Below are 139005 nucleotides of genomic sequence, written 5' to 3'. Positions count from 1 at the left end.
ACCCACTAAGAGGAGCCAAGTCAGGCTGACATGGGAGCGGAAAGAGCTTTGTCAACTGCCAAGAGCTCATCAGCCATGAGCGCAGTAGGGCTGGTGAAGAGGTGCGACCATAACTGCATCCATTTACCGCCTCCCTGCCCTGTGTGGGGCTCTACCCCCCCCAACAGTTTCGTCTTCACCTTGACATGGAGGATGGACCTACGTTGCTGTTTTGTGACCGAGGAAGGTGAGGCTAACTGCCTCCCCTAAGGCCCCAGGGGTAGGAAGTAACCGATGTCAAGCTGTGCCCACACCACAGCCCTCTCCTTCCTTGCAGTGGTGTGGGCGATGCCAACCCAGAACTGGGGAATCCAGCTTCCCTCTGGCTGGTGGACTGCAGCGCCCTGACCAAGGGGGCTGAGGAATTCCTGGGTGGGGGAGATAAGATGCTTCACTAGCCAGGGCCCGCGGACACCAGACACCAGGGGTTTATGTAAAGAGCCTGCCCCCAGCCCCTTGGCACCACCATGCATTTAACACTGTTCACTGAGTGCTGGCTCTATGCCGGTGCATGTCCTTCTCAGGGAGCCCTTGTGGGACTTCTGCACCCTCCCCCATCCAGGGGGGGCAGCCAGCTCTCCCATCTCCGTGGTGGGCTTCTGGGGAGTTTCATAACCTGTCTTTGCCTCAGTCCCCTTCCCTGGAAAACGGGACGACCGGGGTACTGACTTCACAGGGCTATCGTTCCCACTGAGGCACTCATGCATTAATTCATGGCAAATGTCATCATCAGCACCCTTTCACACTTCAATCTTTTCAACCCCTCTTGCCTCCCGGGCCTCACTTCTTTCTTCCACTTGCCCTGCCCCCTGCCCTCTTCACTTCACCCTTCCTTCATCCTTTCTAGGCCCTTTCCGGACATTCGGAGAAGGATCCGGGAAAAGGAGACACAGGCCAGGAGTACACAAGGCCACGGCCAAGGTAGGATCAAGGTGGAGAATGCAACCACATGAGAGAGTGGGGTTCCAAGCTGCCAAGGGCTTCCTCTCCCACCAAGGCTTCTTGGGTCCAGGAGGAAGAGTCATTCATGGGGTCACTCAAGGGGGGTCATTCATGATGCTCATTCTCCACCAGCAGCTGAAGGTCCAAAATGGAGGACAAGAGGTAGTAGCTGGGCCACAACGGAAGCTGGTTTTCCATTTGGGTGACTTTGAGCATGAACAAGAAATGGCAAGGGACAGGGACTCCCATTTAGGCAAAAGCAAGCCCAAGGCCACCTGCCCATTAGCTCAAATACTTGTGGGATGCAGAAGAATAAAACAAGAGTTTAGTGCCTGATGCATGGGTAGCAACTGAAGAAATATTTGTCGAATGGATAAATGACTTCACGTGGGAGTGGGGATAGGGCATGTTGGGGATAGGAGCGGAAGGGAGATGAGGCCGGGAAAGGGCACCAACAGCCACATCTACCATGCTGAACACAGACCAAGATGGCAGCTCACAGGGTAATACTGAGGAGCGCAGAAGAGCACTTCGCATGTGCCCCAAGAGTTCTGTTATCATTACCACCATTCTACAGACAAGGAAACTGAAGCACAGAGAAGTCAAGACGCTGGCCTGAGGTTATGTCAACCCAGGCACTCTGGCCTCAGGGGCCATGACCTAACCACTGTCTCTCCTGCCTTTCAGTTTATTCTGAAGAGGGAATATCCTCAACGTTCAGGTCATATGCTGATTCTTCAGATCAAATGTCATGTTTTGGGCTTCTCTCAGGCATTTTGAGTTCATGCGCTCTGCTGGAGGCTCCCTCAGTGGTCTTCTGATTCTTTTTTCTTCGCATTATCACCCATTCCTCCTGCAGCTCCATGCTGTAGGCCATCTTGGTTCAAAATCAAAACAACGGCAACAGTTAGGAGAGAGGAGACGGTGGTTTGCCCTAGGGTAGAGGTGGTGAAGGTGGAGAAAGTGAACAGTTTGGGGCTCTGTTTCGGAGGTAATGGTGAAAGAACTTCCTGATAGTTTGGATGTGGGGGTGAGAAAAATAATTACACTCACCTCACCACAAATTAAATGATGCGATGCTCCCGAAGTGGGTGCGGAATGCATGTGAAATGAGAGAACGCACGCAAAAGCCACCCACTGTCCTCTAAAGCAGAGGAAACAGGCAAGGGAAGGGAAGAGAGCTGGCGATGAAGAGGTTGCAGGCTGCACAAGCCCTGAGCTTCATGCCACCCTGCATTGATACAGGGTTCCAGCTGAAACCCCCAGCAGGTGTTCCCACCATAGACACCCGACACAGCCTATTGCCTGGGCCTGGTTGTCATCTGTGCGCCTGTGGCAGGTCAGTGAGGCACCATCCAAATCCCGAGTTGTTGGGAAAGCGGCCAGGAGACGCCTTCAGCTGTCGGCCCTCTTTGGGGATGGCCTCACCCAAGGTCACACCTCCTTCCAGAGGCAGCCAGTATCCAATGACGGATCAACATGATGGTATAAAAGCCAAGCCACACCCCCACACTGGAGCTGATGCTGAAGGGCCATCTGAGTCTGAACTCCCTATGGGGTTGGCTGAAGCCTTCACTGAGATCGTGGCACATCTCAACTTCTCCCTCTGCCCGGTCTGGCTTCGGTCCCTTCCTTTCTACAGGTGTTGACCCCAAAGCATCTCTAATAAACTTTCTGCACTCGAATCCCCATCTCAGAATCTGCCTCCCAAAGGACGCAACCTGCAACAATCATCTTTACTGTCAAGAGTGCTCCAGTTGGGACATTAAATTATATAGTCACTCTAGCTCTGTGCGACCTACTAGGTCCCAGCACTTGTCACAGCTCATCGTGATTACTTATTTCGTGACACTGGGCAGGCTTCCTGAGGCAGGCCATGTGCGGGTCTCCTTCATTCCCAGTCATGCAGCCCAGGGCTTGTCATGGCAGGTGTTCAGTAAATATTTGTTGAATGGATGAATGAACCACATTATCTGAGCATTTAGAGAGCAAAGCAGCAAAGCAGCGGGGGGTGGGGGGGTTGTGGAGAGAAGTTTCTCTGAATCTCTGAAGGAAAAGTAACAGCAGGACATGGGTACCCCCCCCCCAAACCCATCCCAATCAACTGCTTTTGCATTTAGCTCCTCCCAATGACATTTTACCCTGACTACGGGTTTTTGTGTTTGTGGTTTCATTCACTCATTCATTCACTCCCTCCTTCATTCATTCATGTAATACCTAAATACCTACTGAGCCGTCCCTGTGTGTCAGGCCCTGTGTGTCAGGCCCAGGGCCTGCATCTGGGATACAGAGGTGAGTACAACCCCGCCCTCTGTCCTCTGGAAGCTCACAAGTTAGAGCAAGGAACAGACGGGTGAATGACTGTGATGCAGTATGAGGATGCAATGGTACACCAAAGCTCCCTTGGTTTTTATTTTAGCAAGACTTCACTCGCTCTAATGTTGGGTGGAGGGAGGAAATGGATCCTTAGGTTTGTCCGCACCCTCAGGGGTGGCTCTGATCCCAATTGTACCTTTTCCTAAGAACTCACACCCACACCCCAACCTCACTGCTCCTCCCACTCCCTCCTCCTCCCTGTCCAATGGAAATCCATCAGTCCTGTGGCCCCAGCCGGGCTCACAGTGTCTTTCAGGATGACAACTACTGAATCATAAGAGTGTAGGTGGAGTCAGCTGTTCCTTCCTGGATAAGGGTCGGGTTTTAGTTATTTACTTATTTATTTTTAAGATTTTATTCATTTGACAGAGAGAGACACAGCGAGAGAGGGAACACAAGCAGGGGGAGTGGGAGAGGGAGAAGCAGGCTTCCTGCAGAGCAGGGAGCCCGATGCGGGGCTCTACCCCAGGACCCCGGGATCATGACCTGAGCTGAAGGCAGGCGCTTAACGACTGAGCCACCCAGGTGCCCCAAGGGTCAGGTTTTAAAGCCAGCCTTCTAGAGATAACAGCCTGTTTGGTTGCCTGCTCCAGAGCAGGTGGGCAGAGAGCTTGTCCAGGGTGGAAAGAGAACCCAACCCGTAGACTTGACCTGCACAGCTCTCGGGCAGCCACCACCTTCACGGGTGAGGTTCTCTGGAGACCCAGGTTGGCCCCTGGAGGAGACCTGGAGCCCATCCCCTGAGCTGGCAGTGCCCAGGCGAGCTGCCAGGCCAAGCCACCTCCCCGCCCACCCTCTTTCCTCCCATCCCCATCTCCTGTTAGTCAGAGGGGCCTTGGCTGCCGCGGGAAGCTCACACACAAAGCAGAATTCCAGGAACTCCAGGCTAGGCGAACTCCTGGCTGTTTTCTCAGTTCCTTTTTGCTTCTTAAAGGTCTCCGGTGCCAGGGCTCAGTCCCATGACCTTCCAGGCAGAATCTGGGTTGATTGTCTCTGCACTGCCTGCTCCCTTCCCCCACAATTACACTTCTCAGCGGTTTCTGAGAATCCTAGAAGGTCACTGCTGGAAAGGACCGTTATAGATAGTGAAAGAGGAAGCTGACCGGCTCCAAGCCCAGGGAGATGGCCTCCATCTAACTGGCCCCACCTGCCGGGCTGCATCTCCTCAGGGTCCCCAGCCTCCGGAAGTGCAGCCATTAATCAGGTGCCAGTGGCAGGAACCCAGGCTATGAAGGGAAAAAAGCAAAGAGTTCCCCTCTCCCACCCCCAGCAGCATAGGGCAGAGATGCTGAATTTTCTAGAAGGATGAAGACCATCTGGAGGGACTGCTCAGCTGAGTGTCTGAGTGCTGAGTGATGGGAAGATTGAGTAAGAAGTGAGTCCAGGCAGAAAGTGGGTGATCTGAACTGCTTTGGAGAATTCAGGAGGTGGCTTCTCTTAGCCTGTGGTCTGACCTGTGATTATGATGATGCACGACAGCCCCCTCCCCACTCCTCCTTCCCTGTCTCCCTGGAGCCACAGGGCAGAACTCTGGGTAGGACCGACTGTAGCCTGCCTTCATGCGAAGTCTCAATGCATATTTATTTACTCATTTCTTCCTTCAGCAGATTTTCAAGCACCTGTTCCAGATCCTGATGAGACAAGGTAGACCTGGTGTCTGCCCTCATGGAGAGTGCAATCCAATGGGGACAACTAAACAATGCCACAATCGTGTGGGATAAAGCATCATGTGGACAGAAAAAGAGAATTCTAAGTAAGCACAGATGAGGGACCCGTGAGTAAGACCTGAGAGTGAGGGAAAGTGAAGTCTAACCCAAATTGGGGATGACGATGGGTTATGGATGTTATGGCAACACCTCAGGCTCAGAGAGGCTCATTTTCCCCAAGATCACACACACATCTAGTTAAGTGACAATCACCAACTCAATCCCATCTCTAGAAACTGACTTTGTTTGAATCCTGATTTTGCCACTTTCTCACTAAGTGCCCCCCCCATAAGTTATTTCACTTCTCTGTGCCTCAGTTTCCTGATCTGTAAAGTCAGGATAATAAGAAACCTGCCTCGTTGGGATGTTTGGAAAAATTAAATGCATTAGGACAGCGGTTCTCAAAGTGTGATCCCAGGACCTCTGGAAGGCCCCAAGACCCTTTGTTGGGGGGTGGGGTCCAAAAGACCAAAACAATTTTCATAGCAATAGTGAGACATTATTTGCCTTTATTGCTCTGCAATGTTTTCCAGAGACCATACGATGTCTGACATCACAACAGATTGAATGCAGAAGATGTATGAATCCAGGAGCCTTTGATTAAACTAGACATTAAAGAGAATTGCAAAAATATAAAAAAGCAAGCTCACTTTTCTCAATAAAGATTTTTTTTTATTTGGGAAAATCCAGTTTTTTCACAAAGAATGTTATTTATATTTACATGTAATGGGTTATTCATATTTTTAATGAATTGCGTATTTTTAAATTTCCTCAGTTTTAATTTCCAACACCTTAAGTAGTAGCTAAACGTTCCAGCAGTGTTCTGAATCAGCTCGCCTGACTTGGGAGAGTTATCATGCACACATCATCCCATTTCATGTTCCGTTATGTTTTTTTTGTTTGGTTGGGTTTTTTTTTTAAGATTTTATTTATTATTTGACAGAGAGAATGAGAGAGAGAGAGCACATGAGAGGGGGGAGGGTCAGAGGGAGAAGCAGACTCCCCGCCGAGCAGGGAGCCCGATGCGGGACTCGATCCCGGGACTCCGGGATCATGACCTGAGCCGAAGGCAGTCGCTCAACCGACTGAGCCACCCAGGCGCCCCATGTTCCGTTATGTTAAGCTGGAATCTCGAAATTGGCTACAGTGGAGGACTTTACACCATGGGAATTGGCATATGCTACCAATGAGGATTTTTTTCCCCCCAGAGAACCAGCTGTTCAACATCATACCACCAGATATAATCCACAGAAACAAAAGCTCTTCGGGGGTCCTCAAAAATATTTAAGAGTGAGCCAGAAAGTTTGAGAACCACTGAGTTAGCACTTAGAAAATGTTTCAGTCAGTGCCTCTGCCATGGTAGGTCCTTAGTAATCAATTATTAGCAATCAATCTCCACCAAATTTCAAAGCTCAAGGATTTAACCATTAACAGATGGCCTTACTTTTTGTTGTTTCTCATTTTCCAAGGTCCCAGATGCCCCTTCATTGCCTATAGCTCTGCTTGCCCCCCCCACTCACCCCTCCATTAACCTTGGCCCCTCTTCTCTCCCATCACAGAGGTTCCCTGCCACAGGGCCTTGAGGTACGCCCGCCCTCTGACTGCAGCTGACAACCACTGGTAGAGACTTGCTATCACCTACTTGGCATAAAGGGCACATTTGTGAAATGCGCTTTTGTTTACGTTTGTAACCGCCGAGCTAATTGCGTCTTGAGCTAACAAGCTTGTGGGTGATTGCAGACCCAGTCGTGGTTGGGGAATTGTTCAGAAGGTTCTGGCTTCAAAATCTCCTCAAAGGCCTACTTGGGTTGGGTTATTTCATCGAAGTATATTTTAAGAGATTGACTGAGCAAGTCTCAGCCAGCTTATGAATATCTGACTAAGTGCTGAGCATGAGCACCCCTAGCAGGGACGTCTCCAAATATCTCCAGAACCAGCAATGACAAAGAGGCCCCCAGGCATCTGGGGAATTCAAATGAAAGAGATTTTCTGAGGGAATGCAAATTGCTAGCAGTTTATTAAAACACATGCACACACACAAACATAAGCAAACCTTTGTAACCAGAAACTCCGTGAAATTGAAGCAAATCATAAATGATAAATAAATAAGCTGCCTAGGAAGAAATAGGGAGGCAAGACCATTTCAACACCAAAGATGAGTGAGGATACAAAACTCAACATCAAATACAGCATGAAGAGCCTCATCTTCTCTTCGTGTTCTGTTTACATCAGTGATTTCCTCACATTGGTCATTTGAATATCACCTTCATGGGGTTATCTCTGAATTGCACCTATGTTATTAATATTTACTTAACATTCTTCTCAAAGTTGACTCATCTTTCTTTTTAAACTTAGATTCTCTTGAAAGGAACCGGGATACTTTTTTTTTTTAATATTTTATTTATTTATTTGACAGAGAGAGATACAGCGAGAGAGGGAACACAAGCAGGGGAAGTGGGAGAGGGAGAAGCAGGCCTCCCGCCGAGCGGGGAGCCCGATGTGGGGCTTGATCCCAGGACCCTGGGATCATGACCTGAGCCAAAGGCAGCCGCTTAACTGACTGAGCCACCCAGGCGCCCCAGGAACCTAGATACTTTGAAAGGAACCTTCATCTTTTGACTATAGACGAAAATCAGTATCATTTTCTATGTAAAATAAATCCAATAAAAACCAAACATGGTTATTAAACTCTAGCTAGGCTCTGTGGTCTGCCAAAAACTCTAATCCTTAGACCAATACTCTGTCTCAAAAAGATTAACAAGTGTTAGGAAAAAGGTGTTAAAGACACATTGCCACCAAAGTGAGACCTTCTTCTTGACTTAATTGGAAGGATTGACAGAAAGTGTGACCCACTTCCGGGGATTTAAGCCTATATCTATTCTCTACTATGGAATGGCAGCTCCATGATGCAAGGACAGGGGTCTTTGTGTTCATGGCTCTACCCCCAGTGCCTAAAGCTGGCCTGGTGTAGAATATGTGACCAGTAAATTTTCGCTTAATGCATGGATTAGTTAATATGCAAAATGAAATAGGTACAAGGCAACAATTCTTGTCATAGGAAATGGTTGGAAACAGGTAAGCCCATCAGTAGGGGACCAATTACATACTAAATACATACTAAATTACATACTAGCCACACAATGGTATAGGATGGTATAGGATGCAGTCTTTAAAAAGAACAAGGCAGCTCTATATGTCCTACATGGAACTCATTGATATGTATGGTGAAATAAGCAAGGAACAGAGCAGTCATGTACGGCATGCTTCCATTAATTTTTTTAAAAGAGGTATATGGGGGTGCCTGGGTGGCTCAGTCAGCCAAGCGTCTGGCACTTGATTTCGGCTCAGGTCGTGAGCTTGGGGTCATGGGATTGAGCCCCGACTCAGGCTCTGAGCTCAGTGTGGAGTCTGCTCGTCCCTCTCCCTCTGCTCCTCTCCCTGCTTGCTCTTACGTGCTCTCTCTCTCTCTCTCAAATAAATAAATAAAATCTTTAAAAAAAGAGGCTCTATGAATTTATGTGCTTATAGATGCATAAAACATAAATACACAAGACACTGGTAAGAATGGTCGTTTCAAAAAAGGAGAACCTGCGGCCAGAGATGGGAGAAGCATACTCTTCTGAAATGTGTACAAAGTGCATACATCACACATCAACTATTTAAGGAATAGACAAATCAAAAAAAGAATTAGAGGGATACCTGGGTGGCTCAGCTGGTTAAGGATCTGCCTTCAGCCCAGGCCTCGATCCCAGGGTCCTGGGATCGAGTCCCGCATCGGGCTCCCTGCTCAACGGGGAGACTGCTTCTCCCTCTGCCTGCCGCTCCCCGTGCTTATGCTCTCTCTCTCTCTCTCTCTGACAAATACATAAATAAATAAAATCTAAAAAAAAAAAAAAAAGAATTGGAAAGAGACCAACTTTTTCAGCATGACATCAGTGTTACTTAGGGCTCCGACCCACCACACAGGGTCCCGTGCACCACTGGGGGACGGAGTGCCCTGCTTTGGGAAACTGTGGTTTATAGGAAAGCTCCATCTGGATGGCATAGATCTGTGAAAGCGCTCTCATCTCCACGGGCTGACATCTGCTCTAATCTCTGAATCTTAACGTCTGGGGTTTCCCTCCACCTCATCTGAGCATCTTTGATCTTAACTGAGTAAAACACATCTTGGTCCTGATTGGCCCATTAGCAGCAGAATCGCATAGTCCTTGACTGAAATTTCTGGCATTCGCTCCCTCTTAGCCCATCAAGTTACTTATCTCCTTCCATAGCTTTTGCCAGGAGAGGTTCCCTTTCTCAGAAAATAGGAGTGGCCCTCTCAACTGCCCTGGGTTACAGACCCGTCTTCTGTACTGTGTCCACGTGTTACATAATCCCCCATGAGCACAAGCTTATCGCATAGGAGGGCTTTTGACACTGTGATTTCATTCCTGGGCCATTTTTCACGGTTGGGAATTCTCAAGACGGCTACATTCTACAAATCTCAGCATACAAGTCAGTATTGCATGTAACAGAAGCTCGACTGCAGCGGCTTCCCCCTGTTGCAGGAGCTAGACGACAGCAGTCCCTAGGAGGTGGGCAGTCCCGGGTTGTACCATGGTTCCTCGAGGCCATGAGGGACTCAGTCCATCTCCCTTCCTGCTCTGCCATCCGAGAATGAGGTTTTCATTCTTATGGTCAAGCTCTGGCTGCTCCATCTCCTGGCAGTGGGTCCACATTCCAGACTGAAGAAGGACAATGAATTATGCCAAAAGATAAAAGGGCATGTGCCCGCTGGGTTGGCCCTTTTTAGCAAGTTTTCCCAGAAGCCCCACCCAGAGACTCACAGGTACATCTCGCTGGCCAGAATTGTGTCACATGGCCCCCTAGCCGCAAGGGGACCTTTAAAACTGAGGTCACCACTATGAGCAAAATTAGAATTCCAATCTTTTTTTTTTAAGATTTTATTTATTTATTTATTTAGAGCACACAAGCAGGGGGAGGGGCAGAGGGAGTGGGAGAGAGAGAATCCTCAAGCAGACTCCTGAGCTGAGCAAGGAGTTAGACCTGGGGCTCCATCCCACGACCCCCGGGATCCTGACCTGAGCTCAAAATCAAGAGTTAGAGGTTTAACCGACAGAGACGCCCAGGCACCCCAGAATTCCAATCTTAAAAAAGGAGAGGCAGGGGGCGCCTGGATGGCTCGTTAAGCATCTGCCTTCGGCTCAGGTCATGATCCCAGGGTCCTGGGATCGAGCCCCGCATCGGACTCCCTGCTCGGCGGGAAGCCTGCTTCTCCCTCTCCCACTCCCCCTGCTTGTGTTCTCTCTCTCACTGTCTCTCTCTCTGTCAAATAAATAAATAAAATCTTAAAAAAAAAAAAAAAAAGGAGAGGCAGGATAACCCGCAAGCAAAAGCTATCATTTAAAACTACTATTATATTAACAAAGTATGCAGAGCTTAGCCACCCTGGTAGATAAGGGAAGGCAGACAGGATGTATTTTATTCCCTTTTTTTTTTTTTAATCTTTCACACTTTGAGCATAGAGTTGAGATTGAATGTGGGACATATTTGGGGGAGCAAGGGTAGCGGAGCGAGGTTAGATACCTAAAATGGAAACTGGGAAGCCTCCAGAAACAGGCTTCTGAAGTGGTTGACAATAAGGAGCCACAGCAGGTTCTTGATCTGAGGAATGGTTTTGAGCCAATTCAGCTCAATACACATTTACTGAATACCAACTCACCAGGTGGTGATTATAAGCGGCCTCGAGGCACTCACCGTCTGTTAAGGAGATGAGGCAGGCAATCAACTAGGAAATGTGATACTTCCAGAGGAAGCATTTCATTAGGGCCTTGAGGGATGGGTGTGATTTGACAGGCAGAACCAGAGGGGTACGTTTCGGTCCGTGGGGACAGCCTGTAGTCTGGGTGCACCACCCATGGGGCGGTTTGGGACAACGGTGAGCAGTCTGCAGGGAAGTTGCGAAAAGGAAGAGTCAAAAAAGTAAGGTGGGGCTGGACTGTGGGGACGTCGAGAGCCAGACAGCGAGCTTGTACTTTACCAGTAGGCAGTGGGGAGCCCCTGAGGGTTTTGAGTAAGGGAGTGACAGGACAGAGGAGGAAGGATTGGAATGGCAATAAGAAGCAAGAGGAAGCAGTGAGACATGAGGGCACTGGCAGAAAGGGGAGACAGAGGGAGGCCACACACAAAGGGCATTATGGAGACCAAGTCAACATGGCTTGGGGGGAGCCGCCAAGAGGAGACGACAGAGGCTCCTGGGGCGTGAGGTGATGTCGTTAACAGAGAGAGACGGGCGAGGAGCAGGTTTGGGGCACTGTATAGATGGAGCTGGAGTTTCCAGGTGGCTAGCAGCAGAAATGCTTCACAGGCCCCTGGAAATTCCAGCTGGGAGCTCAAGATCGAGGTCAGAGATGAAGGTGTTAATTTGGAAGTCAACAACCAAAGACAACTGAGAACGCCAGAGGCCCCTCAGATACATTAGGTCCAAAGCTGACACACCTCTTCTTCCCAGAACCTCTCTCCTCCTATGGCTCCTGACCAGCCGGGGCATCCCAGACTTGGCCCTCCCATCCTCCAGCCACGCCCGAGCATCTGATTTATGTTCTCAATTCTGAGTCTTTCTGTATTTTGCTAATCTCTCCTGGCTCCCCATCCCCTTGCACTGCCTTAGTCCAGCCCCCATCATCTCTCACCTGGTCTACTGCAAGGCCCTCCAACTGGCCTCAAATCTGCAGCCTATACCCCACCCCCAACCTTTCACACTGCAGACAGAGAGATGTCTCTACATTTCTGTTCTGGAAACGTTCTTTGTCTCCCCCCTGGCCCAGACTACTAAATCTGGTCTACGAGGCCCTCTGCAATCCAGATCGCAGCCAGCAGGACCAGCCTGAGGATCTCGCTGTCCTTGTCCTTGCATCCCACATGCAACCCCTCAATGTGTCTTGACATGTACCCTGTCTCCATTCCTTATTCCTTCTGCCAGAATGCTCTTCCTACCTCATTCACCTGGCTTACTGCCGGTATACTTGGCAGCAATAGGCTCAAACATCACCTCCTCCAGGAAGCCTTCTTTGATCTCTTCTATGTGTTCTTGTCTTACCCAGGGCTTCCTTCTAACCTCTACATTATATGGCAACCTTATCTCTCCTCTAGTGCAGGCTTCATGACTTATTCAACTCTCTCTGTCACCAGGGCCTAATCAAGGGCCTGGCACATAACAGGTATTCAATTAATGTTTGTTGAATAACTAAATGAAGTCAGGTGTGGAAGAGAACTCCCAGGGAGAAAGTTTGGAGGACTAAAACCTGGGGAGTGCCTCAGTCTTTAAGAATGGGAGAAGGAGGTTGAGTGTCCAACTCTTGATTTTGGCTCAGGTCAAGATCTCAGAGTCATGAGATTGAGCCCCAAATGGAGCCTGCTTGGGATTCTCTCTCTCCTTCTCCCTCGGCCCCTCCCCACCCTCTGTCTCTCCCTCTCTAAAAAAGGGGGGGGGGGTAGGAGAAGGAAAAAGATAAAGTGCAGTATCTCCAAAGCCTCAGGAAGATAATTGGCCAAAAACGCCAGTTACCTCTTTACTGTCTCCATCATTTTGCCTTCTCCAGAACAACATATAGTTAGAATCATATAGTATGTAGCCTTTTCAGATTGGCTTCCCTCACTTAGTAATAAGCATTTAAGTTTCCTGCATGTCTTTTCATGGCTTGGCTCATTTCTTTTTAGTGTTGAATAATATTTCATTGTCTGGATATATCACAATTTATTTATTTATTACTATGGAGACAGTACAAAGATCAGTGGTTGCCAGGGGTTGAGACAGAAGGAAGGAATGAATAGACAGAACGCAGTGGATTTTTAGGGCAGTGAAAATACTCTGTATGAGACCATAGTGATAGATACTTGTCATTACGCATTTTTCAAATCCATAGAATATACAGCCACCAGAGTGAACCCTAATGTAAACTATGGACTTTGGATGATTATGGGTCAATGTAGTTTCCTTGGTTGTTTAAAAAATGTCACTCTGGTGGGGGATGTTGATACTGTGGGAGGCTGTGCCTGAGGAAAATCCCTGCACCTTCTACTTAATCTTGCTGTGAACCTAAAACAGCTCTTAAAAATGTTAAGTCTTGAGGGCGCCTGGGTGGCTCAGTCGGTTAAGTGTCTGCCTTTGGCTCAGGTCATGGTCTCGGGGTCCTGGCCTCGGGAGCCTGCTTCTCCCTCTCCCTCCGCCACTCTCTTGCTCTATGTCAAATAAATAAAATCTTTTTTAAAAAATGTAAAGTTTTTTGGGGGCGCCTGGGTGACTCAGTTGGTTAAGCGTTGGCCTTCAGCTCAGGTCGTGGTCCCGGGGTCCTGGGATGGAGGCCCTCAGCGGGAAGCCTGCTTCTCCCTCTCCTTCTGCCCCACCCCCCACCCCCACCCTCCCACCCCCGCTCATGCGCATGCATCCTCTCTCTCTCTCTCCCTCTCTCTCTCTCTCAAATAAATAAAATCTTTTTTTAAAAAATTCCAGTGATAACTGGGAATATTTTCCCCTCTCCACTTTTCAGGTCCCAGCTTAGTTCCTCAAGGAAGCCTTCTCTGAGTCTCTCTACTCTGTCAGTACCCCCCACCCCTTTATCTTCTCCCATCCCTTACCTGTTCTGGTCCTGGGCCGTGTGCCCCCCATCTGGTCCTCACCTTCTCTTCTCTGCACTGATGACTGATCTCTGCAGCCTCCCAGGTTAAAGAAAGGAGACTCTTCGTCCCTCTTGGTCTTGAGTAATGTCTACGGAAGTTGTGTCTCCTCTCTGGCTCCAAGTTCTTCCAAGAGACCCTGGCCCCCAGCCACTGATTACGCTGCTTCCCTCTCAAGAACCTCCAGCCCAGGAGTAGCAGTGGATTCCTGATTACCTTGCCATCTCCTCCTGGGCTTCTCAGCAATTCCATCCTTTTTGTAACCAACACCTTGCATTAATTCCTTGCATGTTTACAAACTCAGAGTGAGTTCTCCCTCCCTAGTAGGACCCTGCTGGATACACTACATTCTGTCCTCCCTCTCGTTGCCTTCATCACCTGGAATGACTCAAGTCCTTATCTGGAGTCACTTGGTCAAGGTCTGTCCACCCACTAGACTGGAAGCTCCCTAAGGGCAGGGACAGGTCAGGAGGTTCTGCACCCTGACACAGTAGGTGCACAGAGCACCACATGTGTGATGTCTGCAGATGGGAGCTGGGACGAGGTCACCTGACCAGGGGGCAATTAGTGGGGGTCCATGGAGAGCAGGGGTGGTGAGCCAGAAACCAGACAGCAAGGGGTACAGGCAAGTTGAAGCAGACACCCAGAGTGCCAAGAAGTTTGGGAGTTGGGAGGGTTCGAAGAAGGTTGGGCCAACAGTGTAGGGGAAAGCCAGGACAGAAGGGTTTTTCAATTATTATTTGTCTGTTTTTTTGGCTGGGGAGACTTGATCACATTTGGAGGTTGAGAAGAAGAAGCTAAAGGGGAGGAGGTCAAGGGCGGGAGAAGCTGGGACACGGTGGGTGGAGCACATGATCACAGTGGTCTCTTAGGAGGATTAAAGCCACCAGAAGGGTTGAAGGTGGTATGGAGAGGAGACTGGAGGCAGGGAGGGGAGTGAGGAGGGATAACCAATTAGGAAGTAAGAAGAATTTGCGTCTAGCCTTAACCCAGGGCTCCCTAAGAGGGCTCCCAAGTTGGGAGGGGTATCAGAAAGGATGCCCAGGACCTGCTCTTGGTAAGGTCATTTTTGCCCAGTGCCCCACAGAGACCCCCAACCTTCCCTCCATCCTTTGTGGAGATGGGCACCTCTTCTTACCCACGTCACCATGGCTCCTCCTCTTCTCCAATAACTCTATGGTTCACCATGTCCCCTTCCATCTCCCATGTGGGGCAGAATTGGTGGGAGGCAGCCAAAGTAAAACCGCCTCTCCCCCAGGAACATCCACCCCCAGCCCCCAGTCATCTCTGATCTCAGCCTCACATCTGAGTTCTTCTCAAGTATAGCTTCGGGACCTCACAGGAGTTTGGGGCCCAAGATCTACAGACACTCATATGATTCACTAGCCACTTCTCACTAGACATGGCTGGACACTGTGAACCGTGCTGACTAAGGCAATTAAACCCAGAATATAATTTCCGTTTTTCCAAAGCAAACAGAAGAGGAAAAATGATCGAAGGAGTTCCAAGCATTGTCTCATTGAGGCACGAAAGGCACTCACTCCTTCTACAGAATTGATGGCCAAATGGCTCCTTGAAGCCCAAAGGCCCCTTGCAGAGTCCCGCACGCAGCGGGGGCCAGGGGCCCTGCGGCCACACCTGGTTTGAATCCCAGCTCTCTCTTTTTTTAAAGATTTATTTATTTATTTTAGGGAGAGAGAGAGAGAGAGCATGCACACGAGCGGGGGGGTGGGGAGGAGCAGAGGGAAAGAATCTCAAGCAGACTCCCCACTGAGCACGGAGCCCCAAAATGGGGTTTGATCTCATAACCCCTAGATCACAACCTGAGACGAAATCAAGAGTCAGATGCTGGGCGCCTGGGTGGCTCAGTTGGTTAAGCGACTGCCTTCGGCTCAGGTCATGATCCTGGAGTCCCGGGATCGAGTCCCGCATCGGGCTCCCTGCTCGGCAGGGAGCCTGCTTCTGCCTCTCACCCTCCCCCATCTCATGTGCTCTCTCTCATTCTCTCTCTCTCAAATAAATAAACAAAATCTTTAAAAAAAAAAAAAAGAGTCAGATGCTTAACCAACTGAGCCACCCAGGCGCCCCCAGCTCGTCTGTTACAGCAAAGTGACCTGACGTGTCACATCTCTCTGAGCCTCAGTTTGCTCATCTGTGAAATGGGGGCGATAATAATAGTACCTACTCTATGGGGTTAGACTATAAGTGTTCTCAATGGGGGGGGGCAATTTTGCTTCCTTGGCAACATTTGGCAATGTCTGGAGACATTTTTTGTTGTCACAGCTGGGTGTAGGGGGTAGTGTAACTGGCAGCTAGTGAGCAGAGGTGCTCTTTAACACCCTACAATGCATATGACAGCCCTCCACAACAATTATCCAACCCCAAACCTCCACAGTGCCAGGCTGAGAAGCCCATACTAGAGTGAATATTCAGGAAGGTCACACACACACGAAACACTTAGAAGTGTCCAGTTACACTTTTGCAAGTTCTCAAAAAACAGAAGCTGCTGTTCTTTTTAGGAAGAGCACAGTTTACCCCTTTTCCAGACCTGAACCATTGGGGCAGGATGTGGAAATCCTTGAGTGCTGAGAACCTGGCTCACTGCTCCAGGTGTGAGTCACTCTGTAAATGTCAATTTCTTTTATTTAAAGCAGAGTCGGGGCTGCACAAGTGACTCAAGGCTAGAAGGCTTTCCAGGTTACCGTGACTTAACTGGCTGGACTGGGAGGAAGAGATTTTGCCCTGAAGCTCTCCTTCCAGGAGGTGCAAGCATCTCAAGTTTCAGAGATTCCAAGGTGCTCACCGGGAGTGGGAATTGTGTTGTGTTTCACCTCATCCCACACACAGTAGGGCTTAAAGGCCAGAGAAAGGTAGCTGAAACCACGAAGTCCCGCTTGTCCCCAATGTCTTCCTCACTGGTCTGTAGGAGTTTGTCCCTCTGCTGCAACCTGATGCGAAATTCCTTCTTGGGAGCTGCAGCTCTGGGTCAACACGTCACTCTCTCCCACTAATACACATTAGTGTTAGTGGATAGATTTAAAGTCAGATCATCTGGATGGGGTGGTGGATGCATGCAGGGGACCCAAACCCAAAGAAGTGTCAAGGGAAGCTGGGTAAAGTACGTGGGCATTGGGTGTCTTAAAGGAATGATGGCAAGCCAGGGAGCGTCTGCAAACTCTGGGCGCATGCCCACGTCTTTCCTGAGAAGTGGTGTGCCCAGAGGCAGAACAGGTGGTGGGAGAGGCAAGCCGAGGATCCAGGCTTACTGATACCAACCTGAAAACCACCATCTGGCCAAGCTCCACCTCTCGCAGAGTGACGGACATGAAAAACCCTGGGGTGGGCAGGAGTTTTAGGGGACCCCAGCTTCCTTCTTGCCCACCATCTCCGGGTCAGTGGCAGAGCAGGTTATGCACCAGAGACTATCCAGTTCCAAAGCACAGGCATTATGAGGACCACAACTTCAAATGCTTCGGGGGCCAGACAGATGACATAGCTAAGGGGTTGGGTGTAAGATAACACAGGCAGAGACTGGGAGGAACTGCACGCTCTGCTCTAAGGCACTCAAACACACACACACACACACACACACACACACACACACACACCCCATTCGGCCAGCCAAACAAAACGTATCTGTGGCCTGAGTGTGTGGGTGAGGCCCTTAGGTTGTGAGTTTTCGGCCCCTGACTAAATAAATGGTCTTCCCTAACCCCCCAACATCAGAGATCTCCAAAAATAGGCTTTGAGCTACCACCGACTGTGTGAAAATGAGAGCTCCTGAGCAGGTCTTTGCTCTAACACCTCCAGAGATGAGATGATCCTTACTTCCCAAGACAACCTGGGACGGGGCCTGCCTGCCCCCACCCCTAGAGCCGGTTACCAGACCTGCCTGCCATGGACCGCTGAAGGGGATGGGGAGCCCAGGTGGGGGGGAGGGTACCTTTTACTCTGCAAACTGTTTTTAAAAGTTTGTAATTTTTTATTACAAATAAAAGACAAGCTCACTGTGGACATACTGGAAAATACAGATACGCAAAAGTTAGAAAAGAAAAAGTACCCCGACCTCCCTAACCACTCCCCCTTTCCCCCAGTCAGAAAGAAGCACAGGTGACACCTTGCAGCATATTCAGATTCCAGGTCCCTTTTCTCGCATAGGTAAAGTTCCAGTCTTCTCTCTGGCCCTGTGACCGGTAAACCCGGCTGGGAGATGCTTCGTGCAGCGCTCCCACCACGTTGCTTCTCTGGCTGTACAAAGGTGTTGTACCAAACCATCCGCAAGCTCGCTCATCAGACCTGGGTTTCAACATACAGGTCTGACCCATTAGGCCCTAGGCTCCCCAAGTTTCTCAAGGGAAGGCACCAGAACCTGTCTTACCCGTCCTCGGGAACTCTACAGCGCCGGGGATACAGTAAGTGCTCAATAAAAGTTCTTCTACCCCCCCCCCCGCCAGCCCCCCCCCCCCCCCGCCTCCCCGCACCACACCTTCCTCAGCCGCCAGGACTAAGTGCAAAGAGGAAGCAGAACCAGACCCAGGAGGGAGAACGCCTCGCCGTCTCCAAGGTAACCTGAGTACAAGGCTGGGGGTGCCCACACATGCGCACACTCGACCTTCCTTCCCGTAACCTCCAGAAGCACGCAACCCGTAAAAAAAAAAAAAAAAGACTGCCAGAAGCTCAATGCGCATGTGTGGTTACACCAACACCCTGGCCGCCTCCGCCTTCTGTCAATCTGTCCGCCTAGCAATCTCTGCTCTATAAACACTGTCCGGAAATAGTGCCCATTTCTGGAAACGTGGCCCTCCTAGCCAATCTCTGCTAGGGGCTGTACGACGGGACCAGCGGGGACGCGCCGGCTCATTGGTTAGACTGGAGGCGTGGGCGGGGCCAAGGGTCGAGGTGCGGCCAGAGCAAGGAGGCGCGAAGCGGAGCAAATCTGCAGCCGCCGGGGGAGGCGTGGCCCCGGGGGCGGCCGGGAAGGCGGTGAGGGGGCGGGGCTCGAGGCCGGGGCGGGGCGACCGTAGTCCCGGAGCCCAGCGGTCGGCGGCCGGCGGCGGGAGAGTGCGGGCGAGGGGAGCGCGACACTCGCTGGTTGGGGAGATCGGCGCTCAGCCGGTAGGTGACTGGGCGGGACCGCGGAGACCGGAGCGGGGCGCCGAGGGAGCGGCGGGGATGAGTCGCCCCTCAGTCCGGGGCCGGGCCGCGGCCTGGCCCGCCGCCCGGAATGGTGGGGGTCGGCGGCGCGGCCGGTCAGATCCACTCGCGCGGGGGCCCTCGGCGGCGGGCCGCGAACGCTCGCTTCACACCACGCTGCCAGGGCCAAGGTCGCACGCCGTGCTCGCCTCGCACCCCCGCAGGCCGCACACGCGCCCAGAGCGCGTGAAGGGGCGCCCTGCTTCCCCTTCCCCAGCACCCCCTTTCCCCCGCGCTCAGCTGCCCCGCCGCCAAGCCCGCCCATCCTGCTCCTCTCCCTGGGTGCCCCCAGGGTGGGAACTCGCCTCGGCTCGGGACGGAAGGGACGGAAGGTGGCCGATGCACAAGCGCTCCGGGTCTGTGCGCCCTCCCACCTGCCCTGGCAGTGAAACCCTTGGCCTTCCCTTGGGAAGTTCTCTGGTCACACCCCGAGGCGGGGAGAAGGAGCAGAGCCTGCCCTTGGCACCCAGCGGGGCAGTGCTGGCCACTCTCAGCATCCTCTTTCTTACCCTGACCCTTCTGTAACCCTTCTGTCCGCTCCACTCAGGACTTGATCTGTGGGCTCCGGTATAATATTCCCATCTGGGAAGCCCACGGGGCACCAGGCAGAAAGAGGCCACTTGTACAGTGCGGACCCCCACCTGCGCAGAAGCCTCCTTGGTGATGGGTAACTTCAGAAAAAGCGTTTCCTTCCAAATTGGAGTTTTAAATGTTGCCTTCCGTCTTAAAAGGTGAACAGGGGAAGTAGTGTGGGGAGAAGAGGATGAATGGAGAAAATGTACAGAAATCAGTGGTGTAAGTGGCAGAATTATTTTTGTTCACTGGAGATAATGAACACCAGTGACTTGATTAAGGAATCTAAAAGCAAGTGAAATTGAATGATAAGTGGGGCCCAGTACAAAATAGCAGTCTGAAGTTCATTCCAGGAAAAATGTTGAAAACCCCTTGACTAGAAACATGGTCTGTCTGAAAGATTAGAGGGAGATAGTATCTTAACATTAGTGATGTGTTTTTTTTACTCTGTATCTTCATACCTGTAACCTCCTTTTTCCTTCAGACAGCTGCGGGGAGACATAAGACATTGTTGTCCTCTTTTAAAGGTGAGGTGCCTGAGGCAGGTGGGGGGGTTAGTATTCATCATAGCTAGAACTCAGGGTGAGGAGCCTGGGCCACTGGTGTCTTACCCAGGTTCCTTTCCCTGGACCAGGACCACATGATGGGACTTAGTTGCAAGAAGAAGGGAGAAGTTTGGTGTGGTATTTTTGCTCTCACCATGAGAGGACAGGTGCTTGTGCTTACAATGTATTTGGATTTACTCTTGGGTGTTTTTTTGTTTGTTTGTTTGTTTGTTTGAAGATTTTATTTATTTATTTGACCGAGAGAGACAGTGAGAGAGGGAACACAAGCAGGGGGAGTGGGAGAGGGAGAAGCAGGCTCCTGGCTGTGCAGGGAGCCTGATGCGGGGCTCGATCCCAGGACCCTGGGATCATGACCTGAGCCGAAGGCAGACACTTAACGACTGAGCCACCCCAGCACCCCTACTCTTGGGTGTTTTTTAAGTGATGTCAAAGTCAGTTTCTTGGGTGCAGTGATGCCAGACCTCTGACACCTTTAAAACATCCTCCTTTATTTTGAAGGGTGTGGTGAACTTCTCAGAAGGTCTCAAAAATAAAAGAGTCTCTGACTTTAATTTTAGAAATACGTACCCAGGTGTATGTTCCAGCCCTTTTGTAAAATAAGACCGCAATATGCTGCCAGGCTTTAGGTCACCTTCTGCCTGTTTTCAGATTATAAGGAGCAGTTCTAAAGGGGGTTTTTTGCCCCTGGTATTGTCTGTTAGGGTTTGTGGGAGCGGCACCACAGACAGAGACCCTGCCAAATGAGCCTTCATCTATTAAACAAAAATGTCTGGCTGGCCGTTTCGCCTCAACAGATGGAGGTTTGGTTCCTCATTTTGGTTCTCCTGTTGAACACTGACTCCTTTGTGATCTGCTTGGAGTGTTTGTATATCATTTAATGTTGAGAAGAAGCCTTGCCCTGATTGGTTGTCCAACTCCAGGCAACTGTTGTGATTTTTTTGGTTCATGGTAACAGTTCATCCTGGCCAAGGTCTGGTGAGAGAGCTCTGTAGAGATGGGAAAGGCAAAGCCTCATCCAGGCTTGTTTTCTTTGTTGTTGGCACCCTCTTAAGAGCGTTCTATCACTTTGGCCTGAGAAGTCACTTTGAATTTCCTATTTTTTTTCCTGTCTCAGTGGACAGCACATGAGCTTTTCTAACAGGTCTGCCTGCCTTGATGAAGAGCTGACAGATTCATATCGGTTGGCCTGACAGATGCTCTTTCTGGGAGGATAGTTAAGAAAATTGTAGAACCAAACTCAGTCCTAAATGAAAAGTATAAGTCAGCTTGATACTCGTATGGGCAGCATATTTGTACCAATGGCTTCCATCATCTCAAAGCTGTTTTTTTTTTTTCCTGGCAAAAGGTTAAAATGCAACTAAAATTCTGCTTTCGTGATTAATAAGTCACTACCGCAGTTGTGTCTGATGCTTCCTGTTTGCCCCATTTTAGTATTTCAGTTAAACTGGAAACATCTGAGCATTATGGGCACTTTTGATGGCACCGGTGTGAAATTGGGGGGAAGGGAGACAATTCCATGTCAGTGGCTTTGGGGAACTGTAAGGATAAGCCAGGCCGTCTGGCCTCTGCACACGACGGGAGGAAGGGAAAGGAGTGGGGGCTGAGCATCCTCAAGGGGTGGGATGAGCGCTTGAAGTGATGCACGTGTGAAGGCTTTGCATGTACTTGGTGATGCTGACTGAAATGTTGAAAGCAGATTAGAAATAGAAAGCTAAACTTAGGGCAAATTGGGTAGTAGAACATTTCAGTTGAGCTGAGTGAGACATTGAAGTATGTTGGGTATGGAGCCTTTAGTTCTAGGCTTGTCTTACTTACCCAAGTGATACTACAGAGAAAAGTCATTTTTCCTGAGTGGCCTGTGTGCCCTTCTTTGTATGAGTTTAAAACTCCTCTTCCTGACTTGCTGTTTTACGTCCTTTAACCCCTTATCCTCCTGATAGAAATCCCTTAAAATTATATGGCATCAAGCATAATGGTACTTTGTAGCCTTTTTTTTTTTTTGCTATTTTGTTACAACACTAGTGTAAAGAAAGGCAGGGCCAAAGATCAAGAACAGGAAGCCTCGTAAGGAGGAATAAAGTGGATGAGATTACTCAGGACGTCATTGTCATGCCCAGAATCTAAGCCCACATTTCTGGACCTCTAGTTCACTGCTTTGTCTACTAACCTACTCATGAAAGGATAAATTGGGCCCCCCGCCCAAAACATGCCAGTTTTGAATATAACTAAACCAGGCTGGTTGCTTTATTTATCTATTTATGCTCACAAGTATTAATATTAATAAGTATTGCTAACGATTATTAACTGGTGTTGGTTATTCATAATCACTTATTAATAAAAGGCTGAAAGATGAAGAGCACATCCTCCGGACGAGTCTGCTTATCTTCGTGTTACAGATGCAGAAATTAAGGCAGAGCGGTCAAGTGTTTGGACCGGAGCAATAGAGCAAGTCTGCGGTGTCTCCGGTATCAAATGTGGGGGTTTAGGCTGTCAAGTCAGACAGACCTGGGTCAGGTCCAGGTCTGCCACCGTCTGCCTGTGTGACTCAGGCAAATCACTTCACTTCCCTCGGCATCGGGTGCCTCATCTGTAAATGGGATCAGAAATACTTGATGGGGTTGTTTCGAGTAGAAAATGAGAGAATATATGTCAAGTGCTGAGCTCAGTGCCTGGCACATAATAAGCCACAGAACATGACGCCTATAAATGGTGGTGGTGGTGGTCATTCTAGTAATAGCAGTGGTCCTCGTTCCCTTTTTTCTGTAAGACAATGTCAGGAAGGGTCAGACTGCCTGACAGGGCAGAGTCATTTTCTCAGTAGGACCTCCGGGGGGGTGTTTCTTCTGTGTAGGGGTTTCGCTGTCACGTTCTTCCTGTCGTGTACTAAATACTGCCCTCACCACCCTCCGAAGGAGCCAACAGAGGCCCAGGCTGTGCCCGATCAGAGCTGGTGATCCTAAACCCAGGGCATCCTCGGCCCACCCAGGACTCTGAGCCAGAAGCTGGGCTGGGCCTTGCTAGGACTCCCTTCTGTGCCACCGCCCCCCCGCCCCATGTGGTGAAACGGGTCCCAGCTTTAGCTCTGGAGATGAAAAATGGGAAAATACTGTATAGAATATAAGTCAGCAAGGACTTGTTCTTTGTTTGAGGGACTCAGAGGGAGATTTTGGTTCCGTGGGGTAAGGTTCTCACCACTGCATGGCACCCCCAGCTCACCATCCTTTACTGCTTATAAATACATTTTTGTCAGCTTATTGCTACTCCCATATCTGGGGGTCCTGGACCTGTAGTCAGGGGCTTGCAGATCTTCCTTTAATCACCCAAGGAAAAAAAGTTTCATGCTACATTTTAAATTGCTTTTTCCTCTTCTTAATACGAAACAAAAATATAGGCTCCCACCAGGCTGACATTCCCTTTAAATAACATTTTGTTTTCTCTTGGGGAAGCTGTCTTCATGGCCAAAGAGTCATTTCTAAAGTGAACCTAGTTTTTAGAAAAAATAGATCACCGGATGTCAAGCCTCCTGTGGAGCTCAGTTCAGATGAAAATGAAACCAGCAGGCCTGAAGTGGCAGCTCCACACTTGACTTCAGGCTGGAGGTGAGAGGCAGAGTGTCTGGACCCGGCTCACTAACTGGTCAGCCTCACAGAGTGCATTTGATAGGGGCCTTAGTCATTTTCCAGGCAGCTTTACTTAGGTGAGCAGAGCACTTTCTCTAGAAGCTGAGTCACCCATGCAGGGGTGTAGGTGACAGGCAACTTATTCCCTAGCACAATGGCAGAGGAAGTCTTGAGCAGACCTCGTCAAGAAGCCCTCTGCCACGGGGCACCTGGCTGGCTCAGTCAGAAGAGCATGTGATTCTGGATCTGGGCGTCATGAGTTCGAGCCCCATGGTGGGCTTAGAGATTACTAAAAAAATAATAATAAATAAACTTAAAAAAAAAAAAAAAAAGAAGCCCTCTGCCAAGATCACTTTTATTTCAGCTGAAGGGCTTTGGAGGCAGGGATAAGGAAACAAATGGGAGGCTCCCCAGGTTTGCCAACCAACAGAGAGATGGATCCCCTGGCTAGGGGGGGTCATGTGAACAAGGCACAGAGCCCAGATCAGCGGTGTCACTGTGCTCCTGAGTCCAGCCACCTTGAGGGTGGAAAATGGCCAGCTTCCAGTGACAGTCAGCAAAGAAGCAGGAGGGGAGCTTTGGCTCCGGGGAGCTGGGAAACCCCTTGGCAAAGAGCAGAGAGAGCAAACTGTGCTTTGGTGTGAAAGACCTTTTGGGGAACCCTTTCCTACCTGTCTTTCTTTTTGCCACCTGAGTTGGAAGGCTCTGAAGAGTGCCTGTGATTGAAAAGGCTAGATTAAACCCTGGACATCAGGAAACTGTCATTTTACTGTCATTCCAAGCCTGCCACCACTTCAGTTGTCTACACAGCCAGGGCTGGTGTTTGGACTCAGAAAGAAGCAGCAGAGGAAAGTCCTGAGCCATCCCTGCCCCCCAGTTTCTGGTTGCTATGGCTTCTGCTCACCCTCTTCCCACTAAGGCCATGACCAGGCATCCACCAAGACAAAGAGTCTGTTCAAAACTCTCTGTTCTAGACCCGTGGAGTTGGTGTTGAGCTTGACAACTAATGGTCAGGGACATCTGTAGGCAATGTCCAGGGTTACCCACAAAGAGGGCTTGACTTTATTGAAGCCTCAGGAGAAGAACTAACATTGCCTTGCAAGTGGTCACAGGCTCCGCCTCAGCCCCATAGGCACACCCAATCAATCTGAACTAGCCAGCCATCATTTTAGGCAAGCATGGCTAAGTGACCTTTAGGCCTCAACCACTCTGTCAAGAAAGAGCTCTTAGAATTACAGCCTGGAAATGACCATTACCATTCACATTCTCCCCTATTTTACAGAAGAGAAAATGGTGGCCCAAGGAAGCTGAGTGAGTTGCCCAAGGCCACATGGCTAGTTAATGGCGGAATCTGAACTAAAGTCCAGGCTCTTTTCCCTGTGCTGTGCTGCCTCTGAACAAAGGAACTACTCCTGGAGTAGGAATTGGATTTTTTTAACTAGTTCCTCCTTTATTCCCCCACCTTGACCTGTCAGTCTTTCTGCAAGCTCTGCCAGACCTGGGAAGGGTGGGGCCAGAGCAGCTGCTCTGGGCCTAAGAAAAAGTAAACAGAAGGCTATTCACTTGACACTCTCTTATACCAGGAGTTTGTGTAACCAAAAGGAGGTCAAGGTTGATAAGAGAATACAATTCTGGGCAGGGCTACCTGGAAGTCTCAAAGGTTGCCTGCATCTTTAGGGCACCTTCCTACCTCCCCAAGCAGTGTCTTACCCAGAATGGGCATTCAGATGCTATTAATGATCGACCATGAGGGTACAAACCCACTGGGCACGAAGAAACTCTTCTGCATCTTTCCACTGTGAAGAAGGGACATGTTGCCCATGGCACGCAGGTGACCGGAAAAGCCAGAGTAGTCAGGGGTCATTCCAACTGGATTCATCCAGGAATTCTCAGTGAAGAAGCTCTTCCCTGTGGGCAAAGCATGATGTCATATCTGGACGGTGGCCCCTGTAAGTTCAAAGAGCTGTCGTATCTGAAATCACCACCCACCTTCTGCTGTCATTGACATTTCCTTTTACTTGGCCAGAATTATTCAATATTGGTCTACTGGTCAATACTAGGGATGACTCGGAGATTTAGGAGGAAAGGGGGCCTTAGCTAACCTCAAATGAGGATGCTATTACCAATTAAGATGAGAAATGGACTCCTTTGGCACAAGAAGTTAGTTGGATGAACCAGGCTTTTGAGTCTGTGCTCAGTAGTCCCAGCTTACTGTTGGGACTGTACTATTGGCAGATGCTGTACTTTGAGAGGCAGGAATAGCTTTCTAGAGATAAGTGTAAAAGGCGGAGATTTGTGTACCACCTCCCGTCGAGCATATATGTGCACTTTGGAGCCCAGACAGATATTGTCCAGCACAGAAGGGTCTTTTAAAGAATTGGAAATAATTGGGTCTCAAGGTCAGCATTTAAGAAAGGGGACAAGGGTGGCTCGGTAGCCAGTTTGCATGACACCTTCTTGCTAGGGTACAGTCAGAATACAGCCACCCCTGGTCACCAGGCTCTGCCCACTCCTGCTCGCCAGGTGAATGGACAGTCTGGACACTCAGATGCCAGACCAGCCAGGCTCTTAGAGCCAGGACACTAGTATACTCTTCAGGAGTGTACCAGTCATCCTTTCAGTGAGCCTTTGCCAGGAACGTCCTACGGCAGGCTCTGGCAGGTGCGAGAATATGAAAACGAGGATAGTGGGTATACTCCCCTCAAGGAGCTTACATGGCAGGGGGGAAGACAGACACTGCAGGTGTTAAATCGTGGTCCCCGACTGTGGGGGCTAGATAGGAGCCAGCGTGGTCTGCCTTGTCCAGCTTGACCCAGCACTGTCACACACACAGTTCCTCAGAGGGGAGGAGCCCCACCTCCCATTCTGCAGGTACCTGGGTGGGATCTGTCAGCTTGGTGGAAAAGGAGCTTGAGGACAATCTGGAAACTTCGGCAGTGTGGGAGGAAAGGAACGCAGTTGCAGAGGTGAAGGCGCTGTCAGGAGAAGTGTGTGCTCACACATATTTCAGAGCCGAAGCAGACAAGTAGCCAGCTATTAAATGTATGGCTGACTTAGCCTAGCCTTCCAGGCTGGAATAGGGAAGTCGGTGACACAATGACAAATCCCATGTGCTTGGCGCCACTCTGACACAGGTTTGTAGGCAGATGATTCAAAGGCTGGCCCATGACAGTGCTTCTTCGTAATTAAGTCCAGCATTCCAGAAGAGCCTCTCCAGGGTTGCAATGGTGACAGCCTTGTGAGGGCAAGGACCTTGTCTGTCTTGGTCACCATGGCATCTGCTGGGCAGCACAGCACCTGGAGCATGGGAATCCCTGGCTAAGGATTCGTGGTCCAGTGAAAGTACAAGACTGATATCCACATTCCTCCTTCTGGGCCCTGCTGGTCTGAAAGAGGCTGAAAGAGCCACAGGCTATGCATGGTTTCCCCTCCTTGACCAAGGAATATTCTGAGAGCCTCTGAATATTCCGTTATACCACAGGCCCCATGACTTTCTTCCCTTCCCAAAGGAGGACAAGAGTGTGACCCTGTAATATAAAGGGACATGTCAAAGTCACCTTTGCTGCTCAAGTCCTCAAGTTGTCATTCAGGCCAGTCTGTCAAAGGGTGTGTAGGGCAGCATCTGAAATGAGGCCATGGTCAGGGTTCCACCGCCAAAAAGCAGAGCTGGACCATATGCTTCCTTCCATTTACCCCCGTGCATTGGAAGTCTTCTGTGGAAAACCGGGTTGTTTGGGTTTCTTGTTTATTCTGAAGTTCCTCAAACTAGTTCCTCAATTTCAAAACCAGTCACCAGTGAGTACAATGACCTTGAAGCCTCCTCCCTCACAGGGAGGCTGAACCTGTCTTTCTCCATCTGCTCTGCATACAGGTAGACCTTGCTTAAAGCCAGGCCCACTTGGGAAAACAGAGTTACCAACCAAGAGGAGGGCAGGGGTTGTATTTCAGTGGGATTAACCATAGCCCAGGGAACTGCTCCTTGCTCAGAATCCAGTTCAGAAGGGTAAATAAGGAGAGCTGTTTTTCACAACCAAATGTTGCTTGCAATGATGACCTCAAGGCTTGACAAGATCCAGAAGTGCATTTTGACTCATCAAAAGAAAGCTGATTGTGTTCGGCATGATTTTAGTGTCCAGGGCAGTTTATCGCACTGTAATCTTTGGAGATGGATCATTACCAAATGGTATACACTGCAGCCCTGCTTAATCAAGATGTTTAGTGACACAAAATACCCCATGAAACACACTTGAAATTTTTTTCGACAGAACATACATTAAAAATTCCCTGCTGGTTATTGTGTAAAATGAGGCCTGCGTATGGTTGTTCTGGGTTTTTTTTTCCCTCCCTGCTACTCCCCGCCCCCCCATTCTCCTGCATACCAATTCCATAATTGTCTGTGTGGATCAATGATGCCCCAGTGGCATCTTCTGTATGCTATTGGCACTCCTCATGCAAAGGATTCAAAAGTTGAATTGAAAATGCCATTGTAACACTTTTCTTTTAAAGCTTACACAATGCCCTTTATCAGGGGCCTGGAGACAAAGTACTGACTATATTTGTGAGGATACTAGCTGATGCTCAAGGCTTTGCTATTAAACAAACAAAAACAACAAAAACCACAGTAAAATAGCCTGGAGCCAGACCTTCTAAAATGCATGGCACAGGGCGCCTAGGTGGCTCAGTCGTTAGGCATCTGCCTTCGGCTCAGGTCATGATCGAGGCCTGCTTCTCCCTCTCCCACTCCTGCTGCTTGTGTTCCTGCTCTCGCTATCTCTGTCTCTGTCAAATAAATAAATAAAATCTTAAAAAAAAATAAAAATAAAACGCATGGCACATTTGAAGTTTGTCATAGAATTGGTCCTTGCGATGGGCCCAAGTGTGCATGACCTGATACCCACGCTGGGCATGGGTAGACTAAGGAACATGGGCCTGCCACGTGTCCAGCTTAGTGTCTTTGCTTCCCATTGCCATTTTAAAGTTGCTTTTCTCCAGAACATAGGCTGGCTGCGTTTATGCTCCCTAATTGAGATGCCTCCTCCTGGGTCAGTCCCTGGGTTTCTCACTAACAAACCTTTAGCTTGTGGCAGCTTCTGCATTTGGGTCTCAATTCTTAAAGCTTTAGATCACATGAAAATAGAGTGTTATGGTTAAGAATATGTACTTTGACGTAAGAGCCCTGTGCACAAATCCGGCTTCTGCCGCTTCCTTGCAGAGTAGCATCAGACTAATTACTTGAGCTCCTGAGCCTCAGTTTCTTCCTCCATATAAAGGGAACAATATTAGTGCCCTGCTCACAGAGTTCCTGAGAGGGTCCAAGAAATAATGCATGCATTACCTAATATGTAGCAAACAATAATAGCTGCCATTATTTTTATTGTTATTGACACCGGCATGTAATTAACATGTATACATGTAGCAGCAGATTGTTGAAAACACCCAAAGATGTCCACAGGACAGCTAATTTCAACCTGAGCTGTCAAGGAATTCTGGGTCCTGGTTCCTCAGGCACCAGCAGCTCGTTCCTCAGTCCATTCGGAGCTGGGCACTGCCAGCAGAGGGAGAGGCTGGGCAGCACATGCAGAATGCACTTCAAAGGGGGCGCCTGGGTGGCTCAGTTGGTTAAGCGACTGCCTTCGGCTCGGGTCATGATCCTGGAGTCCCGGGATCGAGTCCCGCATCCGGCTCCCTGCTCAGCGGGGAGTCTGCTTCTCCCTCTCCCGCTCCCCCCTCTTGTGCTCTTTCTCTCTCTCACTCTCTCTCTCAAATAAATAAATAAAATCTTTAAAAAAAAAAAAAAGAATGCACTTCAAAGAACATCCCCCTCGTAGGCTGGCCTTGCCTTGCTGACTCCTTCTACCCTTCTGGTCTTGGGATTCTCCCCTCCTCCTTTGACAGCTTCTGTTCCAGACCTTCCTCCTGACACTAGCGCTGCTGGCTAGAGGCTCTGCGAGGTGGATTTCAGCTCTGCAGAGGCAAGGACTTTCAAACAACTGGTACTTCCAGTCCCGGAAAGGACCACTCATCTTGTATCAGCTTCTTTCTCATTGGAGGTTTTGCTAACGTTTACTAGAGCACCCACTGTGTTCCAGCCACAGTATTGCCCCTTTAAAGATTGCTTCTTGCATCTAGTTGTCCTGTAAAATCCTGTTGTTTCAGTTCGAGCATCCCTGTTTTACAGATGAGACATCTGAGTCTCAGAGTAAGTGATCTGCACCTGGTCACCCACCCGAGTGTTAGAGACTACAGTTCGAACTCAGACCTTTGGACTCCAAGGCCATCCTATTATGTAGCTGGGAGGCCATCCTCAGGATTAATAAGTGATATGTTGGAATAAGTGACCCCCAAAGGCCCTTTTGATCCCAAGATCATTTTGTGATTCCTTTATTTATCCAGCCGGCCATTCTCCCCAACTAGATTATAAGCACCTTGAAAACAAGGATAGCATCTTTCTAGCAAATAACTAATATAATGTTTGGGAACCACCTGTCCTGGACTGATCAGTGCTGCCTACTTTCCTGACACATAGAAACGAGAAAAGAGTGACCATGCAGAGAGTCACCCACAAATTCCGGTTCCAGGTATTTAGCTAGAATTTACCTATACAAGTGAATAAAGGGTTTTTTGGGTTTTGTTTTGTTTGTTTTTGCAGTAATACTTAGTGAAAAACTGGGAACAATTTGCAAGAGTACCCATAGAAGAATAGGTGAAGAAATGAGTACATTTATACCATGGAATCTTAAGGAGCCATTTAAAAAAATGCGAGAGAGCTACATACATTGAAGTGGGACAGTGTCCATAATCTACTGTGGGTTTTTTGTTGTTTTCTTAGGTCTTTTTAATTTTGTTTTTAGAGAGGGAGTGGAGGGGCGGGGCAGAGGGAGAGGGGAAGAGAATCTTCAGCAGACTCCACGCCCAGCATGGAGCCCGACTTGGGGCTCAGTCTCACAACCCTGAGATCACCACCTGAACTGAAATCAACAGTTGGACGCTTAACTGACTGAGCCACCCAGGCACCCTCCATAATCTGTCGTTAAGTGAAAGATATAACTGGTAGAATATTAGATATCTATAAGCCCATGTTTCTTTTAAAAATAGTCCCAAACTTTATATATGTATGCTAATGGAACTAGAAGGATTTACACCAAATTTAAGGGTTTCTTACATTGTAGGGAGGAGGGAATGGGGCAAAATTCTTTTTCTTTCTTTCTCTCTTTCTTTCTTTCTTTCTTTCTTTCTTTCTTTTTCTCTAAGCACTTTGTATGGTTGTAATTTTTACAGTGAACAAGTATTACTTTTGTAGTTGAAAACAAAATACAGATTTTTTTTAAAAAGGGTCAGATATTATGTAAAGAAGGTAGGAGAGATTCACTAGAACAGCATGCCTCCTTCAGGTTTCCCAGATTCAGACCAACCCTTACGTCCCACCCGTGACATAAGCAGGGAAGGAGGGGCTGGTGGCTTTGTCTCAGGGCCAGTTGCGCTGTGTGTCCCGCTCTCTATGGGCCACTGGTGCCCACAAGCATTTCTTACATCCCGCACTAGCGCAGGCCTTCACTACTGCTCACACTTGGCCTTGGTGACTATAAATAAAAGCAAGGAAGCCGTGGCCTTCAGAGTTGAGGACGGCTGCCAGGGCCATCTTTGAGCACCTTCCTACTTCTTGTTTCCCACAGCCCCCAGTGGGAAACAAGAAAGAGACAGAAACGAAAACCAAAACCAGGAGGGACGGGCTTGCCCATCTCCAGCCCCCTGTTTCAGTAGCATTCGCTGACCAGCCACAGAGATTCTGATGAGGTTGCCAGTGTGGGTGGTGTGGGTTGGGGTATTTATTATCACGTATTTATTAAGCCCCACTCACAAATGTGAACCAGATGCCTCTTCAGTTCTTATCCCATACCACAAGACCCTTTTCTAGTGATCGCTTGTTTTCGTTATGAAAGTAATACTCCCCAGAGAACATCTCTGGGGGGATATACAAGAAACCGGTAACCGGGATCCCCTCAGAGGGATGGGGCAAGGATGAGAAGGCCTTACACTTCACTGTATATCCTTTCTGTATTTTTTTAAACACTTGGAAACATTATCTGTTAAAAAATGAAAACAGACAAGTAATACAAGCTCTCTGAAAAAAACATGGAAAAATTAGAAAAGTATAAAAAAATATTAAAACACCAAGACTGAGCCATTGCTGCATGTCTGTGCTAGGAGTCTGCATTTTTATTTATTTTTGTTTTTGAAAATATTTTTTTAAAGATTTTATTTATTTGAGGGACGCCTGGGTGGCTCAGTCATTAAGCGTCCACCTTCGGCTCGGGTCATGATCCCAGGGTCCTGAGATCGAGCCCTGCATCGGGCTCCCTGCTCGGCGGGAAGTCTGCTTCTCCCTCTCCCACTCCCCCTGCTTGTGTTCCCTCTCTCGCTGTGTTTCTCTCTGTCAAATAAATAAATAAAAAATCTTAATTAAAAAAAAAGATTTTATTGGGCGCCTGGGTGGCTCAGATGGTTAAGCGTCTGCCTTCGGCTCAGGTCATGATCCCAGGGTTCTGGGATCGAGTCCCACATCGGGCTCCCGGCTCAGCGGGGAGCCTGCTTCTCCCTCTGACCCTCTCCCCTCTCATGCTGTTTCTCTCTCGCTCGCTCTCTAAAAAATAAATTAAAAAAAAAAATCTTTAAAAAAAAAGATTTTATTTATTTGAGAGAGAGGGAGAACGAGCAGGGAGAGGGGGAGGGACAGAGGGAGAGAGAGAGGCAGACTCCCCGCTGAGTGGGGAGCCCAACATGGGGCTCGATCCCCAAACCCTAAGATCATGACCTGACCCGAAGGCAGACGCTTACCCAACTGAGCCACCCTGGTGCCCCTTTTAAAATATTTCATTTATTTAGAGAGCATGCACACAGGGTTGGGGGCGGACAGAGGAGGAGGGAGAGGGACAAGCAGACTTGTGCTGAGCACTGAGCCTGATGTGGGCTCCATCCCACGACCCTGAGATCATGACCCCAGCTAAAACCAAGAGTCAGAAGCTTGGCCGACTGAGCCACCCTGGTGCCCCCTGGGTACATTTTTATAAAGGTTGATGTAGTATACAGACACAGGCTAGGTGGGATCATACTTCAGATAGAAATCTGAATCTTTTCTCTGTTAATATTGTGTCCCATCAGCATTTTTCCATATAGTTAAAAATTATTTTGTAAACATTGTTAATGGATGTACCATGATTTATTTAATAATTATCCTCCCCCTGTAATTAGACATTTTTGTTCCAGCTTTTACTATTGCAAAATATACTAAGCATCTCTGATGATGCATCTTTTTCCATAACTGTTTGCTGCATTACCTAGACACAGTTCTCTGAGTTGTACACACAAGAAATGGCGATCTCCTCTTGGTATAATGCTTTCTTGTTTCCAGAGTTCTTTCATCTGTGTTATTTCATTTGATGAGTAAGGGGAGTGATGGTATGATTAAGGGCCAGGGTGAGGGTGAGGAGAGTGAGGAGAGCCAGTCCCATAGGCAGTCAGAAAAGGAGGCGAGGGGCGCCTGTGTGGCTCAGTCGGTTAGGTGACTGCCTTCGGCTCAGGTCATGATCCTGGAGTCCCGGGATCGAGTCCCGCATCGGGCTCCCTGCTCGGCGGGGAGTCTGCTTCTCCCTCTGACCCTCCCCCCTTTCATGTGCTCTCTCTCTCAGTCTCTCTCTCTCAAATAAATAAATAAATCTTAAAAAAAAAAAAAAAGAAAAGGAGGCGACAGTGCGATGAAGCCATTAGGAGGGACTTCCTGGAGGCCTAAGCCCGAGCTCGGCCGGTGAAAGACAAGCAGGATGTGCAGGGTGCCCCCCACAAGACAAGGCACACACACAAACCTGTAGATTTGAGCAGCGAGTCAGTTGGGCATGGAGAGATCAGACTGACCACAGCCAAACCCTGTGTTTTTAGGGAAATAGTGGTTAGACAGATTATGGACCACAGAGTTGATATTGGGCCCATAAGCAGTGCAGAGCCAGCAGGTGTCTTTGAACTTGAGATTATCTTAAGGACATGGTGTTTTAAGATTAACTTGGGATGGGAGGGGGCCAGGGAGAAGCTGGAAGTGGGTGAGGCCTGTGCTAATAGAATAGACATGAGGTGATTGCCTTGAACATTTGAGGGGGCCCGTAGACAGCAGGGTCTCTGCACGTGTGGGGCTAGCCAACCTTGACGGGCGTGTGGTGGTGGCTGGAGGAGAGTCAGAAATTTTGTTCCGGACGTCTCATTTACCTAGCAGTTTGACCTGTGGAATTGGCGAGACTGAGTTTTTGTGGGCATGACAGGTTTTTATTTTAAAATTGATCTGTAAGATTTTAATGATTGAGGTGCACTTGAATTTCCTATCCTCCTTAATGCTAAATGCTGAGGCAGAAATTGCTCTCCTGGGAAGCAGGCCTCAAGCTGGCGTGCCAGGCAGGTTGAGATTCCTCCAGCCTTCACTCACTCAGAATGCTCCTTCCTCCTTCCTCCTTCCTCAAGTGTGTCTCTAGGTCCCAGTGCCCACTCAGCCTCTCCACCTGGGGGAAAAAATTAAGCAAGGCTCCCAGACGCCTGTAGCTTAGGTTATTGTCAGCCCATGCTGGGGAGGTGGGGTGAGAGTTCTATCCGAAGGGCACAGTTTACGTGTCAGTACCCACATCCACCGTCTGCCCCTACCCTGTTCCCTCTGGAACTCTGCCTCTGAATTCTACCCCTCTTGCTAAGAATTTAACCCCTGCATGACCTAAGCTTTGCCCACGAGCAACTTTGAACTGTTTGGGACTCTTCCTAGACTCACCTCTGTGCCTTAACTTTTGCCATTCCCTCCACCTAGAATACCTTCTCCTTTTTCTTGGGCTGTTTTTGCTCACCCCTTGAGACTTAGCCCAAGAAGCCTTTCCTGATACCCACCAGGCTGAGCTAGGTGTCCCTCCAAGCGTTCCCATTGTGTCTGCTGTGTTTCTGTGTCTGTTGCTGTGTGACCATACTGGATTGTAATTTTCTGACTACTTGTCTCTTTCCCTTAGTAGACTATGAGCTCCTCAAGGGGCTGGGTCTTCTTCCTCAGGGTACACCCAACACTCAGCACAGAGCCCAACTCCCAGCAGACCCAACCCATGTTCAAAGATTTCTGTATTATAAGACCCTGCAGTTCTGTTTGATGAGACACTCCAAAGCAGAGACCTCACTCATCCATAAAGCCCCAGCTTGCCACCAGCCTTTATTTTGAGGTGCTTTATTGCGTGCATATAAGTTATATTCTTTCATCTTAAATGTTTTGTCTGATATGAATATTACACATCTTTGGTTAGTATGGGTCTGGCATATCTCTTTTCATCCTTTATTTTCAGTCTTTCTATATAATTTTATTTTGTCTCTTTTAGTAAGCATCTACCTGGATCTTTTAAAATCCTATCTGTCTATCTTTTAACGGGTGGGCTTAATCTATTTGTGGTTAATGCTGCATTAATACTTCGACTTACTTATGCCACCTTCATTTCTGTTTTCATTTTATACTTAGTGTCCTTTTCCTTTGCTACTTTTTTCCTTGCCTTTTGTTAGAGTGATCAAGTTTTCTGTTTTTCTTTTTTTGCCCTTCTGGTTTTGAAACTCTGAATTGTATTTCTATTCTTTTTTTAAAAACATTTTATTTATTTTATTTGAGAGAGATAGCGTGCGAGTTCATGAGTGAGCAGGGGGAGGGGCAGAGGGAGAGGAAAAGAATCTCAAGCAGAGTCTGCGCCAAGCACAGAGGCCCGGAAGCGGGGCTCGATCCCACAACCCCTGAGATCATGACCTGAGCCAACACCAAGAGTTGGACACTCATCCAGCCAAGCCACCCAGGCACCCCTGCATTTCTATTCTTATGGTTAGTTACTCTTAAATTTTAACATACATACTAAATGATAATTTTTTCTAATGAAGTGTAAACACTTTTATATGTAAATTTCACCAAAAGGCAAGGCTCTTATTACTCTTTACCCATTGAACAACCCCCCCCCCCACCTTTCTTCCTTGCTAATGTTTCTAGAACTTAATGTTTTAGAGTGGCTTAAACTATTTTTTTTTTTTTTTACATCCAATGGTTAATTAAATTGACCCACATATCCTATGGATGCTTGGGCCTTCCATTGCTTCTTGCATCCCGCTTCTTCTCTGGCTTACTTTTCTGCTTGCCAGAGCACATCATCCTTCAGTGACTCTCCCAGCGAAGGTAGTGTCATCTTTCCTGGAATTCGTGTTTCTGTGTGTGCGCCTTATATGTGGGGGGGTTGTTGTTGGTTTAAGAAAATGGAATGACCTGTTGAAACTAATCAAGTTAAACATTCTAACATCCCAGGAACATGTGGTGGTATAACCCACCTAGAAGCCTGACCAGTTTATCACTGATTCGGCTTTTACCGGAGACCCCTCATTTTTGGTTCTTGTGCTTCCTGCCTACACAGACTAAGCAACTAATATGAACAGTGGGCAGATCCCATGGGCTTTTAAAATGGGAGCAGTAATAACCACATGGGTAATAATACTGCTCAGGTCCTTGATGTTCCAGGGGCCTCTGCCAACAAACTTTTATTCTAGAATGGAACTGGGAATCCTTGGGTCCCTGGGGAAAGGGCCAGGAAGCTTTAGCTCTAATCCCATGGTAGATGCTCTAGTTGTGTAAATTGGGCCTCATTTTTTTCTGCAGGCAACTTATCTCCTAGAGCCTTAGTTTTTTCATCTATAAATGGGAATAATACCACCCACCTTGCAAGGTTTCTTTGAGGTTCATCGAGGTGGATAAAGCACCTTGCATATGCCCAATACACAGAAGACGTTGAATGAATGATCCCGGTTAGTACAGGCTCTGGCACTTAGGGGACACTCACTGAACACTTGTGCAATGGATGCAGGAGCTTCGTTGAGGGGATAGGTTATAAAAGATAGATATTAATAAAGAAAGAAGGCATCCTCTACCAGGGCAACAGGGTGAGCAAAGGAAAAGAATCCGAGGCTTACCCGTTGCTGCTGTGCTCAGGCAAGTGAGAGGAGCAGACTGGCCAGAACAGAGGTGGGGGGGGGTGAGTTTAGGGAGAGCAGGCAGGGCAGAAAGGGGAGCCAGGACTGAGCGGGTATGAGGATCTCTGGATCTGCCGGCCCAGATGGCTGTTTTTGCCAGGCCAGCTCACTCTGCCTGGCACTTGACCTTGGTTCCCCTTCCTGCACAGCCCCTCATTCCTGATAGGCAGAAGCCAGCCCAGTGTGGCCTAGTGGCCAGGCAAGCTGAAGGCTTAAAAGAGGAAGCATCAGAATAAGATTGGTTTTCAACTAATATCTTATTAAGGAAGTTGAGTCATTCTACTTCTGCTATTTGTCCCCTCTGGGCATTCAGAGGAGGACAAGTTTTTACTTCCAGATGAAATAGTCATGAGAGGGATTTGCCCTGGTCTGCCCTGGTGCCTCAGTGGACATTTCCAAGATGACCCTGTAAAACAGAGATTTTTATTTGCCTTTTATATACAGAGACCCGAGGCTCAGCGTGTTAAATGCCTTCGCTACAACTGAACACCTTGTCTCTGTCCTGCCAACACCGAGAAGTCCCATTGTCTCAGTGATGGCATTCGTGAGGCAGGTGAAGGGCAAGAGAATGAGCTTTCATTCAGCATCTTCTGCGGACCAGGCAGACCGACTGCCTATTCAGTCCTCAGAACAAGTCGGAAGCAGCTGAGATAAGAATCTCAGTGGCCTGCTCGAGCTTGAGCATGCGGCTTGGAGACAGCCGCGTGTGGGTCCAGCCCCACCTCTGCAACTTGTAACTGTGTTGCTGGTCTGGCAGGCCCAGGCCTTCTCCGAGCCTCAGTCTTCACATCTGAAAATGAGGTCAATAATGGTAGGTGCTTAGTGAATATCGACAGTGATCATTCTGAATTGGTCATCCTGCCCTCAGATGATCCTGACAGATCGGTTACATTTGGGAAACTAGAAGGAACCTCACAAGATTTCCTAGGCCACTGGTTTTCAAGCTCTCTTCCTCAGAAGAGAAGACCTAGGATTCCACAGAAATCCCTGGTGGATGAAGGGAAGCTGAGTGCATGAGGCTCTTGCCCACCTTCTCTAGCAGATCAGCTGTTTCTCATGTGAGTTACATACCATTTGCGTGCTTCTAGCTCTTTTATATACTGGGCGTTGAGCTATGAGTTCATTTGACAAAAATGGTCCCACTGCTTTTTTTTAAAAAAGTTGCCAAGGCTAGAACCCCTCTCGTCTGGTTCCTAGTCTGGTGTTTTTACTGCACTTACTAAAAAAGGGAACTGAAATGTGAAGGTTATCATCACTGAAGATCAAAATAAAACATATTTTTGTACCTTCTAGTTAATCGGCAATTCATTTAGCCTAGATTCCAGTCCTGCCACAGAATCCTAGGAGCAGAAATTTTGCTGTCAGAGAAAACATTGCTATCATAGCTGTAAACAAGAACTGTCTGATTGAACTTCCTGAAGTGATGGAAACATTCTCTATCTGCACTGTCCAATATGGTAACTAGTGTAACTGAGGGACTGATTTTTAAATTTTATTTAATTTTAATTGACTTAAATAGCCACATGTGGCTAGTGGTGCCATATTGGACAGGACAGCCTTATAGTATAGACCAGGGATCAAATGGTAGTCTCTGACCCCTTGGCATCAGAATCACCCAGAGAACTTGTCAAAAATACAGATTCTGGGCCTAATGCCCAGCAAGTGTTTCAGTAGGTCTGGGGCAAGTGCATTTTAGAACTCGTCTGGTTATTCTGACTTGCAGTCAGGTAGGAAACTGCTACGTTATTGAGCTCTTCTTTGTCATGGAAGAGCGGTGCCAGAATCATGGACTTGATCTTCTAAAGAGACTACAGCAACTTTCTGGGGAATGTCAGACCCTTGGAAAATATGATGGAAGCTGTGGACCTCTTCCCTGTAAAAATACAAATTGTATATAATTTCTGTGGCTCACAGACCATCCTGAGGCTGTCCTTGAACCCACATTAAGAACTCCCTAACTTGGGGGCGCCTGGGTGGCTCAGTCGGTTAAGCATCTGACTCTTGATCTTGGCTCAGGTCTTTTTTTTTTTTTTTTTTTAAGATTTATTTATTTATTTATTTGAGACAGAACGAGAGAGAGAGCACATGAGAGGGGGGAGGGTCAGAGGCAGAAGCAGGCTCCCCGCCGAGCAGGGAGCCCGATGCGGGACTCGATCCAGGGACTCCAGGATCATGACCTGAGCCGAAGGCAGTCGCTTAACCAACTGAGTCACCCAGGCGCCCTTGGCTCAGGTCTTGATCTCAGGGTTGTGAATCAAGCCCCACATTGGGCTCCACGCTGGGCATGGAGCCTACTTAAAAAAAAGAAAAAAAAAAATTCCCCAACTTGGACAGAAGAGTTTTACTAGCTGGTAAGGGAGCCAAGTTTGTCTCAGGGCCCAGGAGCCTTGCCCACAGCAGGCATGTCCTACAGATATGCCCAAGGGTCGCTCTGGTACCGTCCCAGTCACTGCGACCACCAGACTTCTCCGGGGGGGGCGGTCATCGAGGCCCCATAGAAGACAGCAAGCAGTGCCCGTGCACCAGGCCCTAAAGGAATACTGAACCAATAGCACACCTTTTCTTTCCCCTTTGGTTTCTGTGGCCTTGTAGGTGAGCTCAGTGGGCTTGGCTATTACCAGTGCCCACATCCTCGGCTGTGACAGAGAGGAGCAGGATGCATTTGAGGCCGGAGTGGAGCTGGGGAGAGCGTCCAGACTGAGTAATGGATCAGGATTTTGACTTGCCTTCAAAGGCAGAGACGCAACTGGCTCAGTCTTCACTCCCCACAAGCTACAGAAGAAAGAAGGGGCAAAGCTGCAGGGCAGTTGTCTGGGGCAACAAGCCAGGGGCAAAGCCCAAGGCTAGGAAGGCCACCTGGCCAGCAGTCCCAGGCTTAATGCAGAACCCTATTTTTTGTAGGCCAGAACCCTTGTGGAAGTGGGGGAGGAGGGAGGGAGCAAACGTGTGTGAATGTGTAGGAGAGCTACTCTCAGGCCAGAGTATCCTGAGAATAGCTTCTTGAACTTAGAGGCTATCAGTGAGGGTCTGAGTCATGGTCATGTGGCACCAGAGAAGCCGTACAGCTCCCAGGCTGTGATTTTGTGCCCCTGGGAGGTGAGGGTCAGCCTGTTTTCCCGTGCCCTTCACAGGTTCAGCTGCCAGCTTCTGGGTTAGCCTCTCAACTGGCTGCTTGTTCCTCTCTCTGCCTGCCAGGCTGTTGGATGAGTCATCAGAGAACTGCAGAGGGGGCCCTTAGCCCTGCTGCCTCAGACTCAGCTTCCCTGGCACTGGGGAGCCCGGCATGCTCGTGGAGGGGGGATCAGGACCCCTGACCAGGGGCCCAGCTCACTGCCAAGGCAACAGGATGGCTCCTGGGGGCGAGGGGCAGCCTCCCAGCCTCTCTGGAGGGCTGTAGCTCAGGATGATCCATATCCGACAGAGACTGGCCCTGTGAACCGAAGCCCAGCTAGATCTCAAACAGCTGGGTGCCCTTGCAACAGCCTTGGCCTCATTTCTCTCACTCCAGATGGGACTTTCTCTTCATCCCTGGTGCTTGGGATCATCCTATCTCTGCAGGTCATCCTCTGACACCCCATTCAGCCAACATCGATCATCTCCTCTGTGCCCCACTGTGCTATACGCTGAGGGCACCACCCCCACCCTCAGGAGCCTTCTGACCAAACAGGGCTATGAGTTTCCCCCTTGTGTTTGCCTGGAGCCCAGGAGACTCCGGGAGGGGGTGGCACAGCCTGGAGCTAGGGGTTCTAGGTCCTGGGCCTGTGGTGCCACATAAGGCTGGGTGACCTTGGGCAAGTCTCTGCCTAATTAGCGTCAGTTTCTTCAAGTGAAAATGAAATTAAAGCACTACTGAGGTCCCTTTCGGCGCATCTTTAATAGTGTTAGGTTCCGAGGGCTTGCAGTTTGTTTTTAAGACCCCTTTTCCTCTAGCAAAGAGGCTGAGACAGGGTGCCCGGGTGGCGCAGTCGGTTACGCGGCCAAGTCTTGATTTCAGCTCAGGTCCTGATCTCAGGGTCCTGGGATCGAGCCCCATGTCTGGTTCCGCGGTCAGCGGGGAGTCTGCTTGAGGATTTTCTCTCTCCCTGTGCCCCTCCACCTCTCTCTCTCTCTTTTTCTCTCTAAAATAAATAAATAAATCTTAAAAAAAAAAAGAGGCTGAGACAGGTGGGCACTTGGAAGTCAGAACACCCCTTAGACTTTGCAAGGTCAACAGGTAACAATGAGGCCATCCGTGCCCCTCCCCAGCCTCCGGCATTCAGGGCCAAGCCCAGGCATCTGAGCTGAAAGCTGGAGCCGCTCTGAATTCAGAGTCAGCAGACCCTTGAAGGCAGAGATGAAAGGATCAAATTAGTAGCAACCAACAAGCCCATCTCACCCTCCCCCCACCCCGCCCTGAGTCGAGCCGGTTCCGTACTTCGTGGCTGTTGCAGTGAGGCAGACTCGGTAGGAAGAGAGCTTCAGCCTAGAGATGCCCAGGCCCCCACCGTCCCAGGTCAGCTTCTAGCCTCACAGGGCAAAGGACCAGTGGTGGAGAGGTTTGCCTTCACAATGCCCGCCTTTCTGCCCCAAGAGCAAATGGAGCTGGGTTCCAGGATGAGTGGACTGCCACCAGGGGAGACTGCATCTGTTAGCGACAGTTTTAGACCAGCCTGCCAGCAGGGAGCACTTATTAAAAACCTGTCTGGGGCGCCTGGGTGACTCAGTTGGTTAAGCGACTGCCTTCGGCTCAGGTCATGATCCTTGAGTCCCGGGATCGAGTCCCGCATTGGGCTCCCTGCTCAGCGGGGAGTCTGCTTCACCCTCTGACCCTTCCCTCTCTCATGCTCTATCTATCTCATTCTCTCAAATAAATAAATAAAATCTTAAAAAAAAAAAACCTGTCTGAATGCAGTGCCTTCTCAGGCTTGGTGGAAAGCAAGTCCCGACTTGGAGGGACCTGCGCTTTGGGAGCTCACAGGCCCAGTCTTTCAAAAGGTTCCCACAGGGTCGCGATCCCAGATCAGCGCAGATCACTTTCATGACAGTTCTAGTCTACGTGCTGTTTGCACAAGATTGTCTCAACACTGGGCTCACTCTCCCTTGGGGCTTCCGGGGAACGCACAGGCCTGCTGGAGATAGAACCCAGTGAGACGTGAAGCCCTGCGCTTTGTCTTCGGAGTCCTAGAGGTATAGATTGGTGTTGGGGGCGCTAATATAAATATTCCACTACTAATGTTGCCTGAAAGAAAACTGATACCTAGGAGAGGTTTTCAGCAATGAGTACGGACATTACAGAAAGAAGCATGTCAGTTCCTTCTGGAAGGCCACAGACAGATGCGTCCCGGGAAAAGAGCCAAGTGCTGGCGCTGCCTTTTGCAAGCTGATTTGTAGACTTTGTAAAATGGTGTGTGTGTGTGTGTGTGTGTGTGCGTAATGTATATATCCACACGTAAATCTGTGCATGCACACATACACGTATCTACCTCCTGCTAGGGAACAAAAACTTTATTTTCCCCATTTGGAGAAAAGCCATTGTGGCCGGTGTAGACATGTCCTCTAAGAAGGCAAGGTTTATGCAGAGTCAGTGAGGTGACTGGCGGTTTTGGAGTACGGAATCTACCACCACGTTCCGGGAGAGCAAAATTCAGCATAAAAAAAAAAAAAACAGAAAGAGATTCGGCCGTTATTTATAAAAGCAAGAAAGGACAAACCCACATGTTTGTGCCGTGGCCATGCTGGAGGAGTGGGCTGGAATCCTCCTCACTGGGCAGAATGGAAGGAGTCTGCTTGTGGGGGTGCGCTAGTAGGAGCCAGGGTGAGGGCTCATGCCACATGGAACAAGAAGGGTTGACTCCTTTGCCATTGGGGTGTTCGGAAGATAAATATATGAGGCAGAAAGAGGTCAAAAGCCTCTCTCCTGCTTTTCTTCTCTAACCCAGCCTGTTCTGCGTCTGGTCCCTCAGGGTGAGCGTGAGCCTGGGAGATGGCAGTGATGGAAATGGCCTGCCCGGGCGCCCCTGGTTCGGCAGCCGGGCAGCAGAAGGAGCTCGCCAAAGCCAAGGAGAAGACACAGGCAATGGGGAAGAAGCAAGGCCCCGTCAACAAGCTCGAGGCTGTGGAGAAGAGCCCCGTGTTCTGCGGGAAGTGGGACATCCTGAACGACGTGATCACCAAAGGCACTGCCAAGGAAGGCTCCGAGGGAGGACTGGCCGCCATCTCCATCATTGCCCAGGCCGAATGTAAGGGCCCGGGCTGGGGCTGGTGACAGAGGGCAGGCGGGCGGGCCTGCAGGTGGGCGCAGTCCTCGTGCCAGGGTGGCAGGGCACAGGGGAGGGAGGTCAGGGTTGACAGCGATCAGAGATTTTCACAAGACACAACTTGGGGGGTAAGCCAAGAATGAGTTGAAGTGGGAGCTGTCACCGTGCCGGGGGCTGGAACACATAAGGGAGGAGTGGTGCATAGAGGTTTTTGTCCATCATGAGCGGAGCAGGGGAGGAGAGCCAGGAGGCTTCACAGGTCCTGGGGCTCTTGGCAGGATCGTCAAGCAGGCCATCAGTCTTGTGCTGTGACCTTGGACAGCCTGAGCATCTCTGGAGAGGCCCCAGACAGGAAAGGCCAGGTCTCTTGGAAAGCCCCTCTGGGGCCTCTAGGCCCTTCCCCACCTTCTACGTTGAGGTGGCTCCACCCCAGAGAATGAGCACCTGCTCTTCGGCCTGCTGGGCCAGGCAAGGGGACATAGGCCAGTGCAGGGTGGGGCCTGTGTGGTCCTCTCTGCTTGCACTCACAATACTTCTAAATGACTCGGCATGGTGGCTGCCACCAGAGCCTGAGAAACTCCTGGGGGCCTGGCTGAGGCCAGAAGTCCTCCTCTCTCCCCCCTACCCTCCAAGGTTTCTTGGGATACAGGCTGGGGAGACAGGTGGCATTTTTCCACATGTCCACATCCTTCCCCTGTCTTCCACTCCCTTCTGGCTGGCTTTTGAGGAGAGATGAGAGAATACAAAGTAAAACAGTGGGTGACATGATGGTCCTAGTAGGCGCGTACAAAGTCATATAGAAGTACCCGACAGCTGGTATTTATTGAGCTGTTACTATGTGCCGGCTGCTTCATTGGGTGTGTTGGACGATGTCACTTAGGCAGCACGGTTAGTGAAGTGAGGTGGGCACCCTTCTGCCCCCGTTGTTGGCATTGCCCTCTGCTCTTGTTGAGCAGGAGGGTGGGGTGAGCGGGGCAGCGGCCCGAGAGGATGTCTCTGTCCTCAGTGCCCAGTCCTGTTCTTCCTCTCCTCCTTTCTGCTCGTCCAACCTCTTTTCCTTTACTCGCAAGGTGAGAACAGCCAAGAGTTCAGCCCCACCTTTTCAGAGCGGATCTTCATTGCTGGGTCCAAACACTACAGGTAAGAAGGCCAGGGACCTGCAACCGCGTCCTCCCTCCCCCGGCTGCTCGCCCCGGCCGCTCCCCAGTGACCCCTGGCTCCCTCCTCCAGCACCTGTGGCTCAGCTCTTGGAACCCGCCCAGGTTTTCCTGGCTGAACTGCTCTGTCAGCCAAAGAAGCTTTTCAAAAGCTTTTCACGGCGTGTGGATGACTGCCTCTGGGTCCCGTCAGCTTGACATTTTATTTTTATTCTCCTCAGAGTCCTTGCTGCTCCCCCTTGTTTCCCGTCAGTGGGGAGGGTGCTGTGAACAGGAGTCACTTTCCCAGTGGTGCGTGACCAGGAACGCAGGCGCCGAGGGGCCGCTGTAACTGTGGGAGAAACCCGCTGGTGTCTTTTCTCCTGCGAGACACGCCCAAGGAGGGATGAGGGTTTGGACACAGGAGGGGACCGACCGACAGATTCGCAGCTGGGTGGCCCCACGGAAAGGAAGCCAGAGTGAGGCTCGGTCTGTTCCCAGGCTCCCCATCCCCAAAGATGATTTTTTGGCCAACTGCAAGTTGAACCTGGAGACAGTTCCCTCCTCTACCAACAGGATGACTTTTTTATCATTGGGATTTGCAAAGTGCTAGTGATAAAAAAGGCTGGGGGAGGGCTGCTGCCCTTGAACCGAGAAATGCTCAGTGTCGAATCACATGCCTTACGCTGCCCCCGATGCCTTTTGGCCCAGGGTAGGGGGTCTCTCAGGGCCCATTTCTTTCAGCTGCCTGAGAGAAGCCCATAGGCCTTTAGCAGCCCCTAGGACTGCTGTGAATCTGCCTCCTTTGTTGGGGAGAAGAAGGTGAGGCCACTGGGGGGCAGCTGAGGCTGTGGTCCGTGGCACAGCTATTTGGCAGTGGCTTTTTCACACTCTTCTGTGGCCAATGCCTTAACACCAAGAGCCAGCTCGGATCCACAGGGTCCTGGGATCGAGTCCCGCATCAGGCTCCCTGCTCCTTGGGAGCCTGCTTCTCCCTCTGCCTCTCTCTCTCTCTCTCTCTGTCTCTCATGAATAAATAAATAAAATCTTTAAAAAAAAAAAAAAAGAAGAAGCATGAGGGGGGCGTGGGGGCGGAGGGAGAAGCAGACTCCCCGCTGAGCAGGGACCCCGGGATCGTGACCTGAGCCGAAGGCAGGTGCTTAACCGACTGAGCCACCCAGGGGCCCCAATGGTGTCTGTGTTTATGCAGCAGCTTACATTCCCGGAAACCAGGGATCTCCAGGAACCGTGGGGGTGGAGGTGCCCAGACTCAACTGTCCCTCATCCAGAGGCAACAGAAACAGACTCTTGTCAGAGCTGAGAGTGCCCGCTGCAGAGTGTGGCCCTCCAAGTCATATGCCGCCCCCGCACCTGGGGACCTCTCCAGGGACAGCCCACCCTGGAGAGTAGTGTGGGAACCTTGCGTCTGCCCATCCCCCCTGAAGAGCAGCGTGTGCCCCATCATGGTAGTAATAACTGCTGTCTGTCGGAAGCTTGCTTTGGGATCAGGCGCTGAGGTAGGCTTTTGAAATGAGCGGTTTCCTTTAAACCCCAGCTTCGTCTGCATGGCAGGAAATCCTACGCCCATTTTAGAAATGAGAAAACAGGTTCCTTGGGGTTGAGGACCCTTCCCACGTTTACACAAGCACTCACCAAGCTAGGATCTGACCTCGGGGGTCTCTACGAATCCAACCGCAGTTCCTGAGCCATCCACCCCCCACCCCCCGCTGCCTCACACTCAACCTGCGGATCTGTCCCTTTCGACAGCCAGTCCGAGAGCCTTGATCAGATCCCCAACAATGTGGCCCACGCAACGGAGGGCAAAATGGCCCGTGTGTGTTGGAAAGGGAAGCGCCGCAGCAAAGCCCAGAAGAAGCGCAAGAAGAAGAGCTCGAAGTCCCTGACGCAGGCCGGAGTGGCCTTGGCCAAACCCCTCCCCAGGACCCCGGAGCAGGAGAGCTGCACAGTCCCCGTGCAGGTAAGAGTCACCGCCACAGCCCAGACCCCAGGCTCCTGGGGCCTTCGGGATGCTGCCGGTGCCTTGGCCCTGGGCCCGGGTCCTAACACCTGCCTTCTTCTGCACAGGAAGATGAATCTCCACTAGGCCCCGCGTATGTTAGAAATGCCCTCCAGTTCACCAAGCCTCCAAAGGAGCCAGGCCTTGGCCGACTGTGTTTTAAGAAACTCGAGGAGGACCTGCGGCCGGCCCTGCCTCGCTCAGAACTCCACAAACTGATCAGCCCTTTGCAATGTCTAAATCATGTGTGGAAACTCCACCACCCGCAGGCCCTCGGCCCCCTACCCCAGCCCGTGCACCCCTTCCCCTACAGCAGGCTGCCCCATCCCTTCCCATTCCATCCTCTCCAGCCCTGGAAACCTCACCCCTTAGAGTCCTTCTTCCTAGACAAACTGACCGGTATAGAGAGCCAGCAGCCCCTGGCTGGCCCTTACCTGGGCAAACTGGTCTGTGGGGACAGTCAGAAGCCGGTGCCTGGCCCCCACCTGGAGCCTGGCTGCCCATCCCGTGGCCTGCGGGAGAAGTTTTCTGTGGAGGAGTACCTGGTGCACGCCCTGCAGGGCAGCGTGAGCTCCGGCCAGGCCCACAGCCTGGCCAGCCTGGCCAAGACCTGGTCGGCAGGGGGTTCGAAGCCCCGAAAGCCCAGCCCCGAGACTGAGGACAGCGAGGGGGTCCTGCTTACGGAGGTAAGCAAGCCCCCACACACCTGCGTGGGTGCCACCCACTCTGGGGCCGAGATTGGCAGCTGGCAGTCAGGTGGGACCTGCTGGGGGGGTTGGGCAGCAGCACTGGAAACCTGCCACACCCACTCTCCATTCCCCCCTTGGGGGCGGTGGTCTTTGCTCTTTATGGAAGTCACTCGTGCACATGAGAACACATCAGATAGTGGGAAAGTGCGTAGCTTTCTGAGAGCAGTACCCCCCACTCCACCTCCAGGTCACTCTTCAGGCTCTTTAGAGATTTCTGTTTTGAGTTCTTCTGGTTGATTAGCTCATTATTGCTATCGCTGCTGTGTATGCGTACACGTGTGCGTGCGTGTGTGTGTGTGTGTGTGTGTGTGTGTGTGTGATGAATGATGCATATTCTGAGAAACAGGAATTGGCACTCTCAACCACAGATGCTCACTCCCCACCCCTGCTATGAAAGACCAGGATTTTGCCCATCTGCACTACCCTCTGCTCTGCCTTCTTCCCCCCACCCCAGTTCTCTACTGGAGAGCTTTGTGACTCTAAGTCATTTTACCAGACTTAAATATCTGGGGTTTATTCCATCCATCGTTGACGCGATCCCTTGCCCCCTACCCCTCTTTGCGGTCCCTTCCCTTTGTTTTACTTTATAGCTCCTGAGCTGTATTTTCTCCTTGTCAAGGTTGTTGACAGTTCCATTTCTGTCCCACAACCACAAAGCCCGGGGAGAAGGATCTTTCATCACAAGGATCAACTAGACTTGGGCCACCCGCGAAGCTCTCCTTGGCCTTCACCTTATTCCTGTAACCCGCGCCGGTCCTGCCCCTCCAGAGCCCTGCCTCAGACCCGCTGGGGTCTTTGGTTATAAGGGCTCCACCCGAGCAGCCGGACAAGGACTGCCGCCCAGAGCGCCTTCCTCCCTCACGGTAACCTTTCGTCCCTCTGCTGCCCTGGCCACTGAAACGGGCCTCTCTTTCCTGCCAACCCCAGAAACTCAAGCCGGTGGATTATGAGTACCGAGAGGAGGTCCACTGGGCCGCGCGCCAGCCCTGCCTGGGCAGAGGCTCCTTTGGGGAGGTGCACAGGATGGAGGACAAGCAGACTGGCTTCCAATGTGCCGTCAAAAAGGTACGCCAAAAAGGAAAAGGGACGGCCAGGCTCTGAGGGCCGCAGAGGGAAGCCAGGCGGGTGGCCCTGGAGTATTCCCTCTGCTTTCTTTCAAGGACAATCCCAGGGCGGCCGTGGGTCTGACTTGTTAACGGAGCCTGGCTGTCGCTGGGCACCCTGGGGTCAGCTGGAACCGGAGGGGAGCAGTGTCAGTCACATGTCCCAGCCTGGGAGCCGCCGCATTTGGCATGCGTGTATGTCGGAGTGCGCAAGTGTGCACGCGTCCTGGGCCACTCCTGATGCCAGGGCCTTAGGGGCAAGTCCAAACCTGGAAGGCAGTTGGCTCATCGTGCTGAGCTGAAACCCCTAAACCCCATACAGTGGGAGTGCTCACACCTGGGCCAGAAGGTAATAACCAGAGCGGTAGCCGTACCTAGCAGGTGCCTCTGGGATGAGGCTGGGCCCTGAGGAGTCAGATCCGAGTTAGGTGCAGGTTCTGCCTCCTACTGGCAGGAGTAAGAGGTCCTGGGAGGTGGACATTATGAGGAAATGCGACTTACAGCAAGAGACCCAGGCTCGTCTGTCTCCAGAGTTCGGCTGTGAACCACTCTTTAGAAAGGGATGGGGGAGGAGGCTCGTGGTCCTAGGATGTGACGTGAGCAGAGGTGTGAATCACCTCTCCGGCTCCATTTCACCAGTGATAGACCTAGAGACCAGAGAGGGTCGTGTGCCTTGCCTAAAGCCACACAGCTAGGCCTGGAACTGAGGCCTCCTTCGGTCAGGTGGCCCTGTCCAGGGCCCAGCCGGCTCGTGCCCCATGCAGAGTTGTGGCTCTCAGCGGTGAGGACACACATCGGACGTGAATCACCTGGCTTCCTTGGCTCGTATGTGGGCTGGGATGCTCAAGTCTGAGAGTTTGGGCCGCCAGGTGACAGGCTGAGAGGGGACTATCCGTAGGTATTACCCCAAACTTCAGACATACTATGTCAAACAAGCAGGCTCCACCCCCGCCGCCTGCCCCCGGCCTGAGCCCGTGCTGGCAATGCTGGGCTCTTGCCCGCGTGGCTCATCCTCCTCCGCTGGAGGCCAGGGCTCCGTGCCTGACCTCCTCAGCCGCAGGTCCCCCCGCAGGCCATCGGAGAAGGCTCAGCTGTCCCTCCTGAGGGGTGGCTGGGAGGAGAGTGAGGGTGTGAAGTGTCTTGGAAACCCATGCCCAGTGCTGGGGAGAGCTTAGTCACTGGGCTGCTCAGCTGTTGCCCTGCTGAGGTTCTCGGAGTCCCAGGCAACAAGGTAAACAACCCTGATATAGTAGAAGAGGACAGATACTCCATTTCTCACCTCCCCCAGGCAGGCGGAAAAGCTCCAACCACAACGAATGGGCTCCCAAGCGCCAGAGCTGCTGCCTAGGCCCGCTGGAGCTGGCCGCTCTCAGAACCTGCGTGCCCCCCCCACCCAAGACTTCAAGTGGGATGGCTCGTTGGTGGCCCATCAGCTGCCAACAAGGCGGTCAGGGGGAGTCGGGCAGGCACAGGTGTCCTTTAGGATTTTCAGCCAGAAGATCTGAAAAAACGGTTCCCAGCTAAGAGGGGAGGGTTGGGGGAGGGAGCAGGGATTGGAGGTCAGGCTGCATGGGGTCGGAGCAAGTCTGAGCACCCTCCTGTGTTCCCTGAGGAGGACCCAGCACGTGGTACAACAGCACTTCCTTGATCCTCCTTCTAGAACATCAGTGGCCTCAGGTCAGATGCCGATTGGCCCTGAGTCCAGGGTTTAACGTAGGGGGTTTTGTTTTTTAAGGTTTTGTTTGATCTTTTAACTACAGGCTCATTAAAGGAATTCAGAGGATACCCCAAAACACAAAAGTCTCCTTGTTCCCCAGTCCATTCTCAGAGTACCTGCCCTTTGACTTTTTAGACTTGTTATATATATATACACACACATATATATATAAACTATATATATGTGCATATATGTATAAATAAACATGTGGTTTATTTTTAAAAGATTTTATTTGAGAGAGAGCACGAGCAGGGGGAGGGGCAGTGAGAGTGAGAGAAGCAGACCCAGGGAGCCCAACATGGGGCTCGATCCCAGGACCCTGAGATCATGACCTGAGCTGAAGGCAGCTGCCTAATTGACTGAGCCACCCAGGTGCCCCATAAACATGTAGTTTCTTTTATTAAAATGAGATTGTACTCTAGAAGCTGTGCCATGTTTTTCATGTAATAGTAGATCATGGACACATTTCCTTATTGGCACATATACATCTCTCTAGTGCTTTTTATCAGCCAATGTAGAAGTTCATATCCTAGTCAGTGGATGAATTTATAGATTGCACGAACTCCTGAAACTTTATTCTGTGTTGTAGTTGTATGTGGTGTGTATGTACACACACATTTTGGTTGGGAAGTCTGTATCATGTGTCAGATTTTCGGAGGGCCCTGTGGCCCAAAGAGGATTAAGAACCATTTATTTAAGAACATCTGGCCCGAGCATGGAGTTCTGGGAGCCTCCCTTTGACTCTGCCACTGATCTGGGTTGGTGTGGCCTTGGCCAAATCCAGCCAGCTGTTAACCAAGCACACTGTGCCAGGGGCTGGAGATAGTTGCAGAATCCACACACCAGCCCCAAAGGAGCTCGGGTTGTAAGGGGAGGTGGACATTTACGTAGAAGCAGCCATTAGCAAGGTACATGAGTGAGGGCAGCCTGGACACGTGTTGAGGAAGCAGAACTAGGACTGAGGGGAGAATATCTCCATGGTAAAGAGGAAATAAGGGGGGAGCCCTCTGTTCATTGGACTACCATGTGCCCAGTACTGTGTTAGTTACTTTCACATATTTTATGTTCCTGAGATCTTTAAAAGAATATACAGAATTGTGACTATCCCTTTTTTGACGGATGAAATAAAATGGATACAAATACTAAAGAGGGGAGAGTCTCAAGAAGGAAAAATCAAGGGCGCCTGGGTGGCTCAGTTGGTTAAGCGACTGCCTTCGGCTCAGGTCATGATCCCGGAGTCCCGGGATCGAGTCCCACATCGGGCTCCCTGCTCAGCGGGGAGTCTGCTTCTCCCTCTAACCCTACTCCCTCTTGCGCTCTCTCTCTCACTCTCTCTCTCTCAAATAAATAAATAAAATCTTTAAAAAAAAAAAAAAAAAGAAGGAAAAAATCAGCATGCAGGCAGTTAAGCCGAGGGAGGTGGCTTGTGGATTTGGCAGTTAGGGGATGGCTGATCACACTTCCCCGCCTCCGGGGTATGCTCGCTCCTGAATGGATGTGGGGCGGTGGGGGAGGGAAACCGTCCGGATATAAAAACTCAGACTCCTGGAAAGGCCTTCAGTGAGGCAGGGTAGCTGGTAGTTCTCCAGTCAGGCTTCCCCAACCAAAATCCCAGCTCTGATACTGCCAGTGACCTTGGGTAAGTTACTTGCCCAGACTTCAACTTCCTTGGCCTACAGGATGAGGACAATGCGAATGCGGCCCCACAGGCCGCTGTAAGATGCAAATACCGATGCTTACAAAGCGCTTAGAACCGTTCCGGCGTGTGTTAAGCCAGCAGTAAATACTAGTTTTGGGGTTTTTTTTAATTTATTTTAGAGAGTGTGCGCATGCACGCATGCACGTGTGGGGGGTGGGCAGGAGGAGAGGGCGAGAGAATGCCGAGCAGACTTCCCACTGAGCATGGAGCTCGGGGGCTCGATCCCACGACCCTGATGAGGACGCTGAAGTCCAGGGAGGAGCGGTGGGCCAGCTGCTGCCCTGGGCAGGAAGGCCATGTGCGTTCTCCTCACCCAGCTCCTTCGGGACTGCTCTTTCTGCTTGCTCTCCCGGGGGCTGGCACAGACTTCTAATGCACCTTGTGTTTTGAAGCGTCCCCTCTGACCCCCGTGTGTCTGGGTGAGAATTTTTTTTTAATTATTTTTTAAGATTTCCATTTTTAAGTAATCTCTATACCCAATGTAGGGCTCGAATTTACAACCCTGAGATTAAGAGTCACACGCTCTACCCACTGGGCCAGCCTGGCGCCCCTGGGTGAGAATGTTTTTAACATTGTTTTAGGGATTTCTTCATAGTTAAAGCAGAGGTTCTCATATGTTCTTCGCAGCCCTCAGTGTCTGTCAGTAATTTTTCATGGCACCCGAGGCCCAAAACAAGTACCTAAAAGTTCCGTTTACTGAGTAATTAGGTCACACAATAGTGTTTAGCCTAACAACGTAGTGATCATTTGAATAACAATGCGCATAAGTGGAAAGAAAATTTGTCTTCTGTTCTTAACCATAATCACTAATGGGATGTATGCCTTGTTGGGCACTGCACAATTCTCCAATTTTGAAATCCGACTGGACACCTTCACCTTCCTTTCCTGCTCCACATTATCCCCCCTAAAATAGTTATATCACAGCCGCCTCCAGAAACCCAGCTCCGTAAGGATCTGTGGAAAGACTGGAGCACGAGCTAATGCTGAAACCGAACTCTCTGGAGCTGGTACCTTGCATGATGTCCCACAGATAGCCATCACCACTGCTTCCCTCCAGCGCCCACACCTGCAGCGCCCAGCTGAGTCCTCTGGGGCACCCCAGAGTGCTTCGGCTGCAGCTCAGCTCAGGAGCCAGAGAGTTAAAGACATTGGCTAATCCAAGTCCTGTCGGCGAATTCCTTCCAGCTCAGGTTCAGAGCTGGAAACACTGACAAAGAGTCAAAGTTTATGCGAGTTGATTAACCAAACCAAATAGTCTGTAACCAGAAGACATTTTCCACTGATAGGCAAAAGTCCAAAAGCCCAAAAGCCCCACATCGGCAGAGCTCCTGCCAAGTCAGCGTGTCTCCGAGCAAAGCTCTGCCAGGTCCTGACTGATTTCTTCCAGGCTGGTTGGGTTGCCACTGGCGCCCCCTGGTGGTACCTCTCAAGGCTAACACGAGAACCAGCTGCAGCCAGAAAGGAGAACACGTCTCTGTTAGGAATTCTAAGTGTTTAATAAGCTGCTCTTATTTGAGCTGGAGGAAGTGGGCACCTAACATTTCCCAAGCACCCACAAGTTGCCAGGCCTGGTGCTGATTATCATCCCTCCAAGTCCTGTCACCACCATTTGCATATGGAAACAGAGCTTAGGGGAAGTGATCTACCTTTGGAAATGGCCAAGCCAGAGTCTTGGTCTAGGATGTTTGCATCCCAGGCCTATTTCTTCCCGCCATGCTATGCTGGTCCCTACACAAAGGAGTGTGTGGTCCCTTCGGGAGGGGCCTTGGCCAAGCCACTCCCCCTGAGAAGCCTCTCTTAGGCCCAGATCCTGGGGAAACAGCTGCAAACAGAATAAACAAGCATTGCTCCGTCTACATGGACATTTTCGTCCTCAGGGAAAAAGACAAATAATTCCGAGTTGAGAAAAGTGCTGAGAAGGGTGCTGACAGAGCCAGGATCTTAGCTGCATCGGCTCTGGCTGCAGATAAGATGGAAACCCAGCCTCTGGGGAATAGATGTGGATGTTGATAAACAAAAGGTCCCACGTCCTAGAAATGGCCCAGCCATTTTGGCCGGGGGGAGAAAAAGTGTGTTTGGCAGATTTGAGGGTGGGCAGCATGCCAGGGGCCTGGATAAGGGTAATAGTTTCTGTGTGATTCTAAGTGTTTCCACACACATCGGCAGTACAGAACTTTAACCATGTACTAGAAGTTGAACATGACCTCCCCCCCCAGGGTACACAGTTTAGTCTCTGAGGGTCCAGTAGGCCCATCACGGCCCTGCCTGGCCTCAGAATGGACATGGGGAGCATCAGCAGTCTCCGTGCAGGGAGCATCGAGGGTCCTGCCAGGATGCCAGGGAAGCAGCCTGGGCCCTCACCCTGACTCACGTGGGCCCTGCCAGGTGCGCATCGAAGTGTTTCGGGCAGAAGAGTTGATGGCATGTGCGGGATTGACCTCACCCAGGATCGTCCCTTTGTATGGAGCTGTGAAGGAGGGTCCTTGGGTCAACATCTTCATGGAACTGCTGGAAGGTAAGGAGTCAGGCGCCACTCTTTCCCCCTCACGGATCAGAGCCAAGACCTGGGGTTTTCCCCGAGTCTTGCCCAGGTTGACCTTGGTCCCCAGTTACTCCATTTTAACCTCTCGACCCTGTGACGCTGGCAGGAAAGGCCTACTTTCCAGCCACCTACCCTTTGAAGGCCTTTGGCCTTGGCCTGCCTGCAGGCCTGGAAATGCCCCATGTAAAGACTGGCCATTGGTCTCCTAGGTGGCTCACTGGGCCAGCTCATAAAGCAGAAGGGCTGTCTGCCGGAGGACCGGGCCCTTTACTACCTAGGCCAGGCTCTGGAAGGACTGGAATACCTCCACACCCGAAGGATTCTGCACGGAGATATCAAAGGTGAGGCTCACACCCCAACCGCCCTGGTCCCCAGTGGGCTCCTTCCTTACCTCATCCTGCCTGATGTCCTCCCAGATCTTTCTGGGCCTGCCTGGCCATCCCCCGTGGCAGGGCCTGAGTCAGGCTGACCAGGCTGTGCCGGTGGGAAGGGGGGGGGTGTTTCCCAAGCCCTCAGCCTGACACCATAGTTGCCAGTGGGCAGTGCTGCCCACACAGCGTCTACACACCGGCAACCACTGGGGGAGGGTGGGAGCGGCAGAGCTGAGTGGCAACGTCCCAGGAGGAAACTCTGTCCCTGTACCTCCGAGATTGGCCTGCTGCCTGCCTCTAGCCTGAACCGATGAGGCTCTCGTCTTCCTCATGACTAATGAAACCCACGGAGGGTCAGCCAGAAACTGCCTCACTGGAGGCCCAGACTGGGCTGGGGCCTGAAGTGACTCACCTGTTCCTCTTCTTCTCTGGGGTGGCCCGGCAGCTGACAATGTGCTCCTGTCCAGCGATGGGAGCCGTGCGGCCCTCTGTGACTTCGGCCATGCTGTGTGCCTTCAACCCGATGGCCTGGGCAAGTCACTGGTCACGGGTAAGCCCCGCCCCGCACTGCCCTCCCCAGGATGATCATCCCCAGCCTTGACTCAGCATTAGCCCCGTGTCTTCTCCCGGGCTTTCCGTAACAGCAGTCCAAGACGTGAGCACTTTTTGTCCACCATTATATTTCAGCCCTTCAACAACTCTAGAAAGCTTCTCTTACGCTTAAACACAGGAACAAGGATCAGATGCTCACGTTTCTGAGATTCCTGCTACACAGAAGAGGGAACAGAAAGGCTGACTGCCTTGTCCCGGGTCTTCTGCCGCGGAGCTCCCACGGCTCCAACCCTCTTGTGCAGCCTTGTCCGGGTAGCTGTGCTCCCAGCCTGTGGCCTCAGCCCTCCCAGGCCTCTGAGCACAGTTTCTGGAAGCACAACAGGAGGGCTGACCGAGGGGCCTAGGCTCTGTAGCTGGAGAAATGTTTGTTTTTAACTTAACAGTTTTCTGATTATTAAAATAGTCTACATCCATTATAAAATATTTGCCAACTACAGAGTTACGTGGTATAGAAGAAGAGGGGAAAAGGACCCTCCCCGCTTCTCTTGCCCAGAGAGACAATCATTAACGTTTTAAGTAATTCCTGCCACGTCGTCTTTTCTTTGTTTTTTTGTTTAACCCTGTACGTAGTTAAGGCGGATATAACCCAATTTTGTGCCCTGCTTTTTTCATTTATAGCATTAAGCATAAAATTATTTCTTCTTGACCAAAAGAAAAACAGTCTTTTAGAAGTGATTCTGTTACTAAAGACTGTGTTGGTAATTCTGAAGATGTAAACTGAAGACGGACACCTGCCCGTCCCTTTAAAATAACTACTGGGTTTTTTTCTTATTACAAGAATAATTTCTAAAATCTTTTGCAGAAAGTAGAACTGAGCAAAAATAAAAAATACAAATCACCAGGGTGGAGGGGGTGTGACTCTTCACATCTGGTATCGATCCTTCTAGTCTTCTATGCATTGAAGTTTGTTTTTTTTCTTCACTCACTAAAATTTCAGAAACATCAAACCATTAATTAGTCTCCTACAACCTACTTTTCAATGTTCAGGCCCCTCCCCATTTTTAAAAAGTATTCTAAGGATTGGGTCCAAAGGGCCGAGCCCCTATTTTGGGTGATACATTCTTTATACCAGTTCCCAGCAGAGCCCCTGATTTAGCTCGCCCCAGCAAGTTTGATCTGGAAGCTTCCTCTCTATTTGAGGTACTTTAACAGAGACAAATTCCAGGTATTTCAGGAACTGACTGGGGGCTGGGGGTGGGGGTTATTGCCAAGGCTCTTGCCCGTCAGAGTTCACAGTTGGCTTTCCGGTCTCACGCCCCCTTCTCAGGGGACTACATCCCCGGCACAGAGACCCACATGGCCCCAGAGGTGGTGATGGGCAAGCCCTGTGATGCCAAGGTGGACGTCTGGAGCAGCTGTTGCATGATGCTCCACATGCTCAATGGCTGCCACCCTTGGACCCAGTACTTCAGGGGGCCGCTCTGCCTCAAGGTCAGTGACAGCACCTGGGATGGCTAGGAGGGGGAGCCAGCAGGGCCTCGGGGCCCAGGCTGCAGGCTTGAAGTGACCCCCCATTTTGGCTGCTTTTCGGTGGCAGATGGGAACAGGAAGAGGCCTCATCATAACTGTGGGACCGTGACTAAAATACTTGCCACCCAAATCTACAGGCCCCAGGGGAGATCCTAAGGGAGGGATCTCCTTGAGCTCACGGCAGGTCAGGGCTCTCTTCCACTCATACCCTGTGCCACCTCCGCCTGCCTCCTGACAGGTTGAGCCTGGAGGTCCTGGGCACACCTTGCCACCTTGGCCGGTGTCTACCTGGCCCCTTTCTTCCCTTTCCTTGGAAAAGTCCCATCCCTCTCCAGTGTTTGTGGCCGACCGCAGCACGGCAGGGCAGGGGAAAGTGGGGAAGAGAAGAACAGAAAGCTGGGTGCTGGGGAATGAGGGGGGACAGGCCACACGTGTCACCTTCTGACCCACAGATCGCCAGCGAGCCTCCACCTGTGAGAGAGATCCCACCCTCCTGTGCCCCGCTCACTGCCCAGGCCATCCAGGAGGGGCTGAGGAAAGAGCCTGGCCGCCGTGCATCTGCGGTGGAACTGGGGGGAAAGGTCAGCCTGGCGCTGCAGCATGGTAAGAGCCCCCCACGGGCCGCAGGGGTGGGAGAGGCGACAGCATGGTGCAGTGGTCAAGGGCAAGGTACTCGACCTCTCAGAGCCTTGGTGTCCCCATCTAGAGCATAGCGATGAAACCCACCGTGGGCTTTGTACTGTGTCTCGAAGCTCAGTCGATGGGGGACAGGGACTACAACATTAAAGGGGGGCTCAAGGGGCGCCTGGGTGGCTCCGTCCTTAAGCGTCTGCCTTCGGCTCAGGTCATGATCCTGGGATCGAGCCCCGCATCGGGCTCCCTGCTCGGCGGGAAGCCGGCTTCTCCCTCTCCCACTACCCCTGCTTGTGTTCCCTCTCTGTCAAATAAATAAAATCGAAAATAAATAAATAAATAAAGGGGGGCTCAAGCTCATTAGTAATCAGCGAATGTGACATAAAGCCAGATAGCACTTATCAGCCACTAAGTGAGAAAAGGCAGAAAGTTAGTAACACTAAGTGGCAGGAGGATGTGGGGCAGCGGCCCTTAGCTCTGCTGGAGGGCAGCTCCCAGCGCCCACAGACACCTGCACACCTGTGGGAGGGGCGTAGGGTGCAGTGGCGCGTCTCTTCCCGGGACAGCGGACGGGCCAAAGACGGGTGGTGCTGGCTGTGTCCCATGGAGCACCAGACAGCGGGGCAGGCAAGTCAGTGTTCGCAAGGCAGCCCGGCCGGCTTTTCAAACCATAGTGCCGGGTAGATGGACAGAGCGAGGCCTAGAACACGATGCCTTTTTTGTAAATTAAATATTGATAAATAAAAACAGCACACACAGGCGCCTGGGTGGCTCAGTTGGTTAAGCGATTGCCTTCGGCTCAGGTCATGATCCTGGAGTCCCGGGATCGAGTCCCGCATCGGGCTCCCTGCTCGGCAGGGAGTCTGCTTCTCCCTCTGACCCTCCTCCCTCTCATGTTCTCTGTCTCTCATTCTCTCTCTCGCAAATAAATAAAATCTTTAAAAAATTAAAAAAAAAAAAACACACACTTTGCAAAAATATGATCGAACCCCAAGTGCCATGTCAAACACTAGAACGTCACCAAGAGGTGAGCAGGGGAAAGGCAGTGGTTATGGGAGTCAGAGGGGAATAAATAAAACAGGAGAGAGACCTTGCATGCCCCCCCAAACACAGATGAACTGACCCCACACTCCAGAGCATTGGCACCCTCGGGAAGCACTGACTGGGGGTGGGGGGGCTGGTAAGAGAGATGGCGGCGGGAGGTCAAGGAGGCCAGTTTACATGGGAACTCGAAGTTGCTATGACCTCAGGGCTGTTTTTAAATCTTCTCTTTACTAGCGACAGAATCTTTCCCTGGAGCCATTTCTGTCATTTTTAAATTTGCGATTGTTACCTAGAAGGAAGATGGAATAAACAGATACACCTTCGTGTTCCCATTGTAGAGGGCCATCTTCTGGAAGAGGCCTCCTCCAAGACCGCCCGGCGCCCTCCTAAATTGTGTCCCTTAGTGGGACAAGAGTCCTCCCTCACTGCTTGCTCCCAGCCCTCTGCTCAGCAAGGACCACGTGGCCTGGCCCAGAGGCTGGGGCCTGGTCCCCCTCACCGAGCGTGCTCTGTTTTGTAGTGGGCGGTCTGCGGAGCCCCTGGAGGGGAGAGTACAAAGAGCCAAGACAGCCGCCACCACACCCGGCCCAGGCACCGGCCAGCCAGGGCCACTCTCACCAGACCCTGCCTGTCCAGCCGAGGGAGCTCTCTCCTGGGGCCCCAGGGCCCCAGCCAGCTGCGGACACAACAGGCGGGGTCCCTCAGCTCCAACCTCCACTACCCCCAGAGCCCCCAGAGCGAAACAAGTCTCCAAGCCTGAACTGGGGCAAAGAGGAGTGTGGGCCGTGGGAGCCATTGCCTCTGTCCTCCCTGGACGCGGCCCCTGCCAAGAACCCTGGCTCGGCCGAGCGGAAGGCAACCGTCCCCGAGCAGGAGCTGCAGCAGCTGGAAATAGGTACGGGCAGCCCCGGCCGGGGCTCCTGGGGCCCTGGGCACCTGCACACAGCCCGGCCGCTCCCGCTCTTTCACGGCCATCCTCTGCCTCTCTCTGCAGAACTGTTTCTGAACAGCCTGTCCCAGCCCTTCTCGCTGGAGGAGCAGGAACAGATTCTCTCCTGCCTCAGCATCGACAGCCTCTCTCTGTCGGACGACAGTGAGAAGGTAAGCTGGTGAGCGGGCTGTGTGCACGTGGTGGTAAAGGCGGGCTGATGGGAGTCACCCCTTCCTTTCGGAAGGGCTCCCCACCAGGGCGGGGGCTGGTAGCCTCTCAGGAGGAGGCAATCCGTCTTCAGCACACCTGGAAATTGGGGAAGGGTTTGGCTACTAGGGATAGTGGGAAGAAGATGTGGGCTTGGGGCCCCCTAGAAATATTCCTCACCTCAGCCCCCTGCTTAGCCCCCAAAGTGCCCAGGAGGGCCACACTCCAGCCCAGGACGGGAGCAGTTCCTCACCCCAGGGGAGGGCCCCGTGCCCCAAATCCAGCCAAGGCCAGAGATGGCCCCCTGAGCCCAGGGGCCTGAGTCGCACCCACTCTCATTTCAGAACCCGTCAAAGGCGTCTCAGAGCTCGCGGGACACCCTGAGTTCCGGCGTGCATTCGTGGGGCAGCCAGGCAGAGGCTCACAGCTCCAGCTGGGACGTGGTGCTGGCCCGGGGCCGGCCCGCCGACACGCCGAGCTATTTCCACGGTACGGCCCAGCACTCGCCTGCTCAGCGGCCCCCACGGAACCTGATCCACCTGGAACTGGGGAGCCTGAGGCAGTCTAGGTCCCCCTTCCCCTGGTGGGGGGCCGGGGTGGCGGGGGAGGCACCTGGTGCCCAGACTGGAGCTCCCTGGCCCTTAAGTCGGTTCAGAGCGAAGGCCCTGATTGCCCAAGAGCCCTCCCTGGTGGGGCAGTAAAGGACCATTGCCCCTTGTGGGCTGCTGATGGAGTTCCAGAAGGCCCCTCGCTTGGGGCACAGAGCAATCTCTCCTGGCCTGGAGTCAAGAAATAATGTCTTCAGAAGGGAAAAGGAGGAACAAGATAAGAACTCAGCAACAAGTTTGCTGGGATCCTCCTCTGGGATTTCAGCTCCTAAGATGAGATGTTTTCCAACATGGCTGCATAGGTTGCATTGTGATTTTGATAGAACGAGGGTTTCATCGGCTCACTGTTCCCTGGCTCTTCCCAGCGCCAGTGTGACACATGGCCTCAAGCACCCATGGCCTGGCCGGCGGCCACTCCAACTCAAACAACATGACAGCCTGAGTTGTCCACAAGCTAATTTAAGAGTCTCAGTTTCCACTTCCGTTCTGCTTTGTGTGCAAGTTGGAATACTAGTTCCCCAAAAGAGCCGACCTTAGCTTTTTGCGTCGTGTAAGCTGAATTCTAGGGGTTGACAGAAAATGACCGGGAAGAGCCAGCAGGTGTTTGCCATTAGGGCCACTCCAGCCTAAGCATCATGTCAGCATCCTCACAGCTGTCCTGCGTCCCTCTGCATGGGGCTCCTTAGGGAGCCAGCGGCCACACCACTGACAGTCACCTCGCCTGCCTTCTAGGTGTGAAAATCCAGATACAGTCTCTCAATGGCGAACACCTGCACATCCGGGAGTTTCACCGGGTCAAGGTGGGGGACATCGCAACTGGCATCAGCAGCCAGGTAAGGGGGCAGGTATGCACTTACTTAGAGGCAGAGTCCCAGAAGCCAGTGTACCTGGCCCAGCCCTTCAGGAGGAAGGCTTCTCCTTCCTCAGGACCGACCCTTGGGCCAGGTGAGACTCTCCGAGTCCTCCAGGACTCAAGGCAAGGGTAGGCCTTCAGGACTGCCTGCTAGGCTGGAGGGAGACCTCAGCTTGGCACTTCTAGGCGGCCTCTGAGCCCCGTGCCGCAGTCTCAGGCCCGCTGGTTTGCTCTGCCCCCAGATCCCGGCCGCGGCCTTCAGCTTGGTGACCAAGGATGGGCAGCCCGTGCGCTATGACATGGAGGTGCCGGACTCGGGCATCGACCTGCAGTGCACCCTGGCCCCTGACGGCAGCTTTGCCTGGAGCTGGAGGGTCAAGCATGGCCAGCTGGAGAACAGGCCCTGAGCCAGCCTTCCACCACTGACTCCACTCTGCCAGAGGCGGCCTGCCTTCTCGGGGCTCGGTGCCACCCCTGGCACCCAGGCTCAGCCTGCTCCCAGGGGTCTGCCACCCCCTGGCTCAGCGGTGCGACTAGGGGCAGGCAGAATGCCTCCCAGGACGTCCCGTGTCCCGCCTGACCCCGCCGGGAGAGCACCCTGTGCCCACATGAGGAGGAGGAGGCAGGCAGGAGGCCTCTTCCCGTCCACGGGGAACGAACGGAAAGGGTCTTCTCTGCCCTGGTCCCCGCGAGCTGGCCTGACCTGTTTGGATCAGTAGCCCCTTGCTGGCCGGCAGGAGCGTAGCTTCCGGCCTGGGTCAGGGAGGGTGGGCGAGTCCCTCGGCCTCTGAGCAGGTGGACGGGTGTCGAGTGTCTGAGGACCCACGCCCAGGTCCGGTACAGGAGCGGGGCAGCAGCTATACCCACCCTTGGGTGAACGGGGAGCCCTCTGACCCCCTTGCGTGGCCATCGAAGCCCCTTTTTGATCTAGGAACTTTCCTGACAGAGTCAGGGAGGGAGCCACGCGTGACGCTGGGAAGTCTCCCTGGGAGTCCAGGGCACACCGTCAGGGCGTAGCAACACGGGTCTGGAGCTGGACTCAGCTTCCGCCAAGGACCACAGGTGTCTAAGGGAAATGGTTCTCAGTCCCCAAGCACGTGTCCCTTTGCTGCTGGCCACCAATCTTCCCCAGAGCAGCAGGCCCCGAGCCGCGGCTGCAGACCCAGAATGGCCCATGACTGCCTGGCCGTCAGCCCCCCCCCCGCCGTCTGTGGAAGGGAAGGGTGGCGGGAGCTGGCCCGACCGGAGCAGTCTGTGGCTGGGCTGTGATCCGGGTGCAAGAAAGCAGCGGGTGCAGGCGCTCCTGTCTCCCCCGGCCGCAACTTTAGGCATCGGGCACACCAGCTTCCTGAGACACAGCCCAGGCCTCACACTCTCACTGGCCCTGCCCTGCCCCTCGCCTCAGGGGGCACTGCCAACCGCACTTTGCACTCTGATGACCTCAAAGCACTTTCATGGCTGCCCTCCGGGAGGGCAGGTCAGTGGTCCTGCATGCGCATAAGCAGGCCAGGAGATGGGGTGTGAAGGCATTCAAGTCTTGACCTGTCTCCACGCGCATGACCCCTCAAACCTCCGCATTTCTTTAAGATGAGCCCCCTCCCACCATACCCCATTGCCCCTTCTTCTTCGATGGGGGGGCTGATCAGGGCCCATGTAGCATTAATCAACTGTGAATCCTTGTGTGGGGGCCTGCTAGCCTCCTCTCGGAGATGAGGGGTGTCCCCCTGAGAGTCCTCCTCGGGAGGAGCTAATCCCGGTGTCTTGCCAAGGTGGCCTCTGTCCAGCTATCCACATCGAGCCATTCTGCTCCCCAGGGAGAGACACACACACACACACACCCCAACCCCCAGCACGTGAAGAGGTTCAGCCTTGTACTGCAGAGTTCGGGTGGTACTCTTTGTAAGCAATAAAGTGTGGGGTGATGACAAATGTGTTAGGCCATGGCTGTCCCCACTCTCGCCTGCCTGCTTACAGAACCTCAGATCCTAACAGCTGCCTCCCTTTGCCTTCTTGGTGGGGTTTTCTCACAGCTGCCATTGATTTTGGGCAAGGACTGTTTCCACCCCTTGAGTGAGGTCACTTTTCCCACCAGCCCTCCCAGTGGGCGCTTCTAGTCCTACTTTTGGCCTATCCGTTCAGACCAGTTAAGCAAGATGCCCCACCCGGTGGCCATAGGGAAGTCCCTGGCCAAACACTGCAGGCTGAGGAGGAGAAGTCAATATGCCCCAGGCAGTGGCCTGACGTGGAGAGGTGGGGGCGCACCAGGAGCCCCGAACAAAGACTGCCCCACCCTCTCCTGTCCCTGAGGCCTGGCTTCCAGGGAACAGAACTGGGAGCAGGACTGAGTGAGCAGAGATGACTTTGCAGGAGTGGGTTCCTGGGCCTTTCCAGGACAGGGACCCACCTGAGAATGGATGCCACAGACACACAAGGGGCGGGGGCCTTGTCCCATCTGGCTCCACACCCCCTGAAGCCTTGCTCAAGTAGCTATGTGTGTGTGCACGGGCACACATGCAGACTTTGGGGTACAGGCCGCAGGTTCAGCAGCTTCCTGGAGGGGTCCTGCACCCCAGAAAGGGGCAGGTGCAAAGGCCATCTAAGCTTACCGGAGGTGGCTCCCTCTGGGCCTGCGGGGAAGAGTGCTCAGGGTGGCGCAGTCTCCGGAGGACACCCCCCAGCAGCCGCCCCGCCCACGCGCCGTGAATCCTGAGCGTTTTTCCGCCTCCATCCGTGGGGTCCGGGCAGGGACGTCACAGACGCGGCGACATCACAGGCGCAGTCGCCCCCAGCGTCTCCAGCGCCCCCCACAGCCCCCAGCCAAAGAGCGCACTGGAGGCGGAGGGGCAGCAGCGACCAGCCCGCTCCCCGCCTCCCCGACAGAGCCTCGGTCAGCATGGGGGTGACAGGTGGGAGCGGGCTGGCGCGCGGCGGGGCGGGGCGCCAAGGGATGGGCGGGGCCGGGCGGGGCGGGGAAATCAGCCCGGGGCCCCTCCCCCTGCTCCCGAAGCCCGGGGCGCCTGGAAGGAAGGTCGACCCCAGCCGACCGTCGCCTCGCCCCGAGACTACCGCGCCCAGCCTGGGCCCTGCGCGGTGCACAAGCTTGTGCGCACAGGCCCGAATGCACACCTTGGAGTAAAGGCTGCAGATTCAGCCAACTCTTGGAGGGGTTCTGGGCACACGGAAGGAACAGCAGCCTTGTGCTCAGGAAACGACTCATGAATTGTCCCAAACTGCTAATAACCCCAAAATCCAGTTCAGTTATTCCTGGTTGATGCCTGGAGCCCTTGCAGAGAGAAGCTGTCGGCTTCCACAACTACTTCCTGAGCGCCTCCTTTGTCCTTTGCACTCTGCTCTGTAGCGATGGCGAAAGCTGTTTGCCCCTTAGGTTTCCACTGAAATAGGGGCTTTCTTCTCGGGATCTTCTCTCCCAGGAGGACGTGGGCCAGCATTAAAAATATGCCAAGAACCAACAACCAGAGAACAGCTTTTCCCTTCCCCAAACTGACGCAGATACCTTAAATCACTCCTGTGACCTTTGTTGTACCCCCTTCAACTCTTACTCTTGTGCTAGGCCCTGAGTCTGATGAGTTAACAAAAAATTAAAATGTGGATAGGACAGCTAAGTGTGTCACAGAGAAGATGATACTGGAGAGGTGGGTTAGCCTGTCAGGGATGAGTAGGATTTTGCCAGAAGAAAGACTTCCTGGGTATCTGAAATAGCAGGTGCAAAGGGACTGAGGCACAAAAGGGCCTGCTATGCTCTGGGGGAGCTTGGGCTTGGAGCAAGGAGGGAGCTAGATACCAGGAGATGCAACAAGAGGGCAGAAGCCACTCTACAGTCTGGATGTGACCAGAGGCAGGTGTGATGCAGCAGGCTCACTCTGGAGTCATTATGTAGCCCAAGTTGGAGGCAATTTGGTTGTAGTGGTCCAGCTAGATGCCTAAAGAGATTTCAAACAACACAGTGGTTAGCATCTTGGGGTTCGGAGCCAGTCAGTCCTGGGTTCCAGTCATGGCACTTCTCTTAATGGATGTGTGACCTGTGCAGTTTCCTCATCTGTGAGAGCAGAGTCGTGACCACTTGGGCATAGGGTGGTGAAGAGGATGTAATGGGAAGCACTCAGCGTGGAGTGCCGGCAGGTGATCAGTCCTAGGTTTGTACTGATTTTGGTGTTGGGAGATGAAAAGTAGTGGGGGTGGAGAAAGGGACCTGCACGAGGTCAACATCAGAGGTAGGGAGGTCAGAAGCTGGGGAACTGAGAAGGGTCACAAGTAACCCAGGTTTCTAATTTGGGTGATAGAATGAAGGTTTATCAGGGAGGGGGAAATTACCAGGGCAGAGGGGGTGATCAAGACATGAGTGATTTGGAAGGAAGATGGATCAGACATGCAAACTCTGTTGGCTACACTAGAGTCTAGACATGGAGGGTGTGAACTTGAGGTGAAAAATGGAGGACAAGCCGCGTGGTTTGGCAGGGTGTTCATTTCTTTGCACAGACTTTTGCTGAGCATCCACCTTGTAGACTCTGTGTGCAGGGGATCAGAGATTCAAAGTGGGAAGCCCACACAGTCTGCCCACCTCGAATTAAGGGTTAGCAAGAGTCCTGTGCTCAGAGGTCTGCAGGGATTGGGCTGGGGCAACTGGAGGAGATGCCACAGGGTAGAATCCTGAAGGTCTCCAGGAAGAAGTAAGCACTGAGCATCATCACAATAGAAAACAAGGACATTTCAGAGATAGGAGACATCTAAGGCTCTGACAAGGGAGAGATCCCCTTAGGGATAAATGTGCAATCAGTGACTGGAGTTTGAGTCTAGAGCTCAGGAGAAGTGGGAATAGGAAATAGAGATTGGAGGATCTTCTATGGTCCCAGCCACAGGCTTGGAAACCCCAAGAGGGCAGAAACTGTGTGTTCATCACTGTGTCCCCTAGAACAATGCCTGGCCCTTAGCCAGGGGTTCAACATTGAATTTTATCAAAGAAATATATGCATATGATTAAATAGCTCTGAAGAGCTTCTTCAGTGATGAAAAGCATCTCCTATAGCACACCCCCAGTCTCACTCCTCAGAGCAGCCACACTGTTCCATTAGAACTATTTTTCTGCCTAATTACCTTCTTATCTTTCTACAAGCCCACGGACTCTTTCTTGGTTTATCAGTTTTAGACATTATCACCTTCCTGCTCTAATGGATCCACCCTCCCCCATCCTCCCAACATCATTTTTAGATCTGCTGATGCCTTTGTAAGTTTAATATACTTATGTCTTTATTTTTCATCACTTTAGATAATATCTTTTGATACCACACATAGTAAGATGAAGTTTTTAGTGCCCCTACTCTTCCCTTCAGCTTTCTTCCCTCCCTCCCACCTCCCAACAATGCTAACTTGTATTTTTATTTTTTAAATATCAAGGTTGGTAACATTTACATTGTCCTATAGCCACAAATATATTTTCCAATTTTTATTTATATGTTGATTCTGAAAGTTGAAAACTGGACTGACATTATTGTGACTCATAACTACTGTTCACTGCAGAACCAAGAAATGTACCACAGTTACCTTTTCTTTCTCATACAGCTTTTTGTTTTTCCTGGAGTTTCTAGTTGCCTTTTCCTTATATTCTTTGGTTTTATCATAGTCTTAGTTTTCATCAACCTCTACATCTAATCAACTATTCTATCAGATTTTCTTTATTTCAGAAATCTACTGCCCAGAACCCTTCATCTTCTTGCCTCTATACAGTTAAAATCCTGGGACTTAGCTGCTTTCCTGAGGTGGACTGCTATTTCCTTCCTGACTCTCTTGTTTTACACCTTTATTTTGTTTTAGCACATCCTCAAATAACTTCCTTTAAAAAAGAGGAAGTAAATTTCCTGAGTCCTTCCATGTCTGAAATGATAGTTTGGCTGGATATAAACCTACAGGTTAAAAAACATTTTCCTCAGAATTTTAAAGGCAGCCATTGTTGCTAACACTGCTGCCAGTATAATCGATTCCCCTCCCCTTGTAGGTGACTGGTTTTTCCACTTTAGAAGCATTTAAGAATTCTTTGTTCCTGGTGCAATGAACTTTTACAGCAAGGTTATTTTGACATCTGTAGTGTGGGGCTTTCGGTGAACACTTTTAAGCCAATAACATCATCATTCAGCTCATGAAAATTTTTCTCGTTCCTTTTCCATGTTCTAGATCCCCTTTCTATAGGCCAGAACTGGACTGCCTCTTGATCATTTTCTCTCACATTGTCTTGATATTTTGGTTCTGCTTTCTGGGAGGATTTTCGTTTTATTTTCCAAGCCTTTTTGCCAAAAGTTCTTTCTTTTCTTAATTTTTTAAAGAGCATCCTGTTCTTGCTTTTTGGATGCAATATATAGTTGAATATCTACATCTCGGAATCTCAAGATTTTAGAGTATTTTTAAAGCTCCTTTCTGTTTCCCAAATAACCTCTGGTATTCTAGAGTCATCTTTTCTCTTGGTCTGTAAACTGCAGGTGGGTAGTTTCCTCAAATGTCTAGTCATGCTAGGCTATTCATGTTTAAGAGTGAAATCATAAAAAGCTGACTGGGAATCTGTGACTGCAGGACTGATTCCCTGGCAGATGTCACTTTAGGATGATCAGGCAGGAAACATATCTCTGTCTGGTTCAAGAAGATCAACAAAATTGACAAATCTCTAGCCAAACTGAACAGGACAAAAAGAAAAAAGACAAAAATTACCAATATGAGAAATGGAAGAGGTGGCATCACTACAGAATCTACAGATATGAAAAGGATAATAAAGAATATTATGAACACCTTATGCCAATAAATTTGCTAACTTAGATAAAATGGACAAGGAAACTCCAGGCCCAGGTTCACATGCTTCACCTGGGAATTCTGCCAAACATAAGGAAGAAATTATACCAATTTTATGCAAACTCAGAAAACTGAAGAGAGAATACTTCCCAACTCATTCTATGAGGCCAACATTATTCTAATATCAAAACCTGACAAAGACAATGTAAGAAAATTATACACCAATACACTTTATGAACCTCATGTAAGATTTCTTTCAAAGAGTTAGCAAATCAAATTCAACAATGTGTAAAATGATAATACATTATGACCAGATGAGATTTATCTCAGGGAAGTAAGATTGATTTTAACATTCAAAAATTAATTTATTTCACCATAAACAGAATATAAGAGAATTGTTAACAGAATAATATATAACATTGTTCATGTTATACATAACATATATTAACAGAATATTAAAAAAAAAAAAACAGGGGCACCTGGCTGGCTCAGTCAGAAGAGCATACGACTCTTGATCTCAGGGTCATGAGTTCTAGCCCCACGTTGGGTGTAGAGATTCCTAAAAAATAAAAGAATATAAAAGAAAAGCAATATAATCATCTCAACTAATGCAGAAAAAGCATCAGACAAAATCTAACATCTCTTCCTAACTAAAAACTAAGCGAACTAAGGGGCACCTGGGTGGCTCAGTTGGTTAAGTGTCCGACTCAATTTCAGCTCAGGTTATGATCTCAGGGTTGTAGGATCGAGCACCATGTTGGGCTCCACACTGAGCGTAGAGTCTGCTTAGGATTCTCTCCCTCCTTCTGTCCCTCCCCCGCCTTGTGCACATACATGTGCTCTCTCTGTAAAAAAATAATCTGTAAAAACTGAGTGAACTAGGAAAGTAACTTTCCTCAACGTGATAAAGGTCATCTATGAGGAAAAACTACAGCTAACATCATACTTAATGGCGAAATACTGAATGCTTCCTCCCTAAGGTCAGGAACAAAGCAAGGATGTCTACTCTCAGTTCTATTCAGCATTGTATTGGACATTGTTCTCAGTAAAGCAGAAAAAGGAAATAAGAGACATCCAGTTTGGAAAGGAAGAAGTAAAACTGTCTTGAGTCACACACATACTTTTTTAAAATAGTTTAAGTAATCTCTACACCCAACATGGGGCTTGAACCCCACGACCCCAAGATCAAGAGTCACGTGCTCTACCGACTGAGTCATCCAGGCGCCCCTAGTCACACCATCATTGTTTATGTAGAGAACCTTATGGAATCTACAAACAAAACAAAAAACTAGAATTGATAGGATTTTAGGATGGTTACAGGATATACATTTCTATACACTAGCAACCAGCAGTTGGAAATTGAAATTATTTCACATATTATAGAATGTCACCTGAAAAAAAAAAAAAAGAATGTCACCTGAATCCCTAATAGAACATTCCCAAGTTGGGCACAGAGGTCCCAAGTTGAGTCAAACTCAGACTTTTGCTTCCAACCCCCAGTGCCACTATGAGGTTCACACCATAACACTTTCTCTTCCTATCCACACCCTGTTGCTGTTCATGGAAGGGTCTAGGCTATGGGTGTTGATTAGATTGTCTAGGGAGATTTTGCAAAGCAAGCAAAGGAAGGCTCTGAGGCAAGAGGCCTGGATAAAAGCAGCACTGGGGGTAACTGGAGTTGGAAATGAAGAGAGACATGAAGGAAGCCAACGGAACATGGCAGTCAAGTTGGTGGAAGATTCCAGAGACCACCAAGCTAGCTCTTGGGAGCCTGTCCATGGTGGTGCCCTCCCAGCCCGGCCATGTGGCTGATCCAAGATGCCCAGGCCCAAGAGGAACATGGATGTGCCCAAATCCCAGATGCAGAAACAGCCTCTACATCTCTAGAAAGAGGCCATGGCACACTCTGATCCTTTGGATATAATCCTGGGAGCAATTCTTAGCCAGAGCCAAGGCCATCATTTCCTGCCACACTCTAGGTTCAGGGGGATCTGGCTTTCCCACTGCCATGATGGCTCCACCATCAATCCCCATCTACGACCCTGGGGAACAGAGAATGGGACAGCCTGGTGCCCCTACCGCCCAGAGGATGAAAAAGAAGCTTCTTCAGTAAAAGATACAAGCTTCCAGGGAGGTGACTGGGGCGGGAAAACCTTCCCCAAGGCGTTGCTCAGTCCCTTCTGCAGAAGGTGATGGGAACTCTGCTGTCAGCATCCCCGCAGATCAAATGCCTGGGTGGGTGACCCAGGACGTGAGGGAGTGAGAAGCCTGGAGGAGAGGAGGTGCTTCAGGGCAGGAGGGGCCAGGATTAGGGTGAGTGCCAGATCTGAAGCCTGGCCAGAGAAGAGTGGAGAAAGGGGGCAGAGGAGCAGGAATGGAAGGTTCTCTAGGGGTCCCAACACAGTTACAGACCCCTGGGTAGGATAGCATGCAGGACCGGGGAGTTAAGGGTTTTTCTTTAGTCAAACCTGCATTCAGTTCCTGATGTCGGCAACCATCAGCTGAGGGACCTTGGGCAAATGAAGCTTTTCTCATTTTTTGTGTTGAATCAATGAGATAAAGCACAGAAAGCACCCAACATGATGCCTGGCTTAGTAGCACTCAGTAAATTGCAGTGAAGCCTGTTAGCATCCATCCCCGTGGAGGATGGTGATGGATTGGGGAGAGCCAAAGGAAAGGCAAATTCGAGCATGGAGGGGAGCAGATATGGAGCGCAGAGCTGGTGACACTGGAGAGAGGAGGGAGCCGAGGGGCAGGACGGGAGAGGGGAGGGTGAATGAGCTGAGATGCAGGACAGGGAGGGAGGGAGGGGGTAGCTGGAGCAGCACCACCTGCCGGGGCTCCAGAACCCTCCACGGAGGTCCCCATCTGCAGCTCCCCTGCCCTCACCTCCTTCTCCCTGCCAGGTGCCAATGGATTTCCCTGCTGTGGCAAGGAGTCAGTGGACATTGTGGAGACACAGTGAGAGCCAGTTCCCCATCCTCCAGGACCACCAACCCTTACCCCCTGCCACCACTGCCAAGTTCTCATACACCCCCCAACCTGGGATCTCCCTCCATTTTGCTTCTTTCCAAAATCTCCCCAAGGGCAGTGTTGTGGGCGGGGTGGGGGGAAGGATTCCTACCACCCGCCTTCTACTTCTACCTCCAGCCCCTGACATTAGTGAAGGACTGAGGGGTGGCGGGGTGCACTCAGAGACATGAATGGGAACTGAGCCCTTCTAGCTGCCTTGCTCGGGCACAGAGCGACCGAGGTGGAGGCGGGGGGCAGATGCCTGAGGAAGGACAGGGAGTCGCAGTGGCTGAGCACTGAGGGTAAGGGCCCAGATGGCAGCAAAGTGCCAACAAGAACTGACAGGACCCTCCACACACACCCCTGCCTTTCAGATCTGCCAAGCTGGGGTTGGGCAGGTCAGGAGGAGGGATTTTGCCCTGGGCTTCTCCCTCTGTGCAGAGCCAACTTCTGGGCACTCGTTCTCCAAGTGAGCTGCATTGGCTCATTGATTAGAATGAAGAATCCTGGGCCTTACCTCCAACTAACGGATCCCTCTTTGGGGTAGGGGGCAACTTGGCAAGCTCTCCAGGCACCTCCTAAACTCACTAAAGATTGGAAATGCTGCTCCAGAATTCTTGGTGGATGCAGGGACAGCGAGGGGAGTGGATTGGCCGGGGGCGTCTTGCCGGCCCCTGTCCAAGGGAGGGAATCTTGAGGCCCCAGAGACCTCCATTCCCCCTGAAAGCCACCCCACCCACTCCCTGGAGGCCTTTCATCCATTCTGTCCCCTTTTGTCATAGGAGTGGCCTAAGCCAACACCAGCTGGTACCAGAGGAAGATGAGATCGAGGTAACAGTGGGCAGGGGCACCTCTTCGGGGGAGGTGGTAGGTAGGGGGCAGGATTCCTTAAGGCCTGTCTTCCTTAAATCCTTGACAATCCTGGGAGCCTGCACCCGGCCAGTGCTGGGGTGCTCATGGACACCCATGCTCACCCCCGCCTCACACTGCCTCCCTGCCCCCAGCAGGTCTCTGCCAAGAGGCAAGAGGAGGGGACAAAGGCAGGAGAGTGGGATGGAGAATTGGCCCCAGAAGGACCTCAGGGGCCAGGGGCCTCCTCAGCGTCAGTTGAAACTTTCCAGCTGAAGAAAGAATTGCTAGAACTGGAGCCCCCACACAAAGTGGACCTGGTCCTGGAGCCAGAACTGGAGCTGGAGGTGGAGTCTGAGCCCAAGGACCCTGAGCAACCGGAGTCTAGGACAGAGTCCCTCCAGCCCCCCACGCAGCAGGACGTCAGCCAGTGGAGCGTGAGGTCAAATTCTAGCTACCTGAGTTTGGTAGAGGAGGACCAGGCGTCCACCAACCGTCGCTCTATCTGCGTGCAGACCTCTAAGCACCTCTTCTGGGCGGACAAACACATCCAGGCCTCAGAGCACAGCCTGGAGCGGGGGATCAACATGCAGAGTGGCAAGAACACAGGTAAGACCACTAGCTGTCAGGACCAGCAGTCTGACCCCAAGGACACCATGCGCTCCAAGAAGCAGCTCCAGAACCCCAGTGCCCAGCCAGCTCCGCCCACCACCGACTCCCAGCAGCCCCCAAGCCCCCACCCGTCCTCCTCCAGTCTCTCACCAGGCATCGGCCTGGCAGATCTGGTCAACTTTGCCTCTTCCTTGGCCGTGGCCTCCTCCAGCAAGATGGACTTGCCCAACTTGGAGCATATGATCAAAGCTCCACCTCAGAAGGTCGAGGCACCTTCTACAGATCCCGATATCCAGCTGGCCATGGACCAGCCAGAGAAGGAAAAGCTCATTAAGGACTTGCTAGAGAAACCACTTAAAGCCGAGGAGTCACAGAAAGCTTGGAAGCAGGAAGACAAGAACTTCTTCCACCCTTACCTCGGCTTCAGCAAGCCAGGGATCAAGAGGGCCAGCTTTGAAGGAGAAGTGAAGCTTCTCCAGCAACAGGCCAGGTCCCCTTCACCTAAAGGAGTCGTGAAAGGGTAAGTGAGGCTGGCCCACAGCTTCCCGAAGAGGGGGTGTGCTTAGGATGTGTGGGTGGGCCCACTCCTCACACAGCTGGGTAGGGATGGGGAAATGGAATGAGGGCCTGGGTAGGGGATGGGGTGGGCCGTGATGTCTCAACCTCAGTGACCTCATAAAGACTGCTGGAAACAAGGTTCCTGTGGACTGAGGCACAGTGCCAAGGCCAGGGCTGGAGGAGGCCTGGGGACCATGGAAGGTGAGCACTTCTGGGCCCCAGCAAGGACCTGGGTTCGACATGGGCAGGGCCATTCTAGCATTAGGACGCTCGGTCACCCAGAGGGCAGATGGCCTCACCCTCATGGGAAAAGCTCAGCCTCGCATCTGCCCCGCTGAGAATTTGATGGCCCTGGGCCCAGGACGCTTCCATGGAGCCGAATGTGAGGGAACAGGGTTCTCCAGCACCCCTTGCTTCCTGATGATGAATGGACACAACAGAAGGCCAGCTGCCCATCAGCATGCAGCAGGAAGAGGCCCTCTTCCCCCCCCGGGGCCCTCCCCGCAGAGGCCTCTGGGCTCACCCCTCTCCCCGACCCTGCCACGGGGGCCCAAGTGACACTCTCTCTTTTGCGTTGCAGCTCGGTGCCGAGAACCGGGAAAGGGAGTCCATTATTGCTGAAAATCCATTTTAAGGTGTCGTCCCCCACTTCCCCAGAGAAATGACTAGACAAAACCAGTAAAGCCTCCAGTGCTGGCCCCCGGCTCAGACTTTTTGTGCAAACGCTCCCGGACTAGCGAGCTCACCTGGCTGTGGAGTCCCGGTCTTGATTTTTTAGGGACGCCAGCCCCATGGTTTTTTTCTTTCAAGACTTTATGTAAATTCTAGTTAGTTAACACATCGTGTAGTACTCGTTTCCACACACCCCCATTTTTGAGCTGCCCCCGCCTGTCCCAGAGGGCTCTGCCAGCCCTATTTGGCCCCTCCTCACTCCCCAGGGGTCCTTCCACTTTGCTCCCACCTTCCAGCCCTCTCAGCCAGCGGCGGAGACTCATGAGCCGTCTTGGGGAGGCCTTGGTGCCCTCTCTGAGGCTTACGGGTGTCTTAGGTCATGAAGTGGGGCTTCCTCTTGGCCTGAAGCCAGGGACATGTTGGGATCTTCTTAGGAGAGGACCTCCTGGGGTGGGCTGGCCAGGTGAGGAGGCAAGGCTGAAAGGAATTCTTCCTGCTTCTGTCCACAGCGAGGGCCTGGCATGGGGAAGGGACGGTGTCCGGGGGCTCAAGGGAGGGGAAGAAAGATGCCAAAGGACTGCCCCTCCAGGGGCCACAGCCTTGAGCTGGAAGTATCTCAGAATGTAGCACGAGTATGTAATGCTGTACTTTGCTGAGCAACCCAGACTCACGCGCGCGCACACACACCATCCGCTGACTCGTACATCACACAGGCACGCACAGACATCCACCCACAGACCGTGCCACACGGGCCGTGTGCACAAGCACACATCAACACACAGGCCTGCGAGCCAGACACGTGCACTAAACACGCGCACGAATGCACAAGCCTCCCCACGACGTTGGGCAATGAGGGAAAGCTCTGGAAGAGGAGAGCTCACTGCAAAGGAGGGAAGGGAGTTCAGAATGTGGGTAAGAACACGGGCGGGAAAAGGGAAGTCGGGGAGAAAGGGAAGCGAGAGGCAGAGCCATGGCTTGGGCCCTGGTCAGCCTCCAGCCCCACCAGCACCAAGGCTCCCCAGCAGGTGAAAGCCCAGCCTTGCAGATCCTCAGGAGCCTGCCCTGCCTTGAGAGGGGGCCGAGGAGGGAAGTGCCCAGGGCCTAGGAGGGTGGGATTAGGAAGGGGTGAACACTTGGGAATGGGCCAGGGCCAGAGTGGGGGGGCAGAGGGAAATGGAGGACAGGAGACTGGAAAGAGGAAGGAGAAGGAGATGCAGAGGTGAGTATCTGGGAAGAGGCTGGGGTGTCGGGGTGCTTCTTCCTGGAGTATTTTGTGAACTGTGGTTTGCAAGTTTGCATGGTTTGGAAGAGGAGGTCCTTCCCTCCCAGGGGACCTGGGGGAAGGTGGGGGTGGGCCACAGCCCCACCTTGGGCTGGACCCCTCCTTCCCATGCCCTGACTTCGGGACTCTAAGGCCTGCTTCTCCCTGGGCCTCTGCCAGCCTGTGTGAGCTTCTGGAGTGGAGTCACAAATTCGGATACCTTAAGGGGAGCAGAAACTCAAAAGAGTAAAGCCGCAGGTCCCCCCCCCCGCCCCCCGCAAACAGAAGCAGGCCTGTGGCAAGGGACAGAGTGCCCTCCTGCCAAAAGCCGCTGAAGTCCACCCCAAAGCCAGCCTCAGAGCCTGTGACTCTGCCTTTCAGGCAGCCGAAGACAGAAGACCAAGAGATCCCCGTCGTCGGCACAGGGAACGTTCAGGTAACCAGGGCTAGTGAAGGGTCTGCTGCTACTGCCCGAAGAATCCCCTGGATGGGGACCATAGGTGCAGGCTGGTGTGGGGGTCCTGGGAGAAGGTAGAGCTGAGCCTGCTCCCCCACAGGGCCTGGTCTCAGCCCCCCTCCCCCGCCTCACCCCGGAGAGTCTGAGCACTCGGGTGGACAGGGCCCCCAGCCCTGTCTTCTCCCTGCTTCCAAGGCCTCCACGGCAGCCTGGAAGACTGCCCGCACGGGACCCAGGAGAGCAGCGGCGCTGCGATGTGCAGAAGGGGAGTCCTCGGCAGCCCACTGCCCCGCTGCCCCAGAGGGAGCCAGCACCCGTCAAGGCCATAGGGGCTGAGCAGGGCTCCCGAAGGCCCAGGGAGTTCAAGTGCCTTGCAGCTGCCAGCTCAGTGCAGTCAGGCTCCAGGTCTCAGAGGTAAGGGCAGGGACCGGAGACCAGGCCAGAGGCGCGGGGTTAGGGGTAAGGCCTGCCTGGCCCTGGCATCTCTGTGCAGCAGGTGCAAAGTCCTTTCCACCCTCTTCCTCCTGAAGCAGCTCTGCGGACGAGAATCTGCTGCCCCTGACAGCCCGGCTGCTGGCGGGTGAGGGCCCCGGGCTGGGAGCGGGGGAGGAGGAGAGGAACAGCACAGGGCCACCTCCCCAGAGACTGGGGTCATTGTGAGAAGTTGGTGATCGTATTGTAACTGTCCCCAGTGGCAGTCTAACTGGCTAATCTTTCCAGTTCCAGGGCTCACTGATATGTGTGTGTGTGTGTGTGTGTGTGTGTGTGTGTGTGTGTGTGAGAGAGAGAGAGAGAGAGAGAGATGGATGGATGGATGGATGGATGGATGGATGGATGGACAGAACACATGAAAGATGAAAGAGGAAGGGAGGAAGGAAATTGGGAGAGAGGATGGGGAAAAATAATCTGAGTTCCCCGCCCCTCCCGGAATCTGGGGCTGTTGGGTCTACATTTGAGGGCCCCAAAGCCACGGTACCCCTGGCGGGGGCCCCTCAAAGCAGCCATTTCACTCACCACCAGTAATCTTCAGGGCCTGCTCCCCGCCAGGTGCCAGCAGGGCTCCAGGAGCCTCAGAGCACTGCAGCTCCAGAGCCCGAGTCCAGAGCCCAACACTGCCCAGTCTACTGGTGGTGGGACCTTGGACATTAAGTGTTGAATGTCTTTTCATACAAACATGTCCAAACATGAGACTTGAATGGGGACTTGACAAGTGCCAACACACAGTAGCCAGTGGTGTTCTTTCAATGTCATAATGCCCCAGCAGTGGGAGTGACCCAAGTCTTCAGGACCGTTCTGAGCTAGAGTGGGCAGATCTCCGGGCCCTTGTGTGTGGTTCACCTTGCTGCCTGCCTCCCTCCCTGCCCGCAGCCTTCCAGGAGATCTTCAAACTCTTCAGCTCCAGCCCGACAGGCACTGTGGACATGCGCAGCATGAAAGCCGCCCTGCGCAATGTGGGCATCCAGCTGAGCCCACAGGAGATGTGTGAGGCTCTGCAGCAGGCAGACTTGGATGGTGGGTGCTCCCATCCCTGGCCTCTTGTCCTCCCTCACTTCTAGCCCTGGACAGTGTCTCCTTTGCCCACAGAATCCCCGGCCTGGTCCTATCTTAAAGTTCCCTCTTCCAGGAATCCTGCTCTGATCAACACACCTATCCCGTAGCCCCTAAAAATTTTTGCTGTGTTAATCATCCTGATTTGGGGATCCCCAAGGGCAAGGGCTATTTCTCCCCCATTCCACTGGGGTTGACATTTGGCTGGAGGGGAGACTGGATTCTCTAATGTCTGGAAGGAGATGCAAAGACACCCCTAAAGCATATGCAGGGTGGGCCTTCTGCAGGGGAGGCCCCCACAGCACCCCCTCCTCTCTCTCTTCCCAGGTGACGGAACTGTAAGCTTCAAAGACTTCCTGGGTGTCCTTACTGACAGCCACCGCCTGGCTCAGTGCCTGGGTGAGGGGCAAGGCTGGTGGGGTGGGAACGGCCAGGACTGGGGGAGGCTCCTCCTCACACTCCCCCATGATCTCTGCCCCCAGGCCAGGTGAGGAACAGCCGGTTCTGTGACCCCCAGGGCCTGCAAACCCTGTTCTTAGAGATGCTGTTCAAGTTGATGAGCCAAGGCTTCTTGCCCCGCAAGGTGGTGCAGGAAGTGATGAGGTAGGCCCATGTCCCCAGCTTCAGGACCCAGGATGGGGGAGCAGATGCTGCCCCGTGCAGGGATCCCCTGAGGGAGACGGGAGCCCTGAAGTCTGGGGCAGTTTCCTGTGGCTTCCTGTCCTGTGAGATGGAGAGGACTGGGGGAGGCGGTGTCTGACGAGGCTGCCCCCCACCTGTCCCCTCAAGCTACTACACCAAGAAGCAGCGGGCTCTGCGGCTGAACCCGGGCTGGAGGGGCCGCTCCCGCGGCCACACTGTCACCGTGCGCACTCACGCCGGCCTCACCTTCTTCTGCCAGGCCGCGCGCCTCAGCGGCCTCTCCGGCGCCGAGCTGGAGCGCTCGCTGCACAGACTGCACAAAGCGGGTGCGCCCCGGGCCAGGCGGGGACCCGCCGAGGGGGGACCCTCCCTCGGGACCTGCTGTCAGGACTAGCCTCTCCTTTTCCTCCTCCCCCCCCGCCCCGCCGCTTTCCCCGGGCCAGGTGCGCGCAGCCCCTACTCTCAGATACCTAACTTGGCGGGGCGGACACCCCCAGAAGACTGGATGCGGCCCCGAGCCCCGCGCCCCGACGTCCGACTTCCCAAGTCCTGCCACTCCAGCCGCCACAAGCTCGCGCCCACCCGGAGGTCTCTCAGCCCGGGTGAGAGCAGAGGGAGGGGGCGGGGCGGGGGCGGGGCGGGGGCGGGGCTGGGGCGGGGCCGGCGAAGAGTGGGAGCCGGACTCCGGGAAACCCGGAGGAGGCCGGCGAAGTAATCTGGGATCACGCAGGGCTTGACCAAGGCTAGGACGGAGCCTAAGAAAAAGGGGCAGGTACCCAGATAGGAGGCGGAAATGGGGCGGGGCGGGTAGAAAGGAGGACTGAGGTGGGGCTAATCCAGAGTCTCTAAACGGGAGCTGCCGGCTTGATCCTCCGCACGCCCCCTCTGCCCTCCCACAGAGTTCGTGGGCCAGCCACTAGACTATCTGCGCCCCGCGAAGATGACTCCCTCCCCCCCAACTCTAGTGCAGAAGCAGCCCTTCTCCCCTTCGCCAGCCTGTGTGCAGAAACCTGCTATGAAAAAGTAAAGCGTTTGCGGAGCAAAACGGGCTGCGTGTGGTGGGGCGGGGCACAGAGCGGACGCGGATCTTTTGCAAACATCTTTATTAATCTTGTATAAAAATAAGGTTATGGAGAGTTCCCGGAGCTGGGGGTGGAGCGCGAGGTTGCACTTTATAAGTTACAGGCCAGGCTCCGGCTGAGGCTAAGTATGGCTATTAGGGGGAGAGGGGTGCTGCACGCAGCATTTGGGGGAGGGGCCGGCGATGCTGTCCCCCCCACGCCCCCGCGCCCGACCACTTGAGGTGGGACCATCTCGGAGAACGGCGGCAGCAGCAGAGGGGGCTGCCCGGCCCAGCCGAGCTGAGGACCACCTTCCTTGAGCCCCTGAGCCCCGGCTTGCCACCACCCCCCACTCCCCACTGAGTCCATCTGCCAGAAAGAGCGGTTACAGCGAGAGGTCCGAGGTGACCTGCATGGGGGGTCCCGGGGGGCGCCGACGAGCACTTCTGCGGCCTGTGTCTGCACGGATGTAGGGCTGGTTCCGCAGATCTGGCAGCCAAGAGGAGAGACACTTACCTTCTGAAGTCTGCCCCGGGGCTAGGAGTCTGCCTCCCCATTGTAGGGACCCAGGTGGTGTGCATGTGGGGAGGGACCTATGTTTACCAGACCCCGCTCAAGCACACCCCAGCCACGCATGGCCCAAGGGAGGGTGGCATGATCCAGTCCCCCAAGGGGCCCCCAGGGTTGTGGGCAGCTTCTGGGATCACAGGCCAGGCTACCCAGGTACCTGGGGGCTAGAGAGGGATCTCTTCTCCCAGGCTGGCCTCACAGAGGAGCCTGGACGTCCGCTTGCCAGTGCGGGCCGTGAAGGGCACCGTCTTGAGCACTGAGGGTTGGGAGGGAGGAGGGGGGAGAGAAAGGAAAAAAGACAGAAAAAGTAGCAAGAAGCAGTGAGACAGCCAGACCCCTAGAGTGGGGAGAGGGAGGAGGACAGCATTAGAAGGACGGAGAGAGGATAGGACAGGCCCAGCCAAAGCCTCACCTGTGATGATATCTTCAATGGCCCCGTCGCGGTCACTCTCATAGATAAGTGGCTCCTTCTGCTGCTTCCGCTTCAGCTCGGAGATGAGGTCCATCTGCTGCCTCCGGGCCTTGGGTGGTGATGGGGGGGGTAGGGCATGGAAGGTGAGTAGCTCCAACTCCAGGATCCCCTCTCCCCAGGCCACCAGACCCTAGAACATCTGTCTGCCTGGTCCCCCACAGCAGGCTGGAGCAGGAGGAAGCCCTTCCCATCCATCCCAGGCTGCTGGGGCACCGTCCTCACCTTGGGCAGGGTCTGTTCACAGAAATGAGGGTACGGAAGAGGGCCAGATCTTTGGGATGAGGATCCCTGCAAAGTGCCAAGCTCAGGCGCAGCTGCCTACCTTGGGTGCTGGGGCTTCTTCTTTGCCGGGGGCGTCGGCACCTGCCTCCTGGGTTACTGTCTCCTTCTTCCACTGTTCCACCTCCTGTTCAGCTTTCTGGGGGGCCAAGGTGGGTCTCCGTGAGGGGAGTCTTATCCTACCCCCAGACAGAAGCGTCCCCCACCCTCCACACTGCCCAGGTGGAGAGGCCAAAATGCCCCGCAGGGGTCCCAGCCTGCCCACCAGACACACATACCTTGTAGGCCTTGATGAAGCGGCTAAAAAGGGAAAAGAACATGGAGGGGGACGTGGTCTTGGGGTTCTCTCCGAAGTACTCCACCACGGACTCGTAGGCCTCCTGTGGGCACAGCCTGTCAGCCCCACCAGCACGACCCCTTGGAGCTCCATGTGCCTTTAAGACACTGGCCACTTCATCTCTGCTCCTCCAGGCAGGTGGGCCCCCTGCCCCCTCCCCCATTTCATCCCCCCCCCCCCACCACCACCACCCCATCTCCAGGGCCCGGCCAGCCCCGGCCCACCTGAGCGGTCTTGCTGTCTGCCAGCAGTTTATCCATGGTGGGCGAGTTGGACCTCAGGAACTCCTTGAGCACCATGCAGTCGTCCTGCCGCACAAACTCTCGCTGGGTCAACTCCAGGCCTCGCTGCAGGGAGCGCACATCCCCTAGGATGCTGTCCAAGGACACTGGGGGGGGTGGGCAGCACAGAGGCAGGGAATCAGAGAGGTGGCATTCCCGTCCAATGACATCCTGTGGTCCCCTCACTTTTTCTCAACCCCTATCAGCCCCCAGGGCAGAGCCCCTCCCCGCCCAGGAAGGAGTACCTGCACCAATACCTGAGCCTGCCTTGTCCAAGAAGTGCAGGTCACTGTGGAAGCCTGTGAGCTGTGGGTACTTCTCGGCAATGACCTTCACCAGGTAGTGCAACAGCGTCTGCTTGCGGTCAGTCGACTTCATCTCCAGCAGCTGCATGCAGGCCTGTTGTCAGCCGCAGGCCACCGCTGTCCCCCATCCCCCAGGCCAGGGAACCCCTCCTTGTGCTCCTCACCACATCCAGGCTCTGGAGCCGGAAGCCATAGGCTGCCCCACGCTTGCTGCTGTTCATGTAGTTGCCAAAGGCCAGGACAATCTGGGGGGGAGGGGGATGCTCAGCAGGTGCTGGGGCTGAGGGAACCCCCTCAAGTATAAACTACACAAGAAAATGTGGCGAAAAGCAAGCCCCACACGCTCAGCCCGCACTAGACTCCTGCGCAGGCCCCTCAGGTCCATGACCATGTACACGCGTGTGTAGCTGTCTGACATACGTGCCTGGCCTCCCCAATGTTTTTAAGATTTTATTTTTTATTTTTATTTTTATTTTTTTTTAAAGATTTTATTTATTTATTTGAGACAGAGAGAATGAGAGAGAGAGAGCACATGAGAGGGGGGAGGGTCAGAGGGAGAAGCAGACTCCCTGCCGAGCAGGGAGCCTGATGCGGGACTCGATCCAGGGACTCCAGGATCATGACCTGAGCCGAAGGCAGTCGCTTAACCAACTGAGCCACCCAGGCGCCCTAAGATTTTATTTTTAAGTAATGTCCACACCCAACGTGGGGCTCGAACCCACAACCCCGAGATCAAGAGTCACATGCTTGGGGCGCCTGGCTGGCTCAGCTGGAGGAACATGCGACTCTTGATCTTAGGGTCATGAGTTCGAGTCCCACATTTGGTGTAGTGTAGAGATTTCTTAAATAAATAATTATAAACTGAAAAAAAAAGTCTTATAATACTCAATCGACTGAGCCAGCCAGGTGCCCCCTAGCATACCCAGTGTTGCCCTCTGCTGTTCCCACCCAGAACTGCGTGGCTGACATCCCCTCGGCTGTGATGTCACCGTCTATCTAACAGCCATTTCTACTGGCTCCCGGGACCTCCACTAGACTCCACTGAGCAGGTGTGGGCGCTCTGCTAATCACACAGTGATCCCGAGGGGGCTCAGCCCTCAGGAGGAGTCTAAGGCGCACTGTTGTAGACAGGACCTCCACCCTGTCTTAGCTTTGTCTTTCCATGTGAGAGTTGGGAACATATCTGTTGCATCCTAGGAATGCAGGGCAAGGCCGGGGTCTCCCCCTCACACGACCCAGAACAGGCGAGGAGTCATGAGTGGGCCCCACTTCCCAGGCCCTTGCCCCGGGCTCTCACCTCCAGGATCTGGCGGAGTTTGTCAGAGGACTTGATGGACATTGAGGCTGCAATTATGGCATTCAGTTGCTGGGGGTGCAATTGGAGAGGCAAGATAAGTTGGGGCAGGGTGGGGGGCAAGCCCATGGGAGGCTCAAGTACTCCTACATGCCCTCTCCCCGCGGAGGCTGCTAGCTGCCGCCTCGCATGCCCAACCCAGAACACGGCGCCCTGCCTGCCCCGCCCACACCGCCCTGCCCCGCCCACACCGCTCTGCCTGCCCCGCCCACACCGGCATCAGCAGCTGGACAGTATCCGGAAAGTTGCCCAGGAAGGTGAGCGTGGCCATGCGCTCGGGCAGGCGCGGGATGCGGTTGAAGCGGAGCATGAAGCGGTCCTCCTCCGACAGCTCCTCCATGGGTCGCTGCTCCTGCTCGAAGCGGGCGATCAGGCTACGCTCGTACTCCGTGGGCAGGAAGCGGGTCAGCAGCTCCAGGAAGTCCAGGCCAAGGGCCTGTAGGTCGTACCTGGTGGAAGGTGGGGTAGTTATCGCTCTATACCCACCAGTTCTCGAGGGCAGGACTATACCCCCACCCCACTACCTCGATTGAATAAATGAACTTCAGTATTTGCTCTTTGCCAATAGCTTCAGGGACCAAGAGGTAGGAGTCAGGGAAGTTGGGAGCTGGGAAGCCAGAGGTCCCTATCATACATCAGTGCCAGAGGCCCAGCTGTAAATGCCTGGGCCTGAGTGCCCACAGCTGGGCAAGGAAGCAGGGAGGAAACGGGAATGTCTCAGTCTGGGCGTGGACTCACACTATGGCCTCAGTTTTCTTGGCCTGAAAATGGGAACAAGGTTCCCAGCCCTACTCCCTGACCAGGGTTAGCATGAAGTAGTTGGGACTCTTTTACCAGATGCCTGATGACCCTGGCCTAGTAGAGGGGCTGGGCTACTCACAAGTACAGGGCAGAGGTACTCACGTCTCAATGGCCTGGCAGATGCGGTCAGCCCCCAGGTTGCCCTTGCGCAAGGTGATCGCCAGGTTCTTGGCCCGGTTGGCCTCGATGAGGGTGGCCTTGCTGGGGGCCTTCTGGGCTGCCTTACCCTTGAGAGCACTGAGGTCCAGGCTGGGACCTTGGGACTTAGTCTTGAACTGCTCCTCAAAGTCACTCATGTCTAGCTCCTGAGGGCACAGGGAGAGGAGGTGGGGCTGGGCGGGCTGGGGTCTGATATATTCCTGGCTGAACCAGCTATCCAGCTCTGACCACACCACCAGCAGAGAAACAAACCAGTAACCCGGCTTGACCACAAGCCCTGATGGGGGATATAGGGGAAGTACAGAGAGCATCGAGGAGGAAGAGCAGTACCCAACACTGGGGACCCAGACTCCAAGCCCTTACAGCTGAAGGAAAAGCTGAATTGGCCGGGGGTAAAAAGGGGAAAGGGAAGGGCATTCCAGGCAGAAGGAACAGCATGAGCAATGGCCTGGAGGCAAGAGAACACATTCCTTTTGGAAAACTAAAAGTAGAATTAGAAGGGCTGGAGGTGCCTGGGTGTCTCCGTTGGTTGAGCATCTGACTCTTGATTTTGGCTCAGGTCATGATCTCATGGTTGTGAGACTGAGCCCCACATTGGGCTCCTCGCTGAGCTTGGAGTTTGCTTGGGACTCTCTCTCCCCCTCTTCCTCTGCCCCACCCCTGCACTCCACCCTACTCCCTCTTAAAAAAAAAAAAAAAGAGTTGAAACCCTGGTTGCCTGTGGGGGTGGTGGGAAAGAAGCTTAAAAGGAGGAGAGGCCAGACCGGAGGCCAGATGTGCCCTCTACAATGAGTGAGGGGAAAGCCTCCAGGGGAGTCAGGACATACTGCCTATCAGATACACTAATCCATGTATCTTAACAATCCACTAGTTTAACACCCATCCCTGGGCCTCCATGCCCTCATCCATACAATAGGGTGAAGGAGATGCCCTAGCATGATCCAGGCAAGTCCCCTCTCCCCTGGCGCCCACACTGGAAGCAAGACAGGGCCACACTCACCTGCAGCACCTTCTCGTCATTGAGCTCAGTGAAGACAGTGCCCGTGATCTGGTTGGGTTTCAGGGCTACCCAGTTTAAGAGTGGCATTCTGAACTTGGTCTGTATGGGTTTCTTGGCCTTCACTCCTGGGACAGGGAGAGAGTGGTGAGCACTGGGGAGGTGAGGGTGGGGTCGTTGGCGGGACCCAGGGCCCAGAGAGGCCTGACAGGACAGGCAGAAGGAAATAGGAGGCCCCCGTACACAAGGTCCTGGAGGACACTGAGGTCCGGGCACCTCCATATCTGCCCCCAGCCCTGGGCGGTCCACTCACCTGGGCCCATCTCAGGGCCGGACCCTCCAGAGGGACCCCCTGGAGGCGGCGGAGGCACGGGTCCATCTGTGCCGGGAGGCGGCGGTGGGGGCGGGGGTGGGGGCGGCAAGTCTCCCGGCAGCGGCGGCGGGGGCGGGGGCTCGGAGCTGCCAGGGAGGGGTGAGGACAGTGGGGGTGCCGAAGGCGGGGCTTCCTGCTGGTCGGGGAGGCCGGGAAGTGGAGGTGGTGGAGGCGGCGGTGGGGGTGCTGCTCTGGGAGCCGGCTCTGCCGCAGGTGGGAGTTCTGAGCCGAGAGAGAACCGAGAACCCAAGACGGGAAGAAGGAGGGGGGTATCAAGTTCTGGACCTCGGTGCTCTGGCCTCTGCCTCCCCTCCCTACGCATGCGCACTGGGTCCCCGTCTACCCTCCCGCAACCACCTGAGCCACGCCCACAACCCCGAACCCACGTCTCCCCACTCTCCTTCCAGACCCCGATTCCCCCACGCCCACCGCACCCAGCCCGAAGCTCCTGCGCACCTGGGCTGGGTGAGCCGGTGGGCACTCCGGGGGGAGTCGGGGCGTCACTGCCGCTCGGAGTTGCCACAGCGACCGGAAGGATCTCGATGGAGACAGCATCCCCTGGCCCCCGCACGATACGGATTAACCCCTTCTCCTGCAGCTCCTCCACCTTCAGCTCGAGCGCCGAGGGCCGCGCCGCCGGGACGGAGGTAGGCACTTTCTCAGGCTCAGGAGGACGCCTGGAGGCGCCCATGGGGGTCGACTCGCTGAAGCGCTCCTGTGAGCCCCGGGGCGGGGGGGGGGGGGGGAGGTCAGTGCCTCCAGCAGGCCCGGCACAGAGCCCCCACCCTCTTGCCCGAGTAGAGGAAGTGTCAAGCCTAGAAGCCCCACCGGGCCGGGTCTTGCGAGCCTGGCCCGGCCCTGGCCCGGCCCCCTCAGCCCCCAGCCTCACCCGCAGGGTCTCCAACTCCTTTCGAGCCTGGCTTAGCTGCTTTTCCAGCTCGGCGATCTTGGCCATGGATTCGTTCTCCGCGTCCCGAAGCTTCTCTGTCAGCTGTGGCACAGCTCATGGTGAGCCCCCACCCGCCGCTGGGCACTGAGGGGGTGGCAGCAGGCACGCCTGCCTGCAGGGCTGGGGGAGGCTTCCGGACGTGCCTAGCGGGTGGGCTGAGCCTGGCACTTGAACCCAAGTAGGTGAGATCCTGAGGGCACTAACATTCTCCCGGGAGGAGGAACCAAGGCACCCCTGAGGAGGGAGGTGGGTGGAGAGAGACTGGGCCAGGACGGGCGCCAGGCACCCAGTTCTACCCAAGCCAGGGTGTGGGCTCCGAGCGCCGGGAGAGGAGCGGCCTGCCTTCCTCGGAGGTCCCGCAGGGTAGGAGCCCAGTGAAGGCTCACTGAGAAGGAGGCCACAGGATTCGAGATTTGGATTCAGGTCCAAGTCAGGGGCCAGGCAGACAGCCACCCGCTACTCATACCCAGAACTAATGCCTGATGCCGGTGCGAGGCCCCGGGGGCCTCCTATGGGCTGGGCCGAGCTGGGGAGCGGCTCTCACCAGGGCCGCCTGCTCCTGCAGCTCCTCCATGTGCTCCAGCACCGCGTTCTTGGTCTCCGTATCCTCCAGCAGCGCACCCACGTCGAAAACGTTGTCCAAGTATGCTTGAATCTGCACCTGCAGCTTGTCACTCTCGGTGAGCCGCAGCCTCTGCCCCGGCCGGAAAGAGCAGGGTGAGGCCGGAGCTGAGGGGTCTTTCCAGGAGCCCCCCTCACCCCTAGGGCCTAGAGGGAGGGGCCTGAGCCCCAGCGTGCTTTTTCATTATTATTATTGAGATATAATTGACATACCATAAAATTCATTATTTTAAAGCATAGAATTCAGTAGTTTTTCGTATATTCACAGGGTTGTGCAAACATCACCACTGTCTAATTCCAGAACATTTTCATCACCCCAGAAGAACCCCTGTACCTGTTCGCAGTCAGTCCCTATTCGCTCCTCCCCCGACCGCTGGCAACTGCCAATCGACCTTCTGCCCCTGTGGATTTATCTCTTCTGGACGTTCATATAAAGGAATCATACAGTTTTGGGGCTTTTGTGTCTGGCTTCTTTCACTTAGCATAATGCTTTTAAGGTTCCTCCATGTGGTAGCATGTATCAGTACTTCATTCCCTTACAGGGCTGAATAATATTCCCCTGCATGGATATATCACCCCCACCAGCTTTTCACCTTTTGGCTTTCAGAAATCCAATCCCAAAGGCCCTGCTCCTCCAAGAAGCCTCCCAAAGGAATCGGGGAACCTGCAGCTTCTCTGCACAGGCTGGACCAGGAAGCGCCAAGCCCCTCTGCCTACCGTCCCCAGGGCAAGGAACTCCTCTAGGACCTGGACGCATCCAACATGAGCCAGCTCCCACTGTGGCCCAATATCTCCGTGCTCCCCATTATGCGCTTCAGTCAGAACCTGTCTGACGCTGATGCTCCCAAAGCCAGACAGACCCAGGGCCACCCAGAGCCTGTTCCGGTGCCTGTGATAATAGCTCCATGGACCACGTGCCTATAAGGTGGCAGAAAACGTTCTGCCTCATTCTATTGAGAGTCATTATTACCTTTATGATTCTCTTGTTTCACAGATGGGAAAAATGAGACTCCAAGAGAAGAAGAAACCTATCCAAAGTCACATGGGCTTGGAAGAGGCAGAGTCGGGATTTGAACCAGATCTGCCTGACCTCAACACCCACGCTGCTAAGCACAGAGCCACACTCTGCAGTTGGTGAGTGGTTAAGTCCCAGCGGGGGGATGCACGGCTCACCTCCAAGTACAAGTCCAGGCCCAGGTGCGTGAACTCATATTGCAGGAAGACACGGAAGTTCATGTTCTCCACGGAGTGGACCACAATGTTGATGAACTGCATGCAGGCCACCTGGGAAGCAGAGCCCACAAGCAGAGCTGTGACCCTCCGGGTGGGGGTGCTCAGTGCCTTCTGTCCCCCATTTACTCCCAAGTCTCTCCTTTTCCCCATTTCTCACTCAGCAAACCCAGCTTTGGCCCTACCCGTATTTCTCCCCCAGGTCCCCTCCCTCCAGCTTCCCTGTCTCTGACATCCACCCTTCCCCGACCAGCCACTCAGTCCTCATACTTCGCAGGAGCAGAGCCCAGAAGCCGGAGACCCCGGCCCCCAGGCTGCTCCTCACACCGAGGGTGGCCAGGGTGGCCAGGCCCGGCCTGGGCTCCCGAGCTCACCATGAAGTCAATGTTGCTGTCCTCTTTCTGGAAATATTCCATCAGCTTTTCGAAGCGGTGCTGCTCCCCACACACCTGGGTGGGGAGAATGGCTGTCATGAGGGCCCCAGTGACACACCTCCCAAGCCATTTCCAGCCACCACCCTTGTCTTTCTACGGGCTCCTCCCCACTAAATCGAAGTCAGGCCACGTCGCTCTTCTGCTCAAAACCTCCCCTCCCTCTCCATCTCCCCCAGCCCTCCCTTCACTTACTGCACTGGCCACACTGGTGTCCTAGCACCTTCCCACCTCAGGGCCTTTGCACCTGCAGTTCCGTGCGCCTGGTGTGCTCTTACTCGAGATCGCCACCACACCAAGCCTCTCACTTCCCTCACAGCTTTGCTCAAGCTTCACCATCTCCGGGAGGCCTCCCTGTCCACCCTGCGACCCGTTCCTCCTGCCCCTCTGGCAGCCTGCTCTTGTTCCTCAGAGTGTCCACCATTTTCAGATACATTATATAATCTGCTCATTTAGTATATTGTTTATTATCTGTCCTCCCCTGCCTTCTTTGTTTCTTTTGCTCACTGATGCATCCCAAGTGCCCACTCTATGCCTGACACATAGTAGGCACTCAACAAATAGTCATTAAGGGAATGAATGACCGTACCCCACCTTATGCATCATATTCTCATGCATCCACTTAGCCAGAGTCATCAGAGGCGTATGTATGCAACCCGGAGACGCATGGACCAAGCCCAGTTTGGATCTGGCCAGGCTGAGGGTCAGACGTTCAGCAGATCCCCGTAGATGTCCTTATCGCCCCAGGCAGTGCCCCTACGTGACCTGGCTCCTGCCCTTTAAAGCTTCCCCATCCCAGATTATCCCCACCCTGTGCTCCCCAAATGCCTGCCCAACACTCCCAGCTGCCCCCAGCGGAGGCCGCAACTGCCAGCCACAGGACTCCAAGCAACCCCAGAGAGCAAGCACCTGTTGGGGTGGGGGGGCTTCAGTACCTCCTTGAAGTTGTCAAAGGCCGCCAGGATGATGTCATGCCCTCCTCGAACCAGGCACACGGCCGCCAGCAGCTCCAGCACCAGAGCCTTGGTTCTGGGGACAGGAGGGCCAATTTACCCCTTGAAAGCAGGCCCCACAGCAAGGCTGCGGGTGGGCCTGGCTCTGGGAGTGCAGGGAGGGCAGCTGATGGGGAGTAGGGGTGGGATGAGCCTGGTCAGCAGTCCTGAGAATGGGGGAGCAGAGTAGCCAGGGGTGAAGTGGCAGGAGAATCTAGACGTGGAGAAAGGTGAGGGGCCCAGACCTCACCTGGGGTTCTTGTTGTTGAGGCTCAGAGCAATCTCATTGACACAGGCTGGGTGGGTCATGACGAGGCTGAAGCCAGACTGGCGAGAGAGGAAAGGTCAGCTCCTCCAGGCAGACCCCCAGGACTGCCAGACTACTGGGCAGGGCCATTGCCTCCTGGTCTCCCACTGCCCTCAGGCTTGGGAAGTTCTTCAGAGCCAACCACAGCCTTTTCTGTGGCGGCCAGAGCCTGGCCCCTCTTTTTAAATACCTTTGTTCGAAAGCCAGGGTCAGGATTCGGCACCTTGGACACAGTGAGCCCTCAACAGCCGGCTCAGTGAAGGAGGACTGGCCGCACCAGCCACTCCTCCAAACAGAATCACCCAGAGCGGCTGTCCCTGAGGGCGCTGTGTTCAGCCTTCCCTGGTGGGGGTGCCTAGGTCCCCACAGGAGGCATGTCCCTGACCCAGTCATGTCCAGGGTACTCCAGGGGACCTGACCAGGAGGGGGCAGAAATCTGGGCTTCCCCTCAAGCCTCATCGTCCTCAAGACCCTCAACAGCCCCCATCCCCAGGGTTCTCCAGCAGGGAACAAGGTCGGGGCTGGGGGGGACAGTGGGTCCCTGAACCCCAGCGGCTTAGGCAGCCCCCAGTGAGGACGGGCCCAGCTCCCCCGGGGCCCCCCAGTGCCTCACGCTCGCTGACCAACCTGGTAGTTCATGATGGCGCGCAAGCACATGATGCACACGTGGACGTCATCCTTCTGGCTAACGATGCGAGAATTCCGCAGGGCCTTCCTGCTGTGGGCAGGGGTCAGCCTGGGCGGAGTAGGGGGGAGGCAGCAGGGCTCAGAGTCCTACACCCGGCTTCCCACAACCCCTCCCCCCCCCACAAGGCACATCTGGAACATTAGGCCATTGATTCCCACCCACCCACCCAAAGAGGCCGGCTGAGGGCAGGAAGGCTTCCTTGGTCCCGAGGCCTTGGGCCTGGCATGCTGCAAGGGGGTACGGAGGGGCTTCAGGAAGGCAAAGACCCTTAACAGCAACTTGGCATCAAAAAGGGTTGCTGTGTTGTGGGGGTAGACAGCCTATAGAGGGAAGACAGCCAAAGCCTGGAAATCACCATGGAAATGCTCTCCACAAGGTGGCGCTCCCAGCCTCATGGGCTAATCGGCCATCTTGAAAGGCCAACTCTGAATTCAGACTGCCTGGGTTCAAATCCCCGACCACCACTTACTAGGCAAGTTTACTTAATCACCCTGTGCCTCAGTTTCCTCATTTGTAAAACAGGAATGGTAATAATAGTACCTTCCTGATAGGGTTTTGGGGACTATGAAATGAGCTTAGAACAGTGCCTGATACATAGTAAGTGCTAAGAGCGTCCTTGATAATTCTTTGCTAAAAAATATGTATTTGTTTTTCCTTGTTGCAGAACTGCCCATCATGACTTCCACATCAGTGCCTCTTGACAATTCTATTGTGTTTCCAACAACACTGGGAAGCCCTACCACCTCCCTCCATCTGCCACATCGTCCTTCTTCCGTCATTGCTCAGATATGCCTGAGTCTTTGCTCATGCTGTTCCTTCCACCTGGAATGCCCCTCCCTGTCCCCATCACTGCCTGTAAAGCCTGTATCCATCTGCAAGACATAGTTCCAGTGCTCTCTCTTCTGGAAGACCTTCCTGATGCCCCGGGAGGTAGCCACCTCCCCTCTCAGAGCTCCTGGTCACACCTCCATGATAGCCTGTCCAACATTGTCCCCTTCTAGACCAAGGGCTCCCAAAGCCAGGGTGATCTCTCTCTCTCCTGAGCACCTGCTACCATGCCTGATATATAGGAAATGCTAGAAAATATTTGTTAAATGAGTGAATGAATGAGCAAACAAAGGAACATATTGTGAGAGTTTGGGGCTTAATATGAAGTAGGTCCCTAAGACCAAAGTTGGAAGGATGGAAGCTGGGGGTCCACATGAGGCCCCAGGGCTGTCTTCTTCCCTCTCCCCGCCTCCCCGCAGGATGTCCTGCATTAGGGTGGGGTGGCCTATCCACAGCAGGTGAACCCAGGGGTGTCAGCTGAACACCCCACCGAACCCCACCCCCACCCAGGGAGCCAACCAGGCATGCACCTGCCCCCAGGTGGCTACGTACCGGGGAGAGGGGGGGCACCTGGAGGCCGCACAGGAAAGAAGAGGGGGTTAGATAGGTACAAGGGAGGTCTCACCAACCCAGAAACACCTTCCTTATCCCAGACCCACCCAGATTCCAGTTCCTAGGTGCCCATCCCTGGAAGGCTTCTTAACACACCCATCTCTCAAGCCCTGCTCGAGGCCCTTACTGTGACCCCCAATACCAGGCTGCCCCTCCCACCACCCCCAAGGGCCTGGGGCGGGGCTGGCAGGGTGCAACGGTCTAGGGGTGAATCTTCTATTCCCCCTGCCACCCTGCAAGGGGACCCACATACTTGATGGTCAGGTGGCGGCTCTTGGGCTGGGGAGGCAAGGACGAGGGCGGCCCCTTGCTGAGATCTTCCACGGACTGCTCCAGGGGCTTGCTCTTCTCTGAGCCGGGGACCCCGTTGTCTGCGCTCTCCATGTCATACCTGCAGGGGTTAGAGTGGGGCTGAAGGCCCACCCTGCAGGGGCCCTTGAGGGCAGGGCAGGGAGCGCTGAGGGGAGAGAGGTAGGTGCAGGGGAGATCAGGGGCTGTGCTCGGTGCTGTGCTGGGCAGAGGAGGGGGCCAGGGAATGATGGAACAGAAGAGTAAGCCACCCAGGTCCCAGCTGGCCACCCCAGGCCACATCCCTCCCTGTCCATGCAGGCCCTGAGGAAGGGACATCACCCACCGCGCGGGTGCGGTGTGCGTGAGCCCAGGGTGGGCTGGGGCGGCACCGCATGGACGTGGCCGGAGGCATGGATGACGTACAGGGAAGCACGGACCAGGGCTCTGAGAAGCAGCGTGAGGCCGGGGCAGGAGGCTTACGTGACAGAGCACTGGGCAAAGGCCAGGTACTCAAGGAGCACATCCAGGCCGCGGTTCTCCTCGTTGAGGAACTCCTCCACCCACCTGCAGGGCACAGGGCTCCCTGAGTTCCAGCCAGGAGCGAGGTCCTGCCCAGACTGGGCACAGAACAGGCACGGCCAGGGCCCCGGGGCTGCTCATCCCCCACCCCACGCCCGAGACACCAGCCAGCCCCAACCTCAAAAGACCCAGTGAGGCTAGAGGGTGCTAGGGGGCTCAGGTAGGACCCATGGCCCCGCCATGCCTCAAGGGGTAAACAGAGGGTAGGCAGGAGAGGAGGCAGGGAAGCTGTGCTGGACACCCCAACCCAGAGGGGCCCCGCAGGCACGGCCTATGCGGGGATGGGGGGTGTTGGGGGGTGACGGGGGAATAGCAGGGGGAAGCCCCAGGAGCTGCCTGGGGACAGAGCTCTCCGAGGCCCCCAAGAGGGAAATCTGAGCCCTTGCTCACCCAATGTGGTTTGTTCTCAGGGAGATCTCCAGCTCCCGCAGCACCTGTGTGGACTCCTGAACTCGCCTCTTAAACTGGGACCAAGAACAGGAGAGTCTGGTGGGTGAAGCCTGAGCACCCCCACCACCCTGGGTACATCCATACACGGACACCTGGGCTACACACACACGTGTGCACGCACGCACATGCATGCACACGCACATCTACACGTGGACCCAAGGGTACACACTCACAACCATGTGCGGACACGAAAGCACACACGTAGTACACACCCGTCCACCCCGTGCACACACGCTGCACAGTGCACATGAGTGGACCCGTGTAAGCCTCCGCAGCTAGGCAAGGGAGCCTGCCCAGGGCCCCCTCAATCCCCTCAAAGTATACGCGCACATTCATACACATACCCACAAAGGCCACCAGAAAGGTTATTCACACAGTTACTCTAACTGCCCAGAGCTCGGAAGGTGTGGCGGGGGGGAGGGCCAGAGAAAAAGGGGGAGACATATACCCCCAGGTTAGACATCCAGTCCGTCGCTCCCTTGCGGCTGGCCCCACCGGTATCCAGGTAGCTCTTCAGCTTCTGGATATAGGCGGTGGGAGGGTTCTTGACTTGAAACTTCTCCTGGGGAGACAGAGTGGGGTGAACAGGGCAACAGCGAGAGTTACCCCAGCCCTTGCCCCGAATCCCGTCCTCAGCTCTGACCCCGGGTCCCAGGCTATCTGAAGGCCCCTCTGAAATACTAGAGATCTAACCAAACCACCCACCAGGCTGCTTTAAAAGGCCCGAGTCCCGGACCTTCGCTCCCCACGCTGGCCTCACGAGCCACAGCCCTAGCGCGGTCCTGAGGTGGGGTTTGGAGGCGTGACTACAGTCACACACCCCGCCCTGGTGGCGGGGGGGCGGGCAGGGACCCCTACCCCAGCCCCAAGGCCTCTGGAAGCAGCTGCTCACCCTGCCGCCTGGGCCCAGCCCTTACCCGCCAGACTCCTGCACAGCCTGCTTATCCCATTGCAGTCCGTTAGCAGGAGCCGAAGGCCCAGCGCTGGCTCCCAGGGGAGGCTCCTTGCTCCCCACCTCCCCACCCCCGGCCTCCCTCCCTCACTGAACGAGGTCCCCACCCTGGCCCAGCAGCGCCAGAGGGGTCTTCCCTGCCACCACAGACAGCAGCCCTAGGAGCCGGAGAGGCAGGGGCACCCGGTGAGCCGCAAAGGTGCAAACCCAGGTGCCGGTGCAAAGCCCAGGACCGAGCACCAGGAGACAGGGCTTCTAGTTCTTGCTCTGCCACTTGGGAACTGGTCACCTTCGGGCTGTTGCTTGGTTGACACCAGTTCCTCTGGGCCCAAGCAAAAGAAGGACGGGGATGCTGTCCCTTCCTCCTCACCTCCCATGGGGTCAAAGAGGCCCAACCCTGGGGTTGCCCCCTCTCCTCCCCAGCCCAGAGCTGGAGGGTCAAAAGAGCCTGCTCCAAGAAGCCCAGCAAGGAGGACGGTGACATGGCCCGGCTGGATTGGCCAGCGCCCCGCACTAGCCCCTGCCAGCTCTTCAGAGGGCAGACCCAGCCCTGCTAGGGACTCATAAGGTCCTTGGAGAGGCCCATGTCCAAGAGAAGGAGACTGTAGAGTCTTGAAGACACCCCCAGCACCCTGTGCAGATGCTACACAGGCCTCTGGGCAGGGTCTTGGCCCTCCCAGCAGCGTGGCAGTGCCCCCCCTCCTGCCAGCCCCAGCCTGGCCAGGGCAGGGCACCCTGATGCCGGAAGGGGCTGGTACCCACCTGGTCACAAATGAGCTCCCACTTCTTCTCGTTGTCATACTGGCTCAGCAGCTGCACTTTGTCCGGGGGCAAGTTCATGCAGTTCTGGGGAGGGGGAGGACAAGGTAAGGACCCGGAGCCTGGGGCCCCAATGTGAGGGGCAAGGCATGGGGTCAGCTCCCTAGGAGATCTGTCATCCTCGTGAATCCCTGTCACCCTCTCTTGCCAGGAGATAAGTAGATTAGCCAATGAGAAAACCGAGGCCCAAAGCTAGAAAGCGACACTGGGATTTGGCCCTGAGGCTGCCTGACCCCAGGGCCCGGGCTCTGTCATCCGTACACCACCTCCCCGCACGTCGGCCGTGATGGTAAGGGCATGGGTTCTCAGCCTAACTTCCCGGGGCCCCCGGCACCTCTGGTCACTTCCCCATGTGCAATAAGAGGGTACCATCTCTTCTTGCATTTGGGCGGGATCCATCCCCAGCCAGGCCCCATTGTGCCCCACTCCTGCGTGCCACCAGACACCACGGGGACTACGTGCGGCCCTGGCCCAGGGCACCAATGTCACAAACACCAGGAAACCTCTTGCCAGGGTGGAAACAGCTGTGTCCTCCTCATCCCTCTCCAGCGCCCTCCCTCCTCATCCCTTCTAGAAGGAGGAGACTGAGACAAGTCAAGGGAGCGTGTCAGACAGGCAGGGAACTCCAAGCAGGCGCATCACGGCTGGAGGGGCAGGGGGGGGATTCCTGGGGAAGGTCACCCAGCCACAGGAACTGGGGCCGGCAGCCAGCATGCTGGTTCTGTGGTGCTGGTGGCCCAGGCTGGGACTCTCCTCAGGAGCTAAGAAAGGTCAGCATTGCTCTGCCTGGTCCTCCTCCCCCAGCCACAGCCGTGCCCGTCCAGCTTCTCCCTCACAGGGCGGGTGTAGGGTCCTGCCCGGTGCTGCCAGCACCAGGGGATCCCTGGCCCCCCTGAACTTGGCGTGTCTTCCTAATAGACACAGAAGACGACGCCAGTCTACCCCAATTCAGTAAACCCCAGGCTAAAAGAGGGTCTCCTAGGCGTCAGGCCCCAAGAGAGTTCTTGCCCTCAAGGAGTTCCGTCCCACTGGGGATGTGGGAGTCCCCAGGGATCCCCAGCCCAGAGTCAGAGGGCCCCTGTCACCAGCTCGGGTGGGTCACTACATAGCCTCGGTCACAAGGGCCTGAGAGGGGGCCACAGCTGGAGCACAGAGGGGGCCACACCCACCCGAGGCTCTGCAGCCAGCTTCCTCGCTGGGGCGCTGGGCCTAGTTCTGGGGCTCTGGCCAGACCTCACCCCCAAAAATCACTGCCTTAGGTCAGTCCCAGACAACAGGAAGCTGGCTGCTCTCAGGCCCCATTGCCCAAGCTTTCCGGCGGGTGCCCCACTTGAGAGGTGAAAGGGCCTACCCACCGGGCCCCCCAGGCCAGCTGGGGATGGGGGTACGTCATTCTTCTCCCCATTGCGAAAGTGAGCCCCTGGATTGAGGAAACCGCTGCTGTCTCCTCTGCTGCCCTCCCCCAAGCCACCAGTAGCCAGAACGGCTCCTGCCACCACTGACTGATCGCCCAGGAAGGGCCCTTGGAGCTGAGGGCAAGGCCTCCCTCGGACCCTTCTCCATCCCTGTCTCTCTCTTTCCTAGATCTCCACAGAGATCCAGGGTGCAGCAGGGCAGAGTGGGGCGAGGCTCAGGGGGAAGGGGGAGGCTGGGAGGCAGCCAATGTCAGGGAAACTTGGAGCGTGGCCGACTCAGAGGAGAGAGGGGGTGGCGGGGAAGGGGGGTGAGGAGGAGTGAGGGAGGTGGCTGAGCCCCAGCCACTGAGCCTTACAGGGGACAGCCGCTTCCCAACATGGGTCTTTCCGGGCCCTCACCCACCCCAGGGACCCGTCTGGTTCCTGGAATGGGCCCAGTGGCACTTCTAGAGGCAGCAGCTAATGCTAACTAATGCTCTGCTCTGAGCCCTCCCCGCGGGGGACAGCCTCACCACCACCGTCCGCACCACCCGTCCCATCTTACAGGTGCAAGGACAGATGAGTTTAACGACCTGCCCAAGGTCACCAAGCCAGGAAGCGGGGAGCCAGGCTGGCTTTGAGCCCGGAGCTGATTCCGAACCAGCGCCCTGGCCCACTCCCCCGGGGCCGCCCCGTGGTTACTCCCGGGGAGGGGGAGGCCTCTGCCGTGGGGCCCACCTGTCCCGACAGTGGTGGAGGGCAGGCCACTCCTTTGCCCCTTCCCCACCTGGGCGTGCTCAAGCCCCAGGGGCTACGTGCCAGCCTGCCAGACAGGCTAAATTTAGGCTCGGAAATCAGAAATAGCTCTGACAGCGCTGAGCACTAATTAGCCGCTGCTCCTCGGCTGTGCCCACCGGGGAGACAGGTACCCTAAGGAGCGTGAGAGGAGCCAGAAGATGCCACTCACTCAGGGTGGAGTGAAACCCTCCTGGGAAACGGCTGCAGACCCCAGACCCCAGACCCAGGGCCCTCGGCAAGGAGGCGGTACCACGGGGCCGGGGGCTGAGAGACAAGTCCAAGGTTGGCGGACAGCGCTCACGTGGGACGGGAAAGGTCAGGGAGGTCCAGGTGTGGGGCGGGGGGGAGTGGGGAGAAACACTTGCCTCCCGTGAGGGGACCTGGGGGGAGGAAGAGCCCGGGCTGGATTCAGGACATCCAGCTTCTGGGCCCACCTAGCCTGACGACTCCTCTGTCTCCTTGAGCCTCAGCCTCCTCCTCCGGAAAATAGGCACATTTCCCTTCTGCCTCGCGGCTCCCAGAGCTCCCGGAAATACCCAGTGAGAAGCTGTGTTTTGATGTAATAATACTCTCCAGTGATGCACACTGCGCAGAGGGGTTTCACAGATTGGGGGGTGGGAGGAGTCCACCGAAGACCCCGAGGTGAGGGCCGGTGGGATGAGCAGAAGTTTGTGAAAACGTCCAGAGCCAACAGACCTGTCTCTGAGGCTTGGCCAAGAATGAACTGACCCTCCAGCCCCCCTTTCCCTGTTGCCCTTGAGGCTTTGAGTCAGAGAAAGAGGGAGAAAAGATCCATCTTTGAGGGCGTGGCCGAGAAAAGGAGCTGATTTCCAAACCTTCCTGTTAGAATGTATGGGGATCGTTCTCCCCTCCCCCGTCCCTTCCTCTCCAGGGGCAAGAGGGGCCTCCAGCCTCACTCCCCCAAGACCAGCCCCTTGCAAGCACTGCCTTGACCCACTCTCCCCCAAGTGCTGACATCTGGAGAGGTCTCCCTGGAGACTGACGGGCTCCGTCTGCATCTGGACACAGCCACACCCTCCGGTTTCACTTTCAGCTTGAGCTCAGACTATGTCCCAACCCACCTGCCCACCTTCTCCTCATGACGTCTGGCCCTTTGAGTCCCAGAATGCCCTTGAACTTGGGTACCAAGCCCAGTCTCAGACCAGCCCTACAGGGCCTCCACAGCCTGATGGGCCCAGAAGCCAGGAAGTGTCCCCCAGCCCCCACTTCCCCATCCATCTCCCCTCCGCCCACCTCTCCATGGCCTCAACCTTGGTTTTAGAGCTCTCAGTGCATCTCCAAACACAATCCATTTTGTTCACGTTTTAAAGTTCCAGTATATAGATTTTCTGGGGCAGTTCTAGGCAATCCCAGACTTAGAGGAGGACTCTGGAGTTACTGGCCCAGGATTAGGTGTTGAGAACCCCAAAAAGCTCACAGCTTCTCCCATCAGGGTTGAAGGGTCCCCATGGCAGGGACAAGGGGCAAGCCAGGTGGGAGAGCCAGGACAGCAGGGACTGCCCAGCTGATCTAAGCCGGTGGGAGAATTACAGCACCAACAGTACACATTCCCCAAACGTCCACTCTGTGCTAAGTGCCATTCCAAGTGGTTTCTATCTACTGACTCATTTAAACCTCAAAAAGAAGCTTGCACAGGAAATACTATGATGATCTCCAGTTCACAAATGGGAAACTGAGACAGAGAATGATTAAGTCGCTTGCCCAAGCTGACCTGCCTGGCAAGCTGGTAAGAAGACTCAGTTTCCTTCTCACTGAGGGCAGCGAGAAACGTGGGTCCCGAACCCCCAGGGGTCTTCAGACAGGCTGGGCCCGGTCCGCCGTCTGAGGAACCAGGAACAGCCAGCCCCATTTCCTGCCACCCAGCACCCTACGCTTCCTGTTGTTGCCCACACTGAGCTCTTACTCACTGGGGAACCCCCCCAGCACACCGTCTCTCAGAGGGAAGTGGAGGCCTCCCCACCCCCTCCCCATGTGCACACAGCTAGTTACCACCACTGCCCCACCCTCCAGGAGAGGTGGGCCCTCCCTCTCGTGGTTTCCGGCCACCAGGCAGTTTTGGGTCTAGGCCCCACTGTTGCTGACCTGCACGATGGCAGCGAGGGCAGCCTGGCCTGTGATGGCTGACGTTGGCAACCTTGGTGGGTCTCGGTAATGGAGGTGGGAAGAGGGGAAAGGCACAGTCCAGAGGGGCCTAGAAGGCCTCCAATATGGAGAGGACCCTATCTGCTTCCTCACGGTCGGGGAGAGTTTCTGGAGCACTTGCTCTGGGTCACGCAAACTCTACTTAATCTTTCAACAATCCCAGGAGGCCAGCCTGGGCCAGCAGCATTCTCTTTCTACCCGTGGGCAAAACTGAAGTTCAGAGAGGTCAAGTAACTTGCTCAAGGTCACCCAGGTAATAAGTGGCAAAGACAAAATCCAAGCCCCCAGCGTAATGACCTCAGAGCTCAGGAAGCTAGTCTGCTTTTCCCGAGAGTAACCCTTGCCCCCCTCAGAGGCGGGGACGCCTGAGCCACCTTCCAGGGCCCCATGCTCCCAGGAAAAGTGCAGAGGTAGCCCCCAGAGCAGCCCCACCTGCTCCTGCCCATCTTACCCAGCTCTTTGCCAACGGGCCCCAGATGTCCCTGTGAATCATGCTTACCACATCCTTGGGTTTCCTGGGTCAGCGTGTGCCAGCCCTGCCTGCTAAGAATGTCACCCCACAGTACCTGTCCAGGCCATCATCTGCCCACACGGCCCCAGCCCCGTTGGGATCCTCCATGTAAGACACCCCAGAGATGAGAGGTCCAGGGCCTGAGCACCCCTACAGCTACCCCTCCCCGAACTTCATCTGCCTCGCCCCAGAGAAGAGCGCTGGCCAACATAATGGAGTCTACCTCTGCTGTTCGGGGAAGGGGTCCAGCTGAAAGCAGGACTTCCAGGATCCACACCCTGCATGAGGCTGTCCTCACCTCCTCCCACAGCCTCCCCAAATGTCTACGTCCCTGGGCACATGCTAAGGGCAGCCCAGGGGGCCAGGCCCCAGCAGGCAAACTCGTCTCCGAATGGTTCGGCCTCCGAACCATGTGGATCAGCATCACCCTCGGCCTCAAGCACAACGTCCGGGACACCTTCCCTTGGTCCCTTGGTCCCAAGGTCACAGGCTCCTCCCTGACCAGACAGATCAGGGGTGTCCTATGCCTGGCCGTAAGCATGGAACTTCTGGAAGGCCTGGAAAGAGTGCCTTGTCATCCCAAACCCCGACCCTTCCAGGGGAAGGTCTGGGAAGACACGAGCCTTGGGCCCGGCGCAGGAGAGGCGAGAGCGTGGAGTCTGGCGGGCTGGTTTTCCCACCATCACAACAGGCCCGTGTCTCTGGGCAGCCATCACTCCTCCACTGTTGCTAAGGCGCAGCAGGAAACCCTGGCTCAACCTGCTCTTTCTCCCCACCCCCATTTTAAGCAGGGGCACCCCTCTCTCTCACAGCCTCCTTAGAAAATTAGCCCCCCACCACCCACATGGGAGAAAGGTCATGGTGGGGAAAGGGAGAGCAAGCTCCATCTCCTGTCTAGGGGTAGGCCTTGGGGGGGGGCGCCCTTCACCCACAAGATGGGTCCCACAGCCAGGAGCCAAGGAGTGATTTTGGGTCTCAGGATCCTACTCCCCACCAGGGACCAAATGGCTGCGATTAAGCAAAAGGAAGAGCTCCCCTGGGGCCATGTGACCATATCCGAAGGGCCTATGCGTTTGCCATCAAGACTCGGGGATTCCTGGCGGGTGGTGGGCCCATCACTCTCAGCAGTCGGAGGCTCTTCTCCACGTAGACATTCACTATGGACAGGACTCCACTCTGGCCACAGAGGCAGGCTCTGATGGAGACGCGCCCTGCGATATTGCTTGCCAGGCCCGCGGGGTTAGCCAAATACTTAGCCCAGGCAGCTGCAGGCGGGGGCGAGGCTGTCACCCCAGGGCGGGGCTCATGCCCCTGTTGGTGGAGAGTGAGGGGAGCCAGGTTCTTAGCCAAGCGAACTTGGGTGGGGTGTGTTCTGCTCACACAGGACAAGGGACAGGCTGATCCCTCCCCAGAAAGAAGGCCAAATATAAACACACTGGGGTGCTGTGGGCTGGGGTGGAAAGCTGAGCCCCAGTGGGTGCTGCCACCCTAGATTCCTACCCAGTTACTGCTGCTTTCTCCACCAAGACACCCTCTAAGACCCGGCTCTGGGCCTCCACCCTCCACACCCTGGTACTCAGGGACTCCCCATGGCGATTAGCATCAGACTCAGCCAATCAGAGCTAAGGCCAAAACACAAGCAGGGCAATCAAGAACTACACATGCATCAGAACCTCACCATTTGACTTTTGGATTTCCCACTGGTCTGAATTATTCATACCGCTCCTCCCCACTAGTGTGCGTATAACAGAGAGTGGACTGGGGCCCGCACCTCACCCTGATGGCCTGTCCCACCCCTGTCCACAGACACACACTTGGGGGGAAAGACAGACTCATATCCTACCCCCCCATCAGGCTGGCAGGGGTCCAGGGATCCACCACCAACTCAGGCTCCCCAGATGGACCCCCAGAGACTGTCTCTCCTCATTCTCCTCCCCTCCCCCATCTGCTCAGCTCAGCTCAGCTTTGCCAGGCCATGGGTTTGGGGAAAGGAAAGCAGGTGGGGAGATGGGGTAATCAGGGCCTGCCCCGTGTGAGGTGTCTCTCAGAGTCCCTCCCTCTCCCCTAATCAAGCAAAGTACCTTCACAAGGATAGACCAGACCCCACCCCACCCGATAGCTCCTCCAAACCCCTCCTAGCCTTCCTTCTGGGAGGGGGCAGCCAAGATTTCTAGGAACTCTTATGAGGGGCCATGCAGAGGATCTGGCGAGTACTGCCCAATGACTGGCCAAGGGAGGGGAAATGATGTCAAGGAGATGGAGGGGACACCAGACTGAGCACTGCCGCGGGCCAGCATCGCTCGCCTGCCTGCACCTCCCCTGGGCCCCCTCCCTCAGACCTGCAGTGCCTGCCTGCTTAGGCTGCAAAGTGCCCCTGGGAAAAAGCACAGCCTCATTCGCCTGTCACCCAGAGTCCAGCAAGGGAGCTGACAGCAGACAGGCCACCAGGCAATTAGTTAGAGAAGGAAGCCTGGGACAGGGCTGAGGTAGGGAGAGGGAAGTGAGAATGAGTGGCCCTTCCCCCTCCCTACTTCTGCCTCCCACCAGGTCTTAGGGAGCCCTGATTTTGCTCGGGAGCCCCTCCCCAAACACATCCTGACTGCGTCCAGGCTCAGCCTGAGCTGATGGCTCTCTCCCCAGGGGCCTAGTCTCCAAGCCCCCCAATTCCTCCAGCAGGTGATAGCGGGGTTGGGGGGTGGTTCCAGGATTCTGCACCACCCCAAGCCAGAGAGACCAACCCATCCTGACCCCACCCCTCCTAACCTTAATCCCTTCAGTGGGCTGGAGGAAATGTCCAAGATAAGGACCCACAGGCAATCTCTCCTGCACAGACACTCCCTCTGCATGATCTGAGGACCCAGCTCCCAGTAGCCCAGGCACGAACGAATCAGGACCAAACACCTGAACTCGGTCTCCAGCTCCCAGGACGTTAAAATGTAACCCTTCCGTCTTTGGCCCGGAGACACAAGCAGATGCTCCAGACCTGCGCCCCATGGCTGGGCCTGCGTGCAGCGCGGAAAGGGATGCCCCAGGACCCCCCTTGCGTGCCGGGCTCCCAACTTCCTCGCAGGACATTTTTGTTTAGACCTGTAGACCCAGGAGCGCCGGGGAAGGGGGTGTCTTGGGGCGGCAGACTGGGCGACTGCAGAAGAAAGTTTTGGGGGGGGGAGTGCTAAGTCACTCTGAAAGAAGCCACTGTCACTCCCACCCCCTGTAGGGGCAGCCACCGGGCCGGGGATCTCCAAGCGGTACCTGAGCCCCCGGGGGCGCGGACGCGTGCCGAGCCCCTGGAGCCCCCCGCCCGCGCCCAGCGCGCGGCGGGTCACACTCACCAGAACCCGGTTAAACCTCTCCTCCAGCTCTCGGGCCGCGGGCATCGGCTGCTTGGGCGCCGCGGGCTGCTTGGGGGACGGCGCGGCGGGGCCCGCGGGCTGCTCCGCGCTGCCGGCCGCGTTGCCCATGGTGGTCCCCACCCAGTCGGCCAGGCGCCTCCAGCCTCGGAAATCCAGCTTTCCGGGGGGCCGGGGACGCGGCTCCGGGCCTGGGGGCAGGGGCTGCGGGGGGGCGAGCTGGGCAGCGGCGGGCGGCGGCGGCGCGGGCTCGGCTCGGCGGCGCTCGGCTCAGCGGCGCGCGAGGGCCGGGGCGCGGCGTCCCATCGGGGCGGCCCCGTCCGAGGAGCCGGGCGGCGAGCTGCGGGGTGGGGGGAGGAAGTCAGGCTGCAGGCCGCCGGGGCCAGAGGGCTGGGCCGGGGGCAGGAAGCTGCGGCGCGGGCTCCCCCCTCGGCGATTTTCTAACTTCTGCTGTCGCTCCCCGAGCGCGCAAACCGCATTTCGCCGCCGCCGCTACGCGCCCGGCCCCCGGGGGGCGGGCTGGAGGGAGGGGGCGGGCGCGGGGCGCGGGCCGGGGGTCCGCCGCTGCCATGGCGCGGCGGGGAGGGGGCGGCCGACCCGCTTCACCTGCCGCAGAGGGGGCGGCGGGCGCCGCTTCACCTGCCGGAGCGGGAGGCGACCGAGGCGAGGCAGAGGCGGCGGCGCGCGCCGGCGCCTCCGGGTCCTAGAACCGCATGCTCCCGCTCGCTCGGAGCCGGGGATCGGCGGGGTCTGGGTGAGGGGAGGTGGGGAAGGCGGGGGGCGGGGGGCGGTGTCACCGCCTGGGAGTCGGGAGGGGGAAGCCTCCTTGTCGAGGATTGCCAGCAACTGCGAGCGCGGCTTGGAGACCCATGACGGTGCGGCGTTGGGGCGCAAGGACTGGGTCCCCCTCCCGGATTCCCGACTGAGAAGGTGGGAACCCCCTTCCGGGCCCCCCACCCCTTGTTTCTGTCCTCCTCTGTTTAGTCCAGAGAGGAGCTGAGGACCAGAGGGAACCATCTGCAAATGAGAACCCCAAAGCAGGGCGGGGGGGCGCAGATTCAGGCCAGCGGAGAGCCCCCCGACCTGTCCCAACCTGGACCAACTCTGCGCGCACGCCGACATCCTCAGGGTCGTAGAATGGGAGCGCCTATGGGAAAAGGCAAGCTGCCAGAATCTGGAGACCACCAAGGCGGTCTCAAGGAGAAGCACGGGGGTTGGGAAACAGAGGATTAAAGCCAGCATATCCAGGCTGAGAAAGGAGCAGGCTCCGCAGAGGAGGAAAAAAAAAAAAATCTCCTGACGCTGTCACCTCCAGGGACCTAGGGTGGCCGCTCACCTTGGCGAATAATAATCCCTGAAGTCTAGCAATTACAGAAATGCTTCCAGAGGTCTTCTCTCATTCATCCCGACAATGACCAGGGAAGGTAGGTGTTGATATCTTCATTTAGAGATGGGAAAACTGAGGCTCACTGTGGTCAAGTGACTTGCCCAAGGGCACACAACTAATAAGGGGCAGAGAGGACTCTCAAAATCCACACTGCGTTGGGGCTGCTGTCCGAGCCCCCACTGCCCCCCTCATCCAGGGTTGTCCAGAAAGGTGAGCAAGTATTGGGAGGCTTAGAACCCCAGGTCTGAGACATAATCTCCAACCTCTCAGTTGCTCCTTTTGTTCCCCATTTAATTTGTAGAGATCCCCAATTACCCCTCCCTGCACTTCCAAGACATTGAGGAGGGAGGGCCCACTAAAGGAGCCCTAGATTTCCTCCAGATCAGGCCAGAGGCCATAAGTATCCCTTCCCCTTAGAGCCTTCTCTTCCCCCTGCGCCCCCCCCCCCCCACACACACACATCCAGAACCACCGACAGGAGTTAAGCAGGAGCTGGGAAATCTATCTAACTTTAAGGAAGGCCCTGGGATGAAACAGCCCCTTCCCCCAGACCGACCTGATTTAAGCATTTCTTTTGCCAAGGTCACCAGCACCTCTGGTGGGTGAGAGAGATGTGGTTCCTGATTTCATGTCCCAGCCAGGGACCCATAAGGTAAGACAAAGCAGGATTTTCCTTGGGAATGCTAAGAAGGTGATCCATTCTGTGCCTATGACCCTTATCTTCAGCTGAAGATGGTCCAGTCTTGTCAGTGGGTTCTTGCCCTTGAGATTAACTAGGACCTCCTTTTTTTTTCTTTTTAAAGAATGTAGTCCCCGGTCCCCTCGATGGTTGTCTCTTTCCATTTAACAATAACAAACCTTTAATTTACACCAGCTGTATGCCCAGCACTGCACTCACTCCTGGAGAATCTGTGGCAGATGAAAAGAGTCCCCATTATTAGGCTGCTCACCCCTAGCAAGGGACAGACTCCAAACACATCTGGGGGAGTGACTGCCACCAGTCAGACTGGTGCCAGGTTTTCATGCTTCCTCTCGCCCAGAACTACTTCTTTGGGTAGGAGAAGGGTGGGAGTTGTGTCCCCCGGCTGAAAATCCGAGCAGGGTGGGGAGCCCCTAATGGAGCAGTTGCCAGCCTGAGCCCTCAACCCCCGGGGATGCTCTGGCCAACCACCGCCACCCAAGGCCTGGTGGAAACAAGGTTGGGCTAAGTAGAACCTCTTATGTGGAAAATGATGAGCTCAGCAAGCCTACACCCTGTCGCGTGCACCCTGACGAGAAATGTGAGGCACAAAATAAGGGAGAGAATTTAATCAATTATTACCTAATAAATTTGGTCGGCTTGGCAGGAAGTGTCTTTCCAATCAGGGTCCACAGAGGAGGAAATCCTAGAAGGGATGCTTGGTGAAGTTTGGAACCAATGCTTTAGTGGGTCTGTGCTTCCCCCTGCTGGGCGAAGGAGGTATGACAGCCAAAACAGGGCGAGGCCTCCAGAGGTGATGGAGATGGAGTCACAGTGTGGGTGACACTGTTGTGGCCTTGTCACCTCGTATGGAGGAATTGTGCAGTCACTGGGAACACTCAGAGCTCAGGTGACTGAGCAGGTCTCCCCAGGAATCTCCCTCCCTCTGCCTGCTCACCATTACTCAGTGGGTACCTCTTAAAATTAAAAAAAAAAAAAATTTTTTTTTAAAGGTAATACATACATGTGCTCAGTTTAAAAGAGCAACAGTTTTAATGAATCTTTCCAGAGATGTTTTGGGCATATACAAGCAGTGTGTGTGTGTGTGTGTGTTTTTAACACAGATGGTAGCACACATTCCACAATTTAGCACCTTGCTATTTTCACTTAATAATGTACCTGCCTCTACAAGATCTACATAGTCCTCTATCATATGGATGTGTCATGGTCTCTTTCACTCCTCTCCTCCTAGTGGGTATTTAGTTTGTGTCAGTCTTTTGTTGCAACAGACAATGGTGCCTGCAGGAAATATCTGGGTACATACACTTGTCGGTACTTATGTGTGTATCCATAAGACAAATTTATAAATATGACAGTGCTGAGTCAAAGGTTATGCCCTTTGGGGTAGATTTTTGGGAATTTGGATAGATTTGGAATTGCCCTCAAAAAGTTCACACCAATTTGCAACCCCTGTAAATGGGATGCCTGTTTTCCCACATCCTCACTCTGTTATATTAAAGGTATTGTAAGGCCTTTTGGTGTTTGGTGAGGCCGATTTGAAAGTCTTTGTCACAAGGCAGGTAACGATCTGTCTGTTCCTCCAAGGAAGAAACCGTATCTCTTCTGTCCCTATATCCGCAGTGCAGGACTTAAATTGTGAATGAAAGGAAACCGGCTTGCGTTTTGGCGGGGATGGAGGGAGGGGGTGGAGGGTTAGAGCTAAGCAGGAAGCCTGTCCTTTTATTTTTTTTTTTTAAGATTTTATTTTTTTATTTATTCATTCATGAGAGACAGAGAGAGAGAGAGGCAGAGGGAGAAGCAGGCTCCCAAGGAGCCCGATGTGGGAATCGATCCCAGGACCCTGGGATCATGACCTGAGCTGAAGGCAGATGCTTAACCATCTGAGCTACCCAGGCGCCCAGGAAGCCTGTCCTTAGGGTTACTCTCTTTTCCAAGCCCTGGTCAAGCCCCTGCCCCAAACCCAATAGACCTTCTCCTGCAGGAGCCTCCCAGATTCTGAGATCTGAGGTTGAAGGCCCAGCATTCCCAAAGCAGCTCTCACTTAGCTCTCCTGCATCCCAGGGATGGGTGGCATCATCACTGAACCGCCTCGAGACTGGAAATGAGCCAGGTGTCCAGCTACGGGGGATCCGTGAAACCAGCAATCCAATAGAACTTTCTACAATGATGGAAATGTTCCGTTCTGTCGATGCTGTCCAACATGATAGCCACCGGCCACAGGTAGCTATACCGAGCTCTTGAAATGTGGCTAGTGCCACCGAGGACATGAATTTCAAATTTGACTCGATTGTAATTAATTTCAATGTAAATAGCTACATGTGGCTACTATGCTGGACAATGAAAGGTTAAATAAACTATAGTACATCTCCACAATGAAAAAATATGCAGGGGTGCCTGGCTGGCTCAGTCGTTGGGCGTCTGCCTTTGGCTCTGGCCGTGATCCCGGAGTCCTGGGATCGAGCCCCGCATAGGCCTCCCTGCTCCTCGGGAAGCCTGCTTCTCCCTCTCCCACTCCCCCTGCTTGTGTTCCCTCTCTCGCTGTGTCTCTCTCTGTCAAATAAATAAATAAAATCTTTAAAAAAAAAAAGAAAAGAAAAGAAAAAATAAATACAAAAAAAGAAAAAATATGCAGTTGTAAAAAAACAAAAAAGAACCTGTCAGATATTGATATGGAAAGATCTCCAGGATATATTTGGAAGCAAAAATGCCGTGCAAAACAGTATATATGTTGTTACCTTTTGTGTAAGAAAGGGAGGTGGATATAGGAATAAATGTATTTGCTTGAATATATGTCAGCAACGTAACAAAAGTAGTCGCCTATAAGGTGCGGGGAAACAGGGTGGACAAGGCAGAGGTGGAAGCAAGATTTCTCGATGCATTCCTTTCTAAACTGTTTCGATTTTTGAACCATATGTATTTATTCCCCATTCAGAAAGTGAAGGTAAAATAAAGGCAAGTTGCTTGCTAACCAAGGAGAGCTGCTCTATCCCTCTTGTTAGCACCTTGTGGTGGATGAGGAAACCCCACTGTCCTGTCTACGTGACCTACCAGAGGACAGCCCAGGGGAGGGGGAGGGGCAACCCCTCACGGGCCGTACCCCACGTGACTCACGGGCCCACACCCAGGAGTGCGTCAGAATCAGAATCTCAGCAGATGGGCCTTTTATGGTCCACCAGGTAACTCTCCAGCACTGAACTATCCTCGTCAACGTCTTCCAGAGAAGAGAGGATAAGCCCTAGTACCAGACCCTTGTCCCTGCCCTATAGACAGCCAGGCCTAAAGACTGGAAAGAAGCCAGGTGATCACAGGTGAAATGGTCCCAGAAGTCTTCCGAGCATCGAGGACACCATAGCAGGGACTTTCTGTGTGTCATTCGGAGCTGGATGGCAGCCCTGCAAGGCAGGCCCTATTGCTGTGTCCTTCGAGCTCGGTGTCCTCTGAAATGACTGATTTATCCAAGGCTGCCCAGCTGGTAAACGTCAGAGCTAGGATCTGAATCCAGTCCTAAAACCCCTGAGCCTCAGTTTTCTCATTATGAAAAAATGGTGATAGGATTTCATAGAATTGTTTTTTGGTTTTTGGGTTTTTTTTAAGATTTGATTTATTTATTTGACAGAGAGAGAGAGCTCACACAAGCAGGGCGAGCAGCAGGCAGAGGGAGAGGGAGAAGCCGGCTCCCCATGGAGCAGGAAGTCTGATGTAGGGCTCTATCGATGGGAGGACCCCGGGATCATGACCTGAGCCAAAGGCAGATGCTTAACGGACTGAGCCATCCAGCCGCCCCTCATAGAATTGGGGTTTTTTGTTTTTTTTTTTTTTTTAAGATTTTATTTATTTATTCATGAGAGACAGAGAGAGAGAGAGAGAGAGAGAGAGAGGCAGAGGGAGAAGCAGGCTCCCAAGGAGCAGGAAACCCGATGCGGGACTCGATCCCAGGACCCTGAGATCATGACCTGAGCCGAAGGCAGACGCTTAACCATCTGAGCCACCCAGGCACCCCATAGAATTGTTTTAAATAGTAAATAAAATTTCAAGTTAAGAGTTATCAGAGACTTTCATTTCCAGCAATACGGTGGTCTATAGGTCCAGAGAAACCCTTCTGGTACAAAACAACTAGAAATGCTAAATAAAAGATAAAGTGTGTGCGTGCGCGCGCGCACACATGATATTTTCAATGCAAGGCCAAGCTTGCAAGAAAAGAAAATCCCCAAAGGCACAAATCCAAAATGGAACAAGATAAAACCTGGGGCCTCCTAGGGTAGGAGGTTGGAGCAGACACAATCCGCCCCTCTCAAAAGTCAAGGGTGTCCAAAAGGTAACATCCTTGGATAAACATGAAAGAAATAAACCCACCCTGCTGAGAGACAATAGGATACTTGCCCGTCTCATTTTATCAAGAATGTATAACCATTCTACAGTTATATGCACCTAATAGCATAGCTTCAAAATCATAAACAGAAATAGTGGGAAACATAGACAACTCCACCAATATAAAGGAAGATTTAAATCACCTCCCTCTGGAATTGGTAGTTTAAGCAGACCAAAAAAAAAAAAAAAAAAAAATCAGTAAGTGTGTAGAAGATTTGAACAGTACAACTGACAAGCTTAATTTAATTGAATACTTTGATTTCTCCAGTCAACAACCGGCAAACACACTCTTGCTTTCAGGCACATATTTACAAAAGTGACCACATATTAGATCACAAGGCAAGTCCTGACCAATTCAAAACAATCAAACGTTACTCATTATCTGACAGCAATACAATTAAATTAGAAATCAATAATCAAGGGGCGCCTGGCTGGCTCAGCTGGAAGAGCATGTGACTCTTGATCTCGAGGGTTGCGAGTTTGAGCCCCACGTTGGGTGTAGAGATTACTTAAAAATAAAATCTTAAAAAAAAAAAAAGAAATCAATAATCAAAAGACAGCATAAAAAGAAAAGACAACCCCGTGCATTTCAAAATGTCAAAATGCACTTCTGAATAATTCATGAGTTGAAATTAGAAAATATTTGGAATAGAATATCAAAAATATTATGTAGAAAATCCTTGGCACAGAGGGCCCAAAAAATGGCAGGAGTATGATGATAAAGACGCAACAGTATTATGTGGAGTGAGAGGTGTCTAATGAGAGAAACGTGGCAGTAGTTAGTTCTGCGGTCAAAGGAGGGGTGAAGATTGAAGGACTTGGAGGTAAACACCGAGTCTGGGAAGAGGGGACCCAAAGGATGAGTTACAAACAACAACCCTGTGAGTGAAGGATTATTCTGGTCCTGTTTCCCTCATGAGGCCCCTGAGGCCGCCACCAGTGGGACAACTCAAATCATTCAGTTAGAAAATGGCACAACCAGGATTTAAGCCCACGTTGGCCCTCTCACTTTTCATGCTGCCCCTGAGGGAGGGAGGTGGGGACAAGCCTTTCGGTTAACACCGAACAGTCTGCCAAGAAGGTATTGGGTCCCCTCTCAAGCTTTGGAGTGTCTGTCTGATCTGAGAGGCCACAAACCACAGCGGTCACCTTCATTGCTCAGTCTGTCTGTCTGTCTCAGCCAGCTCTGCTAGCCCACCCAAAGTGACAAATGTGGTCTTCCATTTTTTGTTTTTTTTTAAGATTTTATTTATTTATTTGAGAGAGAGAATGAGAGACAGAGAGCATGAGAGGGAGGAGGGTCAGAGGGAGAAGCAGACTCCCCGCCGAGCAGGGAGCCCGATGCGGGACTCGAACCCGGGACTCCAGGATCATGACCTGAGCCGAAGGCAGTCGCCCAACCGACTGAGCCACCCAGGCGCCCTGATTCTTTTTTTTTTTTAAAGATTTTATTTATTTATTTGAGAGAGAGAATGAGAGACAGAGAGCATGAGAGGGAAGAGGGCAGAGGGAGAAGCAGACCCCCTGCCGAGCAGGGAGCCCGACGCGGGACTCGAACCCGGGACTCCAGGATCACGACCTGAGCCGAAGGCAGTCGCCCAACCGACTGAGCCACCCAGGCGCCCTGGTCTTTCGTTTTTGAAGCCCACACAAACTAGGGCAGATGAGGCCCCAGCCAGCCACTAGCCACGTGGAAGGTGGCGCACCGGGGCCCAGAGCTGCCGAGCTAAGAGGGAGGGTGGGCTGAGGGAGCCACTGGGAGCACCCAGGCCCATCAGGGCTAGGGGGCACCTACAATGGGGAATGGAGCCTGGACCTGGCACATAGTGAGTGTTGACTAAAGGGGCATTCATGGAAGACCCGATGAATACCAGGCATTGGGCCTGTGAGAGGGTCTCCTTTACTTTGATCGTCATGGTAACACACTGTAGTTGGGGTTATTAGACCCTTTTTTTTTTTTTTTAACAGAAGGGGAGAGCAGGGCTCAGAGAGTGACTTGTCCAAGGTCAAGAAAATGGCAGAGCAGAGACAGGAACCCCAGGTCTGGGGGCCTAGCTCCCCTGGCCGTTTTCCCTGTAGCAGAGACAGCCAGCTCTCGAAGACCCCCCTCCTGGCCAGCCAGCTGACCCACCGGCCACTGTAATGAAAGCCAAGACCTTGGGCAAGCTGCTGAACCTCTTTACTCATTATCCAATGATGATTTATGGTGGGCCAACAGTGTACCAGGCACCAGAATTAGTAGAATAGAATTCTCCAATTCGATTAGATTGGAATTAGACCCAGGCCTGCCTGGGAAGAGCTGACAGCCTACAGTGGGGGGCATGAGGGGAGGTTCTGTGTGCCAGAGGGTTAGTTAGTGAAGAAACTAACCTTAAACCCACTTCTGAGGGGCGTCTGGGTGGCTCAGTCAGTTAAGCACCTGACTCTTGATTTCCACTCCAGTCATGATCTCAGGGTCATGATCTCAGGGTCATGATCTCAAGGTCGTGGGATGGAGTTCCCCCCCCCTTAAGCCCCGCAAGCCCTGCATCAGGCTCCCTGCTCAGCAGGGAGTATGCTTCTCCCTCTCACTCTGCCCCTCCTACCCCCCCATGCACACGCTTTCTCTCTCTAAAGATTTATTTACTCATTTATTTGAAAGAGAGAGAGCACGGGCGGGGGGAGGAGCAGTGGGAAAGGGAGAAGCAGACTCCCTGCTCAGCAGGGAGCCCCATTCGGGGCTCTATCCCAGAACCCTAAGATCATGACCTGAGCTGAAGGCAGACACTTAACGGACTGGGCCACCCAGGTGCCCCAATAAATAAATAAATCTTAAGAAACAAACAAACAAAAAAACCCCACTCCTGAAATTTGTGGGTCAAGGGCCAGAAATCAACTAGAGCCCACTTACAATTCATCTAAATATTTAAAAGTTATAAACCAAGCCAACACAAATAAATAAATCTTATCTTCTTACTCTAGTAAGAAGAACATACCCGAGGACCCGAAAACCCAGGTTCAAATAAAAAATTCTAGGACTGGGGCACCTGGCTGGCTCAGTCAGTGGAGCATGTGACTCGATCTGGGGGTCATGAGTTCAAGTCCCATGTTGGGGATGGGCCTACTTTAAAAAAAATATTCTAGGACTATGCACTGGAACGTGACAGTTCAGGGAGAGTGCCCCCTTCCCTTCCCACCCCAGGCTCTGTCCTGCATGAAGAAGAGCTATAGTCACGCGCGCGTGTGCCCACACACACACACACACACACAGCCACATATCCAAGCCCCACCCACACCCCCTTAAACAGCACCCTTACCCACCTATACACACCAACTGTACGGTCTGCCCTTAGAAGAATAAGCCTGAGACATAGTCTGTGCAAGCCCAGCAAACAGGGCTTGGGGCACTCTGGGCAGGGAACCCCGAGACTCCAGGTAACTAAGGCATGGTCAACTTCTGTGCTCTCTCAAAATGGTAGCCTCTAGCCACATACGACTACTTAAATTTTTATTTAAATTATTTAAAATTAAATAAAATTTTAGGGGTGCCTGGGTGGCTCAGTCATTGGGCGTCTACCTTCGGCTCAGGTCATGATCCCAGGGTTCTGGAATCAAGCTCCACATGGGGCTCTCTGCTCAGCGGGAAGCCTGCTTCTCCCTCTCCCACTCCCCTTGCTTGTGTTCCCTCTCTCGCTGTCTCTCTCTCTGTCAAATAAATAAATAAAATCTTTTAAAAAATTAAATAAAATTTTGGGCGCCTGGGTGGCTCAGTTGGTTAAGCGACTGCCTTCGGCTCAGGTCATGATCCTGGAGTCCCGGGATCGAGTCCCACATCGGGCTCCCTGCTCAGCAGGGGGTCTGCTTCTCCCTCTGCCCTCTTCCCTCTCGTGCTCTCTGTCTCTCATTCTCTCTCTCTCAAATACATAAATAAAATCTAAAAAAAAAAATTAAATTAAATTTTAAAAGTCAGTTCCAGGGGGCGCCTGGGTGGTTAAGCGTCTGCCTTCGGCTCAGGTCATGATCTCAGGGTCCTGGGATCGAGTCCCACATCGGGCTTCCTGCTCCTTGGGAGCCTGCTTCTCCCTCTGCCTCTCTCTCTCTCTCTCTCTGTCTCTCATGAATAAATAAATAAAAATCTTTAAAAAAAAAAAAAAAGTCAGTTCCAGGATGCCTGGGTGTCTGCCTTCGGCTCAGGTCATGATCCCAGGGTCCTGGGATCGAGTCCCACATCGGGCTCCTGGCTCAGCGGGGAGCCTGCTTCTCCCTCTGCCTGCTGCTCCCCCTCTCTCTCTGACAAATAAATAAATAATCTTAAAAAAAGATAAAAAGTCAGTTCCTAAGTCACAGTGAGCCACATTCCAAGTGCTCAATAGCCACATGTCGCTAGTGGCTACCATATTGGACAGTGCAGACAGAGAACATTTCCATTATCACAGAAAATGCCCCTGGACAGCGCTGGTCTAGAAGGTGAAGCAGTGCTCCCAGTGGGCTCCTCACCCTCTGGGGGGGGTGGATACATCTGGAGGAGGCCAGAGCTGGACCCCTCTTTCCCAGATGTAAAGGGAGAACTGCCAGAGGATGTCAGGAAGTCTTCACAGAGAGGGTGACATTAGAGCATTTGACCAAATTAGTGGGAGGGGATAGAAAAAGGGTGGTGAATGGCCATCCAGATATAGAAAGCATGTGCAAAAGTCCAGTGGCAATGATCTGTTGGGAGAAACACAACAGATTGGGTATGACTGGAATGCAGGGCATGGATCTAGAAGGGGGAGGATGGGAGTCTGGAAGGATCCACTGCCAAGCCTCTCAAGGTGCGGGGGCCAAGCTAACGTTATGAGACTCAAGCCTGGTAGTTGATGGGATCAGGTGGAGCCGGAGAGACAGGACCATCTGGGCGCATCAGAAAGAGATGGTAAAACTGAAGACCAGTTGCAGACTTAAACAAAACAACAGACCAGGAGAGAGAGAAGCAGAGGAGAGGGAAGGGAGATATCTTTTAGAGGAAAGATATGGCTTTGATATAAGGGTGAAAAATAGCTCGTGCTTGGAGTGCAGGTGACAGAGAGCAGGTGAGTCACAACAGGCACGAGGACAACGTTACAGATTAGAAGAGACGTAAACAGTTCCATTTGGGATTCTTAGAAGCTGAAAGGCATCCACAGGGCCAGTCCAGACAGGAGAGTGGAGATTCAGGGCTGCACTACTAAGTGGGTGAAGAAGAAATGGATGTGGAAGCCACTAGAAGGCTGAGCTCTGGGGCACCTGGGTGGCTTAGTGGGTTAGGCGTCTGACTCTTGATCTCAGCTCAAGTCTTGATCTCAGGGTCGTGAGTTCAAGCCCCTCCATGCTGGGTGTGGAGCCTACTTTAAAAAAAAAAAGAAGAAGAAGAAGAAGAAGAAGGCTGAGCTCTCCCACGGAGGTAAACAAGTCTGGAGACCCATCTGTGGATCAAAACTGGGAGGATGATGCCTCCACTGAGGTTTCAGGAGGCCACAAGAAAAACCAGGACCTGCAGATTTCCCCAGATAAACCGCCTCCTGCAAGGCCGACTCCCAGAACACCCAGCAGGCACCAGCTAGCATTCTGTCATTTGCTGGTAAGGGAGGCTGGGTGGAGACTGAGGAAGCTCAGCTCTGGGAGGTTTCAGGGAGGAAGGAGACTGAGTCCCAGGCCCTGTGAGGCAGTCAAGAGGGTAAGGACAATAAGATGTTGGACAAGTAGGATGTTCCTAGTGGCCTTCAAAAAGAATAATGCTTTCGGGCGCCTGGGTGGCTCAGATGGTTAAGCGTCTGCCTTCGGCTCAGGTCATGATCCCAGGGTCCTGGGATCGAGTCCCATATCGGGCTCCCGGCTCAGCGGACCCTCTACCCTCTCATGCTGTTTCTCTCTCACTCGCTCTCTAAAAAATAAATAAAATCTAAAAAAAAAAAAAAAAAGAATAATGCTTTCAACAGGAGCTGCTGAATTTCAAAGGCAAAGTTTGGAGGCAGGAGGGAGAGAAGAGGAGAAAAAGGGGCAGAGCCTAAGCCTATCATCAACAGAAAGAAAACACACATATAATTAATAGTGTCATTCTTTTTTTTTTTTTAAGATTTTATTTATTTGCGAGACAGAGAATGAGAGACAGAGAGCATGAGAGGGAGGAGGGTCAGAGGGAGAAGCAGACTCCCTGCTGAGCAGGGAGCCCGATGTGGGACATGATCCCGGAACTCCAGGATCATGACCTGAGCCGAGGCAGTCGCTTAACCAACTGAGCCACCCAGGCGCCCAATAGTGTCATTCTTAACCTGTGTTGAAAATCTGATTGGAATTTTTACAGATAACTCCAGGGGTTAGTCCTTAGAGATTCAGGAGTTCCATAAACCCCTTAAGGTGGAGACCCTCATCCCCAAGAACACAATATTGCTTGTGTAGTATTTCCAACAAGGATGTGTGGCCTGAATCTACACATAAGGAAACACCAGACAAACCCAAACTGAGGAGCACTCAATTAAAAGAAAGGGGGAGGGGGGAAGCTCTACTCTGAAAAATTGTGAAAGATGGAAAAAAGATAAGGAATTTCTCCAGATTGAAGAAGTTTAAAGAAATGTAATATGTGATCCTAGTCTGGATCCTACACTAAATGCTCTAAGGGACCCTTATGGACTCAACTGATCACATTGGAATATGGACAGTAGATTAGTTACAAGTATTATATCAATGTTAAATTTCCCAAAGTTGAAAAGTCTACTGTGGTTGTGCAAGAGAATGCCCTTGTTCTTAGGAAATAGCCATTTACTTGTGAGCAAATGAGCATAATGGTGGCCACCCTCAGTTCAGGAGGGAAAAAAAATACACACACACAGAGTGACAGGGGAAGAAAACAGGACGAAATTTTAACAACTGGTGATGGTATATGGATATTTTGGTATATGGTATATTTTAGCAACTGGGTAAGTGGTATATGGAGGATCTTTGTATAGTTCTTGCAACTCTCCTGTAAGCTTGAAATTTTTCCAAATAAAAAGTTTAAAAAAAAAAAGAAAGAAAGAAAGAAAACCTCTACCCAAACCAGGCGCTCTGAAGTTAGGGCCATTTATCCTGCTCTTCCCCAGCGCTGGTCCTGGATTGGCCCAGGGCAGACCCTCGGTCGGGGTCCTGGGTCTACAGGGCAGAATTAGGGGCACAGGTGGTGACTGGAAGGGCCGAGGCCGCCGCTTGGGGACATTCCTCGCCCCCGACATTTTCTGACCTGACAGCTGAAGCAGCCGCGGCCCCAAGCCCCAGTGACTCACCCGCTGGACTCCCGGGGCGGAGGGGGGAGCCCCGCCCCGCACGCAGGGCCCCGGCCAGCAGGTGCCGCTGTTGAGCCAGCTCCGGCGGACCCTGCAGAGGCTCAGCCGGGACCCGGAGATGGTGAGCCCACGGGGTGTCTGGATTCCAGAGCGCGGCCCACCGGGGTCTGTAAGCAGCCTCGCTCGTCCTTGCCGGGGTCTAACTTCCCACTCCCAGGCTTCAGCTTCCCCGCACCCCCTCCCCCACCGTGGATGCCCCAAACGACTCCCTAGGATGACGCCTGGTGGAGGAAGGGAGGGGATAAGCAGGAAGAGGCTTCAGTCCTTGGCCCTAGAGTCTTGAGTAGCAAATTAATCTTCCCTTTTCTCTGCCCCATCTTTTCTTCTTCCTACCCCTTCCCTCCACCCCATTCACTCCCTCCGCCTCCTCTTTTCCCTCCTCTCCCTCCTCCTTCCCCTCCTCCCCCTCCTCCTCCTCTTCTTCCTCCTCCTCCTCCCACACTTGAGCAGCCCCAGGCTTTCAAAACAAACACACCCCTCCCTGACCCATCCCCAGCTTGCCTGGGCCTTTCTCAAGAAGTTGTTGCTCCTAGACTCCAGTTCCTTCTGCTGGTCTGGGAATCTGGATGGAGATAGATAGGGAGGGGGTAACAGGGTGCTGAGGAGGGTAGGGAGAGGCCCTGTGGTGTTTTTTCTTCCTGGGTAGAAAGGAGTTGCTGTCCCACTTCCTGGCTGGCTCAGTTGGAGGAGACTGCGACTCTTGATCTCAGGGTCTTGAGTTGAGCCCCACATGGGATGTAGAGATTACTAAAATAAATTTAAAAACAGGGAAGAAAGGAAGGAAGAGAGGGAAGGAGGGAGGGTGGGAGGAAAGATGGAAGGAAGGGAGGGAGGGAGGAAGGAAGGAAGGAAGGAGTTGCTCTCACACAGCCCCCCTACAGTAGAGTGGGATGTGCTGGGGAGGTGGGGTGGGGGGGAGTCTTCCCTGCCTGGGATGGTGGAGCTGGCCCTTTACTCCAGCTCTCTCCTGGCCTTCCCAGACTCAGGATGAAAGGGGCCTACAGAGGTCATTTTGTCCATCCCCCTAGTCCAGGAAGGACCGTAACTGTGTGAAACTCTCCCAATCCTCCATGTTCACTAACTTCTTCAACAACCCTCCACTGAACACCAGCTTTGTGCAAGGTACCAGGAGCTTTCCCTGATGCCAGCACCTTAAATCCTCACTAGGACCACTGGAGATGGGCACGTTCGTCTGAGCTGACTTGTCCAATGATCCAGTTCAATGCAGTGCTCCGCTGTGGCTCCTTCTGACTCACCCAGTGGGACCGACCTCCTTTAGCTCTGGGGCCCCCACTGTTATAGCATGTGCCTCACCAGCTTCCAGGGATGTGTTTTTGTGGGTCCCCCACCCCTACCAGACAGGACTCCAGACCACAGCGGCCAGAGACAGTGAAGCCTGGGGGCACCTGCTCTAGCCCTCGCTGGGCAGCCTTGAGGAAGTTTCTTAACTTCTTCAAGATCAGTTTTCTAATCTGTAAAACAGAGTTAATGGCAATACCTTCCTCATGGGTGGGATCTGATGGGAAAATAAGAAGAGGTCTATAAAGTGCCTAGTAGAGGTTTAACTTTAAAAAGAGAAGCCCTGGGGTGCCTGGGTGGCCCATTCGGTTGAGCATCTGACTCTTGATTTCAGCTCAGGTCTTGATCTCAGGGTCATGGGATCGAGCCCCACATCGGGCTCTGTGCTCAGCAGGGAGTCTGCTTGAAATTCTCTCTCTCCCCCTCCCTCTGCCCCCCACGGCACTCTCTCTCTCCGTCAAATAATAAATAAATAAACCTTTTAGAAAGAAAGAAAGAAAGAAAGCCCATCCCCACCAGAATGGATGATGGATGTGGAGCAAAGGAACTCTCATAGTCAATTGGTAGAAAAGCTTAGCAGTTCCTGTTACAGGTGAATATATGCATTCAGTACCACCTGACAGTTTCACTCCTAGATATATGACCAAGAAGAACATGGGCATGTGTACACCAAAAGACACGGAAAATAATTTTCATAGCAGCACTAATCATGATAACCCCGAACTGGAAACAACCCAAATGTCCAGTAGCAACAGCAGAATGAATTAATGCACTTTAGTAAATTCATGCAATGGAATACTATATAGCGATGGAAAATAATGAGCTACTCCTACTCATAACAACACAGATACACCTCAGAGACATAATGTTGAGGGAAAGAAATCAAGCAAAAGAGAGGTACACATAGCGTCTTTATTTTCATGCAAAGTGCCAACCAACCAACTGATCTATGTTAGAAGTCCGGATAGAGGGTACTCTTGGTGATTAAAAATGAGGCTTAGGGAGTTCTGGAAGCTGATAGTGTTCTGGTTCTTTTTTTTTTTTTTTTACGATTTTATTTATTTGAGAGAGAGAATGAGAGAGAGAGAGCAAGCACATGAGAGGGGGGAGGGTCAGAGGGAGAAGCAGACTCTCTGCTGAGCAGGAGCCCGATGTGGGACTTGATCCCAGGACTCCAGGATCATGACCTGAGCCAAAAGCAGTCGCTCAACCAACTGAGCCACCCAGGCGCCCTGATAGTGTTCTGGTTCTTTGTTGGGTGTGGTTACACAGATGTTTCGACTTTGTAAAAATTTATTAGGCTGTACACTTATGATTTATGCACTTGTATTAAATGTTATACTTCAGGGCGCCTGGGTGGCTCAGTCGTTAAGCGTCCACCTTCGGCTTGGGTCATGATCCCAGGGTCCTGGGATCGAGTCCCACATCGGGCTCCCTGCTCGGCAGGAAGCCTGCTTCTCCCTCTCCCACTCCCCCTGCTTGTGTTCCTGCTCTCGCTATCTCTCTGTCAAATAAATAAATAAAATCTTAAAAAAAAAAATTTTATACTTCAATAAAAGGTTTACACTAATGTAAAAAAAGACAAATGAGTTGAGTGACTTGTGTCACGTAAATCTTAAAGTGTTTTTGACTAAAAAGCAAGTGATTAAAATATTTGGGTTGTATGATTCATAGAAATTTTATTTATTTATTTTTTAAATGTTTTTAGGGGGGCACCTGGGTGTCTCAGTTGGTTAAGTGTCTCCTTCAGCTCAGGTCATGATCTTAGGGTCCTGGGATGGAGCCCTGAGCTGGGCTCCCTGCTCAGCAGGGGTCTGCTTCTCCCTCTCCCTCTGCCCCTTCCCCCCACCGCTCGTGCTCTCTCTCTTATTCTCTCTCTCTCTCAAATAAACAAAATCTTTTCTAAAAAATAAATAAATGTTTTTAGGTTATCCTTATGCCCAACATGGGGGTTCAAATTCACGACCCCAAGATCAAGAGTCATACACTCCACCGACTAAGCCAGCTAGATGCCCCCACAGAAATTTTAAAAGTGCCTACCACTACGGGGGTGCCTGGCTGACTCAGTCTGTAGAGCATGCAACTCTTGATCTCAAGGTTGTGAGTTCGAGCCCCACACTGGGTGTAGAGATTACTAAAAAAAAATGATAATAAACTTACCAAACAAAACTACTTAACCACTACATATTATTTAAGCATACATCCCTAGGGAGTACAAATAGCAGACATACAGGGGATGATAAATACCAAATGCAGAACAGAGGTACCATTTTAGTGGGAGAGAGGGGACTGAGATAAGCACGAGGGACATCACATGTTTTTCTAGTTTTCTTAAACCAGGTGGTTATCACAGCTATTCATTTTATTATTCTTATGACTTTATACTTTTCCGATTGCCTGACGTATTTATAGTTAAAAATACTTCTCAGGGCGCCTGGGTGGCTGAGTCAGTTAAGTGTCCGACTCTTGATTTCAGCTCAGGTCTCGACCTCAGGGTAATGACATCAAGCGTGGAACCTGCTTAGGGTTCTCTCTCTCCCTCTCTCTCTCTTTAAAAAATAAATAAATAAAAAATAATAAAAAATATACTCCTCAGTGTTTAAAAAAAAAAGCAGGAGAAGGAAGAAATTATGTCTGATTTATCTTTGTCTTTCCAGCGCCAGCCTAGTGCCTGGTGCTCAATAAATGTTTGGTGAAGGTCACTGAGCCTGTAAAAGCCTCAGAGCCGGGGTTCATATCAAGGCTTCCCACACCAAATCCCAAGCCCAGGGCCCAACCCCGCCCCACCCCTCCCCACCCTGCCACAAGTTGGGGACACCTGTGGAGGGGCAGCAACAAAGGAGCCCCCAGCCTTACTCAGCACTCTGTGTATCTGAACTGAATTACTGAATTACAGGGAACAGAGAAGCAAGGCACAAAACGACTTCATTAATCGGCGCTGTGCAAATTCGGAATCCGTTAGCCTAAATTTCTATGAATCACCCTGCCAAAATCCTTTCATAACCTGCTCTTTATCTGAAACCTTTTAAGACGTATCTGTATGATAGCTCGATGCTTTCGTCTTTTTTATATTAGCACCCTTGTCCTCTCCGTGGGACAGAAAAGGGAGCTTTGTAAGCCAAGTTTTGGTTAAAACAGGATTGAGGAGCACATCTGGCTGGGGCGAGAGAATAAACAAACAGCCTTCAGCACATGAATTCTTTGCAAGCAAAGAGATGCCACTAACTGCAGATGCATTCTCTCTGTTTGTTAGGCCCTGTGTGGAATGCAGCCTCCGAGAACAGCACTTCTCACCACTCAAAACCCATCCAAGCATGCCCAGCCCCGAGAGGGGCTTCTAGGAATGCAAACGATGGGCTGCCGGGGTAGCAGTAAGCCGACTTAACAGCATAGTGAGCACATGGGCAGGGGCTTGAAGGCTTGGAGGGTTGTTTTTAAGGAAGAGAAATAGGTCCAATCCTACGGGAGGCTGATTATTCACTTCCCTCCAACCAGAGCGAATAGTTTAAAGGGTTTCAAATGACGCTGATGTGGCTGAAGCTGCCAGAAGCCCATCCGATCATCCGTGGCATCATCACACACCTGTCTACACAGCAGATCTTCACCCTTACTGATCGGCATTAAGAAGCAAGGTCTCTGCTTGCCAGCACGCGTGAGGGCAGTGAGGTCCTGCACTTTACGTAGGAAAATGATGATTCTCTTCAAAAACATTCCCATTCCGACTGTCTTCTTGCCACCAGCAGCTCCCCACCCCCACAAGGCAGGCTGAAATCAATTCAACAGCTATTCATTCACTCACTTAACCAATTTAATATTTGATTAAAAAAAAATTGTGCCAGCCATTGTGTCAGATGCTGGGGTGGCAAAGATGATTAATAGGGTCCCTACCCATAGGATCTCAGAGTCATGCTAACAAATAATTAGGATTCCGTGTGATTACGGCAATGATAGAAGGAAATTCAAAAGGGAGGTCCCCAAGGAGGGCAGGGATGGCTGCTTATCTACCTCCCCAAGCTCCCCACCCCTCCTCCCCAACTTGCCAGCCAAGCCCAACATCCAGTTCCTGAAATCATTCCTCTGAGTCCCTGCCCTGCTGTTCTCTCTGCTACTGATGTCCTTTCCCACCCGCAGCTGACTCTAGCCCCCTGCTTCTCCCCCAAGATTCAGCTCCAAAGGATAAGTCCCAAATTCAGGTGGGTGCTTCATCTGGAAGGATTCCATCAGGGAGGAAAACCCTGGGGATCATTTTTAATGTTGCATTTCCTGAGCGGGGGGGGGGGGGGTTCCTTCTCTCATTCTATATGCCTTTCTGTGTCTGAATTATTTCGGCATAATATATTTGCAAAAGAGATCCAGTTCAAGCCACACCTCCACCTTTAATCCCCACCTCCTGCTATGTTTCCTTGTCAAGAATCAAGCTCAAAAATTCCTTACTGTCAGTCAAAAGCAACTCTGTGTTTCTAAAGATGCATGGAAATGATTGTCACCAATCTAGGATCCTGGGTGCACCCCCCCTAGGGGGCAGAATGCAATTGGGGAGTGGTAAGATGCTAGGGCTTCAACAGTAATAGCAATGTTGCTATTTCTTAAACTGGGTGGTGGATACATGGGTGTTTGTTTTATGTCTAAAATATTGTATGTAGGGGCTCCTGGGTGGCTCAGTCCGTTGAGCGTCTACCTTCAGCTCAGGTCATGATCCCAGGGTCCTGGGATCGAGCCCCGCATCAGGCTCCCTGCTCCTCTGGAAGCCTGCTTCTCCCTCTCCCACTCCCCCTGCTTGTGTTCCTTCTCTCGCTGTGTCTCTCTCTGTCAAATACATAAATAAAATCTTTAAAAATAAATAAAATAAAATATTGTATGTAATAAATAAAACATTTGAAAAAGCAACTTTGTCCAGAGTGAGAGGGAACAGGAGGGAAGAGGAAGAGAGGAGCTTCAGAGAAGTTAGATAATGAAGAGCAAAGAGGTGGCTCTCTGCTAGGCAGGAAGGGTACACGAGTAATCAGGCTTGACTTGCTGGCATAGAGCCGAGAGCAGCAAAAAAGGTATAAGGCCGGGGCGCCTGGGTGGCTCAGTTGTTAAGTGTCTGCCTTCGGCTCGGGTCATGATCCCAGAGTCCTGGGTTCGAGCCCCACATCGGGCTTCCTGTTCAGCGGGAAGTCTGCTTCTCCCTCTCTCACTCCCCCTTCTTGTGTTCCCTCTCTCGCTGTGTCTCTCTCTGTGAAATAAATAAAATCTTAAAAAAAAAAAGGTATAAGGCCATGTCTCACTGTAGAGAACCATATGGTGGTGGCGGAGAGCATGGAAGCAGAAGCTGGACCATCTAGGTTCAAATCCCAGTACAATCTCTTATTAACCTCATGGCATTGGCAACTTACTTCAATTCCCTCATCCTGAAAAATGTTTGTGGGGATCAAATGAGTTGAAGTGTGCGAGGTCACACTGGTTGGTATCCAGCGAGTGCTGAATTTGATTGTTAACTTGTGTTATTACTTGTTAGTCATGTGACCCTGAACAAGTCACCTCAGTTCTCCAAGACTCGGTCTCCCCATCCGTGAAATGGGAATCTCATGATATCGCCCAAATAAACTCATGTGAAAGAAAGTGGCTTGAACACTCCAGAGTGATTTGTGAACAAGAGTTAGAATTAAGGGGCGCCTGGGTGACTCAGTCAGTTAAGGGTCCGACTCAATTTCTGCTCCGGTCATGATCTCAGGGTGGTGGGATCCAGCCCTGTGTGGGGCTCCATGCTCAGCCGGGAGTCTGCTGGAAATTCTCTCTCCCTCTGCCCCTCCCCCTGTTCTCTCTCTCTTTCTCTCTCTCTCTCAAATAAATAAATAAATCCTTTTTTTTTTTTAAGGGTTAGAATTAAATAAGAAGCTATAGGTGGGGAGATCACCCAGCTGGCTCAGTCGGTGTAATGCACAGGACTCTCTTTTTTTTTTTTTTTAAGATTTTATTTATTTATTTGACACAGAGAGAGAGCTAGTGAGAGAGAGAGAGAACAAGCAGGGGGAGCGGCAGGCAGAGGAAGAGGAAGAAGCAGGCTCCCTGCCTGATGCAGGGCTTGATCCCAGGACCCTGGGATCATGACCCGAGCCAAAGGCAGATGCTTAACCGACTGAGCCACCCAGGCGGCCCCTGCACAGGACTCTTGATCTCCGGGTTGTGAGTTCAAGCCCCACATTGGGTGTGGAGCCTACTTTAAAAAAAAGAGGGGGGGAAGAAGAAGCTATAGGTAAAACAAGAAAGGATAAGGTACATGAGGACGGAGATTATGTCTATCCAGCTTCCTGTGACATCCCCAGTGCCTGGCACAGTGCTGGGCACAGCATGGACACCCGGAGTTATGGACTGAATTGAGTCCCCCCACCCACAAAAAAGATATGTTGAAATCCTGATCCCCAATACCTTAGCATATAACCTCTTTTGGAACTAGGGTCTTTACATAGGTAATCAGGTTGAAAGGAGGTAATTAGGGTGTCCTTATATTTTAGTTTATATGCTGCTGAAGCAAGCACTAGGGTGTCCTCATACAAAGGGGAAATTTGGACACAGACACACAGAGATTGGAGTGATGCGGCTGCAACCCAAGACTACAGACTGCCATGCCAGCAAGCCACCAGAAGCTAAGGAAAGGCAAGGAAGGCTTCTGGCCCTGAAGGTTTCAGAGGGAGCACGGCCCTGCCCACACCGCGATTCCAGTCTTCTAGCGTCCAGAACCATGAGAAAATACATTTCCGTTGTTCCAAATCAGTGCATGGTGCTCTGTTCCCGAGGCCCTAGAAGACCAAACACGCAGTATCTATCGGATGAACAAATAGTGCTGTTGGTGCTTCCGAGGACACCCACCATCCCTTTGCCGGCAGAGAAGGGTGTGGTGTCCAGGCAGGCAATGGAGAAGGCACCTGTCCCTTCTGTGTGTGGCTGGGGAGCAGCTGTGGGCAGACTAAGGCAGGTTCTGAACCCGGGGCAGAGTCTGTGCTCTTCATTTCCACCCCGGAGAAGCCCAGCTGGCTCTAGGGAACCCTCCTGGCCCAAGCCTCCAAGTGGCCTCGTCCCGCCCTCCCTCCACTCTGGGTGAGCAAGAAGAGATGGGGTGAGGGATAATCAAAAAGGCACTAGAAAGGGAAGCGAGGATAGCATTTGATTCTGAAACTCCCGGCAAACGCACAGGGCACTGGTTCACAGATGGATGCCAACAGCAGGAGGCCTGGGTAAAGCCCCGGTCTGGAGGCCCCCTTGCCCAGATGGGGCAGAAGTCATCATCACACACACTGTGGGTGGTTTTGCTGCTGCGGCCGTGAGGCAACAGATCTTTGCTAGGCAAGATTTCAAAATCTGACTGCTGGAGGGGCCCTCAGCATGTTTTCTGCTCTTACCTCATAAGCCCTGGCCCATCCATGGAGGCCAGGAATCTCTGGAGAGATTGATGGAAATGCATCCTTCCTCTTTTTTTTTTTTTTTTTAAGACTTATTTCTTTTTTTGAGAGAGAGCACGTGTGGGAGGGGCCAAGAGAAGAAGAGACAATCTCAAGTGGACTCTGTGCTGAGCGTGGATCCTGACACAGGGCTCCATCTCACGACCATGACCTTGAGATCACGACCCTGAGATCACGACCTGAGCCAAAACCAAGAGCTGGACGTTTAACCCACTGCGCCACCCAGGCGCCCCATACCTCCTTCCTCTTTAATCTGAGCTCTGGCCACCCCCATGCCTTCCAAAGCTCCCCAAACACCCTGACTCCTTGTCTGGCATCTGCATACTGGAAGTCATGACATCTAGGAGTCCTCCTAGGGATATGGGCAAGTGAGAGGCAACCCACACATGGGACGTGTGGTCACAGACAGCTGGGCAGAGAGAACATTTAGAGTTCTTAGAACTGCAGTTCTCAGCCCTGGCTGCACAGAGAACCGCCCCCCGCCGCCCGGAGAGCCTTAAAAACTCTGATGCCTGGACGGCATCCCCAGACGGATTATAAACTCTAATGCCTGGACGGCATCCCCAGACGGATTATATCAGAATTCCCGGGGGCTGGCACCCAGACTTCGGAACTTTAAAATGTTTTCCCAGGTGATTCTGATAGGCAGTCAAGTTGAGGAGCAATACTTTGTTGGACAAAGGAGCTCTGCAAGGAGAGGGAAGCTGGACTCCAGCTGGATGGGAAGCAGCAGGGAAGCAATCATCTCAAAAGGCTTCTTGAAAAGAAGAATGGTGGTTGCCAGGGGCTGGGGGTGGGTGGGGTGGGTAGTTATTGTTGAGTGGATACAGAGTCGCAGTTTGGGCACATGAAAAGAAAGAAGTTCTGGAAATGGATGGTGGGTTATGGTTGCAAAACAACATTAATGTACTTAATGCCACTGAACTACACCCTTAAAATAGTTAAAGAATACAAGAGACAGAATCAAAGATTTAGAAAGGTATTTAATCCAGCCTCAGGATCGGTGACATCTAGCAATCTCTTGAAGATATGTACATGTATGTCGATATCTGCATATCTATCTGTATCTTTGTAGGTAGTTGGATGATAGGTAGATAGAGACATACTTTGGGGGGGAAAAAAGATATGCTTTGGGGAGGGGATCTGGACAAGCTGCTTTTTTTTTTTTTTTTTTTTTTTATTTCATTTGGGGCGCCTGGGTGGCTCAGTCGTTAAGCGTCTGCCTTCAGTTCGGGTCATGGTCCCAGGGTCCTGGGATAGAGCCAGAGTCCTGGGATCGAGCCCCTCATCGGGCTCCCTGCTCAGCGGGAAGCCTGCTTCTCCCTCTCCCACTCCCCCTGCTTGTGTTCCCTCTCTCGCTGTGTCTCTCTCTGTCAAATAAATAAATAAAGAGACACAGCGAGAGAGGGAACACAAGCAGGGGGAGTGAGAGAGGGAGAAACTGGCTTTCCACCGCCTAGAAGGGAGCCCTATGCGGGGCTCAATCCCAGGACCCTGAGATCATGACCTGAGCCTTAACGACTGAGCCACCCAGGCGCCCCCAGGACAAGCTGCTTTTAAATGTACTCTAGGAAAAAAAAAAAAAATCTAAGGATATCCAGGGATCTTTAGTAAAAAGAGGGTAATGAGAGAGAACAGAGCTATCAGATATTAAAGCATATTATGCAGCATAATAATTTTTTTAAAGATTTTATTTATTTGAGAGAGAGAGAGAATGAGCAGTGGGGAGGCGCAGAGGGAGAAGGATAGAAGCAGACTCCCCACTGAGCAGGGAGCCCAATGGGACCCCATCCCAGCACCTGGAGATCATGACCTGAGCCGAAGGCAGACGCTTAACCAACTGAGCCACTCAGGTGCCCCACAGCATAATAATTTTTTAAGTGTGATTGGTTTATCAGTAAATGAGATGGAGGGGTGCATGGGTGGCTCAGTGGGTCCAACGTCCGACTCTTGATTTCAGCTCAGGTCATGATCTCAGGTCCTGAATCAAGCCTGAGCTGGGCTCCGAGCTCAACAGAGGTCAGTTGGGGATTCTCTCTCTCCCCCTCTCCCTCTGCCCCGCCCCCTCCCAGCGCTGGCGCATGCGTGCTTGCTCGCGCTCTCTCTCTCTCTCTCCAACAAATAAATAAATCTTTTTTAAAAATGAGATGGAGAGGGCGCCTGGGTGGCTCAGTTGGTTAAGCGACTGCCTTCGGCTCAGGTCACGATCCTGGAGTCCCAGGATCCAGTCCCGCATCAGGCTCCCTGCTCAGCGGGGAGTCTGCTTCTCCCTCTGACCCTCCCCCCTCTCATGTGCGCTCTTTCTCTCTCTCTCTCTCAAATAAATAAATAAAATCTTAAAAAAAAAAAAAATGAGATGGAGAACTAGTAGAATAGAAAACTCACGAACGCACATGTGAAAGTAGTTTACAATAAACGTGGAATTTCAAATGGTGGTGAAAAAAAATGTTCAAGGGTGTTAGGACCGCACTTGCGTAGCCATTTGTGGGGGAAAGGGGAAGGCCCCCAGCACCTGGAGCCCCGGGGGGGAGGGGGGAGGAGAGGCAGCTGAAGAGCGCTCCCCGGGGAGGTCAGGAAGCTAGAGTTGTGGGAGGGGGGGGATTCTGGGAGTGGGATGAGTCCCGGGAGACATCCAGGGAGATGCCTGTGGCTACAAATACAGCTGATGGGAATTACAAGTGAGGACAGTTGGACCAGGGGCCCAGATGAGAAAGATCCTCTTTTTCAAAGGCCCAAGGGGGGGCAACTGAGGCTGGGATTGAGAAGCAAAGGAAGGGGGCCGTCCAGCCAGAAGGACAGTGGGGCCTGGGGACCCAGTGGGAAGAGAGGGAGCCGGCCAGGCCAGCAGCCACAGGGCTCAGTTCCAGGCATGAAGGTGCGGACCTGTGACCAGACAAGGAGTCTGAGCAGCTGACAGGGCGTGTATGGGCCTAAGGAGAGCCCCAGGGAGGTGGGAGGAAGGTGGAAGGAGTAAAAGCCTGGGGAATTATGGGCCCTGTGGAGACCCCTTTCCCTTCCTTGTCTCTGGAGTGACAGGCTGTGGCAAGGCGGGCTCTTGGATGCCCCATATGGCTCATAATGTCTCTCCCTCACAACTTAGTCTCCCTGGGAACTTCGTCTCAGAGCCCCTGCAGTAAGGACAAAGCAGGGCAGGGCACCCATCCTGGTCATCACGAGGCAGAAGGCAGCAGGTGCCTTGAGGGCTGATCTGGGCAGCCCATCTTGGATGGGGTCCAGAGAGGATCTCTGGGGCAGGTGGGCTCTGGAATGTCCACACCCACAGGCAGCCGGGACACTGCAGCCAACTGGGAACCAGCTGCTCACCCTGTCCCACGGCCAGGCAAGGCCTGTGCAGTCCCTCCCTTCCCTGGGTCCACAAAGGCCCTTTTGCTTGGGGGCAGGGGCAGACGTTCAGCCGTGGAGACACGGGGGAACTGAGTTCCAGGTTTAGGCAGCAATGATATCTTATCTGGGGGAGAGGAAGACATGCTTCCCACCCACACCTGCCCTAAGGGCTCAAGGTCCAGGCAGCCCCTCTTAGCCCCCACAAAACTGTCATCCTCGGGAGAGCAGTAGAGAAGGCAAGGAGGAAATGCTCTCCAAAAGATAAGGGAAGGGGGTGGCCAGAGGAACTCCCAAGAACCCCCTAGGAATGCAGCTCTTCACTTCTTGATTACACAATACCCTGCAAGTAGTAAAATTCATGGCCGCTTCCATCTGAGAGCATTCCCACACCACTAGCACTTTGCTAAACCTTAACTTACTTTATCTCTTTGAAGACAGGAGAGCACAGTGGTCAACGGCTCAAACACAATCAGACAGAACTGGCTGCTAGCTTCCCAACCTCTCCGAGCCAAAGATGCCTCATCTCATGCATCTGACCCCAAACCCCCCAGTATGAATCACACCATCCCCAGGACCCACGTGCACTGCCTGGACCCGGCAGGGAGGAGCCAAGAGGATCAAGGAGGTGTTCTGTTTTTCAGGCCAGGCAGCATATTCCCAGACACAGTCCCCTGGCCAGGGATAGGCCCCGGAGGGCCCGGGATCCTAGACTGACCTGAAGCATCCCCCCGAACCCCCATGCCATTGAACAAAGGAGAGGAGGCCCCTGAGTTAGAAGCAATTGGGATGGATCACAGGTCTCGAGCCTTCAGGTACAGTGCTCCCTCTACAACAGGCCCTCGGGTCCTCTCAGGTCATTTCAGATCCAGGTCCCAGGAGACCAGTCTTTCCCTCTTGGCTTTACCACCAGGATATCCAGAATAGTAAATCCATACACAGAAGGCAGATTGGTGGTGCCTGGGCTAGAGAAAGGTGGGAGTGGGGAATAAGTAACTAACTGCTTCATGGGGACAGGGGTTTCCTTTTGGGGTGATAACGTCGGAACTAGATAGACATGGTGGTTGCACACTTTGTGAATGTACTAAATGCCACTGAATTGTTTCACTTTAAAATGGTTAATTTTCTGTTATGTGAATTTCACCTTGATTACAAATAAGGGTAGCCAGGGACGCCTGGGTGGCTCAGTCCGTTAAGCATCTGCCTTCAGCTCAGGTCATGATCCCAGGGTCCTGGGATCCAGCCCCACATCGGGCTCCCTGCTCAGTGGGGAGTCTACTTCTCCTTCACACTCTCCCCCTGTGCTCTCGCCCCCTCTCTCTCAAATAAATAAATGAAATCTTTAAAAAAAATAAAAAGAAAGAAGGGTACTTTGGAGAGAGATTAAAAGAGGAAGAGAGCAAAGGCCAAGGGGGGGCAGGAAGGTGAAGGAGGGCTGAGGTATGGGGGGCCATTGCAGAAACAGGGTGGCTTGAAGTGGGGGAACAGTATGAGGGAGGGTGGTCCAGAGGATATAGCCAGTTCAGGCAGCAGAGTTTGAGCCTTGGACTTGGGGAGCCAACTGCCTGTGGGGGAAGGGGGAGAACCAGGGAGGGAGTTGGACAGGCGGTAACAGCCTTTGAGCTGTTTGCTTCCTCTGAGTTTAGACTGGAGGCTAAACCTGGGGGAGGGGGCAAGGACCTCATCTTTTTAGCTGTTTTTAATTTTCAGAGCAGAGCTTCATCACAGGTAGATGGTTCTTTTAAAAACCCTGGTGCCAATGGAATGATATCGAACATGTTAAGTAGCAGGAAGATTATCCACCGCCCACATCAGAGAAGTGAGGATGGCCCTGAGCTGAGTGTGTGTGTCACTCAGGGCAGCAGGGGGGCTGCCTGACTTCCAGGGGCCCAGAGGCCCTGCCCATCACCCCCTGCACGCCCAGCGTCCCGAGAGGGCAGCACCCACCGGGGTCTGGGGTGGGGGAAGGGATTGGGTGAGCACCATGGGCTCCTTTGTCAGACCCAGGAAGGAGAGTGGGGGCAGCTACAGGAAGTAGGAGGGTGAGGAGTTCCCTCCGGAATCTATCCCCCCACTTCCCTCCCCTGCGCTTGCACAGCTCCTGCACATGCTCAGTGTGCCCATGAATTGGGTTGGCTGGGGGAGGGCATCGACTGGCACCCCCACTTAAAGGGCCAGTGCCATCCTTGCTTACACCCAACAGGAGCAGTGGGAACTGGCCACCCTCTTCCCTCATACTGGTCACTTCACCTCACACCCTGTTCTTCACTTCCTGCACACTCCTCCTGCCCCCCCCCTCCCCCGGTTCTGGACACAGGAGTTTCCACCTGGGGTGGAGGGAGTCCTTGATGGGGAAGAAAGGAGGATGTGGGCGAGGGTACACAGGCAGGGGTGGTAGGAAGCCTCACTCCTGTGAAATAGCTGCCTCTGTGGGCCTCCCTCTCCTGGCCCAGGTGACCAAGAAAATCCTGGAAAGCCAGTGGGCATGAGGGAAGGAAGACACTGAACATTTGCTCTAGAAAAGCCTGGAGGGGAAAGGGGAATGTGTCTAAGCCCAGCTTTCCCCAGCTGAGGGGGTGTGTATGGGGTGGGGGCTGAGCGGGGGGCTGCTGTTAAGTTGGAGCTCTGTCACTGTGGTGGGGTAGGGAGAAGCCCAGGCCTCGGGGCCTGGCAGCCAGAGAGGGGGAAAGGCGAGAGGCAAGAGGAATCCACAGCTGGCCACCACCTGGGGCCGAGCTGCCCCTCCCCGGTACTGCCAGAGACACTCCAGCTCAGCCCTGGGGCTCCTGGGCACTGAGGTCAGGGAACCAGATGGGGGGAGGAGGTGACAGACTCTTCTTCACCGACCCCTCTCAGTGAAGACACTTTCCTCGCTCACACTGTTCTCCTTTTGTTTTCTTCTTGCCCCATCCTGTCTTCCACCAGCCTTGGGAAAATAAACCCACCTTGATGTGGCCCTGACCAAGTGCCCGTGAGTGAGTGAGTGAGTGAGTGTGTGTGTGTGTGTGTGTAGGGGGCGGGGAGGGCCAGCGTCAGCTTTCCTCTCTCCAGGCTCCTCAGCTTATCCTCCCCTAGCCCCTCCCCTGACCCCTCCCCTGTATGTAGCTCCGGCCTACTCAGGGACGCGCTGGCCCAAGCCGCCTCCGGGACACACGCCCAGCACCTCTCCCTCACACCACACCCCTCCTCCAACACTCCAGCAACCCCCTCTGGAATCTTCTCTCCACTCCTAGTCACACACACACACTGCCCCGGGTAAACAACCTTCGTCCAACCAGGCCCAACCCTCTCCCTCTGGGCTCCCAGGCTCCCGGCTGAGGAATGCAGCAGCTGGGAGGCTGCCTGGGGCTGCCTGGGGCTGCCTGCGCCTTGCCCAGGGGTCTTTAGATCCCTGGCTAGCACCCCACAGGGGAAGGCAGCCTAGGAATTCCGGAAAGCCACTCCCTCTCTGAGCCTTGGATTTCCCATCTGTAAAGTGGGGACAATCATTCCTCTGGCCTTTCCTGAGCTGTTCGGGATCAAAGAGAAGGGGGCTAAAATCTTTGGCAAAACCCCGCCCCCACCCCCACCAGGGACAGGAGAGTCTGCTCTTTCTGAAAACCATCCCTTCCTAGAATCTGTTCTCGCCTTGCTTCCTTGTTGAAGGCGCTGGCGAGGCCTGGGTGTGGCAGGGCAGAAATGAAAGCTGTCCAGGCAACACACAGGGCTCGCCAACATTTCCATCCCAGCGGCTCAGAGGCCCGAGCCCCTCTCTTGCCCAGTGTGGCCTGTCAAGATGAGCCTTCCTGGAATGGAAGCTAGGTCGCGGGCCAGGCCTCCGCTCCTCCCCGTGCACGGTGACAGAGCAACCCGGGCTCGTTGGTGAGGTGGCTGACTTCCCCCTCCATCGCCCCCCTGAACTCAGCAACCAGCAAGGACTCTGGAAGGGCGACGGAAGTGAGACAGGGTCTGGGGAAGGGTGGGCCTGAGGGAGGGTTTGCGGGAGCTCAGTTCAGAGCCCAATACTGGGGCGCATGGGGGGGGTCCGCATTATCCCGATCTTGCAGACAGGTGAGGGCTCACCTCAGCGGGGACGGGGCACACAGGTGGTTCGGCAAAGGAGCGGGAGGTACAGACGCACAGTGAGCGCCAAGGAAGCCAGGCCACCAGCTCTGCTAAGGACTGATTTGCTGCCCACCCTCGCCTCTTGGGCTTTTTTTCCATTAGGAGAAAACTTCCCTTGGGGCGCCTGGGTGGCTCAGCCGGCTAAGTATCCCACTCGTGATTTTGGCTCAGGTCAGGATCTCAGGGTTGTGGGAGCCAGCCCTGCATTCAGGTCCCCGCTCAACGTGGAGTCTGCTTGTCCCTCTCCCTCTGCCCCTCCTACTCGCGCGTGCGCACGCACTCTCAAATAAATAAAACCTTAAAAAAAGAGAGAGAGAGAAAACTTCTCTTGAGTGCTTACTTGTAAGTGCCCTTCCAGGAGGTTAGGGGGCAAAAGTGATGACTAACCTCCTGCCCAACCACTGGCTTCCAGGTACGGGGGTGGGGTGGGGGCTGTCAAGGACAAGGAGACACACGCCGTCCAGACCTCATCCAGCACTATGGGGGGAGGACAGGGAGAATGCAGGGAGCCTGGGAACAAACCCTGAAGGAACCCCTCCTGATATCATGCCCTGTCTCCTCCAGGGACACCCCCAGGCCCTCACAGCAATCTGGCATCTGAAGTCAAGTTCTGGCCGAACCCGGTGGTTCCTGAGCCCCACCCCACCCCTGCCTCCTCCTCTATAAAACCTTCAGGGCAGTCTGATTGTTCCTGGACACACAGAGCGGAATTCAGACATCCTGGAGGCCTTGGTGGTTTCCCAATACAGAGGTCTGCAGGCCTCCCAGGCTTGGGGCAGGGCAGGGACTGGGACCCCCGTCCCAAACCTCTCGGGGACACATATGCTCTGATTCTCAGAGCAGCCCTAGTGAAATCAGTCCTAGCCACTCCCATTTGAGCTCATGAAAATCATTTAATTTCTTTGTGAAAAATAAGAAGACATCAAAGAACAAATTAGGGAAATGACGAGGTGGAAGGCTGAACCTACTTTCGCTGTTCTCAGGGGGCACAGGGGTGCTGGCAGTGGTTTTCATCTGTCACCTGCCTCCCCGAGCGGCAGCTGGCCTGAGCGCGTAATGAAATGGGACCTGGTCCTCGGGGCACCCTGGCTGAGGGGTCCCACTTAGTGGCCGCCGCCTCGGTTCCACAGGGCGTTCTCCTGCCGCAGCCGCTGGTTCTCGGTCCGGAGCCTCTCGACCTCAGCAGTCAGCTCCTCCGCCCGGCGGCGGGGCTGCCGGCCGGCGCACGCCCGCAGCTGCTGCAGCCTCCGGGTCTCCTCCTCGGCCTGCGAGAGCCGCCTCTCCAGGTCCAGGTAGTCCCGGACCAGCTCCTGCTTGCTGCGGCCCTGCAGGCTCTCGGTGTGGTAGCGCTCGTAGGCCTCGGAGAAATCCCTCTGCTGGAACTCGCCGTGAGCCCGGCAGCGCCCGTCGCCCTCTCCGGCGTCGCTGTCCCCGCTGGAGCCCGGGGGGGAGGCCCCGTGGGGCACTTCCAGGTTGGGCTCCTCAGGGGCGCGGTCGTTCATCAGAAACTGGGTGGTGTTGTAGGGCGCCACGGGCTGGCCTTTGGCAAACATCTCCTCGCGGACCCGGGAGGCCCTCCGGCTCTGCCGCTCATCCCGCTGCTGCTTCTCGGCCCAGCTCAGCTCCAGGTAGGGCCGCCAGTGGCGTTTGCGCTTGGACGGTCTCCTGCGGGGCTTCTTCCGGCCCAACGTGGCTTCGGCCGAGCTGCCCCCTGGGTGTTGGGCCGAGCTGCCCCCTGGGCTCTGGGCGCGGGAGCCCCTACCGCTCCAGCCCAGGCCACTGCCAGCCCCAGTCGGATCTTCTTCCTCTGAGTGGCACTCTCTCCGGGGTGTCAGGGGCAGGGAACTACCAGGGTCATGAGGCTCGGGGGCTGTTTGGGGGCTCCCAGGAGCACCAGGGGTCTAAACAGAGAGGACAAGGAAGAGTGAATCACAGCCAGCCTGTCCCTGGTGCTGGAACCCTTCTGCAACCAGCCGGCCTGAGGCTGACCTTCCCACAGTTGACCCTGGGTCCCTCTCTAGCCTCTCACCCTCTGCCACTATTTGTTGGTTGATGGGCTCCTGTCTGCTGCCCCCCCCCCCCCCCCCCACGCTTCCCAAGTAAACTCATGAAAACAGCAGGAATTCTGCTGGTGTATTTCACTCCGGAATTTCAGTGCCTCCAACAGTCGCTGTCCTGTGCCTCGCAGAGCACGCGTGCAATAAATACTGTTTGGATGAAGGCGGCGAAAGAGGACACAGGATGGGAAGTGGCTCCTGCTGTGTTTCCTTGATCAGCCCTCTTCCTAGAAAGACTGTCTTTTCCACAGAGTTGCCTTCGTGGGTAAGCAACCTCAGAGCCCCTCACCCCCCCTCTGTTCGGAAAGGCCCCACACTTTGCTTTATGCTCTGCTGTTCTTGTCTTGAACTTCTAAACAATTTTTGAATAAAGAACCCTTTGCACCAAGGCCTACAAATTATGTTGCCGATCTTGCTTCCAGCTATTTGCATAGCTGATTCCTTAGGGCTTGGTGCCAATGTCACCTCTTCAGAGGTCCCCCCCAACCCTATCTAAAGATCCCCCCATCTCCCCTTCCCAGTGACACCATCACTGTGTGACCCAGTTAACATCCCGTGTAGCATCTACCACAATACCATTTACCATCTGTCTTCTTCCTATAAGAATGTGTCTTGTCTGTCCGGTCCACCACTATGTCCCTCTGCATGGCCCAAGGTAAGTGCTCAATAAACAGGCTAAATGACATAAAGCCCATAAGAGAGGGGGATTCAAAAGACACCGAGACCAAAAAAAACCAAACAGACAGACACTGAGACATGAGACGCTCCTTTCTGTTGGTCTAGAGTCAAGAAGATGGGAGTGTATTTATTCCAGGCAGAAGTTGGTATCCCTCTTTGACATGAGCACCAGGAAAGAGGCCCTTGCTAGGGAGAGGAAGGGTGAACCTCCAGTCTGCAGCTGAGAGCATTCTAGAACTTATCTAAGAGGTGGAAAGGATTCTGTCAAGACAGTGTGTGTGCAGAGCATCTGTTTATCTCCGTCGTGGTAAGGGTGGGAGCACTCAGTGTGGGGGATGGGGAATGAATTGCTCTATGTCTGTGGTTTGGGGAACTCTAATAATAACTGCTACCATTGGCATGTTGCTTACAATGCACACCACAGTTCAGAGATACCCGAGCACAGGTCCGTACACTGGGGGTGTATGCAGCCCTATAGGAGCTGGAGGTGTGTTGTGCGTGTTTTGGAGGCCCTGAGGTTCTCGCCTTCATCTGGGATGGCGTATGTCAGAGTGTGTACGGAGTATGTGTGTATGTTTGTTTGTTGTGTTGTACTGTTACTTCACCTGCAGGGAGATCGTCAATCAGGAACAGGCCTTGTCTCCACCAGTGTCTTGAGCCAACTGAGACAGAGCTTCTGCCCCACCCCAGAAGAGGCAAGGCCCCTGGCAGTGCCAAGACAAGGCGGCTTGTGTGTGCACATTCATTCACCTGCCCCCAGCCCTCAGCATGTGTCCCCTCATGATCTTTCCCCTCACCCAAACCATCCCTGCCCCTCAGCCCCACATGCTGCCTCCCTCCTGAAGGCTTGTCCCTTTACCACCATTCCCACTACTGCAGATAAGCTGTGTGATCTGGGTGAGTCATCTGCCCTCTATGAACTTCTAACCCTGACATGTCATGAACTCCAAATTAACTCCAGAAAACACTGCAAGTGGCTAGGTAGTGTAGGTTAGAGGAGCTGAGTCCCCTCCTCACCTACAGGGACCTGTCAACTCGGGGAGAATAGGCAAGGTGGGTGCAGCGAGAGAGAGCATGGGCAGAGAAAGTCTGGGTTCCTGTTGCCAGATCAGAAGGTTTCCTGAGAGCCTGACACAATCTGTCTCTCCCTCTCTCCTGGATGCTCTGTGAACCCCAACCCCCATCCTAAATTATGAACCAACTGCTCAAACTCTTTTCCCTGTGTCAGACTTGGTTCCCAGCCTTGACAAAATGCAAGGCAGGGTTCTGGTGTCAGAAGGCCCTAAGTTTAAACCGTGGATCTTTTGTTTGCTGACTGCATGAACCTAGAAAAGGTATTTCAGCTCTGATAACCTGAGCTTCTTCGAAACGCAAACAATAATTCCTACCTTGAAGGGCTGCTAGGATTTCAGGAGATAGGACAGATTTGGCATCCTGGCATAAGGACTCGGTTAGACATACTGGTTTTCAGATCTGCCAACACACCTGCGACAAGCGGCCAGGATCCCAGTTAGCAGGATCCGTGTGGGGGCACTCAGGTGGTTGGGAAGGTGGGGCTTACCTTGGCCTCCTCCAGGGCTGCTGGTGACTCTGTATTACAGTTGGTCTGGTTCGGAGTAGCCACCTTCTTCTGCTCCAAATCTTTCAGCAGATGCTTCTAACTAATGACACCTGCCTTAAATAACAGAGAGCTAAGTCTTAAAGGAGAATTTTCAGGAAGACTGGCTGCCCAGGAATTTTTCAGCAGCAGCCATTTTGAGCATCAGACCTGCACATCGTCATTATCAAACGAAGGTGCTGAAGCCTCCACACCCTGGTTTTCACACCTCCAGCCAGCAAGGGGCCATCCTCCCAGTCCTGTCCCTCAGGCCCCAGGCCAAGGCTTACATCCTAGGCTGTCCTTCTGGAAGTCACTGAGGCCCAGGCTGGCCGCTAGGAACCTAGTCCTGGGCTTTGTTCCCCCAGCAACCAAAGGGGGAAAGGTCTTGGCCCAGGGGGGTGAAGATACAGCAGTGACCTAGAGAGGCTGGCGGTGGAGTGGGTCAGCGGCTGGAACAAGAAAATACGGAGCAGGCTTTCCAAGGGGTCCTTTCCTCACTGCCTCCAGAGGCCCCAGTCGTGACAGCACCCCACCCCCAGCCCCCTCGACAGCACCCCACCCCCAGCCCCCTCAGGCTGGGCTCGCAAACTCAGCACCTCGAGAAACACAGATGTGGCCTGGGCGGAGCCCAGGGCTGAAGCCTTATTATCTCCTGGGCCTGGCCTGCCTCCCCCTCTCCTTCCTCTCAGGACGGGGAAACAGGAAAGGGGAAGAAGTCTTCACACTAAATGCAGCTGGAAGGGTAGCCCAACTGGAATAAGGATGGATTCCTTGGAAGAGGGGAAGTGGTCCGAGAAAGGAGATTTTGCAAAGGCGGAACTGACCTATTTGCTGTCAAGGACTACGCACACGACTATATCTGTGTGTCTTTCTGTGCGACCGACCGCCTGTCTGTGCAGTTCCCAGAGCCTCAGCCCTACCTCTTAGGGCAGATACAGCAGCTCTGGTCAAGCCGCTCAGGCACTAAGGGAGGGAGGAGGGGACAACCTGGTAGCGCGGCGCCTGCTGGGGATTGTAGTTCTTCTAGTTTGGAAAGCCGGATGAAGAGCCTGTCACGTCTACAGTCAGACCGAGAACTCCAAAACCCATCTGCCCTTGCGCGAGTGGCGGCCCGCGCTCACCGATGCCTTCTTTGATTGGTCAAACTGCCTGCCAGTATTTTCACTTTCGTCAACGATTAGCTGTGCGGAAGCACAACAGAACCCGCCTTCCGAGATCAATTGAAGAGTTCATTGATGGCGTTAATCTTTACGGGTCAGAAAATAGATCCGGCCGAGAGGGGCGGGGCTGTGGGTGCGGAGGGATCCTCGGCCCTAGAGAAAGGCGACGAGAAGGATCGGTGGCCGCCGCCGCCATTTTGGGCTGGGAGGAGGCAGCGGAGGGACTCGCTGCGCAGTGAGAGCACCCCATGGGGGGTGGTCCGGGCGCGGGGAGAGGCCGGGCCGAGTGGGCTGCCTGAAGTGGTAGCGCTGGGAGACGGCGGGGAGTGGAACTGGGGGCCGGGGGGGTGAAGGTCTTCCCGGCCGGGCCCGGTCCTCAAACCGTCCCGGCAGCCCCGCAGCCTCGCCTCTCACAGAGGGCGGGGTTTTGGGCAATTACCGCGTGTTCCCCGAGACCCCAGTTGGGGAGAGACTGGGTGAAACGACTCCCCTCTGCCCTCTCACGGGGGGCGCAGATCCTGAGGCCGAGCTTTGCCAACTTCTTTCCCCACCCCCATGCGGCCTGGGTATGGCGGCGGGGCCCAGCGTTGCGGTGCCCCCGCTTTGACGGGCGAGGTGGGGGCGACGCCAGATTCCAAAGACTGGCGCTGCGGGGGAGGGCGGAGGTCCCAGCTCTGGCCGCGCGTCCTTCTGGCGTGGCAGGCAGCTGGAGGCCCCGAGGGCGGAGAGCCGGGTGAACCCACCATCTTCCCCCGTACACCAAAGCCATCCCGCGGCCCGGGCTTCGAGAAGGACCAGCCTTCTTCCTACAGTAACAACCACTAATTCCCCCGGAACTAGGTAGATAAGAGGCTCGTGGAAACCTTCACGAACCCAGTGCTTGGAAATCTCTGAGTGCTCTGGGCCTCAAGATTTCTTTCCAGCCCCGATTCTCGGAACGACCTGACCTTGCACGTCCCCAGCCAGTTTGGGAAACTCCAAAAATGTGCTGTTGCACTTCTCTTGAAAGTTTACACCAAAGAGGGGTTGAGTTGTTGCCCTTTACAGGGTTGGGGGACACAAAATAATCGAGTGGCCGTGGCTCTGGGAATAAAAGTGGAGTGGCCCATTTCGGATGCTTCAGGAACATCTGTTTGCGTTTTGAAATCCGAGCCATGACTTTTACCAAAACTTTTGGAGAAATGGCGGCCCTCCTAGGGGAAAAAAACTAATTCCAACGTAATCTTTGTAAGACCACAAATTCTTTCCAGTTTAAAGAACGTTTCTCCCACAAACTAAACAAAATGGGGGAGTATTTTGCCACTGGTGCATTGTTCCTACGGAACCTCTCGTTTGAATTTCCAAGCAATTGAAAAATCACTTCTGTGGATCCCAGATGCTCCCAAGATAGAAATTGCAGTTTTGAGCTACTTCATATTTGTAGCGTTTGGGGGGGTGGGGGAGACCTGCTTTCAAAAAAATAAACACTCACCCTTATATTACAGCTATATAGCAGCTTAAGGATTGAAGTTTGATGT

At 53.3% G+C, this 139005-nt stretch overlaps 5 protein-coding genes and 2 long non-coding RNA genes across 11 annotated transcripts in view; 5 read left to right on the top strand and 2 right to left on the bottom strand.

The window, feature by feature from the left end:
- LOC118024999 overlaps nt 1-5729 on the top strand; it is an 18774-nt gene extending 13045 nt beyond the window's left edge. Inside the window, exons 3-6 of one of the 2 annotated variants that reach the window (XR_004683239.1) lie at nt 1-226; nt 887-960; nt 4965-5110; nt 5597-5729. The exon at nt 1-226 is cut by the window's left edge and continues 100 nt beyond it. This is a non-coding gene — a long non-coding RNA (uncharacterized LOC118024999). Of the gene's footprint in view, nt 227-886; nt 961-4961; nt 5111-5596 lie in introns of both variants that reach the window. The other variant, XR_004683240.1, reaches the window with a different exon arrangement.
- Nucleotides 5730-18733: 13004 nt separating this feature from the next.
- Nucleotides 18734-63557, top strand: MAP3K14 (mitogen-activated protein kinase kinase kinase 14). Of its 3 annotated transcripts, none has more exons than XM_035027329.1 (16): nt 18734-18854; nt 42696-42971; nt 44060-44129; nt 45893-46103; nt 46211-46828; nt 47819-47956; nt 53796-53925; nt 54162-54293; nt 54769-54873; nt 56203-56366; nt 56858-57008; nt 58810-58977; nt 59077-59183; nt 59565-59709; nt 60561-60661; nt 60924-63557. In XM_035027329.1, exons 2-16 carry the CDS (start codon nt 42716-42718, stop codon nt 61086-61088), a joined length of 2661 nt encoding a protein of 886 aa, XP_034883220.1. In that variant the 5' UTR covers nt 18734-18854; nt 42696-42715; the 3' UTR covers nt 61089-63557. The 3 variants fall into 3 exon arrangements, with proteins under 3 accessions (XP_034883220.1, XP_034883218.1, XP_034883219.1); XM_035027327.1 differs by having other exon boundaries at nt 58603-58977; XM_035027328.1 differs by lacking the exon at nt 18734-18854 and adding an exon at nt 19297-20032 and having other exon boundaries at nt 58603-58977.
- A 7365-nt stretch (nt 63558-70922) lies between these two features.
- Nucleotides 70923-75302, top strand: SPATA32 (spermatogenesis associated 32). Its single transcript, XM_035027330.1, has 4 exons — nt 70923-71316; nt 71490-72466; nt 74819-74873; nt 75090-75302. The coding sequence occupies exons 1-4, from the start codon at nt 71086-71088 to the stop codon at nt 75228-75230; spliced, it is 1404 nt and encodes a 467-aa protein (XP_034883221.1). The 5' UTR covers nt 70923-71085; the 3' UTR covers nt 75231-75302.
- A 126-nt stretch (nt 75303-75428) lies between these two features.
- On the top strand, nt 75429-78229 carry LOC118025161 (EF-hand calcium-binding domain-containing protein 3-like; the record flags this gene model as incomplete). Its single annotated transcript, XM_035027486.1, has 7 exons — nt 75429-75474; nt 76263-76406; nt 76770-76841; nt 76925-77045; nt 77232-77410; nt 77528-77686; nt 77984-78229. Coding segments are annotated over 7 exons (849 nt in total), but the record flags the coding sequence as incomplete, so codon positions are not given.
- Nucleotides 78171-102238, bottom strand: FMNL1 (formin like 1). Of its 2 annotated transcripts, XM_035027325.1 has the most exons (27): nt 102021-102238; nt 93766-93849; nt 92500-92613; nt 91992-92065; nt 91503-91586; nt 90985-91122; nt 90672-90689; nt 89231-89339; nt 88547-88623; nt 88240-88333; nt 87248-87322; nt 86817-86927; nt 85567-85716; nt 84963-85064; nt 84530-84788; nt 84014-84295; nt 83704-83828; nt 82647-82849; nt 81958-82192; nt 81687-81755; nt 80554-80634; nt 80342-80471; nt 80028-80191; nt 79745-79846; nt 79510-79605; nt 79128-79236; nt 78171-78634 (listed from the first exon to the last, which is right to left on the bottom strand). In XM_035027325.1, the coding sequence occupies exons 1-27, from the start codon at nt 102147-102149 to the stop codon at nt 78531-78533; spliced, it is 3318 nt and encodes a 1105-aa protein (XP_034883216.1). In that variant the 5' UTR covers nt 102150-102238; the 3' UTR covers nt 78171-78530. The 2 variants fall into 2 exon arrangements, with proteins under 2 accessions (XP_034883216.1, XP_034883217.1); XM_035027326.1 differs by lacking the exon at nt 90672-90689 and having other exon boundaries at nt 102021-102149.
- A 1119-nt stretch (nt 102239-103357) lies between these two features.
- On the top strand, nt 103358-106626 carry LOC118025110. The gene is made up of 3 exons (XR_004683249.1): nt 103358-103462; nt 104008-104077; nt 106187-106626. It is a non-coding gene; the product is annotated as an uncharacterized LOC118025110 (long non-coding RNA).
- A 26240-nt stretch (nt 106627-132866) lies between these two features.
- HEXIM2 (HEXIM P-TEFb complex subunit 2) lies at nt 132867-138234 on the bottom strand. Its single transcript, XM_035027485.1, is given in 3 exon segments — nt 132867-133894; nt 136290-136403; nt 138040-138234. Coding segments are annotated over 3 exon segments (1107 nt in total). The 3' UTR covers nt 132867-133096.
- Nucleotides 138235-139005: the final 771 nt, after the last annotated feature.

Source organism: Mirounga leonina, unplaced genomic scaffold (genome assembly GCF_011800145.1).
Source record: "Mirounga leonina isolate KUSES-001 unplaced genomic scaffold, KU_Mleo_1.0 Mir_200, whole genome shotgun sequence".
Taxonomy (NCBI): domain Eukaryota; kingdom Metazoa; phylum Chordata; class Mammalia; order Carnivora; family Phocidae; genus Mirounga; species Mirounga leonina.
Note: the sequence above shows the minus strand (reverse complement) of the source record. Positions and strands in the feature narration are given on the sequence as shown.

Excerpts from the sequence above, each read along its gene's own strand:
- MAP3K14 (XM_035027327.1), top strand. The coding sequence starts at position 42,716 with ATGGCAGTGATGGAAATGGCCTGCCCGGGCGCCCCTGGTTCGGCAGCC. Across the intron at positions 54,294-54,768 it reads TCTGCACGGAGATATCAAAG|CTGACAATGTGCTCCTGTCC; the intron begins GTGAGGCTCACA and ends GTGGCCCGGCAG. Across the intron at positions 59,184-59,564 it reads TGTCGGACGACAGTGAGAAG|AACCCGTCAAAGGCGTCTCA; the intron begins GTAAGCTGGTGA and ends CTCTCATTTCAG.
- SPATA32 (XM_035027330.1), top strand. The coding sequence starts at position 71,086 with ATGCTGCTCCAGAATTCTTGGTGGATGCAGGGACAGCGAGGGGAGTGG. Across the intron at positions 71,317-71,489 it reads CAGAGGAAGATGAGATCGAG|CAGGTCTCTGCCAAGAGGCA; the intron begins GTAACAGTGGGC and ends CCCTGCCCCCAG. Across the intron at positions 72,467-74,818 it reads CCTAAAGGAGTCGTGAAAGG|GCAGCCGAAGACAGAAGACC; the intron begins GTAAGTGAGGCT and ends TCTGCCTTTCAG.
- FMNL1 (XM_035027325.1), bottom strand. The coding sequence starts at position 102,149 with ATGGGCAACGCGGCCGGCAGCGCGGAGCAGCCCGCGGGCCCCGCCGCG. Across the intron at positions 92,066-92,499 it reads ACTGGATGTCTAACCTGGGG|TTTAAGAGGCGAGTTCAGGA; the intron begins GTATATGTCTCC and ends TCTTGGTCCCAG. Across the intron at positions 84,296-84,529 it reads CACCGGCTCACCCAGCCCAG|AACTCCCACCTGCGGCAGAG; the intron begins GTGCGCAGGAGC and ends CTCTCGGCTCAG.